At 41.1% G+C, this 144,179-nt stretch overlaps 1 protein-coding gene across 1 annotated transcript; it reads right to left on the bottom strand.

The window, feature by feature from the left end:
• Positions 1–17,929: 17,929 nt before the first annotated feature.
• Positions 17,930–119,742, bottom strand: Klhl14 (kelch like family member 14). Its single transcript, XM_051202080.1, has 8 exons — positions 118,630–119,742; positions 90,124–90,245; positions 38,487–38,576; positions 30,890–30,968; positions 25,881–26,071; positions 25,642–25,800; positions 21,250–21,407; positions 17,930–18,696 (listed from the first exon to the last, which is right to left on the bottom strand). The coding sequence occupies exons 1-8, from the start codon at positions 119,577–119,579 to the stop codon at positions 18,556–18,558; spliced, it is 1,890 nt and encodes a 629-aa protein (XP_051058037.1). The 5' UTR covers positions 119,580–119,742; the 3' UTR covers positions 17,930–18,555.
• Positions 119,743–144,179: the final 24,437 nt, after the last annotated feature.

Raw genomic sequence — 144,179 nt, forward strand, 5'->3', positions numbered from 1 at the left:
GGAGTAGAATGAGTCCTTGGTCATGTGTCAAGAAGTGGTCTAGCTGGGTCATGTGGTAAATTTAGTTTTAGTTTTTTGAGGATTCCCTTCAAATATTCTGCATTTCTTTCATGTCTTTTGAAATGTTTCCCTGTTCATTTCTTTTGATTTGGGTCATCTCTCTCTTTTGTTTGGTTAGTTGGTCCAAGCATCTATCAACCTTGTTTATCTTCTCAAAGAAACAGCTTTTAGAATCATTGATTTGTGTTATTTGCTTTGTTTCTATTTCATTAATTTCTGCTTTGATTTTTATCATTTCTTGCCACCTACTGGGTTTAGGTTTTGTTTGTTCTTATTTTTCCAAATTCTTGATATGCATCATTAAATAATTTATTTTTGTTCTTTCTGAACTTTTACTGTATCACTGAGGTCTATCATCTTCTTTCTTAGAACTGCTTGTAATGTGTCCTAGAGATCTTTTGTAGTGTTTTCATTTTCCGTTTGTTCCAGGAATATTTTTATTTGTTTATTTGATCTCCAGGAGTTTATACACTTATTTAAGTTTTGTTTGCTATGGATTTTAAATTGTATTGCATAATAGTTGAATAGAATACATGGTATTATTTAAGTTTTCTTGTGTTTATAAGGTTTGTTTTGTTACCCAGTGTGTGGTCTATTTTATAGAAGCTTCCATGTGCTGCTGAGTAGAATGTTTATTCATTGGTGCTTATTCTGTAGATATAAGATGCCATTTAATTCTGAGGTTTTTCTGTTAATTGTTTTGCCCAGATGACTTATCTGTAGAAGAACATTGGGTGTTGGAATCACCTGCAAAGATTAGGTTTTGTTAATCTGTGTCTTTAATTTCTTAAGTATGCTTTTTACAGAATTGTGTGCACTAGAATTAAGTGCATAAATGTTATTATTGTGATATAAATTATTGATTTATTTATTGCTTAGAATGAAGTACTCTTCTTAGTCTGTTCTGATTAGTTTTAGTTTGAAGTCAATATTGTCAGATGTCAATATGACAAGGCCTGTTTGCTTCTTGATCCCATTTACTTATAATACTTTCCCCATTATTTTATTTTAACATGTTTTTTATCTTCAAAGCTAAGATCAGTTTCTTGTAGACAACAAATAGTTGATTTTCTTAATTTATTTAGCTAGCCTGTGCCTTTTGATTAAAGTAGAGGCCATTAGTATTAGAGTTATTATCTAAAGGTATATGTAGCTTTCTGTCATCTTGATATTTTTGGTTGTGCTCTGTATTTCATTAACCTATAATTTTATTTGTATTTTTTCTAGAGCCTCTTATATGTGTTTATTCTCCTCTTCAGTTTAAAGTTTTGTTTTTAGTATTATCTTTAGTTTTTTGTTCTTATTTTTGTTTTTCTTGTTGTTTGTTGGATATGGATTTTTTTAGTCAGTGTATATCATGGAAATTTTTTCTTTCTCCTCCTTCAACTGTGGTAGATAGTTTCTCTGGGTATTATAGTCTGGTTTAGCAGTTATGGTCTTTTAGAACTCAAATTGAATTGCACCAGGTTCTTCTGGCTTTCAGGTTTTCTACCAAGAAATCAGATGCCATTCTGATGCGCGTTTCTTTGTATGTGACTTATGTGTTTTTTCTTGAAGTTTTTAATATTTTCTTTGTTCTGTATAGTGTTTTAAGTATAATATGCTGTGGGGTGTTTCTTTTTAGATGTTGTCTAGTTGGAGTTCTGTGTGCTTTTTGTATCTGTATGGGTATGTATTTTTCTTATTTTGGGGATCTTGTTAAAGGTTTCTTTTATGCCATTGACCTGCCATTCTCCTTCTATGCCTCTAATTGGAAGATTTTATTGTTTGACACTGTCCTAACTTCCTGTGTATTTCTTTCCTGTGTTTTATTTTTTCCATACCATTGCTTATTTCATCTAGCATCTACTTTATTATGGCCTCCTGATATTCTATCATCTTTCTATTTCCTTCTACTTACAAGGCTTTCCCTGAATTTTCTAATGCGGATACTGAGGTTTTCAATCCCATCTCCATTTCAGCTATATTCTCATCAATGTTTTTTTTTATTGTATTTAGTTTTTGGGGTCCTGAATAATCTTCATCATTTCATTTACCCATGCATTTAGGTTTTCTTGGACATCACTCAAGCTTTTATTGGCATCTTCATGTAGTTCAATGAAATGTTGGTTTGTGTCCTCTTTATTTCTTGAACTCTTTGATAAAGTTTAAGATTGTTTTAAAAAATCATTTATCCTGGCCTTCATATAGGTAAGTCTCATTAGGGAATATTTCAGTAAGGTTAGTGGATTTGATGGAAGGCACGCTGTTTTGGCCATTATTATTGCTTTGTTTTTGTGATTTGACCTGGACTTCTTTGATTGTGCGTCTGATGTGATAATCTGGATTTCCTTAGACTGGGTGAGGGCAGGAAGTGGGTAAAATGAGCTAGGCCAGGTAAGGTTTGTAAATGGACTATTTAATTCAATGGGGAAAGATGGTTCCCAAACCAAGGGTCTGGAGCTAGGCCCATGGAATGTGGCTGACAAACAGGGAGGGTTCGCAGGCTTTGGGACTGGAACTAGGCTTGTGTCTTTGTGCTTTTTAGAGATTAGGTACACAGACTTGTCCATAAAGCTTCCTCAGAAGTTAAAAGTTGCATTTTTGGGCCAGATCAATTAAGAACACTGTTCTTCTGGAAGATGCAGGGTTGAATACCAGCACCCATGCTGGCTCACAAGTATCTGTCACTCTAGCTCAAGGGAATCCAATGCCTTCTCTGGCCTCTAATGAGTATCTGCGGTGCATGTGATTCACAGATATACATGCAGGCAGAACACCCATATCCATAAAGTAAATAAATAGAGGAGAGATAGATAGATAGATAGAGAGAGAGAGAGAGAGAGAGAGAGAGAAGAGAGAGAGAGGACCTGTACCATGTCTGTCTGCCTGCTGCCATGCTTCCCGCCATGTTCTGAAACTGTAAGCAAGGCCCCAATTAAGTGCTTTCTTTTATAAGTTGTCTTGGTCATGGTGTTTTGTTCCAACATTACAACAGGAAAGACCATAGCCGCTGAATTGGTTTTCCTGCTTCTTAGTCCTTTAGAGTTGGTGATTTTTACAGAAAATCTGATGCAGCAACTATGAAAACATGTGCTCAGATTTCTTGCATATTTGGCTGACAGCCCCAGCCACTTGCTCTGGATCCATAATCACGCCCTATGAATGGCTCCTATACAATAACTGAGTATTTTATGAGTAATAAACTAGTGTAATTAGGTAGAGAACCTTTCTGAATAGTGAGTGACTTAAGCTAAACAATTCCCACTGGCTTGCTTCTAATCTTGAAATTTTGCTATTGGCTCAGTCTCTTCAGATCCAGTCCTCTTTCTCTCTCCTTCAGAGCATCAGGCCAGAATGGTATTCTCAAGATTACCCCACCTCTATTGGCACATTCTCTTTCTACTTAACAAGACACTCCTTGCTCAGCATATTTCTTTCTTTTTTCTTTTTATTTTATATATTGATCCCAGTTCCCTCTCCCTCCCTCCCTCTCCTTTTTCTTCACTCCTTCCCATCCTCTCTCCCTCCCTTCCCCTTTCCTTCTCTCCTACCCTCTCATGCCCCTGACTACCCTCTCCTCCCCTCCCCCTCCACTCCACATGTAGGGTGATGCCCTCCAGGAGGGATCATCTAAATCTGTCAAGTCATTTGGAGTAGGTACTAGGCCTTCTCTCCTGTCTCTAGGTTAAGGGGAATGTGCTCCCAAAGTCCTTTTGTGCACCAGGGATACATCCTGGTTCCACTGTCTGAGGTCCCTTAGACTGCCCAGGCCTTCTAGCTGAGACCCATGTTCAGGGGGTCTGAGTCAGTCCCATGCTGGATTCCCAGCTATCAGTCCGGGGGCCCATTAGCTCCTCCTTGTTCAGGTCAGCTGTCTTTATGTGTTTCTGCAATCTGGTCTTGTCCTCCCTCTCTGCATCTGAATTACAGTCCAGCTCAGTGTTTAGTTGTGGGTGTTTGCTTCTGTTTCCATCAGCTACTAGATGAGGGCTCCATGATGGTTGGTAAGTTAGTCGTTAATCTCATTATCAGGGAAGGGCATTTATGGTAGCCTTTCCAGTGTTGCTCAAATTGTTAATTGGGGTCTTGTAGGTCTCTGGACATTTCTTTAGGTTCAGTTTTCTCTTCAAACCTATATGGCTCCCTCTTTTATTCTCTCTCTCTCTCTCTCTCTCTCTCTCTCTCTCTCTCACACACACACACACACACACACACACACACACACACACACACACACACACTTCTTACAAGTCTACCCTCATCTTGGTGTTTGGTTTTTAGAGAATCTAAACTAACACACGTTGGTACTAATATTTACTAGTTTGCAGCTTCAAAGATTTTGAACCAATTTTAATTTGGGACAGCAGGAAAAACTCCACCTAACATTATTGTATATGTACTGAAGGTCCACATTCTGCTTTATTTGATAAAATACTAGACAATTCAAACCAAAGTAAGAACAACATCATCATCATCACCACCACCACCTTTTGTATGTGTGTGTAGGCTTGAATAAACAGAACATTTGAAACCAAATTATTTTGGTTTTGATTCCTGAGAGAATTCTCCAGCTTTGCAGTTTACCCTACTTCAATAAACAGAAGCAGTACAATACAGAAGGATTTATTTGAGACTGTGAGGCCAGTTTACGATTCATAGATTTTTTTCTTCTTTACTAACAATGTTCTTGAAAGCATTCCTTCATCTTCCCACATGTAAAAAACACGAAACTATTTGATTAAACCCGGGGCAAAGCCCTGTCATTCCCATTTCGCATCTCATGACGCTAAGGCCAAGGAAGAAGACTTTATTTGACCTAAGCCAACCCAGCTAGGACACAACAGAATCAGAACTGGATAGGAATATTAGAGACTGTGTAGTCTTTGCTCTTTTCTTCTATTTAGAACCACATCCAATAATCTTTACAGCATTTCCAATAATTAATTTTATGGATCTATACACTTGGAGTTAAAAAAAATAACACTTTGTCTAAACCCATATTTAACTGTGCCTAGATATTTTCTATTAGTGATTGGAATCACCTTATTGGACAATCTTAGTTTGTTTTTCATTGGCTGCTTTACTGAGCCTCATCAAATGTATTTGCTTTGCAGAGCTACAGTGGATTAATCCTGAATAAGTAATTTGGCAACGTTTTTATTCATTTCTATGGAAACCATCTATTTGGATTTTCAAATATCAAGATCATGGAGATTTGTTGCAGTCCAATAGCAATCTTAGTTACAGCAGTGTCAGCTTACATATTAAGGGCACAGTTTTGCTTGGGTGGCCCTTCAGAAATCTGTAATTGGTGTGGAACACTGACACTCAGAGAATGAGCGAGGCCGCTGCAGATTAACAGTCTTGGTGAAATGGGCCCCTTGGAGCTTATTAGTTCTATCTGCTTCTGTATTAACCTCTCGTTGCCCACTAGGCCATTTGATCTGCCTCTGCTGGTGCTGAAAGAATCGACCTTGAATACGAGGGTCTAATGGACAGTCCAAGTAATATCTTTCTTGACCTTTTCCCCATAGACAAGCCTCCTTAATCTTTAAAAAAAAGAAACCCCGCTTCCTTTTCTGCAGTCAGGGCCTCATCTTTTCATTCTGAGGGTGTATGTTTGTGTCTCCAACATCAGTTCACTCTCACTGTGACTGGCTTTTGGAGTTCTTTGGGTTGTGGTCACTCTTCTCAAGGATGCATGTGTGTGGAGGGTGGACACGGGATGTTATGCATTATATACTTCCTGGGCACTTTGACCATGTAATTTTTTAAAAAAAGCATCATCATAAAAAATGGCCTAAAGGGCTAAGGTCATGATAGATATTCTGGTATGTATGTATATATGTGTATATATAGTATAATATATATGTACATATAAGTATATATATGAATATGTATGTATATGCACACAGACACCCTGTGTCTGCTTGTCTTTCCTTTTTGCTTTCTAATCAGTGACTTATTTAAAAATATTTATTTTATTTTACTTTTGTGTCTGTTTGTGCTTCTGTGTAGGTATGTGGATGTCAACTTAGGTGCTGGTAGAAGTCAGAAGAAGGCATTGGATTCTTTGGAGCTACAATAACTGGTGGTTGTAAACCATATAACATGTGTCTTGTGCAAAAGCAGTATGTTATTTTAAATACTGAGCTGTTTGTTAAGTCTCATAGTCAAATAATTTTTATCCAAAATAGTTTCTTAAAACATTGGTTAACTGGATATCTGGGAAACCGGCATAGGATCGTCTCAGACCCCCTGAACATGGGTGTTAGTTAGGAGGACTGGGAAGTCTCTGGGGCCTCTGGTAGTGGATCAGTATTTATCCCTAGTAAACAAGTGAACTTTGGAAGCTCATCCCACATAGAGGGATACTCTTTCAGCCTAGACACAAGGGGGAGGACCTAGGCCCTGCTCCAAATGATGTGACAGACTTTGAAGACTCCCCATGGAAAGCTTTACCATCCCTGGGGAGCAGAAAGGGGATGGAGCGGGGGTAAGTGGGGGAGAACAGGGGAGGAATGGAGGGTGAGGGAACTGGGATTGACATATAAAACAACCTTGATAAAATTTAAAAGAAAAATTTATCATGAAAAGGAAAGAAAAGCACTCCATGATGAGTAGATACAAAACACAAAACAAAACAACAACAACAAAAAAAAAAAAACCCAAAAAATCGGTTAACTACAAGTGATATAGAATATGTAAGGCAGCATATCTATCAGTTCTGAGATATTGTTATATTTCTACAAGTGATATAGAATATGTAAGGCAGCATATCTATCAGTTCTGAGATATTGTTATATTTCTATGAGGGTCAGAGTGCATTTTAAAAGTCAACCCAGAGGCTATCGATGGAGGACTGAGTCACAAGCACTTTTAAGAACTCTTTATCTTGGCTTCGGGCTAGGACTGGTGTCACGACTGTATCAGCTGTGTCTGACTTGTCACTGTCTGTCTCCTGCAAGAATCAGATAGAGGTTTCACCTGGGAAATTTAAGCCGTTTGTCTTTCGTGAAAGAAGAGCTGTGTTTGTTTGTTCACCTCCATCCTGCTACTTGCTTGCTATTAAAGGTATATCATGTTTTCTTTTTTCTTGACTAATTAACCAATTACATGTTTCTAATTTCATTATTTGTTTTTCTATCCTGCATGTTATTATTCTAATAATGATTAACCTAGAAATCACAATATATATCTTTGACATTACAAATGATTAATTTAGCATCTTTAATATTTCTTGGAGCTCAACACACCATTATTTCTAGAAATTCTCCACTTTTTGTTACTCTTTCACATCTCTTGGATGATTTACATATTTTAACTGTTGGTGCATTTTAAGTGTCACAAAAGCTCATAATAATTACATATTCCAAACTCGTTTTTGGCTACACATGCAGTGTTTCTTCCCGTGTCTTTCATTCTCTGGTGTTATGTTCCTCGTGTGATCATTTTAGTTTGTCTGAAATTCTCTGTTTGCTATTTCTTTGAGTGCAGACCAGTTGTCAATGAAGCCCCCTGTTTTTGTTTCTCTGTCTTTTCTTTGTTTTTAGTTAGAGGAGTAGATTTTCAGCAGATACAGAACTCTGGGCCTGCCTCTCTTAGTTTCAGCACTTTCACAATATTATCCCGGTTTATCTGGCTTCTGTTATTTCTTTCAAGAGCTAAGTTCAAAGCTGCACTGTTTCTCCTTTAATTTTTTTCCTTTCCTACTTTGAAGACTCATTTCTTCTGTTTTGGGGGAGTCTAACTAGTCTGAACACATTGCCATTCAGGCCAGTGCTATGTGGCTTAGTCTTTATCCTGCTTTGAACCTCCCAAATCTGTCTCGATAGCCTTTATTAGCTTTGGCAAACTCTTGCCATCCTATCAATTCTTGGCCTCGTGGCTTGGACCAAGAATAGTTTACTACTTCCCATGCTCTCCCTTCTCCTTCAGAGCAGAACCATACATTTTGACCAGATTTCATAAGTCTCTTTCGCTTTAACACATTTACCCATTTGTTCTCCCTGCACATCTATTTCTGTCTTTTCTAATAGTCTCTCTTCCAGCTTGTCAGTTGAGGTTTCTCTGCCGGATCTAATTTGTTGTTAATGTTGTTGGTGTTTGTTAATCTTGGTTGTCAACTTGACATGATGCAGATTCACGTAGGAGACGTACCTCTGGGCATACCTGTGAGGCTGTTTCTATATCAGATTAATTCAAGTGGGAATACTCACCCTGAATGTGGATGGTGCCATTCACAGGGCTGAGGTCCAGACTGAAGAAAAAGAAGGCAGGCTATGTACCAACACTAACTGTTCTCTGCTCCTGGCTGTGGATCCCATGTGACCAGATGCCTCAAGCTCCTTCTTGACTCCCCTCCTCTCAAATCATAAGCCCAAATAAAGTCTCCTTCCACATGCTTGTCCTTGTCAGGAGTTTCATTGCAGCAATAAGGAAAGTGACTAATTTGGGGTCTTATACTGACAATTTAAGGTGTTCCATTTTTAGTTGTAGAATCCTAATTGTATTAAAAACTGGATTCTAATTCTACAGCACAATTCTGCATTCTTTTACTTTATTTTATTCACATGTTCTTTTTTCTAATGTGCTTATCACATTTATGTCTTCTTTGCTTTTGCTTTGGGGTTTTGTGATTTGACATTCTTTTATGCAGGTCAAGTAAAGAAGCAAACATCTCAGTTCGTGTTCATTCAAGGGCTGAGTCTGGCAGGTTTACTTATCCTGTGTTTAGATTGAAACTTTCCTGATGGCAAGTCTTCAGGGTTTTGTCAGAGCTTGATCTCTCCTCAAATTTATAAACACTTAAGATTTTTCTCTTCTTAATCTTTTATCTCCAAGGGTTTTAAAATATCCATGCCTTTATTGCTTGGTAGGTTTTGGTGGTACTTAGCTTGAACTCAGAACATTGTATGGAATAGGCAAGTGCTCAAACACTGAGCAGTATCTCTAGCTCCAAATTACATGTCTTGAAGCAGTGAGTGGCTGTGCTCACCCAAAATGGCTAAACACTGTGACACTGTAGTTTTCTTTCCTCTGCTTTCTAGAAGTTTTGGGTTTCTCCATCTTCTCGCAGAACTCTGTAGCTCCAAACTCCAGGTTTCGTTTGAGAAGATTGTTTTACTAAGATTAAGGTTGTGTGTTCTAGGCTTTAATTGTATCACTCTGTTTCTATGACAGTTACTAGGCTTCCTATTTGTCCTCACCACACCATTAGTATTTGTCTTAAAACAAGGTTGATAAATTTGGGAACAGAACTTGAAAATGACCTAAAGGATTAAAAGATTAGCTCACATTGGAGTATTGTTTTCTTAAGAAGATTGTTTTGTTTGTTTATTTGTTTTGGGGTTTTGGTTTTTTGAGACAGGGTTTTTCTGTGGCTTTGGAGCCTGTTCTGGATTTAGCGCTTGTAAGCCAGGCTGTTCATGAGCTCACGGAGATCCTCCTGCCTCTTCCTTCTGAGTGCTGGAATTAAAGGCATGCACCACCACCGCCCAGCCTTTGGAAGAATTTTAATAAGCCTTACTCTAGGTTTAATAACACTTGCTGTGCCCATGCAGCCAGAGCACTGAGCTTGGTAAAGGGTGTCGGGATTGAAACACTTAACAGACCACCACAAGAAGTGAAGAGGAAGCTACTGCCATTTATTACAGAGAGTAATGGGCTTATATACCCAAGCCAGGGGATGGGCTAAGCATAGGAGAAAATCATGCACCACCCACATCTGGGGTCAAGGCACAGGCACTGCACATCGGAAAGTTAATGAGAACAACCTTGTTTGATCAACCTTGAGAGCACGGGAGTTCTACAGCTGAGTAGGGAGGACGGAAGCTGTAAGGGACAAATTTCCCAACAAACACTATCTTCATAACTCTCTAGTAAGGTCTTATAGTATTGCTGTTGGCCATATGAGTTCATGTGCTGTTGGAACTCTTGGCCTTAATGCTTTTGTCATCAATTATGTCATCATTCAACACACTAACCTGGAGTTGACTGTAGTAATTTACCTTAACCTTGTGTTTTTGCCTATGAAGATGCCTTGGTTATTATTATTTAATGTATTTTCAAGGACTATCTTACAAACATTAATAGAAAGAAGAAATCAATGTTTTCCTATGTAATTTTTTAAAATTGATGTTACACGGATCCCTTTCCCTCTTTCTTTTAAATCCTTTCTGTCTGGAACAACCACAGCACCCATTTATATGTTTTTATCCACATGGACCGTGTATATGGATGGTTACTTGTGTATATTCCTATTCTTCAGCGTGCACATCAAAGAGCTTTCTGCACAGGGGGCAGTAAAAATAAATAAGGGCTGTCAGCTTAATACTAGGAATACCAAGGGATACCAAGGGATTAAGTTCAGACTCATCCTCATTGTTTGCAAAGAGAATATCTCGGATAATGAAGCAGTATTTTCTGAGGTGGGACTAGAACCACACTGGTGCTATTCCCACTGTGTACTGGAGGGAGATTTCACAGTAGGGTTAAAATTCTCATTCTTAGGACCATCAAACAGTAGAAAAACCCTGAAAAGGTGATTGGGTTGCAGCTACTTACATACCTTTGTATCAACAACTATTATAGGAATTGTTGTGGCAGTCACAATTGAGAAGATCCAACTATCACCTTTGTTTTCATAATGGTAGGTTTAATATCTTTGAGTCAGAAATGTTTCCACTATAACAAGAAATTCACATCCCTCAGATACTCCCTTGTATTTTGTGAATCTGTGCACAAGAACCTATGAGAAAACACATTTCATGCATTGCCTATTCTACATCAGGAAGCTTAATTGAAACAAGATAACAAGATATATATATATATATATATATATATATATATATATATATATATAATGCACACACACACACACACACACACACACATATATATATATATATATATATATATATACAGAGGGGGGGTTACCATCAACACAAGGAAGTATCTTCTAGAAGCTATGTGAATAGTACAGGTAGTAAACATTCTAATAATTGAGAAGACAACCATCCTAGGGGTGGTCTAGCCTGAGGTCTGGATTCTATCTTGTCTTTGGACCTCATGGAGTGCATTTACCCCCAGAGGACTTGGACTTTAATGTCTTCTTTCTTTCCGGTGTGTTAGATTAATATGGCTACTCATCCTGAAAGAGACATGAACTAATTTAATAAGGCAACTCACTTCATATGGCTTTAATAGTCTGAGTCACTTTTAAGGAAAACTTGTAAGATGAGTAAAGAATTTCCTGTGAACTTCATGAGTGCCATCTGGCTTCAAGAGGAGTCTCAGTCTAAGCCCGGTCACAGAGAAAGCACAGCTTAACACAGCAATTCTGGGAAGGCCTGGAAGCAGGGGAGGGGTTGTCACATGTCTCTCCAGAAATGTTACATGACTAAAAGGATCACAGATGAACAAAATGAACCATGCCATTGGAGAAATAGAACTTGTTCTTGTTTCCAAGTGTAATGGTGTCACAATACTAATAACTGGTAGGAGAAAACTTGTAGGAATCACAAAGAACATGCCAGAGTGCTGTTTCAAAACTATCTGTGACATGACCATGTCCTTCAGAATTTGCTAAAGTTCATTCATTCAGTGTGATTAGGAACTGTTAAAAATCATCATACATACCACCTCACCACATGCAATCATTTGGCAAAATGTTAACTTATGTTATGAAAGTAAATGTTCATAGCTAGTAGAAAAGTTGCTTGCTTCTTTCCCTTAGAAGTTTTCATGGTGCTTTCTGGTACTATGAAAGCTAGTTCTCATGAATAAGCAACAGGGACCAGCATATCACACTAATACTAAGGGTTCAGGTCAGATCCAGCTCAGGTCCTCTGGGTCAGAAAAGCTTGGTATCTTCAGCAATAGGACTTACTTACCACCTCTGGGTGGAATAGCATATCCTGTGTATTTTGGGAGTCTGTTGGACAACCTTGACTAACAACTCAAAACAACTTTCATGCCTGGTGTTGGGGCAATGACCACCACCAACAATGAACAACAAAAAACAATGAGCAACATCACACACTAACACTTAGGGTTCAACAGCAGCAAGCATGCATACCTTGGTGTTAACCAACAGCTCTCTAAGTAGACTAAAGCCCCCTCAACATGATGGCACTATGCCTGGTATTGGAATCCTACCCAGCTACACAGCGGTAGTGAAGTCATGGATTCTGGAAGAGAATTTACAGTATAATTCCTAACTACATTATAAATATGTATTATTATACATAACCGGCAGGTATAGTTTTCACACCTCATCAAAGCAGCTTCTCTGTGCAAGGGACATGGGCCATTTTGGAAAACCAGGACCCATCAAAATGCAGATAATGGGAGAATATGTGGTGCTCAGTTCCAACTGATGGACTTAGAACACAGCCCTTCCACCTAAGGCTCAGGGAGCATTGCAAAAGAGGGCGCAGAAGATTATAAGACCAGTGGAACAGGAAATCTGCTGTGAGAGTGTGTCTCCTAAAAATGTTAGAGAGTCTATGCCTATGATCAATATGGCCACCTAAGCAAGGTCTGAACAAGGATGACAGCAATGGATATGCTAACATGGGAGGGGACCACTCATGGCTCAATTCTAGAAAAAGAACTATAGACCATTGAGGAATGTTGAGTGAGAGAAATTGTCATCTTCAGTGCAGATTTGCCTAACTGGTTATTCAAGACCAATTGTTCAGCCCTAGGATCATCTATATATAAGTAACATTGTGTGAACTGAGCAGGTTGTATTTATGTATTGAGGAACACACACACACACATAAAACAGCAGCAATTAAAGTAGAAGTGACCATGATTTAGAGAGAGTTTGCAATTAAAGAGTTGCATGGGAAGAGTTTGAAGGAGGAAAAGAAAGGGGGTAATGATGTAATTATTATAATCTTAAAAAATAAAATTCTTATTATTAAAAGTATCTATTTAGTTGTTATGGAATGAATAAACATATAAATAAAAGGGGCTGGGGACAGCCCAGACTCCAAAAGATAAGAGATATTTTGAATGGTGCATTAAAGGTAATTTTCTTTCTTCCTCTTGTTCTTGCCCACACTTCCATAATTAAACTGTATTTATAACTACTAAAATTTCACTTTTATTTAACAAATATCTTGTGGCTCATATTATGCTTTATCACTAAGTTCTAAGGACCTCAAATCTGGTAAGAGGGTCAGGTGTATTAGACCCTGAAAATAGCATAGGATAAAGTCAGAGACCCCTTTGGTTAAATGGAAGTGGGGTGAAAAATACTCACAAGTGTTGTGATCACAAAGGCTTAGTGGAAACAGAATTTGAACTGGACCTTGAAGGGCAAGCATTTCATAGATCACATTGGGCATGAAACGATGTTCTTTGTGGAGAAAATTCACAAGGAAGGGAAAAGATGGAGGAACATGGCTGTATTTGTGGAACAGCCAAAATTCACATTGTGAAAAAGGAAACGAGACTGAGGCTGAGGGGCAGACAGGAAGGTGTCTTGCCGGCTAGGCTAAAAGGTGTGCTAGGCTGCTGCACCCAATAGCTGGGGGAAGTATTTTACATGGTTCTTTATGTTTGTTCCTCCTAACCGTGCATTTTCAGGAAAACATTATCACTTATATACGAATGATGTAACTGAGAATGAGAAAACTTTACCTTCCAAGGACACAAAGCCAGTGTCCTCTCTGCCCTGTTAAACTTCACACCACAATTGGCCTTGTCACATGTATCAAAACTGCTCACTTTACTCTACAACCCATACTATTTATGTCAGGGGGGAGAAAAACCATCCTCCAACTAAATTCCATGATAACCAAGTGGCTGATAGGAGACATCTCTTGTAGGCAGCTGGACATAGTGGTTAGAAAAAACCCTTAAAGTGGTGAAGTGGTGATATTAACCCAAGCTCTGTTCAACCTTCTCACAATGTGTGGGTGTAAGTGTCCACACTTACAATGTGTCAAATGATAGAAGGCCTCGCCAGATGCCACTTTTTTGATATTAGACATCTCAACATATAGAGTGACTATATTAATGACTTTCCTCTCGTTGTGACAGAACACCTGGCGAAATCAAACAGAGGAAGGAAGGCTCATTTTGGTTCAGGGTTTGAGTGGACCGTCCATTGTGATAGGAGGGCACTGAGGAGCAATGGTGGAAAGCTTGTTATATTGAGTTCACAGTCAGTCAACAGAGGGTCACCAATGCTGCTGCTCATCTGATTTTCTTCAATTTTATTCAGTCTTGGACCTGACCAATGGACGGTGTCACTCACGTGCCTTGCAGGTCTTCTTTCCTCAGTCAGACCTCTCTGGAAATACACTCAACTCACAGACACACCCTAAAGTGTGTCTCCTACATGATTGTAAACCTAGTCAATTTGACAGCAAGCCACTGCAGCCACTGAATTTGTTCACTGTATACCAGCTTAACCTGTTACAGCAACACTAAACGAACTAAATATCCATGAAGAAAACTCAGCCAGTATTCAGCGTGTCTCGTTATGCAGCCCAGATCTCTGTTCTATAGCTGTGGTACATGGGCCGGGCTATCGAGTTGAGGATTTTCTCACAACTTACCTTTATCCTCATCTCATTTTAGTTCCCACCAAACTTTCAAAAGGTAATGGATGGTGTTGGTATGCTGTGGCAGTCTTATTTGTTCATGCATGTCTGTGTGTGTAGTTTTTAAATACAGATGTCCCTGGCTTTTGACTTGAGATAGTGTAAAGGCAAGATGCGTTCAGAAAACAAACAAACTATACTTCAAATTTTGACATTTGATCATTTTTTTAAGATTAGTGATGCATGGTGTAATTTTTTTTTTTAAAAAAATGATGCTGGGCACTGGTAGTGAGTCATGGCTCTCACTGCCTTGAAGGTGATTTTCTACAATGGATTGTATTGCTAGGGTGTTCAGTAAGGTAAATGAGACATACTTTCAAGTTACAATATTTTCAACCTCTAATCTTTGCTAGGACATGACCATATCATCAGCTGAGAAGCACCTATATTTTGATATAAAGAACCAAGTTTAATTGGAAGTATGACATTCCTAACAATGCCCTCTGGTATTGTGTATCGATGTTGACCAGAGCCAGACACCCAGGGACAGATCAGCTTGGAGAGAACAAATCCAGACTTTAAGGTAACAGACAGTTCTCTCTGGGCCTATTCCCCTGACTGTTATCAGCTAGGAGGCATATTCTTGGAAAGAATGTATTTTTTTTTTTTTCTCTTCAGAAGATTTCCTCTTCTAACCTCAGATTCAGAGTTAAATGATGTAGCTTACATGTGAACTCAAACTTGGTGGTTTCTTGAGATTAGGAAAACGACAAGCATGTCCTCAATTGCTCATATAAGTTGGCCTCCGGGTGTTTGGAAGAAGCCCTGCTTTTCTGCTTGGCTTACATGGTGCCAATGGAGACTGCATTTGGGAGGGATTTTTGTTTCAAGTGTACAGGAGAGGAGATGCAGTGGAAGGAAAAAGAGATTCATTGCTCTTGCTTTCAGGAAATACTGAGGGGGGTTGTCAGCCCCTTGTGAATTCCATCATTTGAGCAATGTTCTGGAAAATGTCAGAGCCACTCCCAACTTGCAGGCCTCAGTTACTAGGTCCCGCCTTTACAGCTCTTTGCCAGGAGGGTGGCTGTACTGGTTGGGTTTTGGCAACTTGACCCAAACCTAGACATAGCAGGGAAGAGGGCATCTTAGTTGAGAAGATGCCTCTGTAGGCTGGTCTGTAGGGCGTTTTCTGGATTAAAGATTGATGTGGGAGGGCCCAGTCCACTATGGGTAGTATTGCCCCATGTCAGGTGATTCTAGGGTATATAAGGAAGCAAACTAAACAAGCCAGTGAACAGCCTCAGCTCCTGCCTCCAGGTTCCTACCTTAATTTCTTGCCCTGACTTCCCTGGGTGATGGGCTGTGAAGCAGAAGAATATGCCAAATGAACTCCATTCTCCCCAAGTTGGTCTTGGTCAGTGTTTTATCATAACAATAGAAAGCAAACTAGGTCTGTGGCTCAGTTGCTTCCTTTAGGTCTAAGTCTTTCCCTCTTTCCCTCTGTCTCACCCACAGACCCCGTAATTACCATGCACAGTTTCTTTGTCAGACTTGCTTTAAAGGGAAACCAACTTTCCCACTTTGCATTTATATAATTGATTTAATGAAATAGGAGCTCCCATGATTCTTTAGGAAGCGTGTGGCTGCTTTAATACACATCTACATGCACTATTGGTTACTAAGGTGGTTTCTAAGAATGTCCAGATACATTTAGCTATTCAGTCTTGGATAAATTCTGTCTTATTGTAATATGCTTTTGACCTGCAAAGCGTATCTGTAGAATAAAAAATATTTATGCATTTATATATTATAAACCTTGAAACAATCCAGTTTATACATGTGGTATATAAGGAGGTGTAGGAGAGACAGAGAAATTAGTACATAAAGTTTTTATTTAAACTTTTCCCCCTTCCAAGCAAGCTTCATTTACATTCTAGTACTGTACAAAATTTACATTTTCTGTGAATTTTTATTCACTTTTCACTTTCTAGAAGTTTGTATTTCTCTGAAATACAGAAAACTTTGCTTAGAGTTCTCATAAATGCTTTTATTTAATTTGGCTAGTGATAAAAAATAAAGCGAAGAGTAAATCCAAGGATAGCCGAAACCCTTGTATAAACAGCAACTTTTGGAAGAAATGGTGATGGCTAAGAATATGGTTTCTGAAACAGCACATGACCTTCAGAATGCCAGTGGGTGTTTCCCATATTCTTACTGCCTTTCTTTATATATTCGTACATCTTCAAGAGGGAAAAAATGAAAGCTGATTGCACTGGCTATGTATATATATATATATATATATATTCATATATATATTTTTTACAACGGATCCTTTGGATCTGAACATACAAATAAATACAAAAACAACAAAGATTGCACTTTCCTGTAGAAACATTGTTGGATTCTGGTATACCCAGCCATCTTGAGGTGCTTGTGAAAGCTCACCTTGAAGGCGTTCATTCTCCTCTGTGGCTTCCATTACTTGACATTTTGAGTATTACATCTGTTTAAGGGTTCAACAATTCTTTGAGATTAAAAAAAATATATTTAGGCATCTGTAAGTGCCAGTTGTTGGTCAGACTTAGATGTGTTCCTGTTTGTTTTGTTTTTCTGATTGGCCACAAAGAGACCTGGTCTGTTTGAGTCCCTAGAGACCAGTGTCAATTCTCATTTAATCCAGTCCAGGCATCTCTGTCTAGTGATGAGTGCAGGGATAATGAGAATGGAATGTCTAAAGCCAGCTCAAGGTGAGGAAGTGTACTGTCAGGATTGGCTATGGGCTAGTAAGCTTTTTAATAATTATTTTAAGACATTTAATTGTTTCACTTTCACATGTACAAGTGTGTTTTGTTTGTAAGTGTGTACGTGCCCTGCATGCGTACCTGGTGTGATGGGTACCCTGGAACTGGAGTTACGGTTGGTTGTGAGCTGCTACGTGGGTGCTGAGAAGCAAACCCAGGTCCTCTGCCTGAAAACCAAATGCTCCCTAAACCACGGAGCCATTTCTTGAGCTATAAGTCATGTGTTTTGAAAACCAGAAAGATAACTGGGGTTGTACTCAAGAGAAAATTTTCCTTGTGTGCCCACATTCCTGAAAGGGATTTGTCAGCTTTTATTATGGATTAAATTTGAGACAAACTGTTATCCGACAGAATTTCTGAAATATCCTGTGATGGAGTTTGTAGGTCTTATCTTTCGAGGCAAATTGTCCTGATGTTCACTTTGTGGAGAGCTATGAGAAATGAGGCGGCACATGCTTCTGGAGCTGAAGAGTGACAGACCGTGCTTTGTTTTCATGGAGAATCAAAGCCATGGAATGAGGATTGTGGCAGAGAACCAGCTGCCCAAGAGACAACTTTCTTTCCTCTCATCTCCGGGGAGCTGGAAGGAATACAAACTATGATGGTGTAGAAACAAAGATGCCCATCTTCCATCTCCTGTGGGTTTTGGTTACTGTGTTACCTATGGAGTTGGTGAAGAAGCCAAGCGCTACACATACAGAATCAAGAGGCAATTTCTGGAATGCAGGGTAATCATTCTGGTGGGTCAGATTTGGAATCATTCCTATACAAAATAGCCTCCAAATGTCAACGTCTATCACATGCAGTTAGGACACAATGCACAATACTGATCTCAAGTCTCTGGGGCCAGTTTTCTATGGTTTACCTTCTCTCTCTGAAAGTTCAGCTCCATGTGAGTTTGTATAAAGGTAGAACAAGTTGAAACCAGTTTGATATGGAAGATTCTGTCACCACAGTAAGTTGAGTGTGACCTGAGCTGCAGATGACAGTCTCTGCTCAAGAACAGGTCTCTCTCCTCTGGAGTTACTTATAAGTCAGAACGCAAAGGTGGCTTTTGGCAGTTGTACCACTGGAATGCATGGTTCATGCAGGACAGCAGCGTCCCCTGTCACTGCATCCTAGATCTGACATTGTGCCAGGGTATCCTGCTGTTATTTATTGTAGGGTACACAGGCTGGTAGGATGACTGTTGCACAGGCTGGGCCTGCCAGGGGTTCAGCCACATCGCCTTCCAGTTCAGTCCACGTTCCCTTTTCTGGACAATAGCAGATTGTAGAGGACTTGTAGGCACCCTGGAATGGCAGAGCAGGGATTACTCAGAGCAGCAATAGTCATGCCACTCTTCACAGCACCACTGGGCTCAGTGGATGATGAGAAATGTCATTCTGTAACTATGTTTCTCTTATTGGTTAATGAATAAAGCACTGTTGGCCAATAGGAAAGCAAGATAGGTGGGACTAGGAGACTAGAAGGAGAGAGGAAGTAGTAGGGAGGAGATTCAACATGGAGGAAAGAGAGCAGAACACTAGCCCCTCTCTCTGGTAAGATGAGACCATGTAGAAATACTTAGATTAATAGAAATGGGTTAATAATTAAGACAGAGCTAGCCCATAACAAACTAGTAACTGGCCTACAGCTTTATATCTAATACAGTGTCTCTCTGTGTTAGTTGGGGCTGACAAGGCAGTGAGACCAGACGGGCAAGGAAAACCTACTCCTAACACAATGGGTTTTAAACTGTTGGGTTTCTAGGAAATATTTGAAACTGACATTTCAAAATCTTGTAGGTTATGTGTGTGCATGTGTGTGTTCAGGAGCATGTGTGTGTGTGTGTGTGTGTGTGTGTGTGTGTGTGTGCAAGTGAGCATGCTTGCATGAGCATGTTGTGTGGAACTGGGACAAACTCTAGAGTTACTTCAGTCAAATGAAGCAGGATCTCTCCTAGGCGTGGAACTTGCAAGCAAGCTAATGTCTACCTCATCTACCTTCCCAACGCTTAAACTAAAATCGCAAACCATCACATCTGGACTTTGTATTTTTATGAGGGTCCTGGAGACTAAACTGAGGTCCTCGTGCAGACAAAGATAGGGCTTTACTGACCAAGCTGCCTCCCTAGCCCTTGTGGAATATTTTTGACAGCTAATGATCAAACTCAAATAAATACCTAGAGCATCTTTAATAGTCAATGATCACCTTCCAATTGGCTGGGAAATGGAAGTTTAAAGTAAAAATAGACAGACATTATTATTTAAATGGTTTCTTTGTTTTTATTTATTTTTTTACTGTGGAGAATGGGAGCCAGGACAGCGAGCCATTTCAGTGTAGACTGAAAATATCTCCACATACTGATTTATTTATTTTTAAGAGGCCACACAGGAAGTACACACTGGCTTTAATTTTAGTGCCTTTGTCAACTTTAAGGCTCATGATTGAGTAAAAATTTCCTTCTCAAATTAAAGCATAGGAAACAAATAAAAACCTCAAGAAAACTAATGGCATTTTCTGAACATATGTTCTTGGTGTCTGCCTGAATGCAGCTTTTCTCTTGTTGTGAACGATTTGCTGCAGACATCAGACACGTGTGTGAAAATCTAAGTTTCTCTGTCCACTTACTTTTGCCTTTATATAATTAGCCTTTTAATGTTCCTTAAAACTTTGTATCATAAGCTGGTTGAATACAAAGTAAATAAAACTAACGTTACTAAAACTCCAAGTCATCATAGTGAGGATAATGAAATTGACCCCTAGGCCTGAGGTCTCTCTTCATTTGAAGTAATCTAAACACATAGTCTCCTTTTCAAGATTTTTTATCTTTTCTTATTGTATGAAAAAATAGTATAAACCCAATTAAAAATATGAATAAGTAATAAAGAGCTTGAACCTAACCAATTCCTGACTAACCCAATCAGCTTCAGACTTCCAGTCTGGAGAACTATTTTAAGTGACAACATGTGACAATAGTCCCACCATGTGGGCTATTCTGGGTGACAGATGAGGTTATTTTGTCACCAAGTCAGGGAACACAAAGTGGGACAGAGGAAATGTGCTAGACAGAGAGGGGCCTAGGGGACACAATAACCACATATATGTAAGACTTAGTGGATCATGATGCCAGTGTTTTGTAAGCCAATAGGAAACATTTGAATGTGGATTGGACATAAAGCTACTATTGTTTTTTGGGGGTGTAATAAATGATGGTGTATTTCCATAAAAGAATAACATTTTTAAAAGATAAATACTGAGACCTTTATGGTGAAAGAGGACATTTGGGATTTGCTTCATTTTTTTTTTTCCAGTTAAACTTAAAAGGAAGGGTCTATTGATGAATGGTAACCCTGATGGCAAGGAAAGGAAAGTCTATCAATTTTTGTTTATGTTTGGACATTTTCATGTTGGGATGAGGCGTAAAAAGCATATTCATGCCCTAATTAGAATTCACAGACATTGAACAGTTAAGTTCCATGTCTTGCTCCTTCTGGTCAGAAACCTTTCAGATTCTCCTAGTCAATTTCTGAAGAACATTTGGACAATCATTTCATGTTGGTTTGTAGTTGGAAGCCAGACTTACAAACGCATGGGTTTAGGAGCAAGCTGGAGATGTAACCACTGCTGTGGGATAGTTGATGGGCTAGCAAGCTATTTCTACTGCATCTAGGCCAATTCTGTCTTCCTGCTCACAGTGCTGTGCCGCCTGCACACGGACCTGGTATTCTTAAAGGGTACATGTAGGATGATAGCACATTTGGGGGGGGGGACGAACAGAAGCAAGCTCACAGGAGGAGGAGGAGAGAAACAGACAGAACAAGCACACACGGGAGGAGGAGGAGTCAGACACCGACACGTACCATACTCCAGCTGTAGCCTCCCACCAGATAAATGCTGTCATCGAGCACCGCACAGCCAGGGCCACTTCGACCCTCCAGGATGGGGGTTTGGAGAATATTCCACTGGTCACCTTTTGGGTCATAGCATTCCACAAGCATGACATCAAGATGGGAGAAACCTGGGTGACAGAAAAGGCAAGCATAGAAGAAAAGAGTGACTCCACAGGGCTGGAGCTGAGACCTAAAAGGTTGTAATTTTGAAGATGCAAGTGCATAATTTCATTAGCTAAATTAGGAGACATGTCAGGAACTTCCAAAACAAAACCAAACCAAACAAAACACCAAAAGACTCCAACAGACTTTGGGTGTTTTGGATGAACTCAAATCAAGACTGCCTAAGTAGGTATCACAAGATTGATCACACAGGAGTAGGCCTTATAAATATGATTTATTATAGGGTTAATTTAAAAGATTTAAAACAACAATGGTCAAGACAAATAGCTTTACAGGCATCCATGCCTGTTTTGTTTTTAAAGGTGACATCTGCATGCAGAAGAATGGGTATTAGAACTCAGACTTCTGCAGACTAAACCATATTGTGTTTCTGGAATACTTAACCCTCTCAAAATGAGATTATGCACAATCCAAAAGCTCCTTTCTGCCTTCTTTCTCCTTCCCTACTGCCTCTTGCTTATTCTCCCTATCCACCAGTGCTGCCAAAGGGTCTTTGGTTGTTGGTTTGGTCTCTGTGAGCTTCTATGAGCCCAGGTTAGTTGGTTCTGTGGGACTTCTTGTGATGTGATGCCCTTGACCCCTCTGGCTCCTACAATTCTTCCTCCTTTTCTTCAGCAGGAATTCCCAAGCTCATTCTCAGGCCTAATGTTTGACTGTGGGTCTTATCTGATTCTGCCAGTTGATGAGTGAAGCCATTCGGGTGATTATTGGACTGGGCAATAGTCTATGAGTACAATATAATACTGGTAGGCATCATTATATTGATATATTTCCCTCCAGTTGTGTTTGGTTATATCCTGGATTTCTGGGTTATCTAGGCTCTGGGTCCTAGTCCTTCATGTATTGTAGATGGGCATGAGTCTCAGGTTGGGCCAGTCATTGGTTGGCTACTCCCACAATCTCTGTGTCACCCTTAGCTCAGCACAACCCACAGACAAGACAATTTTCATTCCTGAGAAAGCAGACAGTTTCTTTCAGGCCACTAATTGCTTATACAAAATAGACCAGATGGGTGGTATTACAAAAGAGCAATATGCCCACTGCAAATTTTCTATCTGTTTAAAATGAGCATATGGGAAGATTTCTCGATTCTGGGTTCTAAGGCATTGTTCAGAGGCATGTATACCTTCTCTGTCTATTTTCTGTGATGCTAGGCTGTAAGCCTTGGGCCTTGTGAATGCGAGGCAAACACCACCAACTGAGCTAGAGCCTCAGCCCTTTACTTTGGATGCATGTGTGTCCATGCTCCTGTGTGCACATTCACACTTTTTCTTATTAGACTGCTATTACATGACAGTCTAATATGTTTTGTCCAAACATAATCTTGAAAATAAAAGTCGTTAGGACATATAGATAATGTCTTATGGAAATAAAACGAGAAAAGAAATCACGCTGTGTTTTGAAAGCCACAACAATAGTATAAGACACTGATGCGAGGGAATGGAGAGGGCACTGGGATTGAAAGGAGCAGAGAGAGATTTCTTGTCTGTGGTGGGGGTGGGGAGTGGGCAGGGAACATGGAGACAAGCAGCAGTCACACACTAGAGCATCTTGGCTGAACATGAACTCCAAATGTAGATATAAAAGTTAAGCCCGTGTGATTTTTATTAAATTAATGTGTAAATATGGATTAGAACCCCTTTCCATGTGTAACTACCTTTAGGTTCATATGCTGCAGTAAGGCGAGTGAACACATTGGCTTCGCTATTAATAACACAGATGTGCTTGTTTCTGCTCAGGAACTGGCAGAGATTTTAGAGTTCAATTTAGACCACTGTCTTAATTTTTGACATGAAGAACCTGAGGCCCAAGGTGGATCAGGTAATTTTCAGTACCATGGGTCTGCTTCCCACCAAATATAGTGTCACACACACCCACAAGTTTATAAAGTGCACATAAACTGTAAAAGGTTGTAGTTATAAACATATCCATCCAGGGAAGGAAAAAGCAGCCAAGCAACATATTTTTAAAATGCTTTAAATTAAAAAAAAATCAGTTCAATTTGAGAATCACAGGTCATTTGATATTCAATACTCTAAAGAAATAATTCTAAATTTAGACACCATGGTTTTGCTTTAAGAAAAAATCCAATACATTAGCTCTGTGAACCTGTGAGTATAGTTCTTTACGATTGCAGCAAAAACAAAAAAAAAAAACAAACAAACAAAAAAAAAAAACAATTTTCTGGAGGACAATTCATTACTACCACTTTGGAGATAAGGAATAATTTATTTTCCTGACTTCACTGTTAGGACAAATGGTGCCGTTTCAGATATTAATGGTCTCGTTTCTTCCCCTTAGATGTCATTATTCATTTCTTTAATGTGTATGGTAACTTAAACATAATCCTATCTGCAGAATGCAAACACAATAAATGCTTGCTTCAGGACACTGTTAATTTACACACAGCAGACTGTATTTGGTCAACATGTTTCTTACATAGTTAACTATGATTATCTAACAAGAAATCCCTAAACAAGGAGCATGAGATGCAAATGTTACTGGGATAGGAGCAAAACAAAACAACAACAAAAAACAAACAAGAAAACACCTTTCAAATGATTCCCTCCGATTGCATATAAGCGATCATTCATCACAGCCAAAGTGTGGATGGCACGTTTTGTAGGAGCAGGGAAACAGGAGCTTCCAAAACTCACAGATAGGAGAGTGGGTGTCTGAGTTAGTTTGGGCTGTATAACAAAATTACCACAGGATGAACGACAGACCTTTATGTTTCCATTTGGAGACTGAGAAGATGGAAATGTCAGCAGATGTGGCCAAAGTTTTGTTTATTCTTCAGGAGGCAAGAAGAATTGAGGATGGGGGAGGGAGCATTATTTTTCCTGTCTCCTATTTATAGTTCACTAATTACATCTCTCTCTCTCTCTCACACACACACACACACACACACACCCTTATGACTCGACTCATAGACCCCCACACCCCAAAATATTCATGATAGGAGATAGTTTCACATAGGAATTTTGAAGGTACAAAGATTTAATCCATCTAATGCATTTCCACAAGCCACGGGATTGGATGAGGTTTGTAATAATCTTACCAGACCTGGGAAGCCTCTTAGCTCACATCTAGGTTATATACAAAATTATTCATGTAGTTCCCATAGTGATCAATTGATAAGTGATGGCTATTATTATTATGCAAAAGTTTTAGCCTTGCAAAGCACTAATGTGAAGACAACATCTGGAATTCTGGTGTTTTTTATTGCTTAGAAGCCTTTCATACAGCATATACTGCACTATTTAGAAATCGCCAGAACAGTTAATAATCCCTAAGCAACATTAACAAAAATATAAAACCAGTGGGCTTCTGACACTGATGCTGATTGAGATATTATTCATATATTCAATCTGTCCATTTCCTTAGCAGGCAGTCTTCTCTGTAATGGTAGGTCACGAACCCCAGGATATCAAAGTCACCAATTTTCAATTTGCCCATGGGTCTTCTACTCACTTGCTGTAGTCTATGGGTTTTGAAGCTGCAGTTTCTTTTGTTTTTTTTAAATGACATTCATTTACTTATTTAGTCTGTGTATGTGTGGGGTGACTGCGCGACAGTGTGCACTTGTGGGCATCTGTTCTCTCCTTCCACCTCTGGGGACCCATCCGCCTTGACAGCAGGTCCTCTTACCTCCTGCGCCATCCGACTGCGCGACAGTGTGCACTTGTGGGCATCTGTTCTCTCCTTCCACCTCTGGGGACCCATCCGCCTTGACAGCAGGTCCTCTTACCTCCTGCGCCATCCTACCAGCCTTGCGCCTCTTCCTTCCAGTGACCTGCCACCCACCTGCTTCTACTGGAGTGGCTTTCTAAAGCAAGTCAGACCAGGGTCCCCGTTTCCTGTCCTCCTGACCCCACAAATCGTATCCATAGTTTGTCAATGAATTTTAGCACAGCTTGACATTAATGAGTGATTATTTAGACCCTTTGTATTTAACATTTTTCCTTATTTTACATATCAATCCTAGTTCCCTCTCCCTCCCATCCTCCCATGCCCCCCACCACTGCCAGAACTCTCATAATAGACTGCCCAGTCCTCCTAACTGAGACCCACGTTCAGGGGGTCTGGGTTGCATTTACACCCCTTTCTTTTAAAATTGCAAATGTTACTGGGATAGAAGCAAAACAAAACAACAACAAAAAACAAACAAGAAAACACCTTTCAAATGATTCCCTCCGATTGCATATAAGCGATCATTCATCACAGCCAAAGTGTGGATGGCACGTTTTGTGTTCATGTCTTGTTTTCGGGCCCAGACATCCATGACAGGGTCATAGCAATACAACCATGGCACATACTCTCCGTTGTGCACACCCCCTGTGAAAGACAGACATGTCTGGGTCAAGGAAGTGCCTTGAACAACGAACTTTGTAAAGAAACTTGGAGGACTGGCTTGCCTGAAATATATATTTTTCCATTGTGCACTGCTCCTGCATGGGCTGCCAGAGGCTGAGGCAAAGAGGACACGTATCGCCACTCGTTTGTGTCCAGGTTGTAGCACTCCACACTGGACAGGTAGCCGGTTTCATTCCTCCCGCCAATCACGTATAAATGCTTGTCCAAGCGGCATGCGTAGAAACTGGCTCTTCTGCAATGAAAACAATGGCTCTCAGTAAATTTGAGGAAAGTCACTTTTGCAATGGGGTAAGGGGTACTCAATCAGCCTGTGAAAGGGGGTATGTCTCCAGAGAGGGCTGCAAACCTTTGACCCATACTGATCTGCCTTCTAAATCCAAGGTCCTATGCATGACCCACCCAGTTAGCACTTGTGATGTTGAGATGCTAAGGAAGGAAGGAGAAACTCACTAATGCTTTGTGTCTGAGCTTTTCCTCTTGCTTTTTATACACTGCTAAAATGTTCATTAACTTTGGGGGTGTTTGGTACTTCTAAGGATATCATAGTTCAGTAAGACAAAGTGAAAAATGAGGCAGATAATGTAACAATAATAAATTATCTTGACATTCACTTTCTTTATGGTCCTTCAAGGGTCATTGTTCCCAATTTATTAGAAAACTGCATCATCAAAATTTCTCTTCAATTATCATTTTTCCCCTCCTAGTACGACTGCAAATAGAACAACTTCTGTGAACTTTGTATAGTGTTTCTATGTATTTGACTTTTAACAGATATGTTTGGCTCTTCTAATACCAGCTAAAGGAATTTCATCCAGGGAGCTTTTGGTATTGATTCTAATAAGGTTTCTGAATGGTTTTAGTTCTCTGTTCAGGACAGGCTATTGGCAGTGTTTGATGCTCTACTTTCAAAGGAAAAGTATATGAGGTTCATTGAAAGGGTAGGTGACCAATTTTGAGGCAGGACATGATTTAGGAAGGAGATGTTGAAAAACTGAATTTAGACTTCCAGTAGAAGAAATGGAAAGAAGTGAAATTGAAACTATGTTAATAGAAGAAAATGGAAGCCATAACTAGTAAGACATGAGAAGTAAGAAATATGAAAGGCTCATAGGTCTAGACATGCAGAGCTTCACAGAGCTGGTCCACTGACTCCTTCCACTTGAATAAACAGATTCCAATTGCTTTCTAATGAATATGATCTGTCAAAATTATTTAATGCTCTTTTCTTTTCAACTTAGAATGCATCATTGAAAAGAACGACATGGGCCTTCAACATCCATACATCTCGTGTCATCATGGACACAGGGAGTTCAGTGTACTTCTTCCAGATGGTTCTGAGATAGGTTTTGGAGGTCTCCGAGAGGATCATTTAGTGATTGCACTGGAGTCATCAGTGTGGACTTGGACTACTGATTGTACGTAGGGATGGCGAGGCCTTCTCAGGAGGTGACAACCATGATGGATATTGAGATAGTGATGAACAGGGGCAACACTGGCTTTAGCAGTGTGAACTCTGCTTGTCTCCATTCCGGTTTTCTCATTTTGCTCTGATCTGGTTCCTTGCTCTCTGACACCGCATCAGCCTGTCAGAACTGGTTTCTGTTTCAGGCAGTTGACTCCCTCTCATGATCCACCTGTACTCCACAGTGGATTTAAGGATCCACATTGGAAAGAATCAGCAGGTTTCACTTCCTGAGTCTAAATGCTGTTTGGGGGGAGAAATTCCTACAGTGATGATGGTGAATAACGCAGACTCCCTCTCAGGGCCAACTCCTGTGTTCCTGAAATGCATCATAGAACAAGGGCTTGGTGGTGTGTCAACACTGTGTACCTTCTATAAGCCTATAAGCTCAGATTTTTTTTTTTTACCAGACCAGATTCACCTCTTCAATCCACAGAAAGGATGTATTTGACTTCTGCTGTATGTCCAACTCCTTGATGAGCAAAGAGACAAAGAGGGCACTCTGCAGCCTTAGTAGACACTCCCCACTCCCGGAAGATCTGATTAGGTAAAATAACCTAGGAATGTGTTCCCAGCTTTGTAAGGGTGATTTACCCCTGAGCTGACTTACAACACATTTCTCTTATTCTCAATCAGTCTGATAACTTCTTCGCACAAGAATGTCTGAGCCATTTGGCAGGAGAATAATAGGAACAGGTGGATGAGGAACTTCTGGTTTGATTCATGATCTATGTCTTATAAAATTAACTTAAATGTTTCAATAAGTATCTCTGATCTTGAGTTTCTCATCTATCTTGGGTTTCTCCCTGCTATGTTTAACCATCACTGAGAGCACCAGTGGCCACCAGTATTTTGAATGGAAGCCTGGCAATGGCAGAAGGCACACTTCATTTGAGTGGTGGACAGTTGCCTGCATCAGCCATCCTACAGGGGAGGTGGCACTAGAAGGCCACTGGGTGAGGTCTGTGGTTTCTTACTCCACTCGAGAAGAAGTCATTTGCTGTATTGGGTTGATTGTTCTAAATCTTAAAACAAAAAAGAAAGAAAGAAAACTTCTTTTACTGACGACCTGACATGATATACCATAATGACTTCCAGAGAAACGCTAAACAGTCCATCCTGTCAACGGTGGCTGCCAGGCAGCAACAGAGCATGGCAGGTCTTTTTGTCAGGTCAATGAGCTGCTAAAAATTGTCTAAGTAGGACCTTGCCATGATAGGCCACCCTGCCTCAGAGGAAGTCATTATAGACTATCAAGTAAACAATACGCATTCTAAAAAAAATTACTAATTAGGTTTTGTAGCAATACTTTCCATCCTTAGGGGCTGTATAGTGAGATAATTGACCACAACGTGAGTTATGCCTCCCAAGCTGAAGGCAGGAAGGTTAATTACTGTGATATTCAGCCCCCCAGGAAAGGGGACAGTGGAGATGAGAGAGTGACATCTCAAACATGTGTTGGCAAATCCTTTGTAAACAAAACTTTCTAGAAGATGGTTTTGATAAAAGGGCAAAGTAAGACAGTTACAGTAACAGTCACCAGAAGCTCATCCCCAAAAGAAAGGGATGGAGTGCTCCAGAGAAAGACAGCGGGAGACTTGTGGCTCGGGAAATTTGTTAAGATGTTGATTGACTTGGCAATATGTCTTGAGGTACAGTGGAGAGAGCGAGAGATTTTCTTAAATGAGCTCATGGTGCTTAATATACTGTCTGAACATTCCCAGCTTATATTGTCTCTTCAAAAAGTCTTATTTTTTTATCTTATTATTTTGGAGGGTTATTTACATATTTGCAACAGGGTCTCACAGGACAGCTCAGGGCTGGCCTCTAAGTCATTATTTTCCTGCTTCAGGCTTCTGAGTGCTGGGGTTCTAAAGTGCGTCTGTGCCCGTCTAAAAGAGTTTTAACTCATTTATGTGGGGTGGGAAAATACTGAGCTTCTTAATACACTTAAATAGTCTCATGCTGTACAAATACCCATTTTGAAATATATGCTATTTCATGAAATAGCTTTTAACATGAAATTTATGCTAAGGATATAGTTTGATCTCACTACAATCTACTTGAATGATAAAACAGTTGTGAAGGGAGTTCATTTTCTGAACAGGAAAGAAAAAAAAACATAGCTGATTGCTTCTCTAATTCTTGATGACGATGAGGAAATAAGTTGTAGTTGATTGTCATTATCTTATTGGACAATTTACTTAAAAGGAGGTCAAAAGAGTCAAGTGCTTAAAATCCTGCATGCATATACATTATCATATGTGTACACAGACATGGCATCATGACTGCATACAGCTAGGAAAAATAAAATACCTATCCATACACTACCCATGTTGTAGCTAAGAGACCAATATACTATGTATGAAAGAATGGAATGGCATTTTTTGTTTTGTTTTGTGGGCAGGGTCTCATATAAGTCTGACTGGCCTAAAGCTTTCTGATTATCAAACTGGGATTATAGGCATGTGCCAGCATGGCCAGCTAGGACTAATTTTTTAAAGCTATAGATGACCTATTCTTTTTTTTTTTTTTTTTTTTTTTTTACATGTCGATTCTAGTTCCCCCTCCCTCCCTCCCTCCCTCTTACTCTCTCTGCCCTCTCACATGCACCCTGACCACCCTCCCCTCCCATCCCCCCACCCCAATTCCATATGTAGGGCAATGCCATCCAGGTGGGGTCATGTAGATCTGACAGGTCATTTGAAGTAGGGACTAGGGCTTCTTTTCTGTTTCTAGGTTAAGGCAGTTATCCCTCCATGGGGGATGTGTTTGCAAGGTCCTTTTATGCACCAGGGATACATCCTGGTTCCACTGTCTGAGGTCCCTTAGACTGCTCAGTCCTTCTGGCTGAGACCCATATTCAGGGGGGCCTGAGTCAGTCCCATGCTGGATTCCCAGCTATCAGAGTGGGGGCCCGTTAGCTCCTCCTTGTTCAGGTCAGCTGTCTCTATGTGCTTCTGCAACCTGGTCTTGTCCTCTCCATCTGCATCTGGGTTCTAGTTCAACTCAGTGTTTAGGTATGGGTATTTGCTTCTGTTTCCAAAAGGTATTAGATGAGGGATCCATGGATAAGTTAGTTGTTGATCTCACTATCCGGGAAGGACCTATTCTTGAAGAGGCACATATAAATGATTTGACTTCTCGCAATATTAAACTTAAATATATATTTACATGTTAAATCTCAAGTTTTTACATTAAATCTAATATTGAATACTTCAATGTTTAATATAAAAGCTTTTGCATTGACATGCAGACCACTATGAGGGTGGCGTTTCATATTTTGAGAACTCAGATACATTGCCATTGATAATAACCATATAACTGGTGGTTAAACAGTCTGTAGAAAAATGTGATCACTAAGGCCAAAGAAGATAAGCTGCATAATTTTTCTTCCTATGTTAGGACAAATAAATGACATATTCTTTCATTTTTCATTGACAAGGTTAGCAATGTAACTTGGGTAAGCCAAGGTTAGTCCTCTGCCTTGTGTCTTTCATGGATCCTGCTCAGTGTTCCTTATCACATAGCACAGATGTGTCTGTGTAGCATTGCTACATGTCACCCACAAAAGAAATGAACACTTACCTTTCCTGCATGGGTGGGAGTTGGATCCAACTATTAAAACGGGGATCATACCGGCTGACAAAATTTGTGCTGTGTTTTCCTGTAGAAACACATTTGAGACATTTAAAACTTAGATCCCTTTATTGATTTGTATACTTATCTGTTTTTAAAATCTTGGTTGTCCAGTGTAACAAGCATGAATTAAGTCAAGGGACCCCCTAGCATGGCATGAAAGGCAGGGAAGCACTTCCTCAAATGTGTCTCCTTTTTCCTCATTCTGTTTATTGTTGTGGAATGACTCAACCCAAACAACCATACTAAAAACAAGTATGTTTGCTAAGCTGCTCTTTTTCATCAGAATGTTAGCATAATTTTTCCTGTGTTTTGATACTTTTATGTTCTAAAACCAAGAAGTTATTGCCTAAAAGTTCTCCACTTTAGAGAATCCCTTGTATGATATCTCTGGTTAGTTTTTTAAAAATAAAATTTCTTTCTAAAAAAATATTAAAACCTATTTTCTAGAAACAACAACAGCAAATTTAAGAAAAATGTAAAGAACCATTTCCCATATACTTAAGCCCCATGCATGCCCAATTCTCCATTATTAACATTTATTTTTACTGACCCAAGAACCTTACTATAGTAGAGACTTTTGTCTACCCATGGAAATAATAGTAGTCATAACAATTGGTCTTGTATCTCGCTTATCATAGAAGTCCTGTGTGTGTGTTTGGGAGCCACATCATGGCTGTGACGTAAACACAAGTGCATTGTCTGGAACCAGAGCAAGCATGACTTCTTCTGAGCTGCTTAGCCAGCTTATTCCCTCTGTTGAGCTTAAAAAGCACATTAGCGCTTCCAAGGTATTAAAATGAATCTTATTTTGCATACATATTGACATCAAAGAGAGAAATGGAAGTGAGAGAGTATACTATTCTTTCTGTGTAGTGTTAGAAGTGGGAACCAACTCTCATCTGAGGCCTCAACCCTAAACATTGCCTTTGCTTATGCTTTGTAACTAGGTACTGGGTACAGAGGTCATCGCAGGAATAAATAGAATGTACACACAAACGAGCTCACATGGCAGAGATATAGTCAAGTTTGAAATCTATTGTACAGGCTTAGCCAAATATCTCCTTTTGTGTAAGAGAAAGTGTATCACTAAGGATGTTTTTTGGCCTGAGGGGTTAGCTGGAAGGTCACACAATTCGTTGGTTTGACAACCAAGCAAGGATTGACTAGAAACTAAGGTGAGAAATTATGAAGTCAGCTTTGCATTTAACCCAGACAAGCCTACAGGATGTCAAAACAATGCAACTGCTAAGCTAGTGGCAGGATAATGTTACCACTGAAGTTTTGGGAGGCATTAGTTCAGAGTTACTATTTAAATGTACAGGACTAGATGGAACCATTTAAGGAAAGAGGATTGGAAGACAAAGAGTCTTAAGAGCAATCTCTGGGGTTGGAAAAAAAATAAAACAACAAAGGACAGCATGGTAATTTGAAAGCCTAGTGTTTGTGAAAGAAGGAACCAAGTAGCCAAGATTCTGAAGTGTGTGTGTGGCCTTGACAAGTGTTGCTTCAGTGTACTGATGTTGGGGAAAGACAGTGGGGATAACTCAGGAGAATTTAAGATAAAAGGACACAGAGGTAAGAAGAGCTTAATGCTCTCAGGACTTCTGGAGCCAATGGAAGACTAAACTAGAAGACACAGCATCAAAGAAGTGTTTTGGCTGCCAGGTGGTGGTTGCGCAAACCTTTAATCCCAGCACTTGGGAGGCAGAGGCAGGCAGATCACTAAGTTTGAGGCCAGCCTATTCTACAGAGGGAGTTCCAGGACAGCCAGGGCTACACAAAGAAACCCTGTGTTGAAACAAAACAAAAGAAGTAGTCATTTTTAATTTTTTTAAAACTCAATAATACTGAAAAGTTCTTGAGCTGGCAAGAAGAACCAAGGACTAGACCTTAGATTTGTATAGAAAGAACAACAAAAGAAAATGGGCTATGTGGTGTCACAGTGGGAATCTGAACTCTCCTCCTAATCTGATGTGTCGAAGGCTTGGTTCTCAACTGGCAGTGTTGTTGGGAGAAGATTGGATCTGAAAGGTGCTGATGTCATCAATGGAAAATTCATTGCTGAGTGGGCTAGTAGTATGTGGAAGGCCGAGAAGTCTGGTCCCTACTTGAAAGGGTGACTGGGAGAATGGTCTTCTCCAAAGATGCCCTGGTTTTGAGTAGAAAGAAAATAGATAAAAACCACTCAAGGGATTCTAGGGATTGTGTGGATGTGGTCAGGAGTTCCTTCCCGTGTGGAAGTGTTGGCAGTTCAGGACAACTGATGATACATTGAATTTTACCTGGTGATCCACAGAAAGATAAGAATTGTAAAGATGACCCCGACACTTCAAATAAGGAGGCTCTAACTCAAGTAAAGACCATGCCAAGAGCTGTTTTTAAAGTGATTTGGGAGGGGGGATAAATTTGTCTTAATTTTTTTTTTTTAGGAAAATTTATTATCTTTGATGCTCACGTTTCGAGGTTAATACTAAGCTGCATGGGAAGGCTAGAAATGGCCAGAGGAGTTAGAGCCCATAAACCGTGAGTAAAGCTGTTTCTCTACCAAGTTTGGCTCAGAATTTCTGTTTGGAAGAAGGAATCTGCCACATCTGGTAATAGGGCAGAGAAGTGGCCTCGTGTGCTGAGCAGCAGAGGCACAATCCAGACATCTTCATTTCTGATAGAGTGCAGGTGGACTTGACTCAGAGGAGAGGCTCAGGGAATCCTGGATTGAAGGGGGTTGAGGTTAGAGAGCATCTCCAGAGGAGGGATGGTGGTGTGAAAGAGGTCCAGGTGGAGGGCCAGGAAGATAAGGATGGAGGTCTGAGGATGCCAGAGGAGATAATGAGCCCTAAGAAACTGAAAGTGAGTGAAAGCAGCTTACTTTTTACTTTCGTGACTTACAGTTTGGACTTCTCTAGGGGCTACATATAATGGAATTTTATTTTACCTCCCTTCCCCTCTTCTCTACCCTCTCCCTATCTTCTCCCTCCCCATTTCCATCCTTTCCTATAATTATCCATCCCTATTTCCTCTCCTTTCCTTTCCTCTCCTCCCCTTCTCTCCCCATCTTCTCTCCCCCCCTCCCCTACCATTTCCCCCTTGCATTCCCAGGTTCTCTCTTTTTTCTTCTCCCTTTCCTTTCCTCGCTTCCCCACTTTCCTCCTTTCCCTTATCTTCCAGTGGGGTCTCAGGAGCAGTCTAGACTGGCCTCAAACCCTGGATCCTCTTCTCCTCTCTCTTTGAGCCAGGACTACAGACTTGCCCCACCACATGGAGGAGGTCTTCCTTTCCTTTCTGACTCTTCCTTCATTTTGCTTCTTATGATGGTGGCCTGACATCAGACACCAGTGATGATTATTAGTATAAATGAAGAAATGGGGGCAGTTTCCAGCCAATGGTGTGGAGGAACAGAGGTGGGAAGGAAAATCCCCTCTAAGTTGTTTGAGGAGTCAGTTGAAGTGGTAAATACAAATCAAGTATCTATATATTCTGATAGCATATATGCATACTAAATACCTTTCAATTGCTAGAATGTGGAATAAGTTGACAGGAAATAATATTTACAAAGTAGCTGAGTAGAAGACTTTGTGTGTATATTGCTTATTGATCCAGTAATTAATGTTTTCTGACCCCCATTTTTGGTTTTGTAATCAAGATCACCAATAAATAAAAATTATATTTCTGCTTGATGAAGTACATCCTTGTGTTTATTAGCATGATCTGGAATTCACAATTTTGTATTTTTCAGGACACACCTCTCATGAACCATTTTGACATGGATTAACATTGAACCTGAGTTCTCATCTTTAGACAAGATATATATGTGCATAACATTTGAACCATATGTTTAATTGGTCTCTCAAATGGCTATTATATGAAAATTCTTTATAACAACATAAGATATATCCTCTGTGTTGGTATTAGTTGCACAGGGCATGGTAATATGAAAATTCCACATTTCTGAGAGGTTCAAATCCATGTTTATAGATGTGGAATCTCTAGAGTTCTTCCTGAACAAGTGAGAGACATTTCCCACTCATACAGCACTTCATACTGTAAAGGGCAAATACTACAGTTTGTTTAAACCACAGTGGACCAGGTCAATGAGAAGTACATATGTGGAAGGCACTGTTATACTGTTGTTATAGATCAAGACTCTGAAATAAGGCAAGTCGGTGCTGGACTCAGTCCTTTCCTTTTGTGAGCAGTGTGTGCCCAGGAAGATAGTCTCCAGGGTTACTCTCCTTCCACAGAAAAACTCAATCTATCATAGATTGTGGCTCACAAGGTGCTTCTGAGGGTTCTGAAATTTCAGCAAACCTTTACTGGCTGAAATATTGAGTGCTTACAAACTGTCACTGCTTCTACTATCAGAGTCTACTGTAGTTGGCCAGTTGAAAAGAATGTGCAGCTACTTACAGAGTATTCATGGAATTGTGGTTGACATAGCACATAGGCCAGGTCCATTACAAGCAGATGCAGCCATTTCTTACTTTTAATGTTGGCTGATCTAGACCACAGACACAGCTCTCACTAACTAGGCTGCTCTTATCTTCCAGCTGGAGAAGATGCCAGCCAATGACTTTTGAGAGAGAGAGAGAGAGAGAGAGAGAGAGAGAGAGAGAGAGAGAGAAAGGTGTGTGTATGTTTTAATTATAATGCATTTTTAATTGACAAGGGGAACCAAAGGCTACCTTACTTGCCGCTGGTATATTCAGTTCCTTTCTGTTTAAAGGAGTCAAATTTCCAACTGGAAGTTTCCAAAATTCTAAAAGGGAATTTTATAGAAAGAGAGTGCTGGCAGGCCTGAAGCTGGGGCAACATTGAAATTAACATACAACTCATAAAGCTCTACTAAATCTTTCTTCTGAGCTCCCTAGTCAGGACGAGACACTGGTCATGATTGGCATGACCAGTGATGCTGATCATGCATGCACACACAAGCACATTGTGCCCTGGCACTCAGGGCTGACAAGAAATTGCCATGTGAATCTCCATGTGATGTACACTGAGGTTCCAGTGAGCAACTCCAGGAGTAAAGTGTGACCGTGGATTAACAGCCTTTCTGCCTGAGTGTGTCCATGCAGGACTTTAATCTGGGTTGCTGTTGGTTCCAGGTGTAGGTAGAGTGAAACCCAGATATTCCAATGGTGAAGTATTGGTTTCTGAATGTATTCAAAGACAAAATCTTGATCCTTTTGACCAGAGATAGGAATAGCCTCTGAATTCTACCCAACTTCTGGCCTAGTTCTCTTGCAAACATTCTTGATTTGAGTTTGAAAAGCAAGCAGATAAGCTATATCTTCTGGCCTATGTCATGGATTAGGTGGTGTGTGTGTGTGCACATATGTGCAGAAGCCAGAGATCAAGCTTGGGTACTGCTCTCTACCTTGTCCTAACACATCTGTTTACTAACCTGGGCTTGAACAGGCTAGATGTGCTGGCTAGTGAGCTCCAGAAACCCACCTGCTTCCAAACCAACCCTCGCACTAGAATCAAAAGCATATACCACCAGACCTAGACTTTTACATGTGTCCTGGGGGTAAAAGTCAGGCCCTCATGCTTGTTCAGCAAACACTTTATCAATCAAGCCATCATGTCAAGTGCCAGGAGCTGTTTTTATCAGTTGCTGATTAGGGTAACATTTGGACTGGGTATGTTGGTACTGCGACAAAGTACTTTCCACATGAACAAGGCCCTGAGTTTAAACCCTGGCACTGAACAAAAAGGGCAGGTGTCATAGCTCATGCCTGCAATACCAGCACTTGGGAAACTGAGGCAGGGAAATCATGAGTTTGAGGGTAGCCTGGGCTGCACAGTGAAATGCTTTTTTTAAATGGAAGACTTATGTATAGAAGGTTTTATGTTTTTCTTTTGTTGAAAGTTTTGTCTTGAAAGCTGAGCTGTGGTGGGGGAGATTGATAGAAGAGTGGCCAAGGAATGCACTGTGGCCTGAATTAGGCCTTCTTAAACTTTTCTTTTCATGCTTTATGGTTAAAAAAAAAAAACACGTGTGTGTGTGTGTGTGTGTGTGTATCTGTATGCACTTGCATGTGGGTATCAAAGAACAACCTTAACTGTTGTTTGTCTGGTATTGTCTACCTTAATTTTCAGGAAGAGTCTCTCACTGGTCTAGACCTTGCCAGGTAGGCTAGATTGACTAACCAGGGATCCCTAGATATCCCACTATCTCGTTATCACAGCCATATTACAGCCTTCCTACCCTTTTTCTTTATTTCTTTATCTAGTTTCTGGGAGTTGAGTCCGGTTCTCACACTTGCATGGCAAACACGTTATTGACTGAGCTGTCTCCCTGGTGTGCTCTCTCTTTCTTAATAGTGGGCAGTCTGGCTTATTTTCCTTTATGATTTTCTAGAGGGAGCAGATGTTGTGATTTGTACACAATTTGCCTTGGTGCAGATGCTGAAAGAGAGTATTCACAAAAAAATACACGCAGTATGTGTAATTTCAGTGGGATGTGCTGGGGTTTTAAAGTAAAAATGTGTACCTGCAAGCTGTTTCATGGCTTCTCAGTCATAATTACCTCTGTAACACGGAAGGCTACAACCATGGCTCCTCCCTCACCTGAAGGCTTTCTAAAAACATCACAATCATTTTGCATATTCTGCAAGACACACTGTCTTGTATTCGGTTTGGGACTGTGTCAAAAGGTTTCATTTCATTTAGGAAGGAACCACAGTTATGGGAAAGATTGTGGACACACTTGTAAAAGCTGCAGAGAGGACAATAGGTGCACTGGGGTTTTTAGTCCTACCTGCTGCAAAAGAACTTGAACCAGAGTTCCGTGCTGCATGAGTGAGAGAGTGCTTATCACAACCTTGTTCTCATATAGACCGAATGGGAGGAGAGTAGTGGGTGAAGATCTGAACAGCTGTAGCTAACTCAGTCTTCCCCTGGGAGTCCTTGCTTCTGTTTGTGGCATCTCTCAGGGGATGGATAAGGACAAGGGCTGGGCATCACTGTGAAGCTATGTCCCCAGAGAATTGGCACTTGAATGCTCTGTTACAGATGTCCTCAGCTAGCTCCATGAGTCTCTTCCCTCCCTCCATCAGCTAACCTCATGACCTCTTCATTTGCCTGTGTTACACCGAAATGTATTTTCAACACTGAATATCAAAGGGATGGATAGTAATCCCTGTGTGTACTCAGCATTTCTGTGGTCTAGTTGAGTGGTTCGCCACCCAAAGCTCATCAGCATGGTAAAGGGTTGTTTCACAAGACGATGGTATTAGCAGATGGGAAGTTTAGGAGGTAAACCTTATGGGAGATCCTAAGTTCATCAGAGCCATGTCTTCAGAAGGTAATGTGGGATCCTGCCCATCCTCTCTCTTTCTCTGCCCCCATTGATGGTATAACTAGTCTTTGCTCATTTCACCATCCACTGACCCCACCAGGACTGAAGTACATAGTTTTGAAGCCCAAAATCTGTAAACTCAACAAACATTTTCTTTTTAAAGTTAATTGCTTCAGATATTTCATGGTAGTAACACAAAGCTGTTGTACAAAGCAGCTACAATTAAAATTGTTCAATAGTTACCATTTGGATTCCATTGGTCCTCTCCACCCAACACGAACAGGAAGTTTTCTACCTCTACAACGCAGTGGTGGGCACTGTTGTAAGGCATAACTAGAATCAAGAACAAAAGGACATATAAAAATTTCCACTACCCCAGCTTAGCAGCTATGTACTTCACCAAAGTGTGCAAAACATGAGACTCCATCAAGAGGCAACAGCATGGCTACCCACAACTCTTATGAGCCACACACCGTGGCTCAGTGGTGTGTTTCCGGCAGTTTCAAGCCCAAGCTCTTTTCATTAATTTTACATAATGATATTCCACAAATTAGTCAAGAACAACCTGCATGCTGCTTTCCATCCGTGAGCTTTCCTCATCTGCCCAATGGCGGGGGACAGGTTTCTATGGCAATGACTGACATTCCTAAATGGTCAGGACTGGCATCTACTTCCTGAGAGAAGTAACTTTGAATAATGTGGAACCATTTGCTGGCAATCTTTCCACAAACAGACCGGGGTGCTTTGTGGCTTTCTACTCCACAGCACTGAGCAGGCTGAATTTCCATACAGTTTTAAGTTTTTAAATTAAGGTCCTGCTGATTTAATGCCTCCTCCAAATGTATATGCTTAATTTCCTGTACAATGTCATTAGCAGCACAATCAAACGTTTTCCATCTATCTGCATCAGAGCTCTTCTGTAACCAAGATGAAAACTGTCAGGGATGTCATGCATATCCATTCTCCTCCACTCTCTCTTTTTTCTGCACCCGGCTGCGCAGGCTGTAAAGAAGGTGTTATTCATAAAGCCACCAAAGCCAGGTTTCTCTGTCATTTGCATCTCCTTTGGAAAGTCACAATGTACTGAGCAGGGCGCTGCTGTCACCTTTGGTGTTGTGTGGTGTTGGTCTCTGCTGGGATAATGTCATAGGGTGATTGTAGATGTATGCAGCATCAGTTATCATATGACATGCAGTGGTGTGGGCCCAGTGACACCAGTAGGAAAAATGATGTCCTTGTTCAGCTCATCATATGGGCACCTTAAATCTAGGTGAGGACAAATGGGGAGGTGAAGTGCCTGTTCAGGCAGGGAACTTATTGCTTGACACGGATCAACAGAGCACTTAAGAAACCAGTGCAGTGGGAAATCAATATGAATCCCAGCCAATTCTTACTCTGAGCTCCTGTGCCAATGTGCAGAGAGAGAGACAGAGAGAGACAGAGAGAGACAGAGAGAGACAGAGAGACAGATTAGAGAAAGAGGGGGAAAGCTCATTGCATACTCATGGGAGAAGGAGAACTTGTCTTATGTCTGACTTATTTTGAGGCTATACATACATCTCATGTGTAATTTTGCTTTAATTATCTCCTAGCCCTCTCAGAGATGACTTAATCTGGCTAATGTGTATAAATAAAAACAGTAAGGACAAGGCATGACTTCGAGGATGAGAACTCAGAAAATAGTTCTGTAAGTGCGCCCTTAAGCTTCTTCCTAAATTACCAAGAGGTTGTAGGAATTCTGATTCATTAGTTAATTAACATTTACTGTGAATATTCATTTCTTCTGAAGTTATAGCCATGGGAGAAAAAGAAAAAGTGTGTGTGTGTGTGTGTGTGTGTGTGTGTATGTCTGATTTAGAGTGTTGAAGGAAAGGGATCTATTGTGGCTTGTGCAGTCTATGAATTACATCAAGGACTTCACCATCTTAAGGATATCTTTAGATCCCCGGTCTTCACTTTCATCTTTGGAGAATGCTCTCGACTTAGATCTTGTTGAGCCATGACTCGGAATTCCTTGGTCTAGGTCTATCGGTTAGGCTCACTGAGCAACAAAGTTTGATTATATTTTGAAGCTGTGTTTTAAAAGACAAATAAATGAAACCACTTCACTTTGGATGAAGATAGTTTTTGTCACCTGCCAGGAAGGTGACTGGGGTACCCCATCTTGTGCCGTGATCGGCTGCTTTAGCTTGATGTAATGTCCTCTGGCCTGTGTGAACTTACATAGCATTAGCGACCATTACATGCATAAGTTATATGTGACATTGTGCAGAAATAGAAGCCAGCAGCTCAGTCACTTGCTCCGTGACCAGGTATCATGCCTCATATACCAACTTTAAAATTTTGATTAGCCCAACTCTTTTCCAGAAATAAGAAATTGGTGTTTTCTTCTCTTTAACCACAGGCCAGCCTCATTATAAAACAAAAACTCTGAAAATGTATCGAAACTTGTGTTTGCACTTGCTGTGTCTTTGTTCTCATTCAGGAAAAAAATTAAGTGAAGGAAATAATACATGATTTATTCTTAAGCCTCTTTCTCATTTGATTACCCCTATTGTTATGCTTTGTATAAACAAATGAAGCTGTTGCTTTAAGCTAACTACTGAACTCCTTAAAAATCAGGGTAAGGTAGTTCTTTAGAGTCGTGGGGGAATGGGTTTAGGATGGTCTCCTTTCTTTTCCACATGTTTTTATTTTTGTTTGATAATCTTGTGTATTATGTTTCTTGGTTGGGCATTTCGGCATTCACATTCTTGAATTATCATTATCCGTTCTGAATTCCTACTGTGAAATGGGAGGCTATAAATAGACACAAATGACTTTTTGAGATTATCGTTGAATGTAAAATGCCCCCAAATTTATTACAAATAAAAATATTTGATCAGTGTTTGAATTTTGAAAGAGCTCTAACTCCTTTGGCTTCTGATTAAACCGGAAGGAAGGCAAAAGTAAATAGGGCAAGGAACAAAAGCCCGCCATCCACTGCAACCCGCACACACCCATTCTCTTTTAGGTCACCCCAAGGCTACCCCTTCTCCTCCCCAGACTTCTGTAGCGGCGGACACCTGTGTGTGTGCACAAGCAGGTGGTGAAGGCGGTTGGCCGTCCGTGTTCGCACACAGCCCGCCCTGAGTTTTTAGCGTGTCAGTCAGTGAGTTAGAGGGAAAGGGGCAGGAGAGCTAATCAGGATGAAATGAGATTAAAGGCTGTCTAATTTTACAGCAACTGTGATCCATCAGCCACTGTGAAAGTGACAGTGGAAATGAATGATGGAGACAGACAGGTGGGGCTGTACATTCCACTGATTTATCCTCAAATGCACTGGGCCCTATTTTATTGAGTGAACACGACCGCATTTATCAAGCCTGTCATCTAAAGCCACTTCCCTCCATTTAAAAAGGTCACTTTACTCGGAGGGAGCAGGAGAGAGGCACTTTCAAATCAGATTTAAAATCGAATAACACATGTTTATAGGACCCTTCACGAGGAGTCTCAACTTTATCTCACACAAACGGGTTGTGCTAGAAGGAAAAATGGGGTAGAAGCCAGAAAATCACGGAAGAAAATGCTCTGGTCACCCGAGGGAGCACTTCAAAGGGTCTCTAAATCTGAGGCAGTTTTTTTTTTTTTTTTTTTTTTTTTTCTTTTCCCATGCCAAGCAGCTGAAGTTCTATTCTGATTGGAGAAATTCAATAAAACGTTTGCTAATATTTAATAATTAAAGTTAAATAGGTAGAAAGCAGCAGGGTGATACTATGAACTTGTAAACGGGGAGAGAGCTAGTCACAGTATTGACCCTACAGAATGACTGATCATCAGAGGTAAAACAGATGTCAGCGATTGCTACAAGCTGGATCTCTGCTACAATGAACTCCTATACCTGATAATTGTTTTCCCACGATTTTAAAGCCATGTAAATCTCAGCCACGCAGTATCCCCCCTCCCTGGACCACTGCAATAAAATGCTTCGGGATGCTGTGCACAAACTTGTACATGGTTGAGAAATGAACACTGCACACTCATTGTGTAATGTGTTGCTTTTTTGTGATAATAACCACTTACCACTGACCATGTGCCTCATATTAAATTGAATACATAATTATGTTTGTGTGTTTACTGGCATTATATCTCTGATAATATGTATGCTTAGCTCTTGATATTTATTTGTCTCCATTTGGCAAAAAAAAAAAATTCAGATGTATTGATGGATTCATGATGTTATAAAGTATGGTAAAAATTGACAGTAAAACAGATAATATCTCTATGTATATCTATTTGCATGTTTTATTTTAGAAGTTGAGCTGTGGATCAGACATTACTTGGCCACCTTATTTCTAAGAGGAATACCGAGGCCTTGGGAGGTTAACTCACTTGTTGAAGGTCATACTCAGCTAATGAATACCACAGCTCTACTGCAAACATGGGAACGTCTGGACCCCGACCCACGCTCTTATGCATTTCACTGTACTGACTTTCAATAGGTGTGTTCAGCCAACCAGAAAATAATTACTGAGTACCTGAGTGTTCAATGACAGTGTCCCTGAAATTCATATATAATTTTTATACTGCATCATACTTTAAATGTGCTTATTACTTAGATTTTTTTTAAAATGCAAGTACTACTTTAAATTTTTCCCATATATATACAAATTTTAAAAAGACTTGTTTTCTTTAAGATTTTCTTTTTTATTAGCATGGACGCAGTGTACAAAGTGAATTGTCCTTATCATGCTTTTCCATGCACATAGTGTATTTGGATCCTAGTCATGCACTGTACTTTCTTAAATAGCCCCCCATTTTACTTTAATGCCAGTTAAAGTACATACCCTCCCTGTATTCAATATATGAGAGAAAACACATGACAGTTGTTTTGTGAGTCTGGCCTCTTTCCCTTAACACAGTGATCTCTGCAGGTGACACAATTTGTTCTTCCTGAGTGAATAAAACTCCACTGTATATATACACTGACTTGTCTAATTGTCAATTAGATTCCATGACTTGGCTATCATTGCATCAGCAAATATGATTGGTGCAGGTGTCTATTTCATGCTGCCTTTGATGGTCTGAGCATGGCTATCCGTAGGTAGTTTGATCTTGTGGGTGTCTTATGAATGAAGAACCCCTTCTGACTTCAAAATGGCTGGGCTAAGTCACATCCTTTTCTTTGGTGTATAATTATCCCTCCCACATTCCCACCCCTTAATCCTAGCACCCTTACTAACATTTGTTGTTTCTTGTTTACTTGGTGACAGCCACTCTGACTGGAGCAAGATAGAATCCCAATTTCATTCTGACTTGTATTTTCCTATTGGCTAAAGTTTGAACATTTTAAAAATGCGTTTATTGGCCACTGTATTTCTTCATTTAAAAAGAAGCTATTCAATTAATTTGCCTAGTGAAACAGAGTGCAATTGCTTCATGGAATCAAAAAACAAACAAACAAACAAACACCAAAACATACCCATGAAGATAGGTAGAGTCTGCCTATCAATGGGTTATTACTGTTTTAAAACTAGTAGTGCCCGTTTCAACCTTGGATGTAGATTCTTTGGTACCAGGGGCACAGAGGTCCTCTTGTAATTAGTCTCCAGAGAGCTTGCTTCTAGAAGTCTATGAATGCCTTATTCTCCTAGAGATGCACATTAATCTGTTTCTTCCCATGCTCTAGCCCCAGAAAATACAAGCACCTTCCAGTAGAAAGCTCAGATATCTTCCAGAATTCACAACATTCATGAACATCAAGTGAGAGTTTGCTTGTAGCCAAGTTGAGAATATAAAATTGCCAATTAAATGGGAATTGAAGGTTTATTTGTTTAGATTTGACAGTCATAGTGGCCTTGATTTTCTTTTGGCTTCAGATAAATAAGCTTACACACCTGTCAAAAATGGCATATTTTAAGTTTTTAGAAAATCAATTATGTACTAATATATATAATCTTATTCATCATATATTTATATATGTATATACATACATGTATATATGGTAAATAAAGTATATACATTTTAAATAACTAAATTAAATATATACATAATATTATTTATATTGTGTGTGTGTGTGTGTTCCTGATTCTTAGCCAGTCAGTTTTCTGTTGTGGCGGGCATTACTGGAACTGTGTGCTCGGCTTTTCCTATCATAAAGATTGCACATATTAGGCTTAGTTATTTATAGTTTTATTTAGTGGAACTTGTCATTGAACCTAGGACAGAGTGCATGCTAGGCAGGCATTCTACCACCAGGCTATGTCCAAGCCATTTTCTAGTTCTTACTTTTTGTTTTTAGGCAGTTTGTTTTAGGCACTATGTTTCTCAAGCTGGTCTTAAACTTGTTAACTTCCTGCCACCATCTCTACAGTAGCTGAATCACAGGCCTGTGTCTGGGAACATTTTCTCTAAAACAAACAAAAGCAATACCCTTAGATGTACTCTTTAGCATTTTTCCCTTGTGTACTAAAGGGTATGGGCATTCATTTGTCATTTGCTGTGTGTCTACCCCACAGCAGGCAGAGCTGTACCTGCTAGAAGTCCTGAGATGTCTGCTCAGAGAATTCACACCACACACAATCAAACAGGCTTTTTGTCTCAAAGTTAAGTGCAACGATGATTAGGAAATCAAGGCTGGGGTGAGGGAATGATGAACGTGGGGAGTTCTGACAGAGGCTGGAGGATGACATTTTTCTGTGGCCAAGTGGATGATCTCTAAGCCTGTAGCGAGTAGGGACACAATGCAAGGAGCCGTAGCAGGGACAGCAAGTGCAGAGGCCCCTGGGCACGGGCTGAGGATGTCTTCAGAGCAACAGGACACCAGGACAGTGAAATGTGAGGCCCGGTCTAAGAAGCAGATGCAGAGCAGCCCACAAGATGCTGGAGGGCACTGCCAGAAGACGGCACTATGCCTGACTTTTCAGCACTATGCAAGCTCTGCTGTTGATTTTTCTCATTACTGATGTCTGTTTATTAACGTCTTCAGCAAACACTTGCTAAATATTCTTTACATGCAGAAACCTTTCTACTGATACTGTGAATGAATGTCAAAATGTCCCTGCTCTCATCACCACTATCTTAGAGAGAAAAAATACAAACAAATAGATGGGCAGGCCAGATGAAGGTCTGGGGAGAGTCATATTTAAAGTTCAATTTAAAGAATGGAAAGAAGCTGTCTGCCAAAATGCAAGGGGAAGGGACTTACAGAGGTTCCGATGTAGGATGGAATGAATGGATTTTAGAAACAGAACATTATGGGTAGGGAGTACCTAAGAGAAAGGATGATGTCAGCAGTCAGCTGGAGGCTAGCATGGGGGTCCCAATAAGTTAGGAAAAACTTTATGGATCTTGTTCTAAGCATGATAGAAAGATCTGAGGCGTGTCAGAGGAAGGGTGACATGTCATTTAGGGTCTCAGGCATCACTTAGGTTTTTACTGATTAGAAAGAACAGAAGAGGAAAATCTTCCATGGCCCAGCTGAATAATGATGTAGCCATGACCGTGGATGTGAAGAAGGGATGTGCATGGACAACTGACAAAAAATTGATGAAGGGACAAGAAAAACTAGGAACCATAACTTTCCAGGGATCTGAGGCAAATGGCCAAAATCCAGCACAAAAATTTTAATCACACTCACGTCAATCTTTTGCTAGCATTTTCATTTCACATCAAGCTACGAGGTCCGTGAAGGGACTATAATGTTTTCAATTTAAAAATAAGGTAGTTCACACTGGCTGCATGAGAAAATCAGTACAATGTTATTGTGCATGTTTCAGAAAGAAAGTAGGGTTCAGCGAGGCCAAGAAAGGAGCCGGAGACCCCACCTCAGAAGAAGAGACTTTGTGAACACCACGCCTGTACTGGTTTGGGGACTGCTTTTATTTTATTTTATTTTACTTTTATTTTTGAGACAGGGTTTCTCTATTTAACAGCCCTAGCTGTCCTGGAACAAGCTCTGTAGACCAGGCTAGCTTCAAACTCACAGAGATCCACCTGCCTCTGCCTCCTGAGTGTTGGGATTAAAGGCATGCACCAGCACAGCCCCGAAGGAACTGCTTTTATATTACTTAGCTTTCTTGTATAATTTCATATAGTGCTCTAGTACAGTGATTAAAACAACAACATAGCCATCCCTTGTTTGTTGTGATATATATTGCACACACACACACGTGTGTATGTATTTATTATAGCAGCAAATGTGTGTGTGTATATATATTCTTGAACTATTATTGTACTGTGTGTGTATAGTATTTGTCAAGGGTCTTGTACAAACATGCACACACACACACACACACACAACACACATGTGCATGCGCACACATGCACGAGAACTTACATGTAGAGATGAACTCCTCCAAATTAAACTTTTGAGCCAAAGGATGATTGCTGTTTACATGTTGACAAACCTGTAACACTGCACTCCAGTTTACATGACTGGTTCGATGGTAGTGAGCAGTTGTTGTCTAGTTAAAATTCAAGTCTGCATTCATTTATTAAGGCAGGGAAAGGGAATATTATCACACATTTAAAATCCATTTGTATTCTATACATTCTTCTATTGGGTTTAGATTTCCTGATACATTTTGTTTCATATATAAATATATGATTTTTGTTTTTAAGGTGTTTTCCCCCTAGGGAGCTATCTAAACAAGAAAAAAAAAATAAATGATATTTTGGAAGCACGGTATTGCTAAAGTATGTATTGTAAAAATTTACTCATTGAAGCAAATTCAAATAGCAATTACATGCTGCTGAAGACAAATGCAACTTGAAAGGAAGATGCCTCACTTTCACAGTAGTGAATGAACAATTCTTGCTGTCAGATCTGAAGGGTTTAAAAAAATCCCACTTCTTCAATTTTATAGGGAACACAATTGGAAAACAAATGTTTAACATTTACTAGTTAGTTTCATCTTACTATTCAATCTTTCGGAAAAGGTTTAGCAACTTGCCCAATGTTTCAGGAAGTAGGATGTATACACAGCAAAACATGTTATACTTTAGTAGGTGCTTTATATATATTGTTGAATAATTGATATATAAATATTTATGTATTTTAAAATGTTGTATGTGAGGTGTGTATGTGTGTAGGTCAGAGGTGGATATCGGGCCTGTTCCTCAACCATTGTCTATTTTGTTCTTTAAGGTCTCTCTCAGAGAGCCTGGCACTCATGATTGGCTAGACTGGCTGGCTTGGCAAGTCCCTCCATCCTCCAATCTCTGCCTCTTAACATGCAGATACAGGTACATGCTGTTATCACCACAGCTGACTTTTTACATGGGTGTTGGGGATCTGAACTCAGGAACTCTTGCTTGCACAGGAAGCTCTTTATACACTCACTCATGTCCTCTGCCACGCTTCTACTTGTTTATTCTGTTATGTTTAGTTTGTACTACATCTGAAAACTACAAATAAGTGGAGGAATTTGTACATTTGTAGGTACTTTAGTTTACTATGTACAGTCAGGAAAGCCAGCCTTCTGGAAGATCCCCATGGTCTGAATCTGGGGAATACTTGAAAGGTCCTCTAATTATATGCCAACAAAGTCTCTCTAAACCTGAATTTGTCTTACACAGCTGAGATCTCACTCACTACAGTTTTATTTAAGCAGCTTCAAGATGCATAAATCCCAAAAGCACACATTAGGTTCAGGGGGCACATGAGAACCAAGAGAGTGTTGTTCTCTTTCACAGCTGAAGGTTATGTGTAAAGGCATCTTCCTGACCATGGAGATTGTTTTACGGCTCCCATCTCCTGTGAGTATCATCATAAATGCATGCCATTACTGCGGCATTTCCTACATGATGATATAGTATATGAAATGTAGCTGTCTTGTGCATGTCAAGGGATCTTTGGGCTCCTTGAAAACAGACTGTGTTATCTTAGTAACTTCATGATTAGCACAGAACCTTTGGGACATAGTACTGGATAAACCTCTGGAATCCCTCTAGCTGCTACACTTGACAAAATATTCAGAATATTAATGAATCAATAAATACCAGTGGCAAGAATGAGCGAATGTTTGTGATAAAGATTGTGATTTGTTGCTTTGGAAAGCCCTATATCTAGTGACTTGTGACCATGAGTAACTACAGGTCCAAGGGATCTAATTCTCTCCATTGGTCTCCACTGGCACCTGGATTCAAGTACACACACACATACACACACACACACACACACACACACACACACACACACACACGCGCACACACACACAGTTAAAAATAAGGTGAAAAGGTAATGTATTTCACAGCTCTTGAAGGGCTTCTTGTTTTGCTATGTCACTACAGAGGACTGAATTTAGGATGTCATGCATGCAGGGCAAGCACTCTGTCACTGAGCTACATTGCCCAGCAATTTAGAGTAGGATTTTGTTAATGATGTAAACAAAGCAGGCTTCCAGAGTCTTATTTTTATTTTAGTTAGTACACATATTAATATGTTCCCAAATTTTAGTTCTGTCATTACAATATCAGCTATTTTAGTTTTGATACATCTTGCTTTGCTAGTTATGACTTAAATATTATATTTGTTTGATAATTCATTCTACTATTTTTTTTTATCTGTATGGTTGTTTTGCCTGTGTGTATGTCTGTACCATGTGCATGTCTGTAGAGGCCAGAGTCAAACATCAGATCCCCTGGAACTGGAGTTACAGATGGTTGTTAGCAACCACATGGGTGCTGGGAATCGAACCTGCATCCTCTGGAAGAACAGCAAGTACTCTTAAACTTCAGACCAACTCTTCAGCCCCATAGTTGTACTTTCACATTTAGAAGGTAAAGATACATCTCTAAGAAGAAAAGCAGACATCCTTTTCAAAGATAAGTCATATTTTTGTTTTGCTCTACGTCTCTCCTACCATTTTTTAGAGGCATGTTGAATAAACGTACAGTTCTTGGATGCCTGTGATTTTCCCCAGAACACTGGCTTGCTGGTCACATCTTCCCGGAGAAGTCAGAAATGCAGCTTTATTTTCTCTACATCAATAAAACGTCTTAATGAATTAAGTAGCAACATATTGCTTAAATGTTTGAAGCTAAAGAGCTTGACAAAAATTGAGAGAATAAGGTCTTTTCACTGTGGATGACATGGCAACAGGATAGCAGAAGTGACTTTAGGCAGCTTGAGTTCTCTTACTGAGGCAAGAGGAAGGGAAGGGGGCAGTCCATACAGCAAGGGCTTGTGATAGACATCTTCTGCTGAGCACAGGGTCTCAGTGTTGGAAGTGGTGCATGTGGAAACCCAGGAGGTATCAGATGGTTCTTCCTTCATTCGTTATGCTAAAAAGCAGTTTTAACTATTGATTGTTGTACTATTATACTGTTGTATTGTATTGTACAGTTTATATGTTTACTGGTCACCATTCCTATACTTCATAATCTCACGGGGAGAGAGAGAGAGAGAGAGAGAGAGAGAGAGAGAGAGAGAGAGAGAGAGAGAGAGAGAACAAGCTAAGAGAAGGGCAATATGAGTAATTCTCAGTGAAGGAGTGAAGGAATGTCCAGGAGGAAAGTGGCTTTAAAACAAGTCATGGGGATGCTTCCAGACAATGCTAGAAGAAAATGTCATCATTAGAAAAGGTGACATGGCTTCAACAACTGTTAATTTATTGTGGTTTTACTATGTTCCACGGCTTGGTCTAAGCTATATCAAATCACTTTGATTTTAATTGGGTAACTTCTAAAAAAAATGGTTCAAGTGAAAATCATTAAAGCATTATCATATTATAGTCATAGTTTTCTGCTGCTATAGTAGTAACGCCTTACAATATTAACTTTTTTAAATTTTTTATTTATTTCTCAAATTTTACATATCAATCCTGGTTCCCTCTCCCTCCCTCCCTCTCTCCCATCCTCCCACAACCCCCCCGGCCACCCTCCCATCCCATTCCTCCCCACTCCATGGGTAGGGTGATGCCTTCCAGGAGGGGTCAACAAAATCTGTCAAGTCATTTGGAGTAGGGACTAGGCTCTCCCTCTATCTCTAGGTTAAGGGAGTATTCCTCCGTGGGGAATGTGCTCCAAAGTCCTTTTGTGCACCAGAGATACATCCTGGTTCCATTGTCAGAGGTCCTTTAGACTGTCCAGGCCTTCTAACTGAGGCCATGTTCAGGGGGTCTGAGACGGTCCAATGTTGGATTCCCAGCTATCAGTCTGGGAACCCATTAGCTCCCCCTTTTTTTATCAGCTGTCTCTGTGGGTTTCTGTAGCCTGGTCTTGTCCTCCCTCTCTGGATTCTAGTTCAGCTCAGTGTTTAGCTATGGGTGTCTGCTTCTGTTTCCATTAGCTACTAGATGAGGGCTCCATGATGGTGGATAAGTTAGTCATCAATCTCATTATCAGGGAAGGGCATTTATGGTAGCCTTTCCACTGTTGCTCAAATTATTAGCTGGGGTCAGTCTTGTAGGTCTCTGGACATTTCTCTAGAGTCAGTTTCAAACCTATAATTGATGGGAGATGTCATTATGTATATATGTTTCTATTGCTGGTTAATGAATAAAGCACTGTTGGCCAATAGGAAAGGAAGATAGGAGGGACTAGGAGACAAGGAGGAAAGAGGAAGTAGTAAGTGGGGAGCCAAGATGGAGAGTCTGGAGAAGGAAGACCCGCCAGCCGCCTCTTGCGGGTAAGACCACATGGAAATACATAGAAATGGGCTCATAATTAAGACAGAGCTAGCCGATAAGAAACAAGTAACCAGGCCAACAGCATTGTATCAAATAGAGTCTCTGTGTATTATTTGGGGCTGGTGCGGCGGTGGGACAAAACTGGTGGCGGGAGGAAAAACCGTACTCCCTTACATATAATGGCTCCTTCTTTTATGGTCTCTCTCTCTCTCTCTCTCTCTCTCTGTCTCTCTCTCTCTCTCTGTCTCTCTCTCTCCTCTTATCTATTCCTCCCTTGACTCAATCTTCCTAGTCCCATGTGCTTTCCTCTCCTCCCTTTCTTTACAAGGAGGAATCTAACAGAGTCATACAAGGTCCCTCACTGAAAGGGTGTAAGAACAAGATCTCCTGAGCAAATTGGGAGTGGGGGCAGTGAGTGAAGAGGAAGCTACAACATTAACTTTTATGGAGGGGTGAGGAAATGTGTTTGGGAAAAGGAGCAAATTAAAGGGATGAACTTTGTGCTGTCTTTGGAGACCGTGCTTCTTCTGTACTCAAATTCTTTTTTAGAACAGTCGTGGCCTCAGCACACTTCTCTTGACACGTAGAGCCACTGTGTTCTTCTAGAAGCAGTTGGTACCATCACAGAAACGGTAATACTTTAGCCCTTTAAGTTTACCTGTCACCTACATTTCATCCTGATTCGGTATGACACTGGTGGTCCTGCATTTATTTAAATTTCAAGAAATTTTACTGCAAGGCTTAAGAAGGATTGATTCTCTGGTTCTCCATTGACAATTGCATGGTGTGTACATGTCAATGTGAACACCAGAGCACCGGGCACAAGACCTCCCAGTGCTGGTCATGGCTGTGGTAGGTGACATTGAACTGCCTTTGCGACTGTTCTGTGACCACTATGTCTGTGTACAGATCGTAGGACAGAAATACAGAGGCAGTATGATGGAAGTCTGTTCTCAGTTTTGGTTTTGGCATTGTTTTTTTATTTGTATTGGGTTTTTTTTTCGGTATTATGGTTTTTTTTGGCAAAACTATATATCCATTGCATATTAAGAAATACTTGTTTGTAAATATAGTCGTGAAGGTCTGTCTGCTCATACTTTGCGCCTTAGAATACAGGGAGACTTGGGAGGCAGGCATGAGGGGCAGAGGTGGAGGCAGGAGAGAGGTGGGACCCGACTGTGGTGGGAGTGTGAAAGGAACGCTGTGGTGGATGTGGCCTTTACCTTTGTACTCGAGAGCGATGGGACCTGGGGCCTCCCTGTGGGCTAAGATTGTCATAGGACCTGGGGATTGTCTTAGAGGTTCCTGATGCAACAAGATTTTTCAGGGTTGTCACCATAGCCCATTCTATTTCCTTGGGGAACTTACTTCTGTACTCGGAATACTGCTATAGACAAATACGGGAGCATTTGGATGCAGCAGTACAGGGGCACGGCGGTTTCATGTCAAAGAAATCTACAGAAAAGAGTCATTGGTGCGTGGCTCAGGTAGCCATGTGCCGTGTTCACTCTGTCCCCAGCCACTACTTACTTCAGCTGCCCTCACTGGGTCCTTTGCTTTAGTTTTAAAAACAAAACAATGTGAAAAGCTTCTTCTTTCCTGCTGTACTTTCTATCAACAGCCAGAATGTCTCATGTCCTGGGACCCAAAACCAGACGCACATACACAGCAGCAGACATGGTGAGCTATGGGTTTACGGATGGGGCCATTATCCAGTAGATACTTCCATGGGATTGTCATGCCATGATGGAGAGGAAGACGTCCTTCCCTTCCCTCCCCTCCCCTCCCCTCCTCTTCCCTTCCCTTTCCCTGTCCTGTCCTGTCTTTTGCTTTCCTTTCCTTTTTTATGTCCTGGCTACGTCTTGACAATGACCTGGACAAAGAAGGAGCTCCTGATGGGAGGGACAGTGAGACCCACAGAGAGAAAGTTCCAGTGGGAGTTTGAAATGTCCCTTTGTCATAAAGACCAGCACAGCTGGTTCTTTTATGCTTCTCCCTGACCTGGGCTATAGCCCGCCCTGGCTCTCCTTGCTTTCATTATAGTTTTGGCTTATTCTTCACAAAGTACTCAGAATGGCCCTCCTCTTTTTCATTTTCATTCATATATATTCACTGCACATTGTACTGAGCAACACATAGGCATTTTCATACCAGAATGTAATATGTTTTGATTTCCCCTGCATTTCCTTCCTTCCTTCCTCCCCTTAGCCCTCCTGTTAGTCCTCATATTTTTTTATCATTTTTATCATTTTTAAATTTATTATTTTACATGTCGATCCCAGTTCCCTCTCCCTCCCACCCTCCTTCCCTTTTACCCTCTCTGCCCCCTCACATGCACCACCACCATCCCCTCCCATCCCCCACCCCAATTCCATATGAGGAACTAGGATACAAGGTGTATTCTAAGAGATTCATATAAAGTCCCTCACAGAAGGGGGAAGGAACAAGTCCCCCAGAGCACATGGGAAGTGGGGGGGCAGTGAATGGAGAGAGAAGTGGGAGAAAGAGGGGGAGGAGAGGAAAACACGTGCAACTAGGAAGATTGAGTCAGGGTAGGAATAGAAGAAAGGAGAGAAAGAGAGAGAGAGAGAGAGAGAGAGAGAGAGAGAGAACATAAAAGAGGGAGCCATTATTGGTTTGAAGAGAAAACTGAACCTAAACTCCTCATCTTTAAGAATAAAAAATTTCCACGTGTATATAAAGTGCATTTTGCTGTGTAGACTGATGGACCCTTAGGTAGGTTCCTTAATTTACCTCTGGTAGATAGTGCTGCAGCAGACAATGTTGTGCATGCTTCTATGTGATGTGGTGACAAGGACACCTGCAGAAATATGCAGGAGTGGTATGCTGTGGGATAATCCTGTGTACACTGTGTGAACATATGTCGCTATGATTGGTTTCATAAACAAGCTGACTGGCCGATAGCTGTATTGGATAAAGCTGTATGGGAAAGCAAAAATGATGGGATGAGGAAGGGCACGGAGTCACCTGACAGATACCGAATGAGTAGGACGCACAAAATGGGACAGAGGTAAAAGCCATGAGCCTCGGAACAACACATAGATTGATGGAAACGGGCCAAGCTGTAAGCGCTATCCACCAAGCATTTGTAATTAACATAGGCCTCTGTGTGTTCATTTGGGAGCAGGTGGTTGGGACAGGGAAAGGTCTGCTGACAGTGGCACATCTGCGCAATATGGTAGATTTATTCTTAAACTTTTAAGGAAGCATCTTACCGTAGTTCTGGACTCATTAACATTTCTACCAGCAACATGTGAGGGTTCCCTCTGCTCTCAGTGTGTGAGGGTCCCCTTTCTCTGCATCCTCAGTGTGTGAGGGTCCCCTTTCTCTGAGTCCCCACAGTTGTTATTAATGGTTATCAATGACTAGAATTCTAACTGGCATGAGGTGGAATCTCAGTGTAGTTTCACTTTGCATTTGCATTTTTATGGTGGCTAGTGAAGTTGGGCAATTTTGCATGTGTTTATTGGCTGTTTGTACTTTGCCTTTTGAGAAATTTCTGTTCATTTCATTGTCCCATTTACTGTCTGGAGTATTTGACTTGTCATTATTTTATTTCTTGGGTTCTCTATATACTTAACGTGAGTACGCTGGTGACAATCAATTCTACTCACATTATTTCTTACTCCTTGTAACTCTGACATTCACTTTAAAGTTTTAGAATGTCCTGTGTGGACCATATGACTCATTCTTCCACCGTCTTGCATAGGCTGGTAGAACTCCAATTGACCAGGGGATCTGTGTTTTTGCCAACCCACAGATACCTTCCTAGTTCAGAGACTTGGTAATTGTTTTTCTTGTATACGCCTATGGTTTACTCTGACCCTTATTCAGAGCTTCTTCTAGAAAGAGACTGGCCATCTGGAAAGGCCTCCCTGTCATCGTTGCTTTTTCACTTACTTTGTGTTTTCTTAGTTATGCTTAAGGATACCCATAATTATACAAGCGCTTCTCCTACATTACCTATTTCTATATGAGCCTATGCACTAATCACTTTTCTATTGCTGTGATAAAACACTAGGATCAAAGCAACTTATGGAAGGCTCGAATCCATGGTGGCAGGAGTAGGAAGCTGAAGGCTCATATACTGAACTTCAAGCATCAAGAGGGACCTAACTGTGACTGGTGTGTGACTTTGAAACCTCAAAGTCTACCTCAGTGACAAGCTTTCTCCAGCAAGGTCATGTGTACTAAACCCACCTAAACTGTGCAATCAACTGGGAATTAAGTTTCCAGACATTGATGCTTATGATGGGCATCTCCTTTAAATCACCATGACTTGTTAACAATGTGGGTAGAAAGGGACTGTCTTGGTTACTGCTCAATCTCTGGTGCCTAGAAAAATACTTAGCCCTTGGTGGAAACTCAGTGAACATTTGATAAGCTAGTGACACAATAGTTTTAGTATACTGATTAGAATCTTGTTATGTAGAATCAATAAATTGGGATTTCAAATAAAATAACTGATTTGGTTAAGATGAAACAGTAATTTGATAAATACACACCTTTAGTATTTGTGGCTCAATATTAAATATGTATTTATGGTTTTTTTTGCTTTTAAGAATGGAAGATTGTGTGTGTTGCATGCTGAACATTAAACTCAAGGCCTTAAACATGCTAAGCACACACTGAGATATACTTCACCCCAAGATCACATTTTACATAATTTAACTGTGAGTTTAGGAGTCTTTATTTTCTTCATCAGTAAAATGTTGATTATAATATCCACCTCATGAGGCTATTGTGAGAATTCAATTAAATTGGGCAAGTTATGTAAAGCACAAGGCTCATTACAGACAAACCATGAAAAGTGGCTCTTTTGTTGTCCTCTGTCTCAGTTCCTCCAAAAAACCATTCTTGCCTTGTTTAATTTTATAAAGGGAAAACATATTCAAACAAGCAAGAATACTTAAGACATTAAATATGTACTAAAGATACACACAGTTATTCGACAGTGGATCTGATGTGTAGCCATGGGCTTGGAATAACACTGAACAAAATACAGTATTACTTATTGGAGCAAGCATAGAATTTCCAGAAGGAGGTCTGGGGAAGGTGAATGCACAGATTTCCATCTTCAAAAGTTCTATTGACAGTGTCCATATAAAGAGGTTTAAATTCACCTCTGACTGTCCATTACAAGAGAAGGAAAGGACTCGATTTGACTAAAACGTATCCGTTTTAGGTGTTGCATATGAAACAAAAAGAGTCCACATGTAGCACCTGACTATTGCAGTCTCGGCACAGGACATTAATGGTGCTATCAAAGTCTAATGTATAGAGAAAGATGAGGGACGGGAATAGTTTGTTTTTTAGTTACTGTGGTGGCTTAGATGAGCTGTCCCCATATTCTTCAGTCCCCAGTTGGTGGTAATGTTTGTGAAGGCTTTGCAAGTTTGACCTTGTTGGAGGAAGTGTGCCAGGGGGAGCAGGTTTCAAAAGCTCACGCCAGTCACAGTCTAACTCTCTCTGCTTTCTGCTATACACATTACCACTTGACAATGTATGAATTGCTACTTAGCACTTACTCTTTAACAAAACAACCAGTGAACTGTCCTTTCCCCCTGCGAAGTATCCGAACATCAGGACGGCAGCGAGGCTCAGACCTTGTCAGGCCTGGCTCCTTTGCGCTGTTGCTCACAGCCAAATTACCCTTCGCGTCCTCATAACTCAGTTTTGATTTCATAGCTTTTTTTTTTTTAGGGTAATTTTCTGGTGCACACGCTTCACCCTTGTGTCTCTTCCCATCCTCTACATGGCTGCATGACAAAATGAGATCACGTGCCTGCTCCCATACAGCTGGAAGTATCTGGAGAAGATTCCCCTGCTATGATTATTATGATTATTGATGGTCAGATTGATTGGGTTCAAAGATTCTTTGGTACTAATAAATCCTGGTGCTGGGTATGTCTGTGAGGCTGCCTCCTGTGAGGATTGATTGAGAAGGTAAAGGCCATCTTGAATGTGGACAGTACCATCCCACAGGCTGGGGGCACCAGAATGTACCATCCTACAGGCTGTACCATCCCACAGGCTGGGGCACTGGACTGTACCATCCCACAGGCTGGGGCCACTGGATAGAGTGGAGAGAGGAATAAGAGAAAGCCATTTAGCTCCAGCCTCTCCCTTGCTTCCTGCATGCCGGAAGGTCTTTGCTCCATTATGTCCTACTGTGACAGACTGAAACGTCTGAAACTGTGAGCCTAAATAAACGTTTTTATCCTGAGCTGTTTTCTTCAAGTCTTCTGTCACAGTGATGAAAAAACGAACACAGTGTGAACGAGTAACAGCTATGGCAACCCACCACCATTTTCATAGATAGTTTTATTTGCTAATTGTCACCCCCAATAGCTTTTGCAGGCTGTGAGTGCTTTTGTCCTACCATGGCAGAATTGAATAATTTCCATGCAGACCTAGTATCTCACAAAGTCTGAACTATTTGCTACCGTTTCTTCTTTACAGAAAAAGTTTGCTCACTTTGATCAGGTTACTCTTTAATATTTGTTCACTTTCTGCAACTCTGTAACACCTGCTGCCTGGCTTGCTTCCCTCTGAAAACCTTGCTCTTGTTTCATTAAAGGAGAAAGACACATTTGGAAACAACAATGGCACAGGTTCCCAGCCTTAACACTTACAGCTTCACCAGGGTCATTATCTACCGCCTTGTCTTTTGTTACTGTGGATGGCTGTCATGTTTACCCCCAAAGTCAAGCCTTCCACTGTGTACTCAGCCCATTTCGTCTCAGCCACTCGAGTATTTTTCCCACCAGCTTTATCACGTCCTGCATCATTAACTTTTCCCTCTTTATCAGCCCTCTCCTACCAGCACAGAAGCACACTGCTACATCTCACCTCAAAGGACATTTCCTCCATCAATACTCTCTCCTCCCTATCAGTTTCATCTCCCTTCTCTTTGTTACGTAAATCACAAAGGTTGTCTTTATCCAGAGCATCCAATTTCTCCCCTTTCCAGCCCTTCCTAATGAGATGTTTAGCTCCATCATTCTACTGAAAGAGTTGCTATTACATTAACCTCCAGGTTTCTAAATCTGCGACTATCTTACGTGATCTGAAGCACCAGACGCAGCAGGCTTTTCCATTAGACTTTGGATCTTCTTTCTACCCAATAAGTGTTCTCTGTGCTTATGTCTTTAAGTGTGTGTGTGTGTGTGTGTGTGTGTGTGTGTGTGTGTGTGTGTGTGTGTGTTGAGGAGGTGGTTCTCTATGTAGCCCTGGCTATCCTGGATCTCTCTCACTACAATAGGCTGAATTCAAACTCAGGGATTCACCTGCCTCTGCCTCTTGTGTACTGAGATTAAAGGCAAGTACCATCAAATCCTGGCTTGTCTTTAAAGTTTTAAAATTACGATTGTTTGCTTATTGTGTGTATGCATGTACATATATGTAGGTACACATGTCATTATGTGTGTGTGGAGGTCAGGAGACAGCCTATGAGGGTTAGTTGGTTCTCTCTTCCACCATGTGGATCACAGGGACTGAACTCAGGTCATCAGGCATGGTAGAAAGTGCCCTTACCACTGAGACATCTTGCTGACTCTCCATCTCCACCCTATGTATTAACTCTTTGTATTCCCAATTACTGAATTCTGGCTTGCCCTTTAGACTTTTCTTACCTTCATCCATACCCTGGGGTCTTCAGTGAGCTTCCAGCCACATGGCATAAAAAATACCAATACAGATACTCTTGGCTGCCAGCTAATATGGGGCTCTCCATAATATCATCCTTCAAACCTAACCTGGATTTCTCATCCAAATGCTTTTCTGGTAAAAATAAGTCACTTTAGACTTTTTGTGCTTATTTGAAAGTACCTAAAATGGATTATGTTATCTATGATTTTGTTTGCTGTCACAATGGATACACACTGAACTTTTAATAAATATAGATTTTCATTGGCTTTGAACAGTGTAAGACTACCTTTTTTTATTGCTAAACTTATACATATTCAGCAGCTTCATGATAGTCAAACAATTTACAACCAAAATCTTGCAATTACAAACAATACTGAGAGGATTATTTTGTATTAAGTGAATAATTATTTCTCTAGTAATATCTCAAAGTGAGGCTATAAAAATCAAAGCCACTAAGACCATTGCATATTTTCAAAAACTATATATATATACATATATATGTTCAAATACAATTGCACATTCTAGGATGAAATTATATGATCAGTAAACTATAGGTGGTTTAGAACTGGTGTCTTACTAATTACATTCTAAAGAGCTAACAGGAGTCCAGCTTATGTGGAGACATTATATATTCAGTTTGTACGGCATGTGTCCTGAGCCTTCATATGGATCTAAGGAAACAGTATTTGCTTCATATCCCTGTAGGAGCTTACAGACAGACAGCCACTGTTTGGGTGGTGAGGATTTATAGAAGGAATCTGCTTAGCACATGATCACAAAAGAATCCCATTTCTTTCTTTCTTCCTTTTTTGTTTCATCCAAGTTCCTCACCGCATGATACAGCAAAGTGCTATAGTGGTAGCATTACTTTTGTTGTTAGCAGACTTGTAAAAGGTTGTCATTAAAGTAGAGTATATAGACCCAAGGTGGGAACGAAGTGGGGTTTAATTTCACTTCCTAGATTTTGTCTTTCTGATGTTCTGGAAAGCATGGCGACTATCTTAGCTTTCCTCAGGTACGAAGAAAAATGATGAAGTGGTAAGTTAGCTTGGTAATTGCCAGGTCTGCACACACCCACCCATGGCTGCTTCCTGTTCAAATACACTTTCTTACTGCAGTTCCGATCTGAGCCACTAGATGGTGGACGCTGTTCTTCGCTTGCCCCCCAGGAAGCAGCATCAAGAACTATGCTCAGATATGCTGCCCCAAGACCACAACCAACAACAAAAAGGGTGAAATTCACTGGCAAGACAGAATTTAGGAGGTGCATTAGAAAGTCTGTGGTTTACCTCTTTTTATGCTCAGTTGGAAAATACTGTTAAATATTATTTTCCTTATCTCTCTAAATAATTCCAAATATTTGAATAGGACCAAAATCTAGTTCTGATTCTTTAGATTTCCATAGCAACCTGCTTTTTAATATCATAGTTCTGAAAGCAACTTTTTCTTAAAGTTTATATGGACCGATTTTTAGCATGTGTGTCCAGTGTTAAATTGTTAAGGATAGATCTAAAAAACCAAATAGACCTCACTTTCCAATCTCAGAAGACCTTAAAATGAAGTCCTGTGATAGCTAGAATGCAAAGATGAAATAAGGAAGTGTTTAATGCTGACACCCAGTCTATAAGCAACTTTGATCCATGTTTCAATATATATAAATCACTTTTCTGTGTTGGTGTGTCATGGTCTGAACAATGATTCTTCCAGTGCCTTTGATTGTTTATTTGCTTTCATAGGCAGTAATTCCACTCAAGAATTAAATATCATTAAAATGACAACTTGATTTTAGGGCTACAGGCTCTCCACAACACAGAGCTGCAATGGGATGGCAGGGAAGAGTTCTAGTGTGGACCCAGTGTCAATAGCAAAAACCAGGAGCCTTGAACCAAACCAAGGATTCTTCTCGACGAATGCCTGCATGTAACAATGTATGGATAAAAGGCTTACTGTGTGACTCTGTGTGACGCTGTGTCACATTGCGGCATCCACTATGAGGTTTTCCCTCTCTCCCTTCTTAAAATCTTAAATTTTAATTTGTTTTATTTGGGAGAGGGGTTGCAGAGACAGAAGGCAGATGCAAGGGGGTAGTAGATGGGTGGGATCGGGATGTATGATGTGAAAGACACAAAGAATAAATAAAACAGAAAGTTAAAAAGTAAAGATACAAAAGAGAAAAGAAATCAACATTTTAGAAAGGTTGGCAGAACAAAGACCCATTCCTTTCCTTGAAGCATCTCTTATGATTTATACATGCACATTACCTGTATACATAATTTTTTTAGTAACCTCAGGATATCATTTATTTTTTACCGGCTTCACTTTCTTATATGGTAAATTAAAGGCTTTTTGTTTTTTTGGCATTTAAAGTGGCTATGTCTCATCATCTCATAATTTTGCCAGTTCACATATATTCAACCATGATATATTTTAATATCTCCTTTTATTATTTATTTACTTATGCATATGTGTGAGTCTGTGTGTATGTGTGTGTGTACATGCGTGAGCGTGTGCTTGCACATACACTGGATCTGATGGAGGATTTCAGGTCTGGAGCTGGGGTTACAGGTGCTTGTGAGCCATTCCACTTGGAGGCTGGGAATTATACTCTAGTACTCTGAAGGAGCAACAAATGCTCTTAACCACTGAGCAATCTCTGCAACCCAATTGTTTTTTAAATTAATTAATTTAAATGTACAACTTACTCTTCACGGCCATCTTAGCCTAGATCCTTTATGAATTATACCTTTTATCTGAAGCCACAACTAATTTTCTGAGCCTTTAATGGTCAGAGATGACTATGGCAAATCTGTGTGCTCATTCTTCATGTAGAAAATCATTCTCAAGCCAATCAGAGCATGTGGGCTGACAAGAGATGCTCCAAGTCCATCTTCACTGTGTGCTGATGAGATGAGATGTGTCGCCTTTTAGATGGACCTTCGATTGCAAAGATCTGAAAAGTCAGCAAGATTACTAAAAAGGCCATAATGGCACTTCTGAAAGCAGACACTAATTTTATATTTTCATCCTCTGGATTGTATTCATCCGACATTTAGACATCATTTTAAGGGGAACACTTTCATTAACTGGGAAACAGGATTTCTTATGGGATAATCATGGGTGATGACTGTGTTTTTGATGATTCGATGACTGACCAGTGGCCTGCTTCATCTATTCATTTACTAGTATTTCTTTTGCTGCCTCCTTCTGTAATGTTCTTTGGTAATCTAATTCTTCAGAGAGAAGACAGAGGCAAATGGCGGTGGTTAACATGAATAAACTTAGTCAGGTATCTGCTATGACAAAATTTTGGCTTTTATTTTGTTTGCAGAAAATGTGATGGTTAAGGTTAAAGATGTTATAAATTGTGTGTGTGTGTGTGTGTGTGTGTGTTCAATCTCAGTTTACTTCATCTCTTATCTACCTTTGAAAAAAATTGGTAATCATTCATTCTTTCATTCAATGTACGGATCCACTCTTTGTGCCAAACAATGAACATACATAACCCTGTTTCCTTAGAGGTAAATCATTAACTCCCCTTCTACCCAATCCTTTTCCCAGACTCCAATGGTGTTGACTGCTCACATGCTGACTTCTGAATTTGTGTTTCTAGCCCTTTTTCATTTGTTGGATAAACATTTTCTAGACCTTTTGGGAAAACTTCCAATATCTTAGTCAATATTTCTCTCTTCCTTTATTGGTACATGAACAAAATATTTATTGAGTGACTGGCTCCCAAAGTTACAGGCACATTATGATGGATATATATCTCTACCTCTATCTATATCATCTATATCTAGTCATCTTAACAAGTCCAATACCAAACCCATTCTTCCTACCTCTGAACACACCACATCTTGATTTGCTCTTTGGCTCAGTGGTATCAGTCCCATCTGGTCAACCAAAGATTCTTACCTTGTACTACCTAACAGTTAGCAAATGATATTTAATTCCACTTATGAAATTAGCTTCAGATTCGATTCTCTAGTCTTAGTATCTGTAGCTATCACTGTAAATCAGGGCCTTATTAACCCCTGCCTGGGGTTATGCAATAAATGGTTATCCTGGCTCCAATCTCTCCTATTCCAATTCATCCCAAATTAGCTTCTTAAACACAAACTTAATTATGTTATTTTCCTGCTCAAAGATATTTGGCGGCTCCCTACTGACTGCAGTATAAGATCCAAATGGTTTTCATATAATCCATTACACCTGATCTCAACTCACCTTTTAACAGTTCCCAACTCTGCCATTTCCTAAATTGAAAATTCAGTGTCACAATCTGCATCTGTTCAGCTTGTCCTCTCTTTGCTGGATACAGTAAGAATGCATCACACTTATGGGACCCTTTCTTCCTCAGAATTTAACACTGATAGAAAGAGTGGCTCTGAGTATGCAGATGACCTACTCAGCAAGATAATCATATTGATAATTAGCAGGAAAGCCTAGAGACTATAAACACCAGTGGGCAGCAGAAATCAACCAAACCAAACTATCACCACTATCACCACCACCACTACCAGATGGGGATAAAGAAAATGGACTCAGAACACCAGTTTCCATCAATGTTTAGTATTGCATATTTTAATCTAAAGGATTCTTTTGTGGAGACAGTCAACTTTTAAGTCATATACTTTTGATTTATAAAGAGAGTTTGAAATATGTCTACCGAGATTAGTGGTCCAATCTAGATTCCAAACATTCTGTACCTACTTGATGGGAGATGTCATTCTATAAATATTTTTCTCTTATAGGTTAATGAATAAAGCACTGTTGGCCAATAGAACAGCAAGATAGGTGGGGCTAGGAGACTAGGTGGAGAGAGGAAGAAGTAGGGAGGAGTTTCAAGATGTAGGACCAACAGGCTCTGGGTCCTCTCTCTGGTAAGATAAGACCATGTGGAAATACTTAGATGAATAGAAATGGGATAATATTTAAGGCAGAGCTAGCCAATAAGAAACACAAGTAACAGGCTGACAGCTTTATATCTAATACAGGGTCTCTGTGTGTTATTTGGGGCTGGCCTGGCTCTGGGCCAGGCCAGCGGGAAAAACTGCTCATCACACCTACTAATTTCCAAATGCTCCCTATACAGCACTATAATTGATGGGAGCATGCACTTTCAACGGCTGGTCAGTGCCTGCTCTGTGAAATGATGGTAAGAATCCAGTGAAGCATCCACAGGGGCATTTCAAAGCTTACTCACAAGTTTCAAACTTGAACAACAAGTATGTCCATGTCTCACCAGTCCCCCAGTGAGCCAAAGATCAGGATGAACTTCTGATATTTCTCTCATTGCTAACAATATTGTGATCCTCTCTACATAACATTTTATATAGATGAGACAACTCAGTGTAATGCTCATACACATTCATCATTGTGCAAATAAGATGCTGAGGTGAGGTGACTTGGATGTCAGTTTATTGATTTCAAGGGTGGCTTAAGCTGGCCTTACTGCTTAGGGACGGTTTGTTTCAGATTTTCAATAATTACATGCACCTGAGACAGAATGGCTGTAAGAAAAAAAAAAAAAGGCACAGTATCCTCAGTTTCAGTTTAGGATTGGGGGCAGACATTTGAGTGACTGTGGTAGCAGACAATGATCTTTGCAGAGTAAGCACAGGCAGGGTATGTGACAAACCTGAAGAGGTAGAAATGTTGTTAGAGATCGGCCCCAGGAGTTCCCCTGGTACCTAGCTAGAATGAAATGTAACACACACCCTGTATCTACTTTTATCTTGGTGTTCTAGGAAGCAAGTTGTTAGTGAAAAATGTAGGGATCTTAATCTGAAACCAAATAGACACAGAGAAGATTGTGAACAGTGGCCCGGGATATTGGGAGGGCTCCCTCTCAGGAATCTGTAGGGATCAATTTGAAAAACTGAAGGAAAATATGTGAAAGAGTTAAACGTAGCAGAAAATGAATCTGAGGAAGTTGTTTGAGATGCCCTGATGAACGGGTGGGTTTCAGCTTGAGCATCTAGAGGATTTGTCCATAAATTCTACCTATGGGTTTGACAGTGTGAATGGAGCTGAAGCAGTGGATGGGAATGGAATGATTTTGGAAGGTATCAGTGAGTATCTATGGATGGCCTGGCCTGCAGGAGTGGGAGAAGAGGAGGCTTTAGGGATGACACACGTTTTCTAGAAAGGAAAGAAAAGACGCCATTTCCTTGACAGAGAACAACACAGGTAGAGTGGATCTGAAGGCTTAGTACCAACCTCAAGGTCAAGTGGAAATGTTCAGGAGAAATGCACCAGTATGTCTCAAGAGAGGGGATTTGACAGAAAAATCATCCCCAGCTATTATGATGCCTTGGCACTGCAGAGTATGCAGAGGGAAGAGAGGGCTGGGGATGGCATTTTGTTAAACTCGGGGAACTTTAATTCAGAAAAGATACTCAAGGAAGAATAGTTTTCCCAAGTCTGTCTTCCAATGAGTGACTGTCATCAGGATGAAAAGATGCATAGCCAATTCTAAAAAAAAAAAAAAAAAAAAAAAAAAAAAAGTGCCCAATAGGTTCTCTCTGGACCAGAAGTCATGGCCGCCTGACACTCTGCTCCCCCTGGCTTCCGGGCCAGGTCCGCCATGCTTTCTCACATGGCTGTTCAATATGGCTGTCAATGTTCTTTTTCCTCATGTTCTTCATTTTGTTCTCTGGAAGTGCAAGGAAATTAAGACTGGACATGTGGGCACCAGACAAGATGGCAGATAGGGAAGATGCCAACGTAAGCAAATCAGGTTCTGGATATTACGGCTGGCTCTCTGCCCTGTGAGGGAGGACACACTGGTGCACTAAGGTTGGCTGCTTTTGAGCGTCCCTGACGACAGTGCCACTGTTTCCAAGTGTCCGGACACTTAAGTTACACAAGCAGGTAGAGGATGACAAAGTAAAGCCTACCCCTGAAATCCTGCCCAGAGGAAGCCTGGGGAGTTTTGGTTGACTGAAGAGCAGTGTTACCTGTGGACATTGTGAGATCAGCTGGAAGCATGTGTGTGTGTGGGGGTTCCTTGCTACCCTGGTGTCTGGCATCAGAACAAAGCATAATTGACAAGGGCGAATATGTCCGATGGGAGCCATCTATTTAATGGGAGGACTTCAGAAGCCGGGGTGGCGTCGCATGCCTGTGATCTCAGCATGACAGAGGCTGAGCCAGGACAATCATTTGCTTGAGACCAGCCTGGGCTACACAGCAAGTTCCATGCCATCCTGAGCTATGTAATGAGACAAAGTCTCAGATGGTGACTTTGATATTTGATTTTTACTAAGGCTAGCATGCATGTTAAGACAGTTCACTTGAGCAGAGACAACCATGATCATCTGGCCATTCATATTCTGTTCCCGAAAGGGAGGTAACCCCCTTCATAACCTCGACACATTTCCTTTTGAAAGTCAAACAAAGCCAAAGTTCATCCAGAGTGAAAGTAAGGGGAAAAGAAGCAGACTCAGTAAGAAGGAGTGGGGGGGGGCGCAGCCCTGGAGTCCTGTGTGGGTACCCGATGACACCAGGGAAGGTGGAGCCCCCTCTGGGAGTTCTGAGTCTCATAATAAAGTAATTTAAAAATGGACTCAAACGGAGGTTGGAGGGCAGGTTGAGTTTAACACAAAAACTCCAGGGAAGGCAAACTATAAATCTCAAGAGCTGCCCAGAGGAGAAGAACAAAGAAGACAAAGAAAAAAAAAACACAACTGCGTTTGAGTTGAAGCAGCAGGAAGGTCAGGCACATGGAGGATGCGTGGAGATTTAGATGTGATGGGGAGAGGAAAGATGTAGAGGGTGTGGTGGTTTGAATAAGGATGGTCCCATAGGATCTTATATTCGATGCTTGGTCGTCAGGGAGGGAAGTATGTGAGAAGGGTTAGAAGGACTAGGCCCTGTGGCCTTGCTGGGGTGAGTATGGACTTGTTGGAGGGAGGTCTGTCAATAGGGTGGGCTTTGAGGTTTCAAAGACCCAAGCCAGGCCCAGTGTCTCTTTCTGCATATAGATGAGGCCGTAGAGCTCTCAGCTACTGCTCCATTGGCACAGTCTAAGCCCCTAAAACTGTACGAAAGCCCCCAATTAAATGCTTTCTTTTGTACAAGTCACCTTGGTCATGGTGTCTCCTCACAGCAATAGAACAGCAACTAAGCCTGTGGGGTCCTCTTCCCCTCTCAGCCTGTTGACCAGGGGGAAGAGGCAGGAAGGGTGACAGAAAGCTTTGTATGTGGCCCATGAGCAGGAACAGAGACAGAGACAGAGAATAGTCCTCGAGGAGACAGATTTTGATGAATCAGCTCAATTCTATTTCAGCGTATAAGGAATATATAGGATTGGGGAGCCTGGGGACAAACTCTTGTTCACTTTGAGTGGCACTCTCCTATCACAAGGCTTACTGTGTGGCAGTAGGGTCCTATAACAGAGTCCCTAGAGCAAGTCTTAGCAGGGATGTTTGCCAAGGGTCATGCCAAAGATGAATCAGGCATCTGATTTAGAGACAGCTTTCAGATAAGGTCAGTCCTCCAGGCCCAGGGACATTCCCCAGACGAGGCTAGGTAGAGAGCAGAAAGCTTTGCTGGAGGGAGGGGGTTCCATGCTGCCCAGCTTGTTAAGATAAGCTGCTAGGCCATGGGGGAGGCTGGGACCTCTGACCTGCCAACAATGCTTTCCAACATAAGACAGAAAAAGAGGCAGGAAACCCAAAGTACCAGAGAAGCATGCTCATACTCTGTCCAAAATGACACACACACACACACACACACACACACACAGAGAGAGAGAGAGAGAGAGAGAGAGAGAGAGAGAGAGAGAAAGTTGTGCACCTGTGAGTTAGACCCCACAAACCTCAAGGTGGCTTGTAGGGACTGTCCTAAGGGGCATGGAACTCTGGGATGGAAAAGAGCATTATCTCATTAAGAGGATAATGATTCGTCCTGCTTCTTTACCCTTGGCTTCACGCAAGGTGGTCCCTCCTTCCTGAAGGGCCGCCCTTTAGGCAGGTGATTGAAAGGCTCTAGTGGACTAACACATGGGCTGGGCCGATTAGAATGTCAGGTTTCCATCCAGGCCAGAGATTTCATCCTTTTGACCAGTTGCTGGCCTTTAGTAGACCTTTGCTAATGCTGTTGGTACATTTATTTTGAATGGCTGGTTAATCTAGCTTTTCTTCAAGCTCTTATTTTTCACACGACTGCATTTCCTCAGTTACCAATTGGAAAATCTCCATGTGGAAAAGGAGGTTCCCAATTCTCAATTCTTTAGGTAAATAAATTTGGAGCAATGTTACCCAAAAGCTCCTCACCTTCAGATAACAACCAGAGAACTGCTTGTTTACCTGTGGACAGCCACAAACACTCACGTGAGTAAAAATGTAGGCCGTGGGAATGGCCTGCCCACCCTGGTCTTTACCCCTGTAGTTGATAGTTATCACAAGCTCGCTGCTGCAGCCTGTACCATCCCTCAGATTTGCTGCCTTTCTTTGGTCAGAAACAGCCTAGAGTCAAATTAATACCAAACAGCCTAGAGTCAAATTAGTACCCGCAACCATGAGGAGAGAACCTGGGCCAATGGAGCTGTACTCTGGGCAGGCTGTGCTCTGCAAAATAAAGAGACGAGGGAGACCAGCAGCCATCTGCCACTGCTGTAGACCCAGGGGCATCGAACTCACTGCAGACGCCATGACGTATTCTGTAAAGGTGAAGGATGTGCGAGCATTCTGCAAAGCGGAAGTGAACCGCTGGGTTTTGAGTCCACAGTCCTTTATGTGCACAAAGCAGATGCTTAACTCTGGGCGCCACCTTCATTTAGGGAAAGCAGAAAGCATCATGGGAGGGGGAAAAACTGTCCAACATTACTGAACATTCTTGCTACAGAGCATGGACATAGGACAGACTGTCCACCCATCTTTTCTTATGGACACAGCACTTGTGCAGTCCTTCCTGTGACTTGCTCATCTACCTCCTTCAATTCCATTTTGTAATTGGGTAAACCGGCCCCAAATACAGAACTCCAAAGCTGCTAGATTTTTAGGAGCTTAAGTGTGCCAAACTGATGACACAGCTCCCAAGGACTGAACACACATCTGTATTTTGTACATTCTCAGCTACTGATCGGGGCCTCTGACATGGGGTAGCAGTCGCAAACAGTGTGCTGGCTGTCTTCTTATTGCCCTCACAGAGCCACACTCTCCTCGGCGACCTGACTCTGCACTTCTTGGCACCAGGGGGACTGAGGGAATGTGGGGCTTGTGGCTGCTAGCTTACGGCTAGGTGCTTTCTCAGACTGATGGAGGGCTGGGGAAATGGCAGAGTTCTCCTGGGGCCCCTCCCTAGGCTGTCCTCATTTGTGTGAATGTGCCCTCTCCATACTTGTCTGTGTCCAGTCTGGAAGCTCTTCTCTTCCTTTACCTTTCGAAATGATGGTAGTAACAGCACCTTGAGGTTACTAACCCTGGATGGCGGGGAGGGGCAGTATGCCCTCCTCTTGCCACAGCTCTGGAAGTAGTGCTCTATTACAGGATATTGTCTGTTTCCTGTTGTAACCTGAGTTATAAACCACTAGGGTGCCTGAATTTTAATATAACATGTTCGTGTTAATGTTCACCTTTACATTTTCAAGCTGGGAATTATTTTCCACTCACAATGGCTATAGTGATTATCTTACTGTATTTTGGAGACATAGTCTCATCATGTAGCTGTGGCTGGACTGGAACTCACTACCTAAGTGAACCAGTCTGGCCTTGATCTTGCAGGGGTTTCCTCTGTCCCTGCCTCCCCAGTGCTAGCTAGGATCACCAGTTTGCATCACAATACCTGGTTTGGATATGGTGATTTTACAACTTGTGACATAGAAATAATGTTCTAAATAATCTGCTTGGGAAGAATTCATGTTAGAAACAGATCAAATGGGATCAGTTATGGGTCAAAGGATTCCTAATAAGGTTTCTCGGAGCTGGGCTTAATAGAAAGAACACTGAACTAAATTAGGTCAGAAGCCAAGGGCTTGAGCCACAATTAATCAGTTATTGTGTGACCTTGACAAGTCACTTAACCACTCTGAACTTCAGTTTCCACAAATGTCAAATAAAGGTAATAAATGGTGGCCTGTTTATCTCATGGGTTACTAGGGGGTACCCATGAATAATAGCCCTGAAAGGAGCCATAGTGACATTACCTAGAGTTGTTATCCAGTAAATAAACATGTACACTTCCAGAGGGTCCTTAATACCTGTCTATCCCCACTAATGCCATAAGAGAATCTGGTGAAGATAAAGCCTCTAGTGGCCAAATATGGTGATACAGGTCCAATCTGATCACTAGGACCCACCTGGCAGAGGGAGAGAACTGACTCCTTTAGCCTGTCCTCTGACCACCACATGTAACTGCAGCATGTGAGTAAATTAGCAGGTCTTTATGTGTGCACATTCATATAAGCATTACAGAGATATGCAATAAATAGGATTTTCAAAGGCTTTAAAACTCATAAATTCAATGCAAACGTGTGTAGACCTGAGGAAGGACCCAGCTGTCTGGGCTCCTCAGCTAGCTCACCATGCAACAGTGGTGCCTGTGTCCCTGACCCTAGTTTTCTCATCAGTAAGATGGAAGAATAGTGACACTGACCTCACAGTTGCTCTAACTACTTGTGGAGATAACACACGGAAGCAGCAAGCACAAGGTCTTGCACACAAGTTTTCCGTCTGCATGGCAGGGAGGCACTGGAAGAAGAGATGCCTCCCAGGAAGGGTGTTGTGCAGTACCGAACGCAGGTTCCACGTCATCCCAGAACATGAATCCCACATGTGCTAGATTCGGACAATTTATTTGGTATCTGGAAGAGTATGCTTTTCTCTTGGACATCCATCTTATGACCAGTAAATAGGAAGATGTTTGCTATGTGTTTAACACGATACTGGATATGTAAGTGTCCAGTTAAATGTTCGTTATCCATTTTGGCTAAAAGTTCCCCTTCCTCGATTTTTCATCCCTTACTTCTTTTATATACATAATTCTCAAACAGGCTTGGGTTATGTAATAGATATTTACAAGTTCAAATGCATAATGCACTAAAGCATAAAGCAGCTACGTCCACTGAGTGGCTGCACTTATCATTTGAAGATTGGTGGCTCCTCACCATCTTGTATTTGCCCTACTAGAGGACTCCATGCATTAAGAACCTATGTTTGTCTGCCTCTAATACTTCTCCCAGCCCTGACTCATCATGAAATCTAACCCTCTGTGTACCAGCTGGGCATGGGGCAGTAAAGTCAGCCAGGGATAGGCATAGTATCTATCCTCATGCTGCTGGGAAAGAAAGTATTTTGTTTGTATTCAAAACAGTGTCTGCCTCTGAAGTTAAAGACAAAGGTGAAAAAGATTCCTTGAGAGTCAGTGGCCTGCATGGTTTATGGACTGAGCTCCGGAACACCGTGGCTGCGCTTCTGACTCATGCATGGTGTTGGACAAGCTTTTTGGCTGCTCTTTGCCTTGGAATCTTTTCCCTGGTTAATGGGAGTCATTGAATTGACATCAGAGTATGGCGTGAGCACTAAATGAATTAAGGCATGCAATGGACTTGGGCAGTACAATAAATATTAATTATTATATATTACAATAATCATTGTTTCATTGTCAATTAGTATAATTTGTGAGTAAATTGCTAGATCCTTAGTCTAGAGAGTAGTGGCAAACTACGGCCCGCTCGCCTGATCCTGCCCTTGCTCTATTTTGCTGATAAAGTTTTACTGGAACACAGCTGTGCTTATTCATTGATTGTTCGTGGCTGCTTTTCTGCTACAAGGACAAAGTTGAGTAGTTACAACAGGGACCTTATGGCTACAAAGCCACAAATATTTACTAGATGACTCTTTACAGAAGATCTTTGCTTACAAATGGATAAACAATGGCTACCAACACATTTTCTCAGAAGGGAAAATTGGCGGTGGAATAATTTATCCTGGGAAGTATGTCTATATGCATGTATTTGCTATTTGCATTCTTTCAAGTGACATGTTGTATTCTGCAAACAAGGAAAATAGATGCCCTCGCAGAGCTCTGGACTTCCTTTGTCCCCATCAGCTCTGCTTAATGAATTAGCATGCATGAGGACGATGCTAGGGAGCCACTGTCACCAGAAGAGCTGTCCTGTTATTTTCCAGTGGCATTAATGGATTTGTGCCATTCTGTCCTGTCGCTCAGTAAACTACAGCTCTCAACAGTCACATTTAGTTTAAAGGAGCTGGTTGAGGTACACACAGCCTATGTCTCTGCAGGGTTTTTTCCCTGTGTAGGAAGCCAGCTGAGCTGAAAAACAAGACTGAACTCTCATCACTGGTTTTATGCAGTCCACAAGAGAATTGGGCAATAGCTATCATATTTATAAATGGTTAAATCATAGTCAGTCCTAGGAACAAAAGCTGCTTCTTTAAAAATATGCATTTTGTTTCTGTTTTTTAAATTTATATTTCATTGACTTTCAAAAATTGATTTTTGTGTACATAATGTTCTTTGAGCACATTCCCTCAATAATCCTTTATCCTCTCCCATCTCAACCCTGCCCCACAAGTGACAGAAAGCACACAATATTTCTCTTTCTGAGATGTACTTAGTTTGCTTAATATGATTATCTCATCACACCTAGTTTTAGTTTCATTTTTCAAATTAACAGAGTATAGGAAATCTAGTATTTCTAAAGGTCAACAAAAGTTATTCTGTGTAGGAATGGGGTTCAGGAGTCCTAGCCTCTTGGTGGTGTATTGTACCTGTGTCTACTGATGCTTTTAAGTTTAGGACTAAAATTGGAGGATGAAGCTTGGATGATGGATTCACAACTGAGCTGGACATTAGAGATTCAAGTCAATTATGAGAGCCAGCCTGGATTGTTGCCTGGATTATATTTAGAAACCCATTTGCATGTATTTGTGACAGTCACAATATGGCATATCAAACCTCTGTAAATTTCATGATATAATTGAAAGCAAACAACCATTACACATCTCCTTAATTCACCTGCTCCTATCTTTTGATTATTGCTCAGGTGAGGAGAACGAATCAGGGTTTTGACAAGAATAAAGAATAAAAGGATGTCTTATTATTAAAAAAAAAAAAAAAACTCCCGAAGACTCTAAAATGGAAGGAAGAATTTTATCCCATGAAATATTTATGCACACATAAAAGCAGGTTCTGACACTTGGTAAAGTTAATGGTTATAGTAATGAAAACATTCAAATTTGTGAATGAACAGAAAGCAAAGGTCTGAAGTCTGCTAACATTTCACAAAGAATACCTTTGCATCATTTGTACACCATGAGGTAGATTATCTTTTTCGTTCATTTTATAACACAGGATTTCACTATATTACCCTGGCTGGCTTGGAACTCTTATGTATACCAAGCTGGCTTGGATTTCTTCTGTCTGCCTCTGCTTCCCAAGTGCAGAGATTGAAGGTGTGCACCACCATAGTAGGCTGAGGCATATTTTCTTTAGAGGTTTTGGTACACAGACCTTGAGGAAGGGGAACTTCCAGTGTTCTGGGTTGGGATGCCGTGCTCAGTCTTAATGCATGGGAGAGGGGCCTGGCCCTGGCCTGACCTACTGTGCCAGACTATGTTGACTCTTCATGGGAGCCCTTACCTGTGAGGAAGAGTAGACTGGGGGTGGGCTTGGAGGGGAGGGGAGAGGGGATGGAGGAGGTGTGGGAGGGAGAATTGTGGTTGAAATGTAAAATGAAACTAAAAAATAAAAGAAATGGCAAAAAATCACCATATTATGCTAACATAACTTTCACTCGAAAATAACTCAAAATACCCCCTTTCCTTCCTCTTTTAAAGGTATTTCATGATTTAATTTATTCTAGGGAAGCAATGAAATTATAACATATACAAGTAACTCATAACATTAGCAGAACAATTCAGAAAATTACACAACAGATATGATCCAACACATGACCAAGTCAAAAGATATGGAAAAGGCATTTGCTAGAATTCACTGCTGTAATCTTGTTTGGTCTTCAGTTAAGAATGAAGGTGGGCAGGGAAGGTCCAGTAAAGAGGCACGTCTACAGTGATAGGTACTCTACTGCACATCTACAGTGATAGGTACTCTATTGCACGTCTACAGTGATATGCACTCTATTGCACGTCTACAGTGATATGCACTCTACTGCACGTCTACAGTGATATGCACTCTACTGCACGTCTACAGTGATAAGTACTCTACTGCACGTCTACAGTGATATGCACTCTATTGCACGTCTACAGTGATATGCACTCTACTGCACGTCTACAGTGATATGCACTCTACTGCACGTCTACAGTGATATGCACTCTACTGCACGTCTACAGTGATATGCACTCTACTGCACGTCTACAGTGATATGCACTCTACTGCACGTCTACAGTGATATGCACTCTATTGCACGTCTACAGTGATATGCACTCTACTGCACGTCTACAGTGATATGCACTCTACTGCACGTCTACAGTGATAAGTACTCTACTGCACGTCTACAGTGATATGCACTCTATTGCACGTCTACAGTGATATGCACTCTACTGCACGTCTACAGTGATATGCACTCTACTGCACGTCTACAGTGATATGCACTCTACTGCACGTCTACAGTGATATGCACTCTACTGCACGTCTACAGTGATATGTACTCTACTGCACGTCTACAGTGATAAGTACTCTATTGCACGTCTACAGTGATATTCACTCTACTGCACGTCTACAGTGATATGTACTCTACTGCACGTCTACAGTGATATGTACTCTACTGCACGTCTACAGTGATATGTACTCTACTGGTGCAGGGCATATTATTTCACAGGAAGCAATCAAGGAGCCTGTCGACTGTCATTCTAGCTCAATTCCTCTTACAGCATGTGCTCTGTTATTACCAGAGTAATGAGGAGCAGCGAGGGTGCAGGCTCTGGGGCTTTATTTGGTATACATTCTGTCTTTGCCATTTACCATCTGTGTGACCTTGAGCAAATCACTCCATGTCTCTGTGCCGTCTCCATGTAGACATCCGAAGCATAAATAAAACTGATGCCTATTGCTGCAGAGGGCTTTCATGAGAAGTAAATGGGTAAATATGAGTGAAGTGACTAGTGACTTTTGTTTTTCCCTTTTATGTGTCATTATTTTGGTGCAGCAAGTTGATTGTGTCTCCAAGAAAAGAGAAAGGTCAATTTCTTACCCTTTGGAGCAGTATATGTGACCTGATTTGGAAAGGGCACCTTTCAAGATAAAGATCCAGGGGAGGTGAGGGCATATTGGGTTAGGCTAGCCCTAAACACAAAGGCAGTTATGTTTATAAGAGAAATGAGAAAAAAATTCAGCTATAGAGGATGCCACAGGAAGGAACGCCATGGAAGATGCAGACAGACACTGGATGGGGAGGCTGTAAGCTACAGAGCATCAAGTGTTCTGAGGAGCCACCAGAAGAAGCTGGGAACCTTATCAGACACAAAGAAGGGATTGATTCTGCCTTAGAGCCCCTAAAACTTCTGTCTCCCAGACAGTGAGAAAATATTTGTGTTGTCTTGGGTACTTAGCACATTATCATGTCTGCTCTTAGAGATGAATACATTGGCCTCCCAGTTCCCATAATGAGATCCAAAGGCTCTAAGGCAGTGGATGTCAGTCTGTGGTCCATAACCACTTTGGCGGTCAGAAGACCTTTTCACAGAGGTCACATATCAGGTATCCTGCATATCAGATATTTACTTTATGAGTCATAACAATAGAGAAATTAGTTATGAAGTAGCAATGAAAATAATATTATGGTTGTGGGTCACCACGACAAAAGGAATCACAGCATTTGGATGATTGAGAACCACTGCTCTAAGGCAAAACCAGTTTCTTCCTTACCCTTTGGCTTCTTAAACTATTTTTGTGAACTCCCATGAACTTGCCTATGGGCTTTTTGGTGTTGTCTTAAGGGATTTGGTACATAACAGCTCTTGAAAATGAATGTATCAGGTAGCTCAGATGAAAACACAAGGGTTTGTGAAATTATCATGAGAAATCAAAAGGTGAATTCCTAGCACAGGACCATGGATCACACAGGTTTATCCTTGCTTTTCAGTTATATTTTATAATATATATATATATATATATATATATATATATATATGCATACATACATGGGACTCACTGGGATGGTTCACTTTAAACTGTCAACATCCCACAAAACACAATCACCTATGAAGTAATCATCGATTGAGGAATTGTCTACATCAGGTTGGTCCGTGGAATGCCTGGGAGGCAGCCTTGATTGTTAATTCATTGACCCAGCCCAGCATGGGCAGGACCGTCTTATGGTCTTGGCCCTGAACTATATATGAGCAAAGAAAGCTGGTTGAGACTAAGCAAGGATGTGCCTGTTTTCCCTTTGCTCTTTACTATGGATGTGATGTCCCTGCACTGACTCCCCCAAAACAATGACCTATAACCCGGAATTGTTATAAGTCAAATAAACCCTTACTTCTCTAAGTTGCTTTCTGTCAGGACACTTCATAGCAACAGAAATAAAACTATAATAGTCACTTCCCCCACCTCATTGCATTTAGGGGAATAGACTGGACTGAGGTGATGGACAGTGCTTCCACCTAGCTTTCACTACCCAAGGCTGTGCTATTGATACAGAAGCCACTTGCTTATAAGAGGGTGACTTAAATTCGCCATGCTAAAATAAAAAGATAATTCATTTTTCAGTCATACTGGCCTCATTTAAGTGCCTAGAAGCCAGCTGTAGCTAGTAGTTACCATGTAGGACTGCACAGATAGATGGTATCTCCATGACTGTATCAAGTGCTCATGGGTGATAATGGATGATGCTCTTGATGGAGCAGGATTTACTTGGGATACAAATAAAACAAGCACACAGGCTGTGTAGAAGGACAGAGGTGCCACACTCATATTACAGACACATCGCCATCATTTATTAGGGGGAGTGGAAAACAATGACGATGGTGGAATCCATCCCTCAATGGTTGTGGAATGATCTATTGTTTCCGTCTTCAAATCATCTATGTCATTGCTTTATGTAAACTGAACAAATATTATCAACTTTATGCAATTACTTTAGATGACAAATAAATAGGAGTAAAAAAAAAAAATCATCCTCTAGCTAAGTGTGAGCATCACCTGGAGATGCTCTAGCCTGCTGTTCTTTGACCTGGTGACATACACTCCCGGCATAGAACTGGTTAATATTGCGGTCTCTTTACACTGTGAAGGAGGTGAATGTTGCAGAGCAACTAATGCGATCAAGAAATCCATGCACTCCGATCTCTCTCCCTCCTCAGATCTCATCATACAGATGAATAAACTGCTATAAAAATACCCAAAATAAAACTAAAAACAATGACTGAATCATTTTTTTAAAATCTCATGCACTGTGTGTTCAGGTAGCAAGAAATTTAATTCCAGTCGGACCAGTCTCCTGTGATTTTTTCCCCTTTCATCTAAGATATTTTTTAATGCTCAGAGGCATTATAATGGAAAAGCATGTATTTGTGCCTGGTTTATACCCATCATCCTTACCATTACAACAAGACAAAAGCATTAAAGTAAAATTAATCATGTCAGGAGATTTTAGCAAAAACAAGTGAGCCCATGCATAAAGCATCGCTTTGTCTAGTGTGAAGTCACGCTCTGATTAAAAACATATAATGAAAGTAAGAGTGATACATCATTGCCTTAGCAGTAGGGTTTTCTGAAAGTGCTTTAGCGGTTCTCAACATAGAAATGTGGCAACATTTTCGTCTCTGAAGCTCACAATGACTTTCATTCTAGTTAAATAACTAGAATTCAATCTTAATTTCTTCTTTAATAAATTAAGACCTTAATGACAAGACAAAGGTTAGGATGCCTAGTGAGCCAACAGTATGCTGCCTTGCTTGCTAGGCATCCCTTCTTTTATATGAAAGCAACCTTTATGCCAGCTAGGTTCTATCTTCACACATCTACTTTATATGCAAACAACATGTATTACTGAAGATACAAATTATATAGACTCACATGATTATTACAGCTCTTACAGTATCACAGAAGTTTTCATATTATTCAAAATGCTTAATGAGAACGGAGATGTGCTGACAGAGTGGTCATGCCTTTGTAGGAATGAGAGTTACAAAAAACCTCAAAATCTAACCAGTTGGATTTTTGCAACAGATGTGTTTGATAAAAGGCATCGCTGTAGGGTCATCTAATAGATTTGAAAAGCAACAGCGACCCTCTAAGCACTTTGCTTTCATTATTTTCACTGTATAGCCCAGGCTATCCTTGAACCATGCAATCCTCCTGCCAAGTGCATTATAGGCATGAGTCACTGTGTTTGGTTCGTCTACCTTTTAAATGGAGAGGTTTGCATAAAATATTCATTTTTCATAAAATCGTATTTGTATTATTCTTGGCGGTTATTACAGTTATTTCTATTCTTATTTTATTGGGGGGGGCAAGTATAGAATCACACTTTGTAGCTCATGCTGGCCACAAATTCTTTTTTGGTGGGAGCTTTTGAGACAGGGTTTCTCTGTGGCTTTGGAGCCTGTCCTGGAACTTGCTCTGTAGACCAGGCTGGCCTCAAACTCACGGAGATCCTCCTGCCTCTGCCTCCCGAGTGCTGGGGCTTAAGGCATGTGCCACCAATGCCCAGCAGCCACAAACTCTCAATCTCCCCGCCTCTGCCTATTGAGTGCCAGGGTTATCGATGTGTACCACCATGCCTGGCTCCTAGATTGTTTAAATGAGACCTTTCTGATTCTTTGAGAATTGTGTATAACTGTGAAATTGTGTATCATCTACAGTTGAATATATCTATGCAACTATATTATAGATGAATATTTAGACAAAATAAATAGTAAAGATAGGGGGCACTGTATAAACTTGAACACATTTAAATTATTAGAATGAAGTGAATATTTGAAAAGCGAGTCCCCAAAGCATTACAATATAATAATATTTGGAATATACTTCTAAACTTTTAATTTACTAAGGAGGCATCTAATTTGGGGGCAATAGGCACCAGTCCTGACAGTCATTCAGAGCCAGTAAATGCAGAAAGAGCATGAGACAGCTATTTTGACTGAAAAAAAAAATTTCATTGAATGAGTGAGAATATTTGCATGTGACAAGAAGAGTGAATCCAATATTTGCAGAACATGAGATGCTGTGTCATAATGATTTGAGTTTGAAGATGGGTTGCTCCCTCCAAGGTTCACATAGAAAGTGAATCCCCACTGTGAGATGTCAAGACGGTAGGGCCTTAGTCCTACTATGGAACATTAAGGGGGAAACCTTTGGAAAGTAACTGGGGCTGGGATAAGGCTGTCAGAGAGGGAACACCATGGTGATGCCACAGAGGACAAAGGCTCCAGGGCATGTTTGTGATGCTTTCTGTTGCTTTGGGACTCTGTCAGCAAGAAGTCTACCACCAAAGTCAGTCCTCTGACCTTAGACATGAACAGTGAACTACACTCAACCGCTTTGGAACTTACCCAGTCTCAAATATTGAGTTATTAGCAGTAAAATATAAGTAAAATATAGATTAAGACAGGGTATTACATATTACTGGGCTGCAGATATAGCCCAGGGCAGGTGGACTTGCCTAGGAATGCAAAGCATTGTGTTTGATCTCTAACATTGCAGAATAATAAGCAAACAGCTGCAAAAAAGTAGTAGATAAACATTGTATAGTGAGGGGGTGTGAAGAATAATACTGGATGTCATTTTGACGGGATCTAGAGTCACCGAGGAGAAAGACCTCTAGATACGTCTGTGGGAGACTGTCTTGATGAGCAGTGCTACCTCTGGGCTTTGAACATAGACAGCAGAAGAAGGAGAGTCAATGGGCACCAGTACTCAGCATCTTCTGTTCCCAAGTGTGGATTCACTGGCAACTAGAGTGACTAAAACCAGGTATAGAAGAAACAAGATTAACAACACGTGTTTTGATCTTTCTGAACCTTAGAAGGACAATACTTCTTAATGTACATTGTAATTAGGTGTGGCCTTGTAATTTGGGGGAAAACAGTATTATTTGGGGTGGATCTTTAAGAACCAATGTGAAATTTTCTTCTTCCTTGATTTAATTGTGACATGTGGTTTCTAGTAATCCAAGCATAAGAGTAAGATGTAGAACAAGCCTCCACTTAACCAGCCATGCATGTGAGATAAGTAAAGAAATAAATCTTTATGTACACGACTTGCTACAATTTTGAGGTTATTATGGATGCTTAATTGACAGATACAGGTGTGGATACCAAGGGGGTCCATGGCTGATGATAAGGGAGGTGACATGGGATGGTGGAAAGGTGGCAGCTATGTTTGCTGAGTACAGAGAGGTTATTTGGTAAAAACTGCTCTTTGTTGGAAGGCTAATCAGTTATGTAATGAACTTCCCCTTTTGAGGTGCAGGATGGAAAACACAGTGTTGGTCACATGTGTTTTTTGCTGTGAGCTGCACTGGAAAGATTGCTGAAAAAAAGATCTCAGGAAATAATGTGCTCATTTCTAAACAGGACTGAAAGGAAACAGAACTAGGAAATAATCCCTCCCTCCCTCTGTCTCTCTCTCTCTCTGTCTGTCTCTCTCTCTCTCTGTGTGTGTTCATGAACACAGTTTTGAATATCTTCATCTTGTAAACGATGAAATTGAGAAGAATTTTAAGCAAAGAGGTAAAAACTACAGGTTGATTCATGAGAAATGCAAAATTAAAAAGTATATTTTGACAGAATTTCATGGAATTTTGGTTGTCAGGGAAGAAAGTTTCAATTAAGGAGGCTGGTGAGATGGCTCGGGAGGTGCAGGCGCCTGCAGCAATCTGAGTTTGATCACTGGAACCCATGATTGAGGGAGCGAACCAGGCCCCAATCTGTCCTCTATCCTCCCCTCCACACATTCCCTGTGACATATCACAGGACCCCCCAACACATACAAACACACACACATATGACATTAAAAATGATTTTAAAAAAGAAAGTTTCAATTAACAATGAGACAGTAAATTGTACTCAAGAAACAGAGTAAAAAATAAACAAACATACAGATTGAGCATTAGAGGGTATGTATACATACATGTGGGGTGTGTATGTGTGTGTGTGTGTATCTTTGTGAGAAAAGGGGGTAAATGGGGGCAGAAAGAGAATGAAAGGTGGCCTTAAAATATATCAGAAAAGAAATATGGACACATCGTAACACTGGCATTTTCCAAAGGCTTAAATTCCCCCAAATCCGTCAACATGGTCCAATTACATGCTAAGAATTACATATTAAAAGCCACATCTATCTTTATTTATTTATCTGTTTGTTTGTTTGTTCATCTGTTTATTTGGTTCTTTAAGACAGGATCACTCTGTATAGCCCTGGCTGATCTGGAAGTCGTCATGTAAACATGATTGGCCTTGAACTCACAGAGATCCACCTGCCTCTGACTCCTGGGTGCTGGGATAAAGGTGTGAGCCACCATGCCCAGCTCCCTAAATGCTTACTGATGTTAAATGTACCCAGCAATTTATTTCGCTTCCGGGAAAAGCTTGTCCCAAAAGTACACCCTGAGCCTCACTTCAGGTATGACCAAGGAGGGGAATGGGGAAAAAAAAAAAAAAAAAAAAGATCTACATGGAGTGGAGCCTATGACTGCAAAGAACAAAAGGTTGGAAGCTGAGTTGAGGTTGGCCCAGTGGAAGAATGCAGCCATCCCTTGGCAGATGTCCTGCAAAGCTCTGTTTGTCTTTTCCTTTTATGTCCAGATCAAGAAGAATTACAAATAAGCAGGATGGTGAGTTGATCAACCATCACCCAGAGCTCTCCACATGAGGAGACTGGAAGACTACCATGATGTCCTTGTGGGGAAGAGACTAGCTGCTTGGAGCAGGCCACGAGAGGCCTGGGTAATTGTAGGAAAGATTACAGTAGGAACAATGCCTGGTTTGTCAGATTCTCTGGCTCGTTCTCCCAAACCTCATGAGGATTGCAGTGCCTTGAATTGGTGTAGGCATGTGATGGGGCAGAACTGGTGAAGCCCAGCTCTGCTCCAGCACAGGTCTCAGTGCCACACACTTTCCTCTGTGCATATCTGCAGCCCATGTGCTGGACCCCTAAGCAACTCTGTGTGGCAGAATTCAGAGTAGGCCTGTGTTGGATGTGAAGCTAGAGTGGGGAAATGACTTTTTGTAATTTCCTGTCTCTGGAATGTTAATCCTTTTCACCAGACTGTAGTCAAGCCCACAAGAATGACACACAGACACTTCAAAGGGCCGGATATGGTGTGTCTTGTTTTCCAAAACCTTTGTGAACCCAAGAATCAAACTTCTAATTTTCTGCACTTTGCAATTAAAGAATATAAATTGGGATGGCGAGATGGCTTATGGCTAAGAGCATTCACCCAAAAGACCTGGGTTTGATTCCCAGAACACATGCGAAGTCTCACATCTGTGTCTCCAGTCCCAGGGGATCCAATGCCCTCTTCTGACATGCATGAGCATCAGGTACATACATAGTACACAGACATATATGCATGCAAAATACTCATACATAAAATAATTGTTTTAAAGACTATACATGGAACTAAACTAGGATAAAAATTGATTTACAACAGCTATAATTTATATGTTGAACCTGGAGATTTATTTGAACAGTTTGATTCTTGTAAGAATCCTATGAAGTGAGTATAATTGGCTTCATTTTGCAAATGAGAAAAAAATGATCAGAAAGTAAGAAACCCATGTTATAAGCAACAAATGCTGGTGATAGGTTTTGCCTTAGATCTACCTGTTTCTCAGGATGTTAATATGCGTGTATGTATGTATACACATATGCGAGTGTTCACATACATACATGTGTGCATAGCTTCTAAGATACAGACAAATTGCATTGAATTTGGACTTTCCCCAAATCATGTATGTAAACCCTGTGTCTCACACATCAAAGTGTACAATTTGCTTCATAAACCAAGACTATACTCTTGACCCCTAGGCATCAATTGATTCGGTTCATTTAGCCTGTATTAGTTCTATTTTACAAACATGGTATGATGTCAGGAACATTGGATCCATGTAGATTTTCATGGCTACAGTGGGTCAGCACAGATTAAATCTCATGTGCTTGGCCTTGGGTGACTGATAGCACTTTGCGGTCAGATGGAGTGATGACCATGGTTTTATGGAGACCCAGAGGACATTGTTCCCATTTCTGCTCTGCAGTGAAAATGTGACTTTATGCGTGACACCTTTTCTCTATATGAGACTTACAAGCTAAAATTGTGAGTCTGCCGTAGAAGCTCCTGTGTAGCTGGATTCTGCTATGCTCTTTAGCTAGATCTTTCCTAGCCCTTCAGATTATCCCAAGTTTATCCATGGATCTTCTTTCCCAAATGTGATTTATGTATACATATGCAGATGTATGTTTGTGCTGGTACATACCTGTGTGTACTGCTAAGTGTTCACATGTATGTGCATGCATGTGGCGGCCAGAGGTTAATCTCTGGTGCCTTTCCTCCTATCTTCCTTTTGGAGGCAGGATATCTCACTGGGACTTGGCTCTTACCACTTTTAGGTTTGTCTGGCTGGTAGGTGAGTCCCAGGGATCCCCCTGCGTTGGGGATGAGAGTACAATGTGCACCACTTATGCATCTTTTTGACTCATGTGCTCAGATGGAATTCCAGTTTTCCTGGTTGCACATTGAGTACTACACTAATTGAGCCATTTCCAAAGCTAAAGAATCTTTTTTTTTGTTTTGAAATTTCTTTGTACTTACCATTAACTATGCGAGCAAATTCTTTTCCCATTTTTACCTGGACCTCTGCCTGCCTTTAATTCTCAGTTCAAATACCGCTTCTGTGGTGATATTCCCCACAACTCCTAAATTGTTCCAGGTCCCTCTAATCTGAGAGCTTTTATTTTATTTCTCCTCTAGGGCACTATACAATGTTGGTTAATGCTAGTTTTACCCACAAAGGTCTGAATTTGATAAGGGCATGGCAATCTTTATCTTGGCCCAGGATAGCAGAGGACACTTCAGTTGTTTGGGATAAGGGAATAAAGTTGGTTGCGTGAGGACTTCAGTAAGCCAGTGTTGACATCTAGGAGATTCCTAGACTTGGTCTATAGTTCACTTACAAATGACACAGGCTACGTTTAAGGGGCCCTCATGACTCACACCTCTAAGCCACACTCAATAGCAAATGGCACAGCCCCTGTGTGAAGAAGGCGTTGGAATTATTTGTACACATGCTACTCTCTGGAGAAAAAGCAATTACTATATTTAAAGGAAGTATAAGCCAGAAATAAACAAGGGAGTCAAATCAAGCCTACTGGCTCTTCGAAGCACCCAGCTTACTTGAAACACAAGGTTGGGAGTGACCACCACACATACATTTTTTTAAAAAATCTATGAGAAATCCACTAATGCATTGGCGCGTGAATCTTCAGCAGCAAATAATTCAAGATATATAGCAATGCGCAGCCATGTATTTCAAATTAGAATGAGCTCATTGAAGGTAAAATTAGATGGTAATGCACTTAAAAAGTCAAGGCACATTCCTCCTCCTCCTCTTTTTTTTTTTCCCCCAAAGCCATGGGAACAAATTGCTTCATGATTTCAAACTCCAAGCTGTGAGACAACTGCCCTATTATGATATACATTCCTTAGATCACTCTGTTTTCACTAGCACCTAGCTTTGTTTTTATTTCTTCCTGTGGAGCTGGGGAGCCAAGGGTATACTAGGCAAATACCCTTCCAAAGACCAAATGCTTTCCCATTCAGCTCTTTGCATAACTATCTTACACATTTTCTCAAAATTTAGGATTGCTTTAAGAGAGTTTCCACAACTTCGCTGTTTAGGCGAGGGGCTTCCAACCTCATATTCCCAGATTTCTAATCTGTTTTGCAGCCCATTGTGTATTGTAGTGACCCCCTTAGGTTACCAAGAGGAGGGATTGCATGCATGTTACACCCAGTCATCCAACAAGGTGTGTATTTACCTTGCTACATGAATGGGTGAGGGCTGCTAGTAGGTCCAAAACCTTGTTGGACATTTCCCATAAGATTCTGGAAACATCTCACTGTTTTCTCAGTTTCTACTGAAATGCGGTACTCACTATCCATGGATCATCTTCCTGTCTAGGGTTTTGATTGTTTTAAATAATTTGTGCTTTTGAATTTCTGGTAAGATAGTATGAATAAAAGAAAACACACACACACACACACACACACAAAACACAACAAAACATAATGAAACAACGAAGTTACTTACTTCCTTGAAAATAGGTAACCATAAGAAACAATTATTAGTTGGGCAGTGGTGGGCCACACATTTAATCCCAGCACTTGGGAGGCTGAGGCAGGTGGATCTCTGTGAGTTTGAGGCCACCTGGTATACAGAGTGAATTCCAGCACAGCCAGAGCTACACAAAGAAATCCTGTCTTAAGAAAAAAAAAAAAAAGAAGAAGAAGAAATTTATTATGTCTGAACAGGTAAAGGTGCTTGGTGCCAAGCCTGACAATGTGAGTGGGAACCCTCGGACCTACATGGTACACGAGTGCTAACTCCTACAAGGGGTACTCTGGACACACATGCTCTGGGGATTGTATACAGGTGAACACTCACGCACACACACATACAGCAAACAAATTAAATGGAAAGTGTTTTTGTTTTTTTTTTTAAGAAATGATTATTTGCTTTTTGACTGGCTTTATTCCCAATATTTCCAAGGACAGAGGTTGACTGGACTCAAGAAACAGAATCTAGGGCAGAAGCCCACTGGATGTGTTGGCACACAGAGTTAGTGTCCCCCAATAAAGCAGCACGTGTGCCAGTCTCCACCATCCTCATTGTTGAATGTGATAAAACCTACATTTCCCTTTGGGAACCAAAGTTCAGGGTCTTATATATAGTTACTTAGTTTGTTTTCCCATTGCTACTCATTTGCTACTTACAGAAGTGTGTGTGTGTGTGTGTGTGTGTGTGTGTGTGTGTGTGTGTGCGTGTGTGCACGCGTGCACGTGTGCGTGTGATGGAGATGGAGAGATGGCCACTGCGTGGAGGAGTTGGAGAGAGGGAGGAGGGAAATGGGTACCTATGACATGAAAGCAGGAGTAGATGTTTGGAGGAGGAAAGGGTCCAGCAACGGGAGATGAGGAGAGACCCGGAGAGCAGTGGGGGAAGGGAGATGAGTAACAGCAAAATGTATGGGACGTATGTATGAAAGGGTCACAATAAAATGCATTACTTTAAATGCTGAGGCACAAATTAACTTAAAGATTTAAAAATTATGAAAAGAAGGAACAAGCTAGCTTAGATCCTTCATTTCCATCCCCCTGTCACCAAAGGGTACTCTGCGTTGGCACCTGCAAGCATAAATCTATACTCTGACATCACTTTTTCTGTAATTGCTTAAAGAGAGCAAGAAAAGGAAACATAACATGTCAGTGCTCTTGTCTGAAATGTAAGCAAAATAGGGCTTGATACCAGCAAGTACCTTCACCCATCAGCAAAGAAATCAGCCTGCTGAAGATATGAATGGGTCCCCAGCTTTTCTGTGTGGTCCCCTGGAAAATGGTAAGGGTCTTCTACATGTGAACTTTGAGTAAACTTGGGTATGTACCAAGACCTCTGTTTCAAAACGTACACAGTGGCCACGGGAATTGATTGGTTTGATATTGTGACAAATACTGATGGCTTGTGGGGCAGGAGGCCTACTTTTCTACATTGGCCATTTTAGTATTCATGCCCCCTACACCCTATACTGCTTTCTAAGAAACGAAGAAGGGAATGGGAAGCTGCATGCAGGCATAAGAGATAGAAGAAAGAACTCTACAAAATAAAAATGAATGAAAGTGCATTTCAATTTCCCCTTTGTTCTTGTTTAATTTTACTACTTGATTTTTTTTAGATTTATTTAATTTTGTGTGTATGTATGTCTGCATGTATGTCTGTTTGCCACATGTGTGTCTGGTGCCCAAGAAGGCATCAGATTCCTCTGCAACTGGAGTAATAGTACGAGGCACCATATGGGCCCTGGGAATTGAACCTGGGTTCTCTGGAAGACTAGCCAGTGCTCTTACCTGTGGCACCTCTCACTTCTTAATGGGCAAAAGAACCAGCAATTCCCAGTTTTATTGTTACTACCCAATGTGCCACAGTTACAAAAAGCTGCATGGTCAGTTTCAGATGTCATTTCTAGTACTCTGGGGACAGAAGCAGGAGGGCTTTGTTGGTGTTCCTAGACCTCAGTTCTATAATGTTATAATAATTCTTCCAACTGAGAATAAAAGAGCAGTGTCTGACAGCATGTTAACAAGGCAGTCATTTGTGGAAAGCAACTGACCCCATTGCTGCTGTTCGGGTGGATCAAGGATTTAGTCGCCTATTTATTGGTTGATTTTGTAATGCTTGGGGTCAGAATTTAGGGGTTTCTGTATCCTAGGCAAATGCTCTATCCCCAAGACACACCTAGGATGCTTGAAGTTTTCTCTCAGTGTGACACTGATGCTCTTTCCTGCCTGCAACTCACCTGTGCTCTTCAGTTTATTATTTCTTAGGCAATGGCCCCTAAATGCATTTACTTCCTCTTTGTTATATAATGTATACAAATGGCGTAGCTCCCACAAACCAGTGTGTATGGTACTGGCTGGGTAGCAGTCTCCTTGGAAGAGAGGCATGTCTATCAGATACACAAGGAAATGCTTGCTCCAGATAAGTGGGAAAATACCCCAAGGCTCCAAACTCCAGCTAATCCCAGGTTCAGGAAACTGACTGACTGAGATGTTAGTTTACATGAGATCAGTATTTCAATTATCAGGGAAACCCTGAGCTAGGAGACCCTTACCCATCCTCCACTGCCATCCTGCCTTCTTGGACACTTCTAGGTCAAAAGAATGGCAGTGGAAAGTTCTACAATTCCTAATGTTTCATTGGATTTGGAGAGAATCTGAATATTTTTGTTTGATAGTGAGAGACTTTTTCTTCCATTTGTAATTTCATATCCCAAATGACATGGAACCCTGCAATGGCAATGACTTATTTTTTTTTTCATGTTTGGATGCACTTCAAATTTAATTTAAAAAATAAAAACCAACAAAAATTATCCATGAAAAAATAGCATTATTAATATTATTATTATTTACAAATGTGAAAACCATGATGTCACTTGGGGTCACAGGGTCCCAGACTGGCAGGGAAGAGAGTATATTGTTAATGTACGAATCCCAGGGACATGAAGAGTATTAGGAAAGTAGAATTTTATTTCGGAGCTCTGAGCATGCCTTGGGATACAAGGAAGGTTCAAAACCCTTAAGCATGTTCTCAGTGTAGGAACTAATTTGTGTGCCTCTTTATCTCATCTCAAGTGAGTAGAGTTGATTGGTAACCAGCCAATATTATTTCTTAGTCTGTAGATTAATCCATCTCACACATGAAAACTATGGAAAGTAGGCTTCCTACTCTGGAGGATCAAGTTGAACTGTTATTTTTCTACTGTGCACGAAGAAGTTGCAGTGGTTGACACACATCCGGGATACAGACACAACTCTTGTGCTAATGTTGGCAGTAGCATTGACAATAGCTAGTGGCAGCGCTTGTGATTTATTGAGTACATGCTGCGTGCTGGGTAATGCATGCGTGCAAGGCTATCTCAAAACACTCAAGTGACTGAGAAATGAGAAACTGACCCAGAATGTCTGTAGGGCATGGTCCAAGTGAGAGACCTGAGTTCTAGTCCAGGTTTGAAAGTTCATGCTTCAGAGCCATGGAAGCAGTGACTTGCAGGCGATATGAAAGCTTTAAGTCGGGTGACGACTGTATGAGACAGCCATTAGCAGAATTAACAGATCCCCTTTCATGTTCAAAGCTGTCCCTGTTGGGGCAAGAAGCCTCATAATGCTTCTCTGAGTGGATAAAGGCACTTGTGGCCAAGCCTGATGACCAGTTTGATCCCCTAGAACCCTCATGACGGAAGGGGAAACTGACTCCTTCAAGTTGTCTGCTGACCTCCACGTGCACACTGCTGTGCATGTGTGCTCACACTACACAAACAAGTAAACAAATGTAAACATTCAAACACCCAAGCCTAAGGCCTTCTGGAGATGCTGTTAACGATCCTTTCTCCTGGCATGGAGGGTCTTAATGAGTCCCCAGCTGGGTACAGTGTGGAGCATTTGGAAAAGCAGGTGGGTTTGTCAATGCCTCTCCTTTATTAGTGGTGTTGACTTGCTGTGTCCTACCCTCTGTTTATGATTTCTCTCTGGAAACCTTTTGTCTCTTTCCCAGCTATCCTTTGAGCTGTCGTGTCTAAGAGTTGATCAGATCAGGTGATGCCAAACACATTGCTTCTCTTACTTTAGCTTTGGTTTCTGATGCATCTGTGGAATACAGCTGATTGACTCACTAAGATGTCTAAACCATGGAAAACGGCATTTTCACCAAAAGAGAATCAAAAGCATATTTTTAAAAACCTCATTAACTTATTTTCTTCCTCCTCTTCCTGCTTAATCTTGTTTCTTGTCAGTCACTTCCTTATTACAACCAGGTGTCCAGGGAGCCTTCTCGATGCGGTGCCTGAACCATGCTGGGGTAAGCCAGCTCCTAAGTATATTGCTTCAAGCCTCACCTTGTATGTCTTCACTCCTACTGCTCTTAAGGGAAACTCTTTTCCCGCTTCTATTATTTTAAGGGTCTTTCAGGAAGAGCCAAGGAAATGATTTTACAAGAGCAATCTACTAAGATACACAAATGCTTGAAAGACATACACAATAGGGAAGCTAACTTTCACTTTTGTTGGTTTTAAATGTATGGCTTTGATTCATGGATCAAAATTGCTCATTTATTATTTTATCTATACAGCTCTGGGCAATTTTGACAGTTAAAATTTAGTTTTATTGACCAGTGCAGCCACTGTGCCACAAGGGGACCGCTGTGAACAGCCTACTGCACTCAAGAAGCGATGATTTTTGATTCCATGACTGCATCAGATCAGGAATCGTAACCGATACAACAATACGTTCCAAATCTCAGTGCCCAAGGCAAGAGTTCTGCTGTAAAACACAATCACCCTTTAAGGAGAGGAGAAGAGAGTCTTGGCTGGACATTTGCTAGCACAGTTTAATGCAGCTGGGGGAAGCCATGAATATATCCATGCATCAAGCTTTGGAGCAGCCTAAAAAGGCCGTTTCTAGAAAAACCAAGTCCTCCAGAATAAAGGTGGGCAAGGATGCTTAAAGGGCAAATGGATGTTGGTTACAGAGATAATGAACTAAAATACCTGCCATTTTGATGTGAGAAAACTTACTAGTGTTTAGACTAAACAACCTTCCAGTGTTGTATCAACGACAAAATCTCTAACTGAAGCATTTCTAGGGGACGCTTTCTGCTCCCTGCCCAACCCCCATTCATTCCAACACACACAGACACACAAACCAGGCCAGCTTTAATTTAGGCCTGTTCGACTACCAAATGTTAATTTAGTCTTCCACTCTAAATCTCCCACGATACACAAACAAACCTCCAAAGGGTAGATCAATAGTGTCTGATTTGATTAGTCACATTAAAAAAAAAATTCATCAAGACAACTCCAGCCTGAAATAAACAGGGAAGGAAATAAATAAGCACACTCACTTGTGAGTATTTTCCATGTCTTCTTTTCGTCATCATAATACTGAACCAAATTGCTGGGGAGCCGGTCCGGTCCGGGAGGCAACCCTCCAACCAACAGCAGCATTTTCTTGTTAGAGCGAATTCTTCACCCAAAACAAAAGAGGAGATGAATAACCACATTATTGTAGAGTCTTTTAGGTGGCGATGGAATCATAACCATCAAAGGAATGTTCCTTTGCGTGTGCATTTCTGTTTCATTTTTGTTTCTTCTACCACTCATATCTCAAGAATTCTTTTTGAGCCAAGCAGAAAAATGATCAGAAGAGCTTCATATCCCTATACTCATGGAATAATAAGCTTCCTTTATGCAATTTGTTAGAGGTTCATTCTAGAACGACCTTTCCTTTATATTAGCCCTTTAAATCATCACTCTTTACAGCTGAGTACACATGAAATGCTCTAGAGTTGGTACTCAGGCTAAGCATTAAAGTTGCATGTCAAAAAATGTATTAGTCAAAATCATTATTATAAGCCATTCTCCACTCAAAGAACCTTGAAAAAATTAAGGTTATGCAGAGAGTTTGGGAGTCTACCCTTTAATCACCCAGGAAACTTCAAATACCAGTTTCCTACAATTAGCACGGGGCTAACTGGGATGTGTGAACCCGTCTGAGCGTGCATTTTTTGTTTTGTTTGTTTGTTTAATTTAGCTTAGACTTCTGCCTCCCTCCCATCCCCCCACTTCAGCTCGCCCTCTCTCTGCTCTCCCCCTGTGCTCCACTGGTAATACAGCAGCACCAATTGGTAAAAATGAGACTGTGATGTCGTTGTGAGCCTCCCCAGAGTGGAGCCCTGCCAATGCTTGCCACTGATCCAGCGGCATGAACCTGCTCAACTGTGCAAAGTCAGTCTAATTCCCTCCCTCTGTTTTTCTACCTTCTCCCCCAGGGGGCAGCCACTGAAAGGAGTGACTACCCACCCATCAAGAGCTGGCAATTCGCTGCTATTAACCGTGACTGTGATTCCCAGTCTGCCTGGCAGTTCCTGAGAACAGGCCTGCAATGTCTCATATGCAGTAAAAGCTATAAGATGCACCCTGGCCAGCCCACATGACCCAATGGATGTAAGATCCTCAGGAACAGTAATGGATTGAACACACTTGCCACTGAAGCAGGAAGAGAAAGCTCAGACCCCCACAAGGGGCCTGCTGATTTAGCACTCACTTTACATATAATTGAACTTTTCATTTACCTGAAAGACTCAAGGTGGTTGGCTGTGAAAGAAATGGGACAACCATGATTGAAGAGGAAAGTCAACAGATAACAAGAGAGTTCCTCTTAAATCTAATCGCAACCCATGGCATGACTCAGAATCTGTGATGCCTGGTGAAGTAGGCCCTGTGGAGAAGCTCTGTGTTTTGGTTAGGAACCTAATACTCAGAGATTTAACTTAATACGGTTAATGACATTTCCATATGAAGGAAGGGAACAAGAGAATTCCTTTAATGAAACTCTGGTGCCTTTGCATGCATTGAGTGCACTGAGTGTGTCTCAGTAGGAATAGAACCTCTTGAGAAACTACACTACTAGCCCTCGATAGAGGGAGCTATACTAATAGATAAGTGAGACAGACTTTAGCAGCTTGAAACACTCCATTTTTCCATCCCGTGGATATAGTTGAATAAAATAGAAAACACAGAATCTCTTCTTCAAAGTGAACACACATTCAAACTGTACCCTGATGTCTTCTAGACCACTAGCTGGCACATACTAATGAAGACAGTAACTATGATGATCATGTGTTGAGAATTTCAGTCATCAGTGATCTGTGAGACAAAGGAATGGTTGCATCAAACTTTCTTCTTTTTCCTTTGGAAGTAACACACAGGTAATTCTTGTGCTATGTAATTTTGGAAATGCATGGCCACAGAAGTGATAGATGGCTTTTTTTTTTTTTAATCTTCTTTAAGTTGCTATTTGAGGCCCAAATAACCAAGAATTCTATCTGCGTGAGACAAGTCATGAAGAAAGCACTTTGAAATCAGTGAAGGTAGCCTGGTCAATGGGTGTCACGATTTTGTGACTGTCCTAACATTGTATGTATACAGGCTGTCAAAATCCAGATTGGACAATTTACATATAACTTACATGGAGGAAAGGGATCTGGGAAGTAGGGTTTGCAATAAAAAAAAAAAAAAAAAAAAAAAAAAAAAGTAGAACAGGCTAGCCTCAAACTCACAGAGGTTTGCCTCTGCCTCCTGAGGGCTGGGGTTAAAGGCACATACCACCACACCCGGCTTAAATATTTATGCTTTAAGGTGTGTTTAATAGATGACCAAATGAGTTCCGTGCTTAGCTCACAGATGTTGTTAAAGTCATCTTATTCCCTGGTAAGGCCAATTTCCCTGGACCTATCTTGCTAGAGTTTTTCACAGAAGCATTGTTTTTGGCCCATAATTAGGGATGAGATGAAGACTGGGAGTTTTTGTGGCATCTGCTCAAAATGGCCATGTGTTGTCTAAGGACTGGGCTTTTTTTCTCGAGGGGCCTTGAACACTTGGTACACAGTCAAAGCCTCCAACCTTGTCAACAATGACACAACTGAAGATCTATCTAGCCAGTAACATGGAAAAGCTCTACTGGACTGAGACAGGTCCCCGACCCATCCAAGTCTCCCCGTTAGTGCAGTGGAGAATGGCATGGGAGAAAAGGGGACCCTCATTTCCTTCACTTCTTATATGCTTTCCACCAGAGGCCAGGACTTGCATTTGTCATGTGGAGCTTCCTTACATGGCAAAGACATCTGTCAAACCTTTTGTACTATGGTGTTCATTCAGTTCATTTCTAATGCTGTAACTCAGTTGTCCTACCCAGTATCAATAAGTTTTAATCCTAAATAATACTTAAAATTCTTCTTTGTCAGTTTTCATGGCATACTTAAAAGGAATTATCTGTATGAAACCCAACACTCTGTACAATGAATATTCTCTCTATATATCTATATCTATATGTATATATATCTATACACACACACACAACACACACACACACACACACACACATATATATATATATATATATATATATTGTTATTTTAATTGCAAAAGTAAAATTAGAGGAATCTGGACTAACTGAGCTGAAAGAAATCTCAATGATTTTTTTTCTGAATAATTCTAGCAGAGCTTTCAAGCTCAAATTTAGATCAGGCAAAACCTGCAAGTGTTGTCTTACTGCAAGAATTAGAAATCCTATTAGACAAGTTGGTATGTGTTTTAGAAGCCCTTTAGAATGGTTCTTATTAGCACACCCAGTTTACAGCTTTTATTATTTAAACGTATTTCTTTCATTACTCTCCTTAACATCACCAGGACCAAAGTACAGTATTTAAGAAATAAAAAATGACAGCAATGTAAACAAAGAGCTTGAACGGGTCATGTCAACAGTATTTGGATGCTTTTGATTCTTGTATCCAAAAATATAAGGTGAGGAAGGTGATGGAATTTGAAGGTCTCCTTCATTCCAGCTCACTGAGCACCAACATTTACCATGTGTCACATTTGGGTGTGTGCGCGTGTGCACTCTCCTGCATCCCTACTCTGGTTCAGAGGATGGATGATTGAAAGATGACCTAAAACCTCCTGTTGTAAACAAATTTTTCATCATACTGGTGTTCTGAGTGTGGTAAAGTCTCATTTATTTATATCTCAGTGATTTGGAACTCCCATAATTGGGAAGCAGGCCAGATAAAGTGATCTGTTCCATGATACATGGAAAAAAGTTCCTATTCCTGAGATTTCAAGAAAAATTTTAATTCATGAAAAAATTCAGCAGGGTTACAGGCATTTGCACAAAATTCATTGCAAAGATGCTATATAATTTCTACGTTTGCAAAACAAAGCATTCTGCAGTGTCATACAAATGATTAAATCATGAAACTGGAAGAAAACATTGAGGTTATGGAGTTTAGTGAGTCCCAAATCTGACAGGTTCCCAGGATGACCTGAGCAGCTTAAACATTTTAGCTTCATAGCCGAGATGCTCAGTTTCTCATTCTTAGAGGCCTGACTCTATGGCATGAAGGGTTTAAAAATAAAATCAGTCATATGGGGCTGGAGAGACTGTTTAGCAGTTAAAAGCACTTGCTATTCTTGCAAAGAATTCAAGTTCGGTTCCCAGCACTTACATTTTTCCTTACAATTGTCTGTAGCTCCAGTGCTAGGGGACCCAATGTCCTCTTCTAGGCTCACAGGGCATCAGAAATGCATGTGGCACACATACACATATAGGAAAACACTCAGACACATAAAAAAAAAATAACAGTAGTGTGTCTCAGTTGTGGAGGCTTGAATGTGAATGGCCTTCATAAGCTCATATATTTGAATGTTTAGACCCAATTGAGAAGAGTTTAAGAGGTATGGTCTTGTTGAAGGAGGCGTGTCACTGGAAATGTGCTTTGAAGATTTCAAAAATTCAAACTATTTAATTTGGTTCTTGGTACCTGGTTCTTGGTGTCGCAACACATACACTCTCAGCCACGGCCCCAGCACCCTGCCTGCCTGCTTGCTGTCACCATCCCCATCATGATGATTATGGACTCATGCTCTGAAATTGAGAGCATGCGCCCAGGGCACTCTTTCCTTTTATATGTTGCCTTGGTCATGGTGTCTCTTCACAGCAATAGAAAAATATTTAACACATCAGCCTCTGTGACGATCTTAACAGCTACATATCCACACTCACGGCTACTGACTTGGTTTGGTTCTCAACATGATGCAGGGCTGTATTTTTTAAAAACTATTATTCGTTTCTATTTTATGTGTGTGATATTTTGCCTGAAAGTATGCATGTGCATCACACGGGCTCCTGGTGTCTGCAGAGGCTAGAAGAGAGTGTCAGGTTCACTGGAACTATAGTTACTGGCAATTGTGTGTTGTGGAAGATGTGTTACATTTGTTTGTGCTGTGGAACATTGTTGAGTGATGCAAAGGTGTGCTGCATTCTTTTGTGTTGCGTTTGTTTAACTCTGTGAAGCTGTGTTACTTTGCCTGTCTAAAACACCTGATTGCTCAAAGATCTGAATGGCCAATAACTGGGCAGGAGTAAGGATAGGTGGGGTTGGCAGGCAGAGAGAATAAATAGGAAGAGAAATCTGGGAAGAGAAGATCAGGGAGGAACGGAAGGAGAAGGAGAGGAGGATTCCAGGAGCCAGCCACCCAGCTACACTGCAAGCCATGGTATAAGAAGTAAAGAAAGGTAAAAAAGCCCAGAGGCAAAAGATAGACTATATCATTTAAGTTAAGAAAAGATGGCTAGAAACAAGCCAAGATAAGGCTGGGCATTCATAAGAATAAAACTCCATGTGATTATTTGTGAGCTTGTTGACAGACCTCCCCCCAAGAGTAAAGTGCAGAGTTAATAATAATAAAAAATAATAAGATTATTATTATTAATAACAATAAAACCAACTACAACAGGGGTTGATGGCACACACCTTTAATTCCAGCACTAGGGAGGTGGAACTCTGAGTTTGAGTCCAGTCTGGTCTACAGAGTGAGTTCCAGGACAGACTCCAAAGCTACAGACAAACCCTGTCTTGAAAAACCAAAAACCAACTAACCAACCAACCAACCAAACAAACAAAACACCAACCACAGTTGTGAGCTGTCCCATGTGGGTGCCAGTAGCCAATCCCTGGTCCTCTGCAAGAATAGTAAGCTTTCTTAACTGCTGAACATATATATATATATATATATGTATGTATGTATGTATGTATATATATATATATATATAATCTTTCTTAGCTATTTAGAAATTTATGATGAAACAAATCTCACTTTTCAATCCACTGTCTTGTTGAAAGTAGCGGGAATGTTAATTTCACAAGCTTCCAATAGTAAGGTAGATAGCCCTCATAGCTCTCTTAGAGTACAATTTCTTTAAAAGATAAGGGGGGGGGGGCAACAATAAAAGGCTTCTGAATCCACAATGACCAGAAATGAATTCAAAATCAATTTCGTATGAATCCCTGGTGTTTCGGCAGTGCCTGCCTGTGTTGCACTGAGTGACTTCACCACAACAGCTCTTGTTCTAAACACAGGACACGTGCACTTTGTACAGTGTGTGTTGTCATGCCGCACAGCACCTGCTGTACACCTCAGCTCAGAGCTGATTACTGGATACTAAGAACGCACATTTTCTCTATGTACAAATTTTTATGGATTATAGAAACATTATGGCTTAATTATGGGAAACACCGGCTTTCTAATTGGTATACCTTTGGATTGTACTGTGTTAGGATGTTTGATGTTCAAAATTGCTGTTTGAGTCGCTGGCTTGAGTTTCGTAACTAAAAATGAATTTTGGTCTTGAACAAATTTTTCAACAATTTATGAAATGGACCCAAATTTACCTCTGTCATTTGTACTAAATATTTATTCAATGTAGGCTTCTAAAGACAGGTCTTTCTGCATAGCCCTATCTGTCCTGAAACTCACTCTATAGACCAGACTCTGGCCTCACATTCACAGAGATTTGCCTGCCTCCCCCCTGAGTGCTGGAATTAAAGGTGTGTGTCAGGACACTCAGTTGTACTAAATATTTATGCAAAGCAGCATTTTGTGGTGTAGGAAGAAAACAATTCCAGTAATGAATGGTTCGAAAAGACAGAAAGGACTTGTTATTATTTTTTTTTCCTGTGAACTTCAAATTTCACTGGTCTTGACCATGCCAACTGGTGGATGAGTATTTTCTTAAAGCTCCTGTGACTACGGCAGCAATGTATGGGAGGATCTTGTAGGAGCAGGGAAACAGGAGCTTCCAAAACTCACAGATAGGAGAGTGGGTGTCTGAGTTAGGGGTGTCTGAGTTAGTTCGGGCTGTATAACACAATTACCACAGGATGAACGACAGACCTTTATGTTTCCATTTGGAGACTGAGAAGATGGAAATGTCAGCAGATGTGGCCAAAGTTTTGTTTATTCTTCAGGAGGCAAGAAGAATTGAGGATGGGGGAGGGAGCATTATTTTTCCTGTCTCCTATTTATAGTTCACTAATTACATCACACACACACACACACACACACACACACACACACACACACACACACCCATATGACTCGACTCATAGACCCCCACACCCCAAAACATTCATGATAGAAGGTAGTTTCACATAGGAATTTTGAAGGTACAAAGATTTAATCCATCTAATGCATTTCCACAAGCCATGGGATTGGATGAGGTTTGTAATAATCTTACCAGACCTGGGAAGCCTCTTAGCTCACATCTAGGTTATATACAAAATTATTCATGTAGTTCCCATAGTGATCAATTGATAAGTGATGGCTATTATTATTATGCAAAAGTTTTAGACTTGCAAAGCACTAATGTGAAGACAACATCTGGAATTCTGGTGTTTTTTATTGCTTAGAAGCCTTTCATACAGCATATATTGCACTATTTAGAAATCGCCAGAACAGTTAGTAATCCCTAAGCAACATTAACAAAAATATAAAACCAGTGGGCTTCTGACACTGATGCTGATTGAGATATTATTCATATATTCAATCTGTCCACTTCCTTAGCAGGGAGTCTTCTCTGTAATGGTAGGTCACAAACCCCAGGATATCTAAGTCACCAATTTTCAATTTGCCCATGGGTCTTCTACTCACTTGCTGTAGTCTATGGGTTTTGAATCTGCAGTTTCTTTTGGTTTTTTTAAATGACATTCATTTACTTATTTAGTCTGTGTATGTATGGGGTGACTGCGTGACAGTGTGCACTTGTGGGCATCTGTTCTCTCCTTCCACCTCTGGGGACCCATCCGCCTTGACAGCAGGTCCTCTTACCTCCTGCGCCATCCTACCAGCCTTGCGCCTCTTCCTTCCAGTGAGATGCCACCCACCTGCTTCTACCGGAGTGGCTTTCTAAAGCAAGTCAGACCAGGGTTCCCGTTTCCTGTCCTCCTGACCCCACAAATCGTATCCATAGTTTGTCAATGAATTTTAGCACAGCTTGACATTAATGAGTGATTATTTAGACCCTTTTTATTTAACATTTTTTTCTTATTTTACATATCAATCCTAGTTCCCTCTCCCTCCCATCCTCCCATGTCCCCCACCACTGCCAGAACTCTCATAATAGACTGCCCAGTCCTCCTAACTGAGACCCACGTTCAGGGGGTCTGGGTTGCATTTACACCCCTTTCTTTTAAAATTGCATGTGTGTATGAATGTTTGTGTTGGTGAGTGTGTGTGTGTGTGTGTGTGTGTGTGTGTATGTGTGTGTGTGTGCGCGCGCGCATGGCACATCGTGTGCTAAGCTTAGAGGGCAATCTGTCCATCAGTTCTTCTACCTCCTTTAGAACCCAGTCTACTTGTTTGCTGGGTGTGCTCGGCTAGCTCCCTGGCAGACTTCCCTCACCGCTGCCCCCCCATCCTACCATAGTGATGGTAGAATTATCGACAGTGCCACTGTGGCGGGGTTTCCATGGGTGCTTAGGATTAGAACCCAGGTCCTCACTTGAACTGCAAGTGCTTTACCTACCAGCTGGTGTCCCAATCCTCAATCCTCTTCAAAACATTTGATTTTATCACCTGCTTTCTATGAGGTGACTATGTCCCCTTGGATTATGATATCTATGTTTTCTCTTTTCCCGTACTGTAGGTGATTGCCTTGCTTGAAATCCATTTTAGATGTAAGAGACTTTGTGAGACAAGATGTGAAGAAAAAAAAAAAAAAGCCAGATGTGCAAAGGTAACTTCAGATGGAAATCACTTAGCCTGCAGGGAAAGCAGGTAGAGGAGGATTCTGAGTCCTTGGACAGGAGGAGGCTTTACAAGTCAGCTAGCTTTCAAGAAACATAAGGCTGGAACGGGACTCAGCACTCCCCGAACAGGAGCTGCTAGCCTTTCCTTAAAAATTTCCAGAGAAGTAAACTCTCCTGAGAATTGGTTCCAGCTGATTCGCTGTTGTATTTAGGTTTCTTTATCATAGCTGTTCTTGGTAATTACACAGCAGCTTTCATGGGAAGAGCCTTTAAATAGAGCTGATAATGTCTCTCTAAGGTAGGTAAACACAGTGTCATTATCCCCATTTAACAGACCAAAGAATAGAGTAAGGGGTGTGAGCACCTTTCCCAGCATCTCCAGGTGGTTTGCTTTTCTCCATCTCTCTCTTCCTTGTCCCCAGGGTTTTCTCCCAGAGCTCTACTCTGACACTACAGTGACTGTGGTGCCTTAGCCCCTCACCCTCTGCTTTAGAGTCACCCTTTCCCGTCACCCTGAGTCTGGCTCTACCATGCTTGGAGAAAGCATCAGTCCTTTGCATGACCTAGACTTCTTAGGATGTAAGGAAGTGTGAGAGCTGGCCAATCCCAGCAGTGCAACAAGGCAGGCTGAGAAAATTGCCAGCTACACTCCAAAGCAAAGGGATGCAGCACACAGAAGGTGCTCAATAAGTGCTGCTGTGCGGGTGAAGCTACACTGTGATGAGTACAAGAATGAAGGAGGCAAACACATGTCCCTTGTACAGTTGGAAGCTCATTAGATTCTATCCACTTGGTTAGTATGGAGTGTGCGGAAAGCAAAGGAAGAGGGGTCAAAGGGCAAACAACAGGAAGGAAATCAGGGTGATTTGTAGAAGAACAGTTGTGTGTGAAATGTCCTTCAAAGGCCTTTGCTAGGAGTTGTTGGAAAGCTTGGGCATCTTCAAGAGGTGGGTTCTAGTGGGAGGTTTTAGGTCATTGTGGGTGTGTTTTGACAGGGAACATAAGACACTGATTTCTTCCTGCTTCAGTAGGAAAGAGGCTGCTTTGGACATGCGTTTGTAGTTATGATTGGCAGCCCCTCAGAAGAAAACAACAAGCCTATGGATAGCGGAAGCCTACTGGGACCTCCAAAAAGCCTTTCTTGCTTTTAAGTTGACTGTTTCAGCAGAAAACTAACAGTCATACTGCCTGATTCCTGAGTCCAACCTAGTACCCTTATTATGCACTGTCCTAAACCGTTCCTAATTTTATTCCTAGTAGAGAAGGAGAAAACGATGCTATTTGTTGTCATGGCCACACCTTATTGGGTTTGGTTTGTTTGTTGAGCATTTACCCTTCTCACCAGTGTTCTTTATTTTTGGGTTTCCATTAGATTTTGTTGGTGGTGGTAGTTTTGTTCTTTAACATTCAAAATACAGCCCAGGCTAGCTTCAAACTCAGACAAGAATAGCCTTGAATCCCCGATCCTCCTTCCTCTACCTACTGGATGACAGTCATGTGCCTCTATCCTTGTAATTTCTCTCGATTGCTCACAGAATGAGAGCTACTCGTGACAGTGCAGACTGAGTGAACTTCAGTTACCAGCATCATAGGGAACACACACACACTCTATATGCCATATACTTATGACTCATATATAGCATATAAAGTTGTTCATTTAAACAACACCTTAAAACTGTCCTCCTAGCCTATCGTAGTGCTTTTCCAGTACAGGTTAGAACTTTTAGAAGACAATCTAAGGCAGGGGCCTCTCATCCATACTATCATGATCCAGGGTAGGACCCAAGGTCATTTTGTCATTGTTGCTTATTTGTTTTCATATAAAATATCTTTTCCTGGGTGATCCTAGTATGCACCCAGTAGTAGGAAGGTATTTTTTTTTTTTTTTTGGAGCGGTTGTGTTTATAAGATCACGGGCTTTGATGACAATACACAATCTATGATGTTAAAAAGCTTCTCACATACCGCCTAGAATTATTTCACCTCTCACCAGCAGCAGGATAAGAACTGAAGGCTGGAACGCTAAAACTCAGAGCTCTGAGACCTGGCTGATGTTCTGACTCTCCACTTCCAACAGGTACAATCATGAGAATACCACTATCTTTAGGATTTTGTTGTTTGTTTTTTGAGACAAGGTCTCATGTACCCTAGGCTGGCCTTATAGATACTGTAGAGCTGAGGATGGATTTGACCTGATCTTTTTACCTCCCCAGCCCTGCTGCTGGCATTATGGCTTGTACTAACTACTGTGCCTAGTTTTGTGCGCTACTGGAGATTGAACCCAGTGCTATGTGCCTGAAAGGCAAGCATTCTATTAACTGAGCCACAACATTTGTTCTTCTTTTTTGAGATAGGGTCTCACAATATAGCTTACGCTGCCCTCAAATTCTGATCTTCCCTCAGCCTCCTCCCCCAAGCTGGGATTACACTTGTGCCTGGTTTAGATCAGCTCCTCATTGGCTATAGCTTTGCCTATTGCAGGTGTGGGCTGACCACCCTCCCAAGTGCCTTGATGCATCACTTCAGACCCAGTTAGCTCACAGGCACCGTTACCACTATCCCCAACACATACTCACCCCAGAAGGGCTGTGTCCTTCAACGTGCACACGGCGGTGTTTTGTCTCGGCCTTTACCACTTTCTTTTTGCACATCAAGTTCTCACACTGGCTGATCACAGTGGAGGCCGATGAGATGGGACAGGCTTTAAGGCCTGAGTCTGTGAAGCGCAGTCCCTTCTCCTGACTTTAATCATAACCCTTAAGATCTGGAAGGTCCACTTGGACAGAGCCTCAAATCCCATTCTTGATTCGACTTCTAGCAAACTACTTATGTATTTATACCCTCCTCCCCCTTTTCCCAGAAAAAAAAATCCCTTTTTTAAAGTTTTACATCTTATTATATATTGATTGATTGGTTGGTTGACTGGTTTTAAATTGTGTGTGTGTGTGCTTTCTGACTGTGGAGACTGGAAGAGAACCTTGGGTGTCACTCTAAGGACCATGGTTCACCTCCTGTGAGACAGGATTTCTCATTGGCTTGAAGCCTCAGGGATCCTCCTGTCTCTACCTCCCCAATGCAGTGATTACAAGCATGCCACCAAGTAGAGCATTCTTATGTGGGCAGGCTCTGGATCTGGGGAATCAAACTCAGGTCGCCATGTTTGTAAAGCAAGCATTTACAGACTGAACCATCCTCTTAGCCTTTTGTGAACCCAAGAAGTTGATCATCTCCTTTGCTTGGTTAACTAAATCTCCTTAATTCTTGTATCCTGTGCTTAGTCCCGAGCATCAGTTGCAAAAGAAATAACATCTCATTAATCCCTGGGAGGAAGCTGCATGGCAAGTACTAGCTCTCAGCCTAATCCTCTCATTTCCAAGGCAAGGTATCACTACTCATTGGCACACAACTTGCTACTAACATTTCAATGCCTATGTAACAGGAGAAAAGTTTCTTGTCTGAGTGAAGGGGTTCTATACGGACTCACAAAGGAGGCATTCGAGCTTTTTGTAGCTTACAGACAAAAGGAGGCTACCATGGCTCTCACCCTAGTGAGACTCTCCTAAGTAATGACTGGATTCAAAACAAAAAAGTTCAATGATTAGACTATGTGTCCTTCCACCCGTCTTGCTACTGAGACTTCTCTTTTGCTCTCTCCCTCCCATCTGGCTGGCTTTCAATAAAGCATGAGTGCCTTTCTGAACTGAATAAAGTTTGGTACCTGGTGCACACAAAAAGGTGCAGAAAGACACAAGATCATGGATTCATACGGAGAAGTCAAGTTCAGGATTGAGCATATCTATCACATTAACACAATGTCTCTGGGAGTCTGAGTCAAAATCAAGGCTTTACCAAACTGATATGCTAAAGAAAGACAGTTCACTGTTCCAAAGACCTTAAAGGAACAGAGTTGGGATCTCACTGTGTGATCTGGAGCCCGATAGCCTCCATTACTGTGACTCCAGAGAGACATTCCTGGTGGGGGAACTCTGAAGCTGGTTGGGAGGCCCTGGGCCAGCCTCCTGCCAAGCAGGCTCTTTCTAGTTGAGAGTCACTGCTGGGGTGGCTGTGTAGGGGGATGCAAGAAAAGTTAGTAACTAGCTATTGTTGATTCCAGGCTCTCCCTGGGACTCTGAGCAAGGCAGAGATTTGGGCTGATACTGTCTAAGGAGGCCCAGGGTATGCTGTAGGACAGCCGGGAGGTGATTCTGGGAAACCATAGGGCTAAAGGAAAGGAAGATGGTGTTCTTATTTGAGGAAGATCTGTCACCAGGGAGTGAGCTGAGCTCGGGTGGGTGTGCTGCAGACACAATGAGGTGTGGCTTGTGGGATCCAGCTCAGGGACACCCTGCTGTTGTGAGTGAAATGGGAATCTTCATCTTCTTCCTTTCCTTTTAGTCCCTACAGGGAGCCTGTTCTCTAGGTTCTTTGATGTTTCACCCACCCCAGAGGGTGATGGTGCCCTGAAGAGAACCCTAGCTGGAAGACACTGATGCCTAGAAGACCTTCCCATGGGCCCCCTGGAAGGACATTCACAAGGGCCTCTGTGTCACTCAGTCAGTCCACTGTAATAACCTCTCCTGCCATCACACCTCTACTAACAAAGTTTACAACATATCCTAAAACTGAATTGTGGACACTCTGCTGTGAGGCTTGAGTTATTCCCCCAAGAGCTTGAGGGCAGCAGGTACCCAAATTTCATCACTAGGCAGTAACTTCCCTAAGGACTAATACTTTCAGAGCTTTTCCTAAGACTTATTCCCCCTTTCTCATGTTAATACATCAGAATTTTAAGACACAAATTCCATACAGGATTTTCCCACACTTACCTTTCAGTAAACTACTACCTTCGCTTCCTTCTGTCTTGTACGGATAGACCGAAGACAGAAACAAAGTCTTTCAGCCCTGTGGTTTTTCAGTGCAATTCAGTCTATGGGTGGCAAAACTCTCCTGAGGTTTTTATTGAAGGTTCTCATTCCAGGTGGCATTCTGTTTAGACTCTGGGGTGGGACTGGGGAAGATATATTTGATTACGGAAAATTTGGGGTTGATATTTAAGAGAATGACTGGTTTGTGCTGGGTTTTCTGGGGGTGGATGAAGGGGGCTTGCTTTTCCCCTTTTCTAGTGTTGCATTGTTGGAGGAGACAGGAGGCTTTGTGGGTTACTTTCTCTCCTGTTTGTTTCCAATTCTGGGTCTTAGTTTTGGTGTTTGTGATGAACTGAATTGTGTCTCCTCCAAATTCAGACATCCAAATCCTCAACCCAAATGTCACTCTCCTATCTGTCTTTAAGGAAGCATTCAGTTGAATGCCTTCTAAAGGGGAAGCCCTGATCTAACAGAATTAGTTCTCTGATAAGAAAAAAGAAATGAGACTTCATAAAACACAGAGGAAAGACCACATAAGGGATAGAGGAGACCTTCCAAGTAGGAAGAGAGACTCACCCCAAACTAGCCCTTGTGGTACTTGGCTTTGATCATGCAGTTTGAGTCACCCAGTCTGTGATATTAAGTTATGACAGACCAAATGGGCCAATACAATCCTCCCTGGGAGAACTGTCCCATCCACACCAAGGGCTGACAAGGACCAGTGACTGAGGTCTACCCTAGGTTTTGGGAACAGACATCTGAGAAGGGCCCTCATGGTGAAACATGATTGGCTACCTTGAGGCAAGGTCTTGATTTCACATACAATCACTCTACCTTATGGCCCTGTGTCCTGTCACCCGCACTGTGTAGAGGGCGCCTAGCATATGCAAAGGCATGGTCCTTATTACTTCTTTGGTGTCCTGGAGTTGTATGTGTGTGATGAATCTCCATGGCAATGCTGTGATGAAGGGGAGAGGGAATCTGGGGGAACAGATAAAGCTTCTGTGGTAGAATTTTAGTACCTATAAAATTACACACATGGATTTCTTTGAGCTTTCAAAAATTTTAAATGGTTCTGAAACTCTGGGACTGAAATTTCTTTGAAAAAAAATAATAAAATCAAAGCACTCTCTAGAAAATTCTTTCTGCAATATTCTCTCTAGGACACTATTGTTTTCTGGCCTGTGGACTATAATGTGCCAGCAAAATAAAAATTTATTACAATTATTATTATTATTATTATTATTATTATTATTATTATTATTATCTCACACATTACATCCTGACTGCAGTTTTCCCTTGCTCCACTCCTTCTAGTTCCTCCCCTCTCCTCTCCCCAGATCCATTCCTCCTCTGTTTCTCTTTAGAAAACAGCGGGCCTCCTTGGGATAGCAACTGAACACAACATAACAAGTTACAGTAAGACTAGGCACAAACACTCATATCAAGGCTGGGCAAGGCAACCCAGTGGGAGGAAAAGGTTCCCAAGAGAAGGCAAAGAGTCAGAGACACCTCCACTCCTAGAGCCTCACAAAAACACCAAGCTCGCGACCATAGCATATTTGCAGGGGACCTAGCACAGACCCATGCGGGCTCCATGACTGCCTCTTCAGCCTCTGTGAGGCCCTATGAGCAGGGCTTTTTTTCTGTACAGGGGATGCCCCTTCCTAGAAACCCAATTTCACTAGTCTACCTCCTACTCCCTCTGCTTGCCACTCCCTTGTTCTGGAGAAATCCCAGTCCTGACTTTGTTTGACTGCATTAAAAGGGGCATTTAAATATTTTAGTTTGGTAGCTTGTGCTTTCTCTCTTCCTCTGTTTTCAGTCTGAGAAGGCCTGAGTGCCGGTTAAGTCTTCTAATGATTCTGGGAGTTCCATCTGGAATTGGGCAACTTCTCTACAACTTGTATCCAGGATAGATGATGTTCTCCACAGACTGAACAAAAAACTAACCCAACTCCTCAAACCAGTCACAAAGCCATAACCATAACAAAACCTAATTCATCGTTTATTTCTTCCTCAGCATATGGTAAGTAATACATTTTTAAAACTATGTCATTATATTTTCTTGAATGTCCAGATTTAAAACAAAACAAAACAAAACAAAAACTCTTTTATTTAAATTGTAACCCTCCAAATCCTAAACTCAAATTATAAAAGTATTTTATTATTTTTGTCTATCTATCTACCCGCTGTCATCTATCTTATATATTCATTTATTTTGAGACAGGGTTTCATGTAGCCTAGGCTTGCCTTGAACATTTTATTTTTATAGATAGCAGAGGATAACCTTGAACTTCTGATCTTCCTCTACTTTCCAAGTTCCAGGAGTACAGGCTTGTGGAGCCATGCCTGGTTTATATGGTTCTGGGGGGTGGGGGGGACAAAACCATGCATGGTAGGCAAGTACTCTACAAACTAATCAACATCCAAACAGAAATTGCTGTCTAGAAATATTAGCATTAAATCTCCAAAATGCCTTGCCCCGATCTGCTCAGAGACTCCCACCCCAGTGGCATATCAGGACCTCAGGTAGCAAGAGCAGTAAAAGCAGTTTATTTTAAAAATCTACAGATTATTTTGTCCCTGTGGAAATCTGCAGAGATTGTACCAAAGAGGAAGCCGCCAAGCTAGTCTGATGGTGAATTTAGTTTTTCCAGCTCAGCATCTGCCTTGGTGGGCTGGATGATGGGGAAGCCCTCAGCAGTGGTGTCAGCCACCACTTCTAGCTCTTCCCTGCTGGAACCCACAAGGAACGCTTCTGCATCTCCATTAAACTCAGAAAATCTGGGTTTAATTTTGTTTTCGGCATTATTTCTTCTCAACGTGGAGTGATTCTTATAAGTCTCAGCAGTCAAAGAATTGTACTTCATTTCTCTAGAAATATTGTGGGAATAAATACTTGTATGTCTTTAAGGGCATTTAAGTAAATGATTTGTGTGATAATTATTTATTTGTGTTTTAAATATTTATTTTTCAATTAAAGACTTGCTTGGCTAAGCCTAGACTTGCACTTGAGAAACCCAATGGCTAAATCAACAAAGTCAAAATAGTCACACAAAGATGACAACAAGCAATACCAACTTCAATCATGAATGATTTTTGTAGTCACACAGAACACTGGCAATTTTAGTAATAGTCATCTGTAACAAAGAGGAATACACAGGACAACTTCCACAGAATTTCTACATGAATTTTCTTTTCAACTTTTGTCAGCAACAGCCCTCCATTCCTGCAGAACACTCCCTCAGTTCTTACTCAGGAGCTATAGAAAGCCTTCCTAAAAAGCACAGTCTTCCAAAGACAAACAATACAGCAAAAAAAAAAAAAAAAAAAAAAAAAAAGACCAAAGGGTTTGTATAGACATTTCTCAAGAAGAATATGTGAGCATATGCAAATAAAAATGAGTTTAGTATATTAGCCAGTAAGGAAACACTAACCACGGTGACTCAGCATTTCACTCTCCACAGCATCCATGACAGAAGAAGCAGGTGTGGCTGAGGTTGTGGACAAACGGGAACCTCGCACACTGCTGACCACATCCCAAATGGCCCACAGTCCCTCCAAAGACTCAGCTTAGTTTAGGCTAGCTGAGTCATTCTATGCAACAGCAGCAAACCTACTCATGGCAGAATAAAAACATAGGTCCAGGACCTGGAGAGATGGCACAGTGGTTAAGATCACTTGCTGCTCTTTCTGAGGACTCAGGCTTCCCCACATGGCAGCTCAAAGTCATGTAACTCCATTTCCAGGGGACTCAAAGCCTCTCCTGACAGTCACAGGCTCCTGCATGCCATGCGGTGCTCACACATACTTATAAAGTAAAACAATACTAGAAACAAAGCCCCAACAACATAGCTCCATAAAAGTGGGTCGACAGGTGCGTATAGAAATGTAAATTTACGACCACAAAAGGCAGAAAGTGCCAAAATGTCCATCAGCTGTCCTACAAACAAAATCTGGTACATTCATACAACAGATTACTACTCAGCTATAGGTATGTTTGCTTTTCTATGTGACAATGTAGATACTATGCCACATTAAAGAAGCCAATCAAAGAAGACCACAGGTTTTTCAGTTTTTTCTTATGTGAAATATCAGGACAGGTAAGTCAATGAAAACAAAAGTTAGACGTGGTTACTCACTCTTAAGTTTTCACAGCCGAGTTTTACACGTGATGTTCATACAGTATTTCAATATTCACATTACTGTGGGTGGGGGGAGAGCAGTGGAGAGGAATGAGGACCAATTGTAAACAGGTATGGGATCTTCGAGAAGGGGTAAGAGATGATTAAAATGTCCCGTACTTAGGTGTGGTGATGACTTCTAACACAATACACCCATTAAACGATGTACTTCGGATAGACAAATTGTACAGTGAGTTGCCACTTAATAAACCCATTATGTATGAAGCTGCCGTGGCTTGTCCAGATGTTCTGACTGCTGACACAGATCAAGAGGTCAGAATTGACTGTGGGATGAGCCTGGGCACTGCTGGCAACTCAAAAGTGGATACAATGAGCATAATGGAAATCAAGAGACAGTGGGTACAATAGCAGGGCTCCGCAGAGGTATCGTGCTGTCAGCATAGTGATGGGAGTGAGGCTATGGTTTCTACACTAGATAGGTTATGTGTCCTACCTAAAAGTGAAAAGAAACACAAGAAATAGCATGCATACACAGAGTGATGGAATAAAGAAATAACATGCATACATAGAGTGACTTCCATAAGATAAAGCTCACTGACTTCTTGGCCAGGCTTCAGAGTCCAAGATGCCTATGTTGTGCATTCAGAACTGAAACAAGGTGGCTAGTATTATGCACATTTTGTAGGTGGGGGATCTGAAAATAGGTTATGTAAATTACCCAAGGTAGAGAAAGCTTACATGAGACTGAGGTGAGATTTGAACCCACACCTGTCTGACTTTTAGGTTTCACAGAGTATGCAACAAAACTGTTTAGGATATTGACACTATAAAATTGACCTTTCGTGTGTCTCTTGTGACACCCCTCTGTTTCTCCCTTTTGTCATTTTGGAACCGATGCCTGTGAAAGCCTTAAGAGAGGGAGATTACAGAAATTGCCACTGACATTGATGGTACAGTTGCTATAGTAACCAATCCACCAAATTGGTCTGTGCTACTAGGCACACACTTCTCCCTCTGCAATACTGTGGTGCTGACTAAGATGCTTTACGGCCCCCCAAACCCTATGTGAAAGCACAGGAACTAGGATAAGCTAAGGGTCAACTGTGTGTATGCAGCATGAGTGTTCCTTCCAGAGCTTCCCCTCCCGACTCCCTTGTTCTATCTCCGTTCTTGCAGTCCTTTCATTTTACACAGTCTGTTTGTGGTACTTGGTTTTAAGGGATGCTGAACATCAAGGCTAAACTATAGACTGCTGCTTTGTTCTAAGCGGGATTTTATAAATAAGGCTATTCTCTTTTGGGCAACAAATTGACCTTCCCAGCCCAATAATTCACCAACTCCATGCCAGACTAAGAGTGGACCAGCACCTCATTTCCAGCACATAAACAAACATCCATTGATTTTCTTAAAAATTCACACAAGTTACTGTACAGAAACCAGAAGCCAACAAACAACACTAGTTTTGGCCACAGACAGACACATGTACACATCCACCCGTCCACATTTTTCTACAATGTTTCTGTGTTTTCAAGGACTCCTTCTCGGGGACTGATGCTTTCTTTCCCCCCCCCCCCATCTCCATTTCACTGGCCTTGCCTGTCTTCAGAGGCACCTGAAGGGGCATAAGGCAAGGAAGTGAAACTGACTGTAATTCTTCAGTTCACTTCTCTGTAGCCTCCAGTGAGCCAGGCTCCAGACGGTGGCCCAGCTGAGCTCTGAGAAGTTCAGAGTCTTTGCACAGGTGCAATTTACCAGCCCTGCTCAAGGCACCCGGAGGAGAGGAGCCAGGCATGAGGATGTGGGGGAGTCTGCCCTAGAAGTGTGGGAGACTAAAAGAAGACAACTCTTTCCTATGAAACTGAAACTCTTCTGTCTTAGAAGGTCATTATTCCCCTCTGGTGGATCAAAGACAGTTCCTGAAGCCACCAGGAATTCTAATCCTCTCATCTGTCCTGGGTTTCACCTTTAGGTCTTTCCTACATTTTTCTTAGCATTTCATGCCACACATGAAATTACAAATACCTCCCAGAGTCATTTTGATGGGTAAACGTGTATTCAGAAAAATTTGGGTTCTTGTGGCTTTAAATATGAATATATTTTAAGTAGCATTTTGTATATACGTCTTATTTCCCTTCATTCATTCCTTTTGTCTTTCCCTTCTTTATCTGTTACTGCTTTGCATTTTCACTAACTAGTTCCTCTAAACCAGAATGCTGGGAAATCAAACTACATTATAAGCCCATTTTACAGATGCAGGGCTCTGCTAGAGGAGAGCAAAGGCACTCATCTAGCTCTATGAATGCAAAGGCAACAGCATTTGCATAATTGTTGGCCTATTTTTACAGCTCAACTAAAAAGCATACTGACTTTCCACTGTACAATGTGTCTCTGTGGTGGCTGCTCCTACGCAACGCAGGGACTGCATCTTTGTCTGTGATGAGACAATCTCTTCTGTAGCCTCTAGACTCATGTATTCTTTTTTGGTGCCTGGGAGGTGCCCAGTGTTTTTCTGCCTGGGAATTTTGCATGTGTTTGCCTTGCTTTGTTTTACCCAGTTGCATACCCCCATCTTCCCCATACCTGTTATCTTGTTACCCTGCATAGATCATCATTCAAGACTCATCTGCAACTTTCTCTATAAGGAACTCTTTGTGCCTAGCCAGATAAGGTAATGACCCTCTAGTCCATGATGTCCTCATAAAAAGGTGTTTGCCATGTGCTTACTAGCACCAGTCTGATGGATCCTTGTTTCTCCCACCCCTGTCTCCTGACACCTCTTTCTCTTTTTTTCTTTTTACTGTAGGCTACAACAGTTGAGGAATATGTCCATTCTGTCCATCTCTGTATACTGGAGCTCAGCATGGAGTTGGGCCCCTGCATATGTCCACCGCAAATGTACAGACATTCCACAGCACAGCTTTTTGCTACTGAGAGGCTGCAGTGCCTCACCCAAAATTCCCTTTGTGGGTGAGACCCACTCATGCATGTAGATTTAGAGAAGCCACCCAAGGTAGTGAATGTCACCTTGCTTTTCAGCTCAAAGGATGCTGGGAATCGAGACAGTTTTGCATAAAATACACTTATGTTTTCATCTTCTATTTTGACAAAGCTGTCTGTCACCTTTGATCCCTGACACTTCTAAAATGACTGCATTGTGAAGCACAAGAATAAAGGTTAGCTTTTTTTAGATGACATATCTTAATCACTTCATCTTTTAATGACATAACACATAGTAGACAGCTAAAATTACTGGACTGAATCAAATCACAGAGGATAAAATATCACGGTAGACTTTTCTTTGTAAACATCTTTTTGTTGTTGTTGTTGTTTTAAGTAATAACAGTCCTTTGCTTTGCAATGGATTCTGTTGATAACTTTAAGGTATTGTAAGATTGAGTGTTTACCTACCTAATACCAAGTCCTTAATCTCTAGAATTTCCTTGCTCACCTCCCTGTATTATTGCTTCTCATTTCTTTCTTCTTTGCATAGTTTGTCTCTTAATGACTTCTCTGATTCCCCGTGCTTTGTTGTGTTTATCTTGCTACCTTTTATTCTTTTTACCCTTTCCCGCGACTTCTCTCCATCTCTCCTCTCCTTTCAACTTTCTACCTATCTGCTTCCCTTCCAATACTAAACCCATTTCCATTCACATTATTTGTGAACAGATAAAAATTCTCTGGTAGTTACACATTTTGTCTGTCATATATAGTAAAACTAACAGTTCTTCCTCCAACTCATTTTATATCAAAATACCACTGCTTTTTTTTTCCTTTTTTTTTTTTTTTAAAGATTAACACTAGAAATTTAAGCATCATAAAATACTTGGAAGTTAATGCAAAGGACATAGGAAATGAATGTTTCTTGAAATTCTAGGATAATGGAAGGCATAAACAGACATGCCAAAACAGTTAATAAAATGATTTTCTTGAAACAAAATATAAACAGTAATCACTTCCAAAGGGGTTAATCTTGTTTTACATTATTGAAGTATGCAGACATTTTTATAGTTCTAGCTTGATGTACCTGTTGTATACAGCTCCTTAAAATATCATAAATATCATTTACATGGATAGACTTCTTCCCCCACCCCCCTCTAGTTCCTAGCAATCCTGAGAAAGTGATTTTTGGTTCAAACTTGAGCTATGCAGTTTTGTTATATGTTATATTTCCTTCCTTCCTTCCTTCCTTTTTTTTTTTTTTTTTGAGACAGAACACAGGTAGCTCTGGCTGTCCTGGAACTTGCTATGTAGACCTTAATCTCACAGAGATCTGCTTTCATCTGCCTCATAAGTGGCTGGGATTAAAGGAATGCACTACCACTGCCAGGCTTTTGCTATATTTCCATTATTATTTTTCATAGACTGGACGTTCTCATATGTGTTTGAAATGCTATGGGTTATCTACTTCCTCGTCCTATACTCTCAGAACTACTCGTTAAAATGTGGTAGACCACTAGGCTGGAATTCTGGCTAAATAATGTATTTTCTTGTTCTTCCCTTGACTGGACAGCTGCAAGGGTTAAAAGGTTGCAAACTTCATTCACTGTTGTGGCATGGCGAAGCCAATGTGTAGAAGGTATAGATTAGCATTTGATTTTAGCCATGTTGACAATACACACTCACAATGACTGCTTATTCTCTCCATACTGAATATTCACAAATCAATACTGTTCAGATGATTAGCAAATCATGTCTCCATTTCCAAGTCTCTGAAAAGCCTGAGAGAGTTCTTCATATATGAGCAATATGTGAAGTTCCTAGTAGGTGTTCAATTAGTGGTAGGTGCTATATACCCACAAACAATAGGAAAGCTGGGGGTGGGGTGGAGGACGGACAGAGAGACACACAGAGAGACAGAGAGAGGGAGGAAAAGAGGGTAAGTTCACCTTTGCAGGTTTTGGATTCATATGCTTGAAAAAGATGAGTAACTTATTCACTCATTTATTTTGGATCACTCACACTATCAATGTCTAGGATTGCTTCTAGGTTCTTAAGTTTACCATGAAAACATGAAATTCTAACCTGGCGTGATAGAATTAGTCATGGAATCTTTCTAAACGGAAGGCAGAGGACTAATGGGGAATCTTTCCCTTCGAATAAGGACATTTATTTGTTTGGTTTGCTTTGTTTTGAGTTGTTGAGACAGGTTATAATCCTGGTCAGCCTGGCACTCTCTACTCTCTCAGACTGGCCTAAAATGTGTTGCAATCCTCCTGCTTCAGCCTCCTGAATGCTAGGATCATAGGAGTGTGTCACTGTCTCTCTTAGTTACTATCTGTTTTGTTCACTGATATATCCGAAGTGCCTATAACAGAGGTTGACAAGCCATGGTCTAATGAGTAAAGGTGAGCCTACTTCTGGTTTTATGGAGCTCCAAAGTTGAGGAGGGTTTGAATGCTTTTGAGTGGTTGAAAATAATGAAGCTCTTTATCGACACAGGCAGTTTTACTGTGGCATACCTGTGCTTAGTCACTGACTCACTGCCTATGATGCCACCCTTGTACTGTGAGAGTAGGGTTATTGCAGTAGAGGGCTTGTGACCACAAAGTCAAAAAAATTACTCTTTTGCTTTTTATAGAAAAAGAGTTTCTGACAACAGGAACAATACTTTTCTTTGAGTTCGCACGTGCATGAGTGTGTGTGTGTTTTGTGCATGTGTACATATTTGTGTGTTTGTGCCCATGTGTGTACTTGTTTTTCTAGGTCATCCTTTGCTTTTTTAAAACAGCAGCTCACAAATTCAGGTAGCCTGGTTGAGCAACAAAGGCCACTTCACAGCATCTCTCTCTCTCTCTCTTTCTGACTTTATGGTGTTAGGATTATAAACATTCAGCTTTTAAATGTGGGTGCTGGGGAATCGAACTCAGATACTCCAGTGTGTGCTGTAAGCTACCTCCCCAATCCTTCCTAAGAATTTTTAAAGTCAGATGCATTGATGTTTGACCCTTCCCAAGAGGAAAGCTTTCAGTCTAGATGTGAGTCCAAGGTCAGTCACAGAATAGCAGCCTGGGTTACAGTAAGAAGTACACAGTGTATGGAAGAAGACAGACTCAGCTGTCATGCTGCCTGACCTCACTGTGCAAGGCTGGTCACCAGCCTTAACGTTTTTGGGCATCAACTATTTCACCTATTAAATCAGGCTAATTATGAGACTATAAAAACTGATGTTTGTAAAGTGTTTAGAACGGCACCTGGTATAAGGAGCTACAGTTATTTATTTGAGATGAGGCCATGCTGTGTAGCTCAAGCTGGCCGTAAACTCGCCATCCTCCTGCCTCTGCCTCCTAAGTGTTTGCAATTACAGGTACCAGCCACTTAACTATGGCAATGCAATTTTAACTGTCTATTTCTGTTAAGAAATTTCAGATACTTAATAAATTAGCCAAGTAAATGAGTGAATCTCAATATGCCTGCACACAGGAAGAAATCCAAGCATCAAATAGAACTTAAAAATATGTCCATTTTTGTCAGCTAGTCGTCTATGTGTAGAAAACACTTCAGTATGCATTCTCATTGCCTTTGGGTTGTAGGAGAGAACTGTTGGCCTCCCATACCTGTGATGTAATTTTGTAATCAATGGCCCTTGTTTCAGATAATAAACAAATTGCATTGTAAATGGTTGAGTAACTTTTGATATAAAATCTAACTACCTAACGACTTCTAATCTGGGGGTATCAAATTGGCATAAAGGGAAACAATGATTTAGAGAATGCAGATTGGTTGCTTTGCTGAGGCTGTCACTCCATTCCTAGGCAGAGAGCCAATAAAGCCACTGTCCTGCAGTCAGCTTGTAGGCATCAAGGCCAGAGACTACACTTGTGTATTAGCAAATGCCATTGCTTTTCAGCATTGCAAGACATTTGGGGAATTAAATACTGAGGACTCTTAGCATCTAAATACATTCTAACATTAACTAATGCATAATCTTTAAGTACACTGTGCTAGGTAGAAAGTAAAAGCTTCATATGGTGGCTTTCTGTCTTTTATGTAATATAATTGCTTGAAGATACACTTCAGTATGAGGCTTATAAAGGATATTATATTAGCTGCATCATTATTTTCATGAATGTTTAACACTCCAGGTGCTTTCTGCATCATGTCCATAGTAACTATAGCCTGACCAACACACTGACGAAGTGTGACACACCTCTTTTCTTATGTCATAACCTTAGTTTGTTCAACTACCAATAAGCATGACGCTTATTTAGCTTAGATTGTGGAAGCTGTAATGAAAATGCAGACAAAAGTTGGTTACTCCAGCCCAAGATGAGATCATGCTCATTACTGAATTGTGCATTAAAATTAAAAAATACGAAGAAGAAAACATGTTAGTTACTTAAGCTAATTTAGACTGAGGCCTTTGGTATTGTAAGAGGACATGTAACCGAGTTTATTCTCCACTAGTCTACACAGAATCAGCTAGCTACTCTTTCAGGCTAACTTCATTCCATGGAATGCTGGCACCTTAGAAGACTTTAGTAGTGGCTTCCCCAGCGACTTTCCCAGATCTTAAATGAAGAGAGATGTTCTCATCTCTTAATAAACCTAAAGAAAACAGTCAAGAAATCAGACTTCAAAATGTGTAATGTGTAGCCATGTCCTGTCACCTTCAAAAATTAAAAGAAAAAACCCTGATAAAAGTAAGATGTATATCTTGTGGCATGATTTGATATTTTGATATATGTATGTAGTGTACAAAGATTAAATTAAGCTATATCTGATTATCTCTCATTTCTTATGCGACTGTTAAGGTCTCTAACCTAATAATGTATTGTTATTGACTATACTCATTATGCTATGCAATAAACCACTAGACCTTGTTACTCTTGTCTAAATTTCATATCGTTGTCAAGTCTTGTCATTTTAAATTACTAAGTACTTGAAGATGGTGACATAAGCTTCTTATTTCATTTATTGAACTAACATTTGCTTTATTAAAACAGAATATGAACCTGAGTTCAAATTACATACTCATAAAAACTGAGCAGCTAGAGAAAACAATATAAAATTGATTCCATTTTTGTCTATAAAGTCTTCTTCGGCTGCTTGCTTTTCCAAATAAAACTAATTCAGAATTACTTAATCATCTTTAAAGTTATGTTTTATTTTATTATATTAAAATTTTTACTTTCTACAAACACAATATATATTTTAAACGTGTGAATTATTTTACCTACTCTGTTTGCTTGTAGTTTATATTCATAATGATAAACTGGTCAATTTTAATTCCCCCTTTCCCTCTCTAAATTTGAAGCATGTCTTCATATTTGGGATATAAAAATTACAGGTAGAGGAAAAGTAGTAAATAGAATGCCCTTCCATTCAGTTGTCATCAATAAAAGTGATGTGATCTCAAAAACAATACAGTGACATATCTAACCTCCTGTTGACCTCAGAGCAAGGCTGAGAAAACGGTGTTCTATTATACTGGCAGAACTCATTTAATACTAAAAACACTTTTGTCTACACTCAAGTTAAAAATTTTTCATTCTCCTGTGAAGTAAAATTAGAATAACGTGATTGGTCCCTGAAATGGAAAAGGCTACAGTTACTAATAATGGAATGGAGTTGAAATGATATTCCTGAGATTGCCAATAGGTTTGGTGAACTATTTTTTCCCCTATACCTTCCACTTTTAAGGGAAAATGCAGTTTTCCTCCTGCTGCAAAAGTATCAGATGCCTGCAGTATCCATGACACTTGTAAGCATTCAGTGGCCAGACACCACTACATAGCCTTCAAATGATGTGGCCCAGTGAAGCTGGGAGGTGTTGTCACGGAGACAGGCAGCTTGGTATCTTAGCCATCCACCAGGACAGAGCCAGCAGGTCCCAGCTGGTATGCTGATTCCAGACTAAGGTGGGATTTTGACTAAGGTTTTGCATTCTGGAAGTGAACTTCCCTGACATTGAATCCTAGGACACAGTTACATATAACAGTGCATTGAGCATGCCAGAAATTATTTCCTAGATCTAATGTACAAAGCTTATCTGCCCAAATTACTCTTAGGACAAGTTTAATCTTAAATTTATTATCCCCCTTGGGCTTCTGATTCACCCTAAATTATATGTACATATGTAAAGTCAGTGTCAAGAGTTTAACTATATGGTCTGAATCCTACACCATGTAGGATATGTGCTAAATGAATATAGTTATAGGTCATTCAGATATGATAAAATCTAACAGGGTGGACTGTTACTCACCAATACCCTTTGACATGGCAACATCTTCCCATCACAGTGAGCTTGTCATTTTGATCCTTAGACATATGAAACACACCTAAGATAACACATTCCTTATTTTGTTCCCACTTGGACTCAGGTGCTCATTGTTGAACCACTAGGGATTCGTACTTTGCTTCAGGTATAGACATCTTTTGACAACAGGATGCACAGAGCCATCTCTCACAGCTATTCAAAAAGTCCATCTACAGGATTTGTTACAAGTTCAAGGTTTCTCATCCCTCCAGTTGACCTTTACAGTAGTGCTGCCCAAGCAACTGCAGTTAAAATGTTATATTCCTTTAAATTTCTGTTACCTTACACTGGTAGAAACATCATGAAAAAAAAAAAAAAAATCCAAACAAACATCTACTGTCCTAAGGTTGCCTGGCAAGCTCCTCGTGCTCCAGCCATACATCTCTATGGGACTATGCCTTGGCAGATTTTCAAGCCGCATTCTTTTACCATGTACCACTTCAAGGTTTACTCTGGGCTCATTGGCCTGGCATCTGAAACCTGGATGCTTAATCATGAAAAGCAGGGGGTACCGTGCCTCTCCTCCAAAACCGGATATGAGCCCATTGCCAGGGCTCGTCTATAAGGGTTTTAAAATTGGAGCCAATCAAACATGATTGTCAGTTTCTGCAGTCTTTTCATCAGTGGTACTTGGCAAAAGCAGCATCTCTCTCTCTTCGGACACTAAAGGCTGTTTGTACCTGGAACAGACAGTTTGTGAATGGCAATAGCAGATAGCATCGCCAGTTCCCTAACTTCTCTGTGACCACCTGGAGGAGCAGGACACTGTTCCCAGCCCTTCTCAACCCCAAAACTGTCAATTCTTTCTTCTTGGGGACAAGAGTTAGCAGGCAAGGTTCATCTCCCCGCCCTGAAATGGTTAGCTTTGCTCTCCTTTTAAAAAGTGAAAAGGGTGGCTTTACGCAGGGTAGAAAAGTTTTCTTGGCCACAGGATGCCCATCGTTGCAGCTAACAACAGGAATAGACAAAGCCTTGGAGTTCCAGGCTATGAAGAGAGCAGACCACAGTCACAGAACAGAACCAAAACAAACAGTAAGAACTTGAGTGTCTGACAGAAAGATTATGAAGTTCTCTTGCTGGCACCGTCTGGGAGTCTCGCCCTCTCCTTGAACAAGTCTGCCTTGAGGTGCAGAATGAGATCTGACTGACAAATGTGTCCAGAGATGCTCTCCTAAACCTCCCAGGCCCTTGGGCCCCACCTACTTGCTCAGCTTCAGCCCTAGTCTGCAATTTCCAGTGTTTCCTGCCCTGAAGATTTGGGAACCTGGGCATTTAAGCGCTCAGGGATGCTGTTAGGCCAGGTCCCTCTTGCCCCTTCTGACACTCTGAAATCAACTTTCCCCACACCAGCTGAATTGTTTGAGATTGTTTTTCAATGTACAGGAGTCTCCTGCCCAGCCCACCCTGTTCTCCCCTCCTTCCTGCCCCCTCCCCTCCCTCCGGCCTCTCCAGCCCCCCCCCATCCCACCCCGCCTTCCTCTTTGTTGTCTCCTACCTGCTGGCCAGGCTCTGCCTGCAGTGCTGCCTGAAGGGCATCAGGTGGTAATTCATGGCGTCCAGCAGCAGCTTCTGGCAGACCGGGTCGGTGCGCATGAAATCCACGGACTGGACCCGCTCCACCAGCTCCGGGGCGGGGATGAGCGCGAAACGGAGGCGCTTCATGAGGTCGGGCGCATACTGCATGCGGGTCTCACGGTCGTGCTCCAGCCACAGCACGGACATCTGGAAAAGTGCCAGCTCCGACTCCACGGGGGGCGGCAACGAGTCCAGCAGGGCACGCATCTCCTCGAAGTTAAGCAACAGCACATCCTCCACCAGGTACTTGTTGGCCAGCTTCTTGGTCTCCTCCAGGCCGTGCAGTGCGGCGATCTTGCACACCTGCTTGTAGTTCTGCACCGAGATCTGGTCGTTGAGGAACTGAACGCAGAGCTTGGTAACCTGAGGGATGTGCAGAATCTTGCTGACCGACAGCACCTCCTCCACGGTGTCCAGGGAGAGGGTCACGTTGGCTGTGTAGAGGTATTCAAGCACCAGGCGCAGCCCTATGGACGAGCAGCCCTGCAGCACTAGGTTGTTGATGGCTCGGGGACTGGTCAGCAGCTTGTCGTCGGGGGAGGAGGAAGGAGTCCCGGGCTCCTCCTGTGGTGGCTGCTGCTGCTGCTGTGGAGGCTGCTGCTGCGGCGGCTGCTGCTGCTGGTCCTTGGGGGCCCCCAGGCCGTCCTGGCCGCCGACCCCTCCCCCGAGAGGGGGGTGGCTGGAGAAGAGTGATCGGAAGTACTGCGAGCAGGAGGCCAGCACGGCCTTGTGGCAGTGGAACTGTTGGCCCTGGGCCGTCAGGGTCACGTCGCAAAACAGCTGCTTCCTCCACAGCAGGTTGAGGCCGTGCAGCAGGTTGTCACTGTGGCTGGGGTCGAAGGTGGAGGTCCTGTCCCCGGATCTGGACATGGCGAGCTGACTCCGCGCACCTGGCTTTAAACCCTCCTCCAACCTGGCAGACAGGGGTGGGGGATGGGAGGGGGAGCAGGGTGGTGTAGGGGTGTGGGGTGTGGCCGGGGTGGGGAAGGGTGTGGAGGGGAGAGAGGAACAACAATCAAGGCCCTGCTCGGCTCCCTGTCTGTGCGCTCAGGACCCGACCCTATGAGGAAGGTGTGAAGGCGCGGGATCCCGAGCGCCTCCTGAAGGGTCCTCGTCTGGGGTCGGGGCGCCGGTTCTGCTCCCTGCTACCTCTTACACACTTCGCCCCTCACTTTCCTAAAAGCACCCAGGGTCCTCTCTTGGCAGCGACAGCGGTGGCAGCAGCGGCGGCAAAAGTGGAGGCTGAGGCCGTGACACCTCGTGGGCTCTTGTCCATGCCCGGCTGGATGAAGGGAAAAGCCGGGAGTGGGGAGTCAGGGGGTGCCCCGGGCTCAGACGCGACCGACAGCGGCGGTTCCAGGTCAACTGGTGCTGGAAGCTTTGCTTTTCTTAGTTGGCCCAGTTTGGGGGTGGGGTGGGAAAAGGGGGTGGGAGAGACAGGCTTGCGGGTGGGCGATTCTTAGCTCTCTAAAAGCTGGGGACACCTTCGATTTTCCGCGCTGCCCCGAAAAAGTCCTAGGCTCACAGTCTGAGGGAGGAGATAAAGCCCTTTCTTCTCCCGGGGAAGTGCAGCGGAGCGCGATGGGGACCCGCTCAGTGGACTCGGCAGAGGCGGGAGCTGTCCTTATCGATTCTAGCTCATTTCCCTCACCCCGGCGCTGCCCGCTTCCCCGCTTCGCAAACTGTTGGTTTCCCTCGCCGCCACCCCGTTTTACTAATTTCCCAGAGACGCCTTTAAACCTGGCCAGAGAATCCTTCCACCCCCACCGCCCACCCACACCTGACCTCCGGCTCCCTGCACCTTTGCTATTTCAGTGCACGGAAGTTCAGACATCTAGTTCCCCTTCCAGTGCGGGGCGGCACCGAAGATGACTGGGGGCAAGTTGGGGTGCCAGGCTGGATTTAGAGCAGGAGACTAGAGGCCAGGAGGGATTGGTGTGGCCCCATCTCCCTCCCGAGCACCGGGAGCAGTCGCTTTAACTGGAGCAACTAGGAGAAGTTCAAGTTAGAAGGCAGGTGTTGGGGGAGGGGTGGCGGCTGAGGAGTGGGGGTGGGGTGGGGGCGCGGCCCGGTGTGTGTGTGGGGGGGGTCTCTGCTCCGCACCCAAAAGGATTTTGGATAGGCGCAGCATCCCTGAGACCCCCGGGGTTCCGCCCCAGAGGTCCCCCACTCGGGTACCCCCACTCCCCCAGCCCTGGAAGTACTTCTGAAAAAAGTCCGAGCCGCCCGCTTCTAGGTGCTAAGGGGCCCTGGAGGGGGGGGGGGGTGGGAGGCCAGGTGAAATCCACACGCCGAGTCCTTAATCTGTAATTGCACCTTTCAGGGCTGAACAGGAAGGGACCCTCTGCCCGCGTCCCGCTGCGCGCCCGCCGGACCACCGCCGCCGCCGCCCGGCTCCGAGGGACCCGCCGGACCTGCCCCTTCCGCTGCGGCTCACTCTGCCTGGCCCGGCGCCGCTTCTGGATCGCCGGCTTCTCATTCCTACCAGACTCGGCTCCTCAACACTCACTTTCCCATCCTGTTCCAGGTGCACCCTAACCTCCCTCCCCCGGTAACACCCCCCTCCCCCAAAGCTCTAGCTTGCAGGGAAACATTTGAGTCCTCCCTGGAAGTGGCCCCGGTCATACCTCTCTGTAGCTCTCCCCGCTTCGTTGTCTCGCCACCCCCATCTTTTCCTAGCCTTTCCCCTTCTTGTTCTCCCCCTTTGCTTCCACCCCCCCCATCTGCTTATTTCTTGCAATGGGAGTTTTATTCTTTATAAGCGTTTGCCACAACCCCCCCCATAAGTCTCCCCCACCCCACAACAACCCGAAAGACAAGAAAAAATGCAGGCAAGGTAGACCCAAGGCCAGAAACTTACCTGCTGTCAGCCAGATGCAAAGTCCGGGCTCACTTAAGCTCCCCCCAAAATCAATTGTCCTTCCTTTTTAAAGGTTTGCTCTCTCCTTGGGAGGGGAACACACCTTCTGGCTCCCAACTCCAGGCAGTCACTCTGTACAATTTATTTTGTCGTACATCATTTGATCACCATGAATTAGCAACAGCAAGAAAATATAGGAGAGGGAGAAAAGAGAGAAAGAGAGAGGGAGAGAGAGAGAGGAGAGAGAGGGAGAGAGAGGGAGCAGAGCTTTCTGCAAGAGAAGAAGAAGAAAAAATGTACGTGTGACAAATTATGCTACCAAGAAACAACACATCATTATCCTTGGGCCTGGGGCTCAGTGAGTCGTAACGAGAGTAATAGGAAATCCACGGTTGGGGAGAGAAATGGTCGTGCTTGGCCAGTAGAGAGAGACCATACAGGGGGATGGATGCTGGAGAGACTCGCAAAATTATGGCTCAAGGCTATTGTAAAAATTGTCGAGCGTAAATGACTGCGATTTCAAACATCTTTGGAAGAAAGAAGGGGAAAAAGCGAGCCCCCCCTCCCTCCCTCTCCCTCTCTCTCCCTCTCTCTTCTCTTCTCTCTATAAAGAACCGTCAAGTTTTAGTGCGCATTGCTAATTAGTCAATTTCTCTCTGCCTTCACAGGCTGGCGACTTCGCTGCTGAGCTGAAACTGCTAATTTCTGTGACCAGCTTTTTTCTTAGCTGTGATCTGGATGAATGAGTAGCTGTCTCACAGAGATGACAAAAATAAACTCTAATCCCCCCCAAAATTTCCACTACATCTTTCTCATGCATAGATTTATGATCTTCAAGCGCTCTGTGCAATATGCAAACTTTTTTGTGTCTGTGTACATGCTGTTGTTTGCAGCTTCCACAACATCGGTATGCTGGCTTTTCCCTCCCACCCCCCTCCAGCCCCCACACACTCTCAAATGCAGACGCTGTCTGATCTCAAAGTCTGCTAGGATGCCACTTTAGCCTGTCTTGGTATCTAGGGTGTGGGATTGACTTGGAAGATACCAGTTCTTGCCTGGGAGTGCTGAGGACACACACCGTGGGTGGGGGAAGTCGAGCTGGGAGAACAGAGGACAGGCCCTTGATTTTTCTCTCTGTACCATTCAGGCTTTATGTTCTTGTTGTAAAGCATATTTTTCTCTTATTATTTTTGTCTGGTTAGACAACCTCTTTTGAAGTTCTCTGTCAGCTTTTGACATGTAAGAGTACAGAAGCCACGTTTTTATTAAAACATTAACATATTGTCAGATTTGTATTTCAATTAAGAGTCGTTGGTTTGCAGGAGCTAGTATTAACTGTTAGGGGACCCAGCTGCACTTTCACAAATATAACCTTTCAACTCCAGAGTTCACTTGATAAATAAGGGCCATCCCATAGGGTTCACACTGGTGACCCTGCTTAGCATTCAGAATGAACCTCTGCCCATTTCTAGGACTGTAGCTGCATCAGAAAGGCATGAACATTTGGGTAGAGGACTTGTTCTCCAGACTTATCTCATGATGTACAGACCCTCATTTAAGTTGTCAAAGGGAGCTGGAGGTGTCCAAGAAAGAAACACACACACACACACACACACACACACACACACACACACACACACGGGGGGGGGTATGACAGAAAAAAAGAAAGATATGCCCTTGAATAAAATGAATATAAAAGAAAGCTGGATATGAATTAAATTGAGTTTTGTTTGTCGATAAATGTTTCACTCTAATGTGCCCTGGTTAGTAAACTTATTAAAATATATCACCCAAGCGTTATCTTTTTTACACACCCCCCTTTGATTTGTGAGAGATGGAAAGACACCTGCTTAAGTGGGGGGGGGGCAGGGGAAGGCTGCAACTTAAAAATAGGGAAATTCCCAGCTAGAATGGTAACAACTGACATGCATATGGGATGTTTCCTCAAATGAATGAAAGGAAAGAACCAAAGCCCTTACAAGGGCCCTTTGCTGTCCAGCTTCCTGGGTTACCCAAGAGGAAGACTTCTTTATTCAGATGGAGCTGAGATCCAGCATTCTCCTCCCATACTTAACAACAAAACTGAATACATAGCAAGACAAAAAGCAGATTCCTTTTGTTGTCATTGCTCTTTTAGGACCAAGGACAGGAAGAAAACACATTCAAGTTACCTGGTTTTACTATTTCCAAAATCCTCTTCATTTTGAAACTTCCCTTGTGTGGGTCTTGCTAAGGAAGACCACATGACTGTGACACTGTGCTTTTCAGGGGCTCTATGTCATTAAGAGTTAAAGGCACTAAATATGTGAATGCTAACTAAATTTTCATGCATGCAGAATGCATGCTCATTTTATGTTTCCTGTTGGTCTTTTATAGACTTCCAGTAGATACTTGGAACTCAACTCAAAAATGGATAATGATGGATCACTTAAATTACAGCCTTCTTCACATTGCATCAAAGGAATTAATGTAATTTTGTGGGGATCAAATTCCATTTCAAATTTCTTAATTCTTTTTATTACTATATATATATATGTATATATATGTGCATACATACATATATACATATATAGTATATGTACATATACACTTCACTAATTATGAGTGTTAGAGTCTTTGTTCTTCTCAACAGCATAAAAAGCACATTTTAAGAATGACCTGTATCTATCTGTGATTTTGTTTATCTGACATCTAGCTGGAAGTGGGGGGAAGCAGCGGTGAGGACTCCTCATTGTGAAGCAGGTGTTGAGATGAAGTGCTTGGCACATTTTTTCCTGCATCTTAAAGTTACCGAATTTGATGATGTTTAAACTTTCAGAGGGAAAATAATAGGTGCAGCTCTTCTACAAGCAACCAAGAATGCCAAAGCCAAAAAAACTCCTCTCATACTCTGTACGCAAATGAACATGTATATCATGTAAACCTTATACCTCTAATATCGGGCATAGGCTTCACTGCAATGGTTGCTGGACCCACAAATGCAATGACACTATTTACAATAAATCCTGTTATGAAAGATTCAATTTACAGCAATCAGATGGTAGCTACTAAGCGATTGTAACTATTTGAATTTTATCCTCCTTCACTGTTCAACATACAGAAATTGCATCTGTGTGTTTGATCTATCCTGCTGAGCCCTATCAGCGGCTCGCAACTCTGCCACTATTGTTTTTAAAATGGCAGGAAGGATGTGACTTTTCAAGAGCACTCAGCAGGATAGATTTTGCATGGCAGAAGAGCCAGGATTGTCTTAAAAAAAAAACAAAAACAAAAAACAACCACAATAACAACAGACACGCAATCATGTAGTCATCTAATCTAAGCAGTCTTCACACGTTGGCAGAATTATCAAAACTATTCATTAGAGATTCTGCATTATATTATGTACAGTGGAAAGATCCTGAAATAACTACCACTGACTTCTTCAGGAAACTGTCATCAGCTCTGAGCACTCTGGTTAGCCTTTGAGGTGGCAGAGAGCCAAGCTTATGGGAGCTCCAGTTGCCCACAGTCATCTCATTGGACTGGATGGACAAGGGATATCTGTAAAGCAATTCTGGCTGTGTTTGGGTGCCTAGCATGGAGGGGCTGCTATGCTAAAACCATTCTTCTGCCTCTTGACTTTTCTAATTCAGATTCCCAAGTGATCATTAAGTTGTATATAGACAGCACTTGGCCTGGTCTGTGTTTCTTTCAGCAATGAATACTGCTTCATGAGAGCTGATCCTTGACATTACTGCCATGTGGAATGCATGCATACCAAAAAAAAAAAAAAAAAGATGATGGTGTACCTTAGTACAGGTGGAATAAAAAAGTTCAGTAAGGGCCACACAGTTCCCACAAAATGAGAGACAGGAAAGAGCAAACACAATTCATGACTTCCTGGGTTTTTAAAATTTTAAATCTTGGTTAGACATGGTCTGAGATATACCAAGGTCACCAGCAGCATGTGGTTTATTGGAGAGCAAAGAACTCCTGAGATATAGTAAAGTCAATGGTGCTCTTGGATAGCATTTCCCCCAAAACCAAAGGTTTACTGTTGCTCCAAGGACTTAGACTTGGCTCTAGGTAGTCTAGTTCCAGGTATATATGCAGTTCTAGATCCTCTGGGGACATTGTTCACTGCTAGCTGCTCTCTGGACAGCCAGAACTCATGGGTAAAGCACATAAAGTTAGGTTTTGTTCTTAGAAAAGAGAATTTGAATCCTACATGTAGAATTCTCAACTAGTTCTCTCTTTTGAAGACAGCTTCAAGCAGTAATAACAAGTATTATTGCATACTGAGTTTGTGATCTGTGTGGTGGACACTTTCATAAATCCTTCAGATGTTTTGTTTTCTTAATCCTCTTGCTAATCCTGAGTTTGGTAGATTGCAAAAGCATCCCTGCCTCCATGAGAACTAGATCTATTTCCATTGATTGAATGGGAGTTGTCTTTGTTATTTGCTTAGACCAACTGATTGTGCCAGACATGACTTTGTGCTGAGTCCAGGCCTTAAGAGCTTTAGCTCTAAGAGCTGGCATGTGAAAAAATCCAGGCTAGCTTGGTCAAAAGGTGAGACTCTACAGAGGCCAAACATTCTCCAGCTCACCCAGTAACTGAACACAGATGCACAAAAGAGCCAAAGCAAAAACAACAGACTTAGGATGGCCTGGAATGTTTATCCATATAATACTCAGCTAAATACAGCCATGTTGTTTCAAGTCATTACTATTTGGGTTAATTTGTACATAGTGAAGTCAACTGATAAGGACAGATATCATGATCATATTAATGATGATAATACAAGATGGAGAAAGCAGATAAAATTTTTACTAACCTCTGCTTTCAAAGATTATAGCCAATACATCCTGATTTGATAGGTTAGGCAATTTACCTCATTGAGCACTACTTCCCATGAACATTCATTATTTGTTTTCCATCAAGTATATATCAAGGACTTATTACATATCAAATAACATATCAAATAATGGATATAGAATAGTGAACAAAATTGATTCTTGTTCTCAAGGGGCTAACATTATATATAATGAGACATTATAGTAAGTGAATAACTAAATTAATAATTAACATATATATAAGAAACTGGTAGCAGAGAAATGACAATCTCTAACTTCTTAGTACTGTGTATTTTTGTTATTATTTATTTATTTATTTGTTAGTTTCTTATTTAGAGAAATCTATTTTACCACTACAACTAAACTACATTATTCAAAAAAGAGTCTCATGATTGACAAAAATCTTCCATAGTTCATAGCTCTATATTATATGCAATATAGTTATCCAATAAATATGTTACTGGTTTATTAAAAGCAAGCTTTCAAATTTGTCAGAAAGAAATAGGGTGTGTGTAACTTTTTACCTAAACAGATTGTTTAGGGCATCTGACTAGAGTGGCATTAGTCAAACTCTTGATCTGATGTCTTAGAGTCTAAAAAAAATGTCTATTATCTCATGAAACTTTTTCTTATGGAACCTTCAAGAATGCTTCAATCACCCAGCAAACACCCTGAGATTTTAGGGATTTGTTACTTCTAAGACATAACTCAGTGTTGCATTGTGAGGAGGTTTGAGCCTTGGGTCTGGCAGTTTGCATTGTATAATGTAGACTTAACACCCTCAGGAAGAGGATCATTGCAGTCCCTATCTCAAAGGATTTTATGATGTTGGACTTTTGCAAGGATGTGTTACATAGAACAGACACTGCTTAGAGAATGCCATTTGGGTGATTGCTAAATAAGTAAACAACAAAACAAACAACAAAAACCAGGCACAGCTAGGGGATTCTGTCTTAGTTTCTTGTGTTTAACAATTACTAGGTTGAAGATAGAATACTTCTGTTTTTCCTTGGATAGCAATAATTTATGATTCTATTCCAAGGGTGACTGATCCTTTTAACAAAAGTATCATTTTTTTTAATTTGCTCTTCAAAATTATATGTTTTACATGCTGATTATATGTTTAAAACCATGATTCCTATACCTTTGACAGCATTGATGGCTCATATTTGTCTTAGATAATTAAACTTTTTAAAAAGTAAGGATATTTATTATGTATGGTGGGATGCTGAGGCTATTCCTGACTCTGAAAAGTAGCGTGTTGTCAATTCATCTTTAAGCCAGTGACCAAAGTGAGAGAGGATGTGATGCCTTCTGGTTTCTGACTCTCATGTCACTTGTGATTGACTCTACATGTGTCTTTTTTCTGTCCCAGGTCCTGTCTCAGTTTTCCTTATTGTGGGGCTACATAGAGCACTTCCTTCATCTAACTACTCCTCTTGCGCTGAACTGAAGATAACTGGCAAACAGAACAAAACAAAAACAGAAACAGTTCCCCAAAGGTCAGTTGGGAACTAGCCTAGTAAAATAAGATGAAAGTTTAGGTTAAGAGAGAGGAAAATATGTACTCATTCTCTCCTGAAAATGGCATGGAGGCTGGGATTTGAGGGGGGAGGGTGAAGGATTCACACAATAATCACCAGTTTAGAATTAGGCCATACACAGGTGGCCTATCTAGAATGCGGGAGTGTTCTGAGTGTATCAACAGAAATGATGTGTTTTCCAAATTTGTTTTACATATATCAAAAGTTTTCAAAGATTGTAGAATACTTTACTGTAAGTATGCCAAATGTTGAATACTCATTAAAAAGCGTGGAATGTTCCACTCATAATCAGGACAACATATTTTTATCATAAAGAATTATCACCTGAAGTTGCAAATTATTCTAATCAACTTCTCCTCCCTCAAATTTTTCTTTTTATTTGTGACAATATTTTCCCTCCTTTACTCATTCTTAAAAAATGAAGACGTGTATCCCTCTGTCAGAATATCCACTAATAATTTTTATAGTTCATGGAAAGTAATCATCTAAGATTTTAGTGAAATAGTTATGAGGCTAATAATCAAATATTGTTACATTATAGAATTAATCGCTTTTGGAGGGATACTCCCTTAGTCTAGAGGCAGGAGGGAGGGTCTAGATCCTATTCCACATGACTTGACAGATTTTGATGATCCCTCCTGGAAGGCCTCACCCTCCCTGTGGAGTGGAGGGGGGACCAGGGGGTATGGGGGGAAGGGAGAGGGAACTGAGATCAATATGTAAAATAAGAAAAAATAATAAATATATATTAAAAAAAGAATTAATCACTTTCATTGAGACACCGGATCCAAGGAGACATGTTCATACCTTAGATTCTTGTCTGTGCTCATAGCTTCTTTCATGCTAATGTAAAGCTCTTCCAACCTCCATTTTCATAAAATCTGCTTTCCTTTGTCTTCTCACTCTATCTTCTTAGCTTTCTGTTTCACCCCTATTCTACTGTTGGTTTCATAATGGTATACTCATAACACTTTATTTAAGCTATTGACATTCTATATTCAGTAGTGCCATGCTGTAGAAGTATTATCTGAAAGCTTGTATACATGTTAGGTATTAGTGGATTGAGTTAGTAAGGAATTAAGTTGAGCATTTCATTTGAATTTTTAAAAGGCAATCCACTAACTAAATGTTCTTTAAAAAAAAAGTAATAATAATCCTCAAAATCTCATAGTATCATTCAGCCATGGCTGATATGAATTTGATATGAATACTTTTATTTTGTCTTGGTATTGTACAGAACTCAAGTATAGAAATAAATGTGGTTGCTAAGGACTGATTTAAGTTATTTTCCTTGGTTTTCTAACAGTCAAATGAAACCGGATCCTCCTTGCCTCCTATTTGCCTTTTCTGTCCTCTTTGTTCTCTCTTCTCTTCCTTTTGTCTTCCATACAAATGATCTACTCTGACTTACCCCTGTTGGGGCTTGCTGATTCACACACATCAGGGGAAGGAAGTGTAGGACAGGATTGTGTATGGCAAAAGCCCTTGAAGAATATGGAGGCATAGTTCACATGGGAAGAAATTGTTTTTAAATATATTACTGATGAGAAGCTGGAAGGAATGTTCCAAACTATTAATAATAAAAATAAATCCTCCAAACAATTACTAATAAAAGTAGATGAATCATGTTAGGAAAAAAACTTATTATTTATGCTTTATTTTCTCATGGGAAGTGGCAGGACAAAGTTTTGGGTTTTTTTTTTATTAATTTGTTTTTTACATTCTAATCCCAGGACAAAGTTTTTGAGTTATCAAAGAAGACACAGCTAAATTGAAAGAAAAGATTATTGTTGACCTGTTTCAGGTAGTTAACTGGTTAACCTTATGCAATTTTCCTGTTGTTGTGAATCTAGCTTTTTGATATTCTTAATTATTAAGTAGTGGAGAATACATGTCAATGAGTCTATGCCACAGTTACTTCTTTGAGAATCCTACAAAGTCTCTAACAAGTACCCATGGAAATAGATGGATTTTTCTGATGCTTAAGGAAATAGGACAGAATATCAATTTTCTTTTGACCATTGTTCTTTTGAACCATGTTCTTTGAACATAGTTCAGGAGCATTCTTTTATGAAGTATGAATTTGCTTTTCTTGGAGTAGTATCTTCAGAGTTTTTCTCTTCTTTGGGGTCTTGCTTGTGTTTTTCATTTCCTTCTAAACATCTCCTTTCCTGCCTGACCTGGAAATTTTTATGACTTGAAAGGGTCCAACTTCCTAGATGGAGCCACTTGGGAAGTGAAACAGTGACTGCTGGGATAGGAGGATTGGATTTGCTTTTCCAGTTGTGTTGATGCATAAAGATGCTTCAGTGCATCCATTTGTCAAAAATATTCAATGTGTGTGTTGTATAACTCAGGTGACTGTAGATTGTCAGAAAGGATGACTTTCGCACACTGGAAGTTATGAGACTTAATCACTGAGGCCCATCATTCAGCATGGCTCAGAGATTCACAATAACCCAGAAACTCTTCCAGTATGGGAATTCCTAACCTGGTTTCCAAATTCCACAGATTCATCATGGCAGCTAGCTACCCTCACTCCATATTGCTCTATTGATGGCAACCTCCAGGGTATGTGAGTGGATTTTGGTTATAACATGAACCTTTTGGTAAAAATGAATTTATTATAATTTATGAATAAATGAAAATATTCCAAATATTCATATTTGTGTGACCGCTTTGTATGTATCCTCAAATTCATACTATATAGAATTAATGAGTACATGAAATTTGTAAAACTTAAGATATACTTTACCCATCTTTGGTGGTTGACATCAATTAAAATATAATTTTAGCACTGTGTAGCAGTTTTACAGAGGTAAACAACATTGCATGACCTGTGCACATCTCCTATTTAAGCACATACACCCATGCTTTCTCTTGGCTCTGTAACTTTCCAGAGTGTAACAGCAGGTAGAGGTTGCCGATTCTAACACAAAGCGTCTGCAGTGTGTTGTGGTACCCCCTAAATATTTCAAAGAGAGCAGAAGCTTTCCATAGAACCCAAATTCCTGTCCGGTGAGTGGACAGAGCACACTGTAGGCAAAAGGGCTCTGAATCTGACTCCAGTGTCAGGGCAAATAGTCCCAAACAAATCTTGGCAGCAGAGCTGATTAAAGTGATTTGATAGTCTTACACTCTGATAATTGTAGGCAGTACAAACCTCTTATCACAATAGCCCAGACAAACATTGCTTTCAAGCACGTGTATTTCTACTTCCTGTATCATCTGCTTCCATGAACTGTGGTGTTCTCTATTTCTGGTATCCTCTACAAGTTTGGGTGGGTTACTCTCACTCTTCCATACTCTACTGAAAAGAAATACAGTTCCCCTCTAAAGGCTGAAGGGTAGTTTAAATAATTTCTGTCGCTGTAGCTTACTGTAAGCCTCATGCACTTTGCTGAAGAAATAAATTTACTACATAGCATCACAGTCCTCTGAAAAAAAAATCTTAGAATCTCGGCAACCTACAGACATGTACCAGGCAGAAGAGTACTTATTGACGCTGATCTATTAAGCCATTTTTCCTAAAATACCTACAGTCTTTGCATATGAAACAGAAAAAAGTCATTAAAGCTATGGTTTGCCAGACTATTACTTTGTCAAATCTTAAGAAATTGCATAATAAATTGTATACATGCATCAAATATGAATGGCAGAGGACTATAACAAGCCATGTATTTCCAGTCCACTTACTCTTTCATCCAAACAATAGCTTTTGTTTTTCAGAAAAGTTCTGTATCTTTTTGAAAGCGTTTGTAAAAATATGGCTATACGTTTTTCTAAGTACAAATAATTGGAACACTTAATGTGCACAGTAACAAGGAAATGCATGAATAACTTCATTATTAATGTCTATTGATTATTTACATTTTTGAACAGACAAGTGGACCTGCGAGGATTCTTATCATGTAAACCCATATGTGTGTTTGGTTTTACCTGTTTATTGGAGAATTTACAATCTATAGTATGGCCATTTTTATTGCTTTTCACACTTATTTGAAATGTGCATAAGCCAAGTCAGCTTACAGAGTAGCTGGTGTTTATTCGATTTGATTACTATGTTACATTTCTGGGCTTATTTTCCCTTTGGAAAATTAAATGTACAAGGAAGCCTAGTAAATCTTTACTTAAAAATTCCAAACTTTAGATTGATTTCAGCAGTGAGTTTGTATTGATCTCAAAAGCTTTGCGTTCCTAACTAAAAACTAATCTTTATTTCACCCTTTAGTGACTGCAGCCATAAATATGCTCACGTCTACCCGAAGAGAGTGGATTAATGGTTATTGGAGATTGGGGCTTCCAACTGGGCCTAGGAACCTTAACCTTTGGAGGACAACATAAAGGCTCTTACCCCTTGTCAGCTATCATCCCTGGGTGCATGTTTGACATTTACCTGAGTGTTAAAGAGGAGGCAGAGCAGGGGCTTGGAATAAAGCACTGGAGATTGCAGTTGGCTGTTAATCACTCACTGTTAGATTGACTGATGTGCCTGACCCTGGCCATTTCTAGCCACTGGAGTCATAGAAGTTGTGGATCCAACCTGGAGCTCAGGTTAGCCCCTCCCGGAGAAGCTTACTATCGCCTGTCTCCAAAGAGGGACTTGACTACATTCCTAAGATTCATCTATCATTGGTCCAACTTTTCATGGAAACACGCATTTGAGGGAGTGAGACAGTGCCCATCTGCCAGACACAATTATGGAGAATAAAAGAGTTAAAGGGGAACAAACCAAGATCTTGTTTCTTTGTTCTTTGTTTTTAAATAGAGGATGGTCAACAATAAGCAGAAAGCTGGCAGGCAAATGGTAACAAAGTTGGATGTCAGTGGTTCTTGACATCCCCTCAGTCACAAGCACCACCTGCAGTGCTAAATTGGTGTCTCAGGTTGCCAAACCTCAGATTTTACCCTTTCTGGGTAGCTCTTGTGTTGCATAAAAAGTAAGGCTCTCAGGCAGTGTGATGTTGCTTCCTGGTAAGGGGGAGCCCCCTTCAACCATTTTCTATGGTGGGAGGTAAGAATTTTAATTTCTTTGCATCTGTTGGCATCTAATATTATCTTCCTATTACTAACAGAATTTAAATTTTATTTGGGTTCCTTGCTGAAAGTTAGTATTTCCCAAGTTTCCCCACAGCTGAGTCCAAGAAGAGCTTCTGTGGGAGAACTTAGAAAGTCTCCTTAAGACAAGACTAGGGACATACCCTTAGGCCTGTCCTCAAGCATGCTGCTAGAATGTGCCCCTCTCATGAGCAGGACCACAGCAGCACAACCAAGGTCACAAAGACAGACTTGTGATGGTTAGTTGTGAAGCTGGAACGGATCTGGGCTCCTGATGAGTTCAGAAACCACTGAACTGGTTCTAGTTGGTCCCCTTTTACCTAACAAAATGAACTTTAAAAATTTTATTTCTTATCCAGGATAATTTTTGTGTGTTGTAATCCATAGCTGGAAAAGATCTCTGAATGATCCAGAGCTCATGTAGGATGTTGGGCTGTTTTAGATGGCATTGCCTTTCCCCAGGTGCTATTGATTGTGGTGGGTAAGAGGTGTGTCTGAACAGTGGTATTGATTTGAAGTTTCTGTGGTTTTAGGAACAGAGTAACTTCTAGTATCATTTACAGTTTCAGAAAGGGAGGTGTGCATCTGGCCATTAACTGCAGACAGCAGATGTGATTGCATGGCTAGCTGGACAAAGGAATCTAGGAGGGCTGCAGCCCCAAGGACAGCTGTGCAGACAAGGATCTAGAGGATCTATTCTGGCACTTGATCATTTAGTGATGTCTTCCACGCATCATGAAGCTAACCTTTATCAGACTTAAGCTTAGAACTATTACATATGGATGAAACTCAGTGCAGTGTCTTAGAGTTCTTCAAAGCTTATTCAAAGCATTCTTTTTATCTTGTAGAAGAGACTCTCTTTGTCTCTCTGTCTGTCTGTCTGTGTGTGTACATATATGCACATATGTACCTGTATACATGTAGGTACATATGCACATGTGTGTACATGTGCCTGTGGAGGCTAAAGGTCAATGGCAGGTGCTGTCCTCAATAGCATTCCATCTTTTTTGAAACAGTCTCAAATCTGGAGCTCACTGATTTGCCTCTACTGTGAATACTGCGGATCGGTTTGTCTCAGCCTCTATAGTGCTGGGATTACAGACAGCTATTATTTCATCAAGTTCCTGGGGGAACTGAACTCAGGTCCTCATGTTTGTCCAGCAAACACCTTCAAACTTAGCTGTAGTCTCAGCTCTTGTTTCTTTTACTCCACTAGTTGTTTTTTTCTTCTATATCTAAATCTGATGCTGTTAAATCATTTGTGCAGGGATGACATGCTGACACCTATCCTAATGACAGTATGGGACTATGTGAAAATACAATGAGCTGATGGAGATCTATCTTCTCTTTCCTCTTCTTGTGTTTGCTCTCTCTTTTCTTCTTTTCCTAATTCTGCTGCAGGTTCAGCTGTAAGTGCCTTCACTGATACACTTATTAATGTTTTGGCAACAGTTCACTTGAATAAGTGATTTATTATGAAATTTTGCAACTCAACATTTAGTATGATTTTTTTTTTGTTAGAATAGAGATGATCAAAGTATCCTCCACACTGGACCATCAGTAATAGCATCATCCTTCAGCCTGTAGATTCTTGGACTCTCTCCCACATCTACTAAATTAGAAACTCTGGAAGAGGTGGAAGAGAGAAACATCTTATATCTTTAAAGCAGTCTAGGTAACTGTGATGGTGGCTCACATCTGAGAACCAATGTTCTAGAGGGAGTTCAGTCATATCTTCACATCAGCACACTAAAAATGCTTAAAAGTTAATATTCCTTATTTACTCACCCAAGTTAAATCCTAGAGAGATTTCTAGATGTTGGAATTCGAACATTTAGTGATATTACTTTTGTTCGATGCATCTTTAGGCTGTAGATAACTGGGTTACCATGGCTCAATCTTGGTGTTGATAATTATACCTGTTTTCACTATTCAAAGTGCTAACACATAAAACCTGCCTTGATTATGCAATAGATTCAAATGTCCCATCTGAGTCAATGCAAGTTAACTCCAGGAACTGGGCAATAGACACAAACACTTGCCAAATTGTGATTTATTGTTTTCCTTGCCTCTATCTTTCTGCTTATCTTACATCAATAACTATAATTGACAAAAGAAATACTCAATAAATGAATGCTTAAGTGAATGATATTTTAAATATGATTTACTTATGATATGAGGAGTTTTAAGCCAAAGTCATTTCCACAGAGAGAGGCATTTATAAAAAAAAGTTCAACTTTCTGACTATAAATTTGACATCAAGACATTTGACAAAGGTCAATACTGACTTAACAGATACACTACAAGGACTGACTTGTCTTCATTTTAATAAAACACATGAACCCAGAGAGCTATTGGGTTACCATTACAAGGCCCATATTCTTTCTATGTCACTATTAAATATCAACAGAAGAATAGATTTTTCCAAGAGTACAGACACAGTATTTACAAACTTACTTAAAAGGTTCTTGAGCATAATTTTTATTATGCTTGTAGTATGAATCAGGATATTAGATTTCATTAGCGTATTAAATACAGCTTGAGTAGTATTTTGAATAGAATACTACTCAATTTGAATAGAATAAAAATAAATATACTTATGCTATAGGGAAAAAATAAAACTAAGTATCCTTCAGTAGCCTAACCTGGTCCAATGCTCAGTTTATTAAAGGTATTAACCAAGTAGTTTTTCAGGGTTGTCACTCTAACCAAGTATTTCAGGGTTTGATGATACTTTCTTTTAGCTTTGAGGCTATTAAAAGAAATAACATCAATTCTAAGACTCTTAATCTTTTCGTAAGCTTTCCAAAAACAGCAAATCGCAAACCACAGTGTTTTGAGGCAAGTGTCTGATAAAGAATTTGGAGTATTTTCAATAAAAAGAATAAAAATTAAATTTCCAAGAGTGTGTTGTAGTGGAAAAGACTCAGTCTTCAGAGTTAGGGACGATGCTCAAATCCTACCTCTGTGGCTTATTGCCACATGGACAGATCATGTGTTTCCCCTAGGCCTCAGCTTCCTCATCTGTAAATGGGGAGTGATAATGCTTACTACAAGTTTTTGTTAACATCAAACAGAGCTGTGTTGTTTCCCTAGTTCAATGACTGACAAGGAAGTTCCCTAGAGACAGGAGTTACTGTGTTTACAAAAGGAAGTAAAAGTATGTAGAAAGTAATTTATAAAACACACAGCAGTATGTAAATACAGGGTGATATATTAGTTTTCCCTCCAAAACAAAGGAAACCAGTTTATAGTTTAAGAATCTTGTTAAAACATCTATTTAAGTGAATTTAAATCAGTTTGATCACATGACTTTATTTAGTTCATGCAGCTGAAAGACACACAGGAATTTAAATAATTCCTAGGTCTTTTGCCAATCTGTATGTGGAAAGTCACATACAGGTTTCTGGTGAATCAAAGGCAAGCCCTTGACTTCGGGTGTAGTAAGAACAGAGACATAAGGCCCATATGTCTCTCAATATGAGGAGTGTAGCACTATGTCTTTAAAGGGAAAAATAAAGTCAGCAAAGCAATTGGAGATGGTCTCTGAAAGTAACCCTGTCTATGGCTCTTAGATTTCTTCCCATTAGCTTTTAGTGTTCTCCCTAAAATAGCAACAGCCATAATAAAATGAAGGTGAACTTTGTTTAGAAGTTCATTTCTTTCTTTTGGAAGCCAACACTTGCTTTATTATTTACTTCATTAAACCTGTGCTGTCTACTGTGATGGGATTTTGATGAATGAGACACCGTATTTGCTCTGGGATAGTTCAGTAATCCAACTTTGCTGGGCACAAGAGGACAGATAAGAAATTAAGTAACTACTGGCTAAGGACCTGAAACCAGGCAGGCACAGTAGCCAGCAGACAAAGCAGTGATACCTGCTTTCCTAACAACACGTAGAGCATCCATACCTTGTACATGGTGACACAGCTGATAGAGTGAGAAAAATGTTTGAGCACAAGGGGTACCACTGATTTTGAAGTGGGATTGTTCTTACAGAACTCTGGTTCTCAATGCATAGTCTATAGATACCTAGAAGTATCTTTTCAGGAATTAATAAGATCAAACTTATTTTTAAAACAGCTTAAGATTTTTTATTTTTTTGCCTTTTCACTGGTTTTCATTTGTATTGACTGTTGAAATGCAACGATGGTAAAATTGTCTGCGATTTGTATTGTGGGGACATTTGTGTTGCTGCTAAGAGGCTGCCAATGGAATAGGATCTTGGTTTATAGGGTGGAACTCATACTGGGTGCCTTGAGGGGACCATAGACTTTTCTGATGGACTCAGAAGAAGCTAGAGGGGCCCACAGGAGAAATAAGGAGGGGGTCTAAGAAGAAGCACAGCCCTTTCATTAACGAAAGATGGAGAAGGAAGCAGGTGATCATTTCTCTGTCACTCTGCAGATCTCTCAGGTTTATTCCCTAATAGTTAACTCCTGAGTTTTATTTTTTAATAAAACAATAAAAAAGATTTCAATAGACTTGATGGAATAGCATAGCAACATCACTCACTGAGTAATCATTGTATTCTTTACTGCTTTGTTGTGCATTTACAATGCAAAGAAACATCTGGTTGAAAACAAAACCAAAGTTATTTGTGCATTTGTTGGAGTTGCAAGCTAAACTAACCACTGAAAAGCTATTCAGAGTTGGATATACAGTAAAATACTTTCTTCCACAAGTGAACCTGCCACTCTAAGGATAACACTATTGCCAATGATACATAGAATCCCAGAAAACTTGGGCTTCATGACAAATTTTATTTAAGTATTCGTCAAATGAGATTGAGGACATTATTTTTATTTAAATATTTTTCAAATGAAATTGAGGACATTATTAATGGGTGGATTTTTTAAAAGTTGTATAATGATGCATGTTGGTGTTTAGGACCTTTGGATGGATTATTGAAGAATATCTCCATCCCATGTAATATTATGGTCCCATGCATGTTAGGTATGTGCTCTATCACTGAGTAATACCCCAGTCTTTTCTACAAATGAATATTTGATTTTAAAGACACAGACTCTCTCTCTCTCTCTCTTACACAGACACACACACCCCATATCATATAATCATATACTGTCAAAAGACTCGTGAAAAGCAAGACCAAGAATTAGCATAAGAGGGGTCAGTCTGGGGCATGGGAGAATGGAAGGGAGAGGGAACTGGGATTGATATATAAAATCAAGATTGTTTCTAATAAAAGTAAATAAATAAATAAATTATATATATATATATTATAAGAAACAACAACAACAATAACAAAACTCCCACAAAATTCATAAAGAATATCTCCACTAACATTTATCTGTCTATCACTTCTGAGGCAGGTGAAATTCTTCAATGCTTTTGTGATTTTGATAGATTGACTTTTCTGGGGGAAAGCTGGACTAAAAGTTAAATGTATTTATACATCAGCACACGTGTAATGTGTAATGTAAATACATGGACATGGCCATGTTATAAGAATATATTAAAAACAGAGTATAAAGTATTAATTCATACTGTGATTTGACATACACATGATGTAGGATGTTGAAGAGGCTACGACATCCTGGCTTTTAGAGCTATATCACAAAGATATCTAAAATTTACTGATATGGCCATTTCTGTGTGTCTTTATGTACTCCTACTATAGCAACATATTAAAGCAAATATATAAATGGATATTAAAATCCAGTCCAGTTACCATCAGAAGAAAACAATGCCGTGATTCTGATTAACTGCTTCGAGTAACGTAACAATTTTTCATAAAAGTGTAATTTATTTTAGCATACAATAGGTTTTATTGCCTTTAAATGAATTGATAAGTTATTTTTAAAACATCTTCCTTCTATTTCTAGTATCAGTAGGCACACAGTGAAGTGACTCTGAAACAACCTTTGTTTCATTTTCTTTTTGAGACAGAGTCTCACTGCGTGGCACTGGCTGCCTTGGAGCTCACAGAGATCTGCCTTCCCCGGTGATGGGACTGAAGGTGTGTGCCACCACACCCAGACTCTCAGCGTTTTTTAAAAAAAGTGTAACAGCTTCTTGAAGCAAAAGGAAGGAAAAGCTGTAGTGTGGCGTACAAGAAAATGACAGTTGGTAACATTTTGACCCTCCTGTCATATCTCATGTAAATGTACCCAGGCTGGCCTCCAAATTGGGCTATATAGCAGGGGAGAGGCTGTGCCACCTCCCAGGTGCGAGGATTACAGTGTATCACTGTACCTGGTTTGTATGCTGCTGGGGACTGAACCAGGGCTTCCTATATTTTGAAAGATATGCCATCGAAATGTGGGCAACATCCCCGGTTCACACTTAGATTTCCCACACTTCTCTCAATAGAGTCTCAGCATGTTGGACAAATGTCATGTGACAGCCTAACAAGACTGTGGTGCTGCGGTTAGGAACTCTCTGGGGCAGTGATGGAAATCACCAATGGGCTTCATGTGGGTTCCCAGGAAGTGACTCTCTTATGGGCAAATGCCTCTGGTGAACTCCTCGGGCCATTTATTCTCTGAAGGCCAAAGTAGTTCTGCCGCTGGAGCATGAGGTGCTCTGATTTTGCGATACCTCGGGATGTAAAAACTACCTCCAGGGATGATTATGAAAAGCTTAGTGTCAAGTAACTTTAATATACTATAATTTTAAAAATATTTATCAACATTGAACTTATGATTTCATTTTAGACATGTACATGTACAAGTGTGTGTGTGTCCGTGTGTGTGTGTGTGTGTGTGTGTGTGTGTATAGATTCTCATCTATATATAGTGTATAAAATATACTATCTACCATAATGTGGACTTTCTGACATCAGAAGTTTTCTTTGTAGGAGCTTTAGTTAAGACAAGTGCTAATGACTACTGAAACGCACTTGTTTCTTCAACTCTTTATTTATTTTTTTGTTTTGTTTTTCTTTTCCCTTTCCTGTGGTGTTCTAGCTCAGTACCTTTATTGTAATTGACTCCCCCAGGCTCTGTCCACTTTTATGGAGCTCCAGAATGTCAGCTAGTTAGCCAAAAGATGGTGCTGAACTCTGCATGGTCCACCGCACACCCATATTTAAAGGTACACATGCACTAGGGATATCTTGTGCAGAGCCAGGCATGGGTCAAAGAGCAGGGAAACCTCTTTCCTCCAGAGTTTCCCCCTGTATCCAGGCCCTTCAGCTTAAGGCAGGACACTTGGGAGAAATCCAAATATCTACAAAGTGGTAACGTGAAAAATGGTACCTTGCTGTGCAGGAAGAAATCCACAACCTGCTCTGTAGGGATCTGTAAAGCAGGAAGGTAGAAATTTCAAGGTGGCTCAGAAGTAGAGGTCCATCCTACGAAGAAGAAAAGCCCAGAGGATGTGAGGGTTAGAGACAGCTGCCGTAGTTTCTCAGGAGCCCCGGTGTTGCGATGGCAAGAACTTAGGCACCGGTGGCAACTGGACTGAGTTTGAGCCTCCGTTACCCTTCTTGCTTCCCAGCTGAGTGACTTGAGGCAATCTGTTTAATCTCAGTGAGCATCAACCTCCTCACATAGCAAATGAGGACAATCATATCTACCTTACAGGGCTGAGTGGAGATTCAATGACAGCAAGTGTGTGGCATGCCTTGAACACAGTAGGTGTCCAGTAAGTGTTTATTTCCCTTTTCTGTTTGGAAGGCTTCAGACATCTTGACATGTGCTATATTTTGAATGGTCAAATAGAGCCCATTTTTTTTCACTTCAGGAAATAATCCAACATTTTCTAACCTCTTCACTACACCTTAATGAGTTTACCTGTTTTAAATCTTTGTGTAATATTTAATACATGCTACCATCAAATACTTTCCCACAAAAGACACATTCAGAGGATAGAGTGTTCATTGTTTTCTCTTGGTCACCATGGTCAGTCCTGTCTCCCAGAAATTCCGAGAAGCTAGTGATGTGTGGCCTTCCTCCTCCTTTCCCCCCTTTCTTTTTGTAAAGCTTGCCAGCAGTCTTTGAACAAGTTGTGATTTTCTAAATGTCACCAGTTCGGCTGTAGAAACAGTCGAGAGTTAACCAGCAGACATCTCAGTGTCTGATTTGTGTTTTTCAGAGGGTTCTCAGAGCATCATCATACCCAACAGATATTTTTAATTCTGCCATTTATTGTTTGCTGGAGTAATCAGCATGCAAAGCATCTTACAATGTTTCTTATGTCTTTTTTTTAAGGAGGGACTGGAGAGATGGCGGAACAGTTAATGGCACTTTGGCAGTTGCTGCTATTGCAGAAAACCTGGGCTCAGTTCTCAGCATGCACAACTGTCTGAAACTCCAGCTCTAGGGAACTGTACACTACCCTTTTATGGTTTTCTCCCACACGCCTGTGGACATACACACATAAATGTAAAATATAATAAATATTTTTAATAAAAGAAAAGTAGAAGTGCGCACACAAAAACTAGTTCGACCAACCATATGCTGTTTGAAATGAGATGCTTTGGAAGGGAAGACAATTAATAAGAGGGAAAATAAAGTAAGAATTAGTTAAGACTAACACAATGCAGAGTGCTCTCAGTGTTAATGAAGACCATGCTGTTGAGCTATCTTTCTAATGTTGAAAACTATTAGCCAGTCTCCCTGATGGAGAAGAGTACAGGAAAGAGAGTTGAGCTTGAGACAAATGCAAATAGACACGGCAAAGGCAAAACTATCTGGCAGCCACCAGCAGAAGCCCAGAGGAGAGAGCTGTCATAGGAATGTGAATAAGCCCCAGGAAAGCTCACTGTTTCAGATAGTGGGCACATTACAGTGAGCATGGTGTAGCCTACATTCTTTGATATGGCTGTGATGGTACCTGGGGTGATGCTGAAGGAAGACAAGACACCTTTGAAAAGGGCAAGTCTTGGGAGTAGTAAAGGAAAGTCAACATCAGAATATATACATCAATCTCAGAGATGGATAGGAAATGAGAAATGGCAAAATAGCACTTACAAGCTCTCCGTTTGAATTGCAATCTTTCCTTTGTTGGTAAACTAATCAAGATCTTTTACTTGGTGGAATCCAAGGTGTGTGTGTGTGTGTGTGTGTGTGTGTGTGTGTGTGTGTGTGCGCGCGCGCGCGCAGGACCTTTGGTGTCACTGGTTTTTGAGACAGGGTTTCTTCCTGGAACCTGGGCATCACAGACTAGGCTTTCAGGCCCCAGGTATCTGCTTGTCTCTGGCTTCCCAATTCCGGGGATTTGAGCACACACCACCCATGCTTTTAATTCGTTCTGTGATTGAACTCAGGTCCTCATGTTTGTAGCAGTGGACATTTTACCAATTAGAACAAAGCCTTAGTTGCATGTGGTTATGGTGGATATCTGGTCACTTGTGTGGGCAGGCCTTTGGACTTCCTTTGGCCATGTATCTTCTTAGACACTGCCTTTTACCCTGCTTAGATCTTCAGTGCACATAGCAGACATTGTCCTCAAGCCATCCTTGCTCATTATTTTCTTCTGTACAGGTCACACGCTTCCTTTACCATGTTAAAAACGGGTCTGGTACTTTTGAGGTGGGCTACAAAAAGTGAAGTGTGAATGCTTTGTGTCAAACTTCACACTCAGGGCCTACGAGTGACTGATTATCTTCTGCTTCATTCCATGGATGTATTATGCCATTTATATCCTCCTCCTACTCCTCCTTCTTCTTGTGAATGAAAATGATGAGGTGACTCATTTCAGATCAGTCTTTGGCCACCTGCAAAGGCCTGCAATGGACCTACAGTAGCTGCCACTGAGCACATATCAGATACGGTGCCCTCCATCACCATCCCGGCACTGAAAAAGTGTGTTAAGTTGATATTGTTCAGAGTTATTCAAGCAAACACAGTGGAATTCTACCTGTCCCTCAAGGTAGAGAGTATCTGCTAAGCTGCTGCAAAGACTGTCGGGCACCCATAGCTCCTTCCACATGCAAAGAGCTCTTGGTCAGGAGGCCAAGTTAAATGTAAACCCCGGTGAAAGCTTAGTGACTTCCTGTGCTTGTCTGAGAGCATGCACAAATCAATTCCCTGTGCAAAACAGAGCTCAGGTGTTTTTTTCTTTTCTTTCTTTTTTTTTTTTTTAACTTTTGTTTACTTATTTTCAACAAGAGGAGAGATTCTCTGGAAACATATAGCAAAACAGGGAGCTGAAAACTTCACAGTGATTCCAGCCACAGAGTTTTGTAAGTGATAGCATAAAGGTTGCTTTAAACATTAGTTGTAATTTCTACCCAGTGTCACAACCCAGTGAACCATTTAGACTGAACCGGTTCAGTGAACCGAGCTGAACTAACAGATGGAATTCCACCCCTCCCATGCTTGAAAGGCTCTGTGAACAATGTAAGTCTTCAAGTCCCTCCCCAAAGCCCCCAGCTTCACTCAGGCATATATCAGGGACTCTAAAGATGCATATGCCCCTTTGGCTCTTTGGTGGTCAGGTGCCATTGTTCAGGCAGAGGAAGCCCAGTCTATCTTGATGTGCTCAGGGCCAACCTCATCGTTTGCCAAGTTCAGGGTTGTTTTTTGTTAGTTCCTGAATGCATAATAGAATCAAGAATGTTCTTTGCTCTTTTCCTGTTGCTGTGAGTTGTAATTCACTTTTATTTGTCCAGATATAGCTGGAAAGATTGTTGTAAAATTGCCTAAACAACAGGGACACCTGTTATTCTCTCTAACTGTCTTTAGGTTATTATTTATTTTTCCCTTCATAGAAGTCTCAATGACTATCAGACCCTAATTGCCAATTATTTCCAGGGTTCTGAAACCCAGAAAGCTCAGAGACAGACAATGCTTGTTTATAGAAGGCAACAAGTATTCATTATTTACCTGTTTATGGGCAGGATGAAGAGGACCAGGTGCGAAAGGCCCACTTGTCAACTGTCGCAGCACTAGTCAGTCAATTCACTACTTCAGTAGATGATGAGGTTAAATGACCAGGCTCTGTGTTGAGCATTGTGCAGATTCTAAGATGGAAAGAAGTCAAAGAGATTCAAGTTAGGAGTGATTAGCCACACACAGATAACTTTGACAATGAATGACACCCAAGTGGCTCAGTGCTCCCCACTACTACCCTTCTGCTTGTGACTCATGATGCAATCTGCGGACATGGAATCAGCACATCACCGTCTTCACTTTGGGAGTTTCGTACATGTGGGAGAAACAAAGCTTCACACTGTTTGGAGCCTTTGAAAAATCAGATCA

This window comes from Phodopus roborovskii, unplaced genomic scaffold, assembly GCF_943737965.1.
Source record: "Phodopus roborovskii unplaced genomic scaffold, PHOROB, whole genome shotgun sequence".
In the NCBI taxonomy this organism is placed as follows: domain Eukaryota; kingdom Metazoa; phylum Chordata; class Mammalia; order Rodentia; family Cricetidae; genus Phodopus; species Phodopus roborovskii.

What these genes read in the sequence shown, in the direction of transcription:
- Klhl14 (XM_051202080.1), bottom strand. Translation starts at nt 119,579, where the DNA reads ATGTCCAGATCCGGGGACAGGACCTCCACCTTCGACCCCAGCCACAGT. An exon ending in GGACCAATGGAATCCAAATG is followed by an intron (nt 30,969 to 38,486) that starts GTAACTATTGAA and finishes GTGTTTCTACAG; the next exon opens with GAAAACACAGCACAAATTTT. An exon ending in CTCCCACCCATGCAGGAAAG is followed by an intron (nt 26,072 to 30,889) that starts GTAAGTGTTCAT and finishes TTTTCATTGCAG; the next exon opens with AAGAGCCAGTTTCTACGCAT.